The 135920-nt window shown below is 46.0% G+C and overlaps 3 protein-coding genes across 8 annotated transcripts; 2 read left to right on the plus strand and 1 right to left on the minus strand.

Moving 5' to 3' along the window:
- Positions 1 to 1849: 1849 nt before the first annotated feature.
- On the minus strand, positions 1850 to 13512 carry C3H1orf146 (chromosome 3 C1orf146 homolog). Of its 5 annotated transcripts, XM_061559732.1 has the most exons (7): positions 13359 to 13395; positions 13065 to 13129; positions 9221 to 9286; positions 7822 to 7915; positions 6327 to 6495; positions 4208 to 4286; positions 1850 to 2917 (listed from the first exon to the last, which is right to left on the minus strand). In XM_061559732.1, exons 3-7 carry the CDS (start codon positions 9260 to 9262, stop codon positions 2750 to 2752), a joined length of 552 nt encoding a protein of 183 aa, XP_061415716.1. In that variant the 5' UTR covers positions 9263 to 9286; positions 13065 to 13129; positions 13359 to 13395; the 3' UTR covers positions 1850 to 2749. The 5 variants fall into 5 exon arrangements, with proteins under 5 accessions (XP_061415716.1, XP_061415736.1, XP_061415707.1 ...); XM_061559752.1 differs by lacking the exons at positions 13065 to 13129; positions 13359 to 13395 and adding an exon at positions 13428 to 13512; XM_061559723.1 differs by lacking the exon at positions 13065 to 13129 and having other exon boundaries at positions 13359 to 13465.
- Positions 13513 to 16138: 2626 nt separating this feature from the next.
- On the plus strand, positions 16139 to 74473 carry LOC133345170 (TOM1-like protein 2). Of its 2 annotated transcripts, XM_061555711.1 has the most exons (15): positions 16139 to 16223; positions 33060 to 33144; positions 34009 to 34087; positions 34907 to 35056; positions 39495 to 39629; positions 44558 to 44722; positions 45092 to 45208; positions 45921 to 46054; positions 47456 to 47579; positions 52966 to 53077; positions 53829 to 53958; positions 59044 to 59119; positions 67240 to 67299; positions 72785 to 72833; positions 74300 to 74473. In XM_061555711.1, exons 1-15 carry the CDS (start codon positions 16172 to 16174, stop codon positions 74446 to 74448), a joined length of 1617 nt encoding a protein of 538 aa, XP_061411695.1. In that variant the 5' UTR covers positions 16139 to 16171; the 3' UTR covers positions 74449 to 74473. The 2 variants fall into 2 exon arrangements, with proteins under 2 accessions (XP_061411695.1, XP_061411704.1); XM_061555720.1 differs by lacking the exon at positions 67240 to 67299.
- Positions 74474 to 114682: 40209 nt separating this feature from the next.
- Positions 114683 to 126918, plus strand: LOC133347768 (sterol regulatory element-binding protein 1-like). Its single transcript, XM_061560353.1, has 7 exons — positions 114683 to 114938; positions 115988 to 116197; positions 117952 to 118082; positions 119400 to 119537; positions 120469 to 120825; positions 121576 to 121690; positions 123515 to 126918. The coding sequence occupies exons 1-7, from the start codon at positions 114683 to 114685 to the stop codon at positions 123838 to 123840; spliced, it is 1533 nt and encodes a 510-aa protein (XP_061416337.1). The 3' UTR covers positions 123841 to 126918.
- Positions 126919 to 135920: the final 9002 nt, after the last annotated feature.

A 135920-nucleotide genomic window follows, 5' to 3' on the forward strand; every position in this document is an offset into this window, starting at 1 on the left:
TGGATATAAATACACAACACACTCTACAACACAACACACGGAGCAAAATTTTTTTTACACGGTTCAAAAACAAATAGGCACGAGTTTCAAAAGCACACGGACGGTTGATTTCCCCAAAAATCTGTTTTACAGTCTAAATTTTTTTTGGGGTCTTTCGGTAAAGTTACATAGATAGGTTCAAAGAAAATAACAAAAAACTACGAAATTTTGATCGCAACACATCGAAACCTTTTTTGTTATTTTCTTTAATTTGAACCTATCTACGTGACGTTAGCGAAAGACCCAAAGAATATGAATTACTGCGGTCACGAAAGCTTTAAGTCAAGATTTAGTCTGAACATTGTGTTTTCTATGTGTCGTACCATACAACATTCAAACGTTTCATTCAATTAAAGTACGTGTAAACATATATATAAAGATTTTGAGGATTGTACTTTTGGTCAAACTGCGTGCAGCTTTCAGATTGTTTTGTTGTTGTTTGTTGTTGTCAGTCTGTAATCCTCCACACCTGGGCAAGGCCCTCACTCTACTCCCCTTAAGCACCTCCGCTTAGCACGGTTGGCTACGTACGGTGCTAAAGAACTTCAACATACATAGTTGCTTCTGTCGATTAGTGGCCTCCGAAGCATTTGATTTCATCTCACTGCTGCCATCCCTCCCACCGTCTTCCTCCGTTCCTCTTGCCCTCTCTCGATTTCACGCGGTGTATGTTTTACGCGGCACGTAATAGATGCGTTTGAGTGAACTACATCGTTGTTGTAGTTGGGAAAAATTCGTCAGGATTATTGATGGAAGTTTTTGTCAAAGCTCATTCATGGCGGTGCCACGCGCATAGCACCTACGGCAAGACTGACTGAACCAAAACTAGGACAATTCTCAAGGCCGCACGGGGCCACAATAAGACCGAAATGCACTACATTATATGGTGCAATAATTAACTTGAAAGTTTAACTTAATATAAACTCTGAACATTTTTGTCATATCGGTGATTGATTTACAACTCGAATGAGCATTGCAGTAGCGGTGCTCATCTCCTGTTTACCGCCATGAGCCAGTCGCGGAAATTCCACGTTCCAGTGTCGGGGCGGGGAGGAGCAGTCTCTCTGTTGGGAAATCTCTGTTGACTCCCCCCCCCCCCCCACCAAAGTGGTACTCATTTAATCGACCCTGGAGAAGATCTTCTTTCGTATGGCAAGGTGAGATTTGCAACGTGAGTGTATAATCGATGGTATTAAGCCGTATCGTAGCCTCTGTGGAAGCTTGGAGAGATGATGTACTGAGTAAAACCCATGGGTGGGGTTTGCGGGGGGACAAGGGGAGGGGGGCAACGCCCTTCCCAAACTGGACGCCTTTATTAATTTATTTTCAGTAATTTACAATTAAGAGCATTAATTAATCAATTACATGCACCCTCGATTCCTAATGTGAGGGACAAAGTGAACTCCTGCCTCCCCCCAAATACCTCCAAATATAGAAGTCAAACTCTGCCTGTGGTGAATGCTCCAGTCTCGATTGGAACTGGTAATCTCATTGCGAGCTGCTCGCTCTACTGCGGAGCTGTGTGAAATACACAATGACGACGCATACCGAAACGGGAGGGGTTTGAAAAAAAACTAAAAATTACATGAAATCTGTGCCAAGGACCTTTGGCAAAAAGAAATGCTTTAAGTTACTGAAATAGACAAAACATGGCTCACGAGACATACATTTTTACCAATGAAAAAGGGTTGGGCAGTGAAGGTAGCTGGTTAAAGAGCTAAAATGCTTAGTTGAATCGTTTAAACACAACGTCAAAGATCGGTGTTCACGTGGACAAAGCATAACGTACGCCTCTACAGGATACCACAAGTCCAAGTTTATTTTGTTTAACAGGAAGAGACCAAGGACGAGTCTCATTTGCAAGAATGACCTGGGTACCCAAACTATCAAAAGCAAAACAAATAGCGCGAGGTTCAGCGATGAAGCGAATATAAATCAGAGCAAAAAAACAACGGTGTCACGTGGGAAATCGAAAATATTTCACGACATAACTCAACGTTCAATAATAAATTCGCTGAGCCAAGAAAATGACAAAAGAAAAAAAAATTGCACAGCAATTAAGTAAAGCAATCGGAAACAACAACAATAAAATCAAACCAAAACACTGCATCAAACGAGGAAGCGAAAATATTACAAACATAAATTACCATTAATCAAGCAAAACTGCAGTGTCACAGGAGTGAGGCATTCATCAAGCAGTTACAAAAAAATTATTTTTTAGTAAAAAAAAACAATGGATCCATGCACATTCATGCTATAGCTAAAGATGTAACGTATGAAACATGGCCACTCAATAAAATACACTTCCAGTTGTGAAACAAGAAACAATGGTCCTTGAGTGAAATAACAACGAATGCAGGAATTGATGTCGAACGTTTTAAGGCACTTGGCTTCCCCATATTGCAACACAGGTCTGTCGATGTGACAGCCACTACGTGAGACAAAACCAACAATGGGGGTTTCACCAGAAGTCGCAACCGGGTACCCGATACCCGTACCCTACCCGATACCCGGTGCGGCCGGGTACGGGTACGGGTAGGCCGTGAGTCACTGGTGAGTAACCGTTTGTCACTCATTTCGGGTAGGGTAAGGGTACGGGTAGGGAACGGGTACCCGTACCCGGCCCATTTGCGACCCTGGTGCGGCCGGGTATGGGTACGGAATCAAAACCCGTTTGCGACCTCTGGGTTTCACGCATCAATCTGTTCCCCTAGTCATCCCTGTTCATCAACGAGCTTGTGGTGGGGCCAGGGGGTGAACTCTCAGCTGGGATGTCTATGTGCTGCAGAAGATGCCAAACGGGGCTCTTGCTCACGACCATGGCGGAAACCATGGCCATCTTCTGCTTCATGATATCAGCCACGGGTTTGCTCATCATCTGCAGAGGCAACGGCGCATGGTCAATGCACGTTGGCACACACAATCTGCGGCGATAGCCGCGGTCGGCTACGATCAACACGGTTGGCTTACGTAGGGTGCGAAAGTCAATGTGCCTACGATACAGGTCTTGATGCTGCTCAGGTGACCAATCTTATTTTTGAGACGAACAATGATATTGCAACCTGTATTATGGTTTTATTTAATCATCATGTATAATTTATGCCATGTTTAATGGCACACAAGTAAGTCACGAAGCACCATACAGGTGACCTGAATGTGCAATATTTAAACCGTTAATAGAACAATAAAGACGTTTTATTTACATTTTTAACTCCTGGTGATGAAACAAACATTTTTTTAAAAATCCAGTTTCTGTGCACAGATCCAAAGGTCCGAAATGCCAAACAACCAGCAACATTAGCACTCCTAAGTTTGTAATAGAGTTGACAAGTTTATTGAATTGAATCATGTGAATATGTCACTGTGATGTGACATTGGGCCTAAAGCGACATGAAGGCCTTCACACAATATCCTTCAGTAGTCTGTCCTACATACACATTTAAACTATAATATCTGTAACAAAGCAGATGAAACAGTGGTTCCCATCATACTATGTTCGACAACGTTTTTCTGGCTGGATTCCTGGCTGGCTGGCACGTGTGCGGCGATGACATCACCTGCATCCCACATCATCACGCATCCAACCCCCCCACCCACCCTGAACCCCGGCCGTGTATAGCACAGAAACGTGTGTGATAGGCTATCATGCTATTAAATCATACTATTATACAATGTTGAAAAACTTTTGCTGGCTGCCTGGAGGATGGACGGTCCAGTCCAAAGGACGTGTGGTCTGCGAGTTGCATTCATAAATATGAATATCAAATATAACCTCTCATTTCTGCAATCCTAGTTGAGTTCTCCAAGAAAGATAAACATTGTCACCCTGAGCCATCCGGCTCCACCGGACATCTGTGAAAACAGAGCTTTGTAGCTCATCGGATTCCTCCTGTATAAATACAGTCTGATTCTGACATATTACAGTGCCTACTTTTTTTTTTATCTCGCCACCACAATGAACGTGCGGTCAAACTTCTGCAGAGTACACCTGCGGGCTGATTGGGGAGAACAGCAATACTTGAATTCCCTTCGCATCGCATTTGACGGGCTTCGTGGAAAGGGAAAAGTGTTGCTCATGATTGGGAGTCCATTGTTCGGGGGCATCTTAACGGTTCAATTTAAAAGCTATACGTGGATTTATTTTTTTCGGTGAGATGTGCGTGCGTACCTGCGTGATGGTGGACATGACTGACATCACTTCCTTAATGTTGTGCACTGGCATGATTTTCAGATTCGTCGTTAAGAATCTGTAAAATACGTGTATAAATCGAGCGGTGAAGCGTTTATGAGTTACACACTGTCAATTGCGTATGCTTGCAAGGCATTGCACTGCATCTACAAGCATGCTGTTTGTTCAGTTAAAGTTTTTCTGCTCAGAATGTTATAGTGCCGTACATATTTGTTCTTGTACCGACATCTTCCGCATTCACGAATACGCAGAGGGCATAATACTTTCCTTGCAAGTCGCTTTTGTTAAAGTCAAGCTCTCTGAATCACCACACGGACATTACCTTAAACACAGTAACCCATCTCCTAACTCGAACGTGACGTCTGTACCTCACGTGACATCTTCATATAGTTCAGAAAAAATGTACACTGTTAAACAACATTCACACTGATCTCCTTCTCACAATACCCAATACATCACTTATATTTATATTACGACCTTAAGAGACAAACCCCTTAAGTAAATCCACAATTTCTGAAATGTATCGCTGTTTGTTAATCCGACATTGTAAAACACGAATATGGTTTTCCACAATGTTTAAAAACTTCAGTTCTTCAAAGTGATCTGTATTTGTGGGAACGGGTGCTTCCTGGACAGAATGATATTGAGGAGTGAGCACTCGTAGGCGCATGAGCAACTTTACGCAGTTTGTCGAACACGCCTTCTGATATTTAGTTTTTACCATAATAGACAATCAAACCGCATATTCATTCATTATTGAATTCTATAACGTGCACACATTGAACTTAAAAGGACATTCAGAGGCACATGCAATCATGCATATTGTCTTGTTGAAGACTGAATGCTGTAGAGTGAATTCAACATTTTAGGTTTTCCAAACAAATTATCATCAGCCATGATCCATCCACCGCTGGATAAAGCCGTCATCATATCTCACGGTCCAGCGATGATGCTTAATCCATATAGCCCTTGCACACGAGCTCATATCATTGCTTCATCTCCACACTGGACGTACTCCGAGGTGTGTTCTATCTCTCGGCTGCCTCTCTGTTGTTATCAGGAAGCCACTGGAGCTACGCACTTTTAAATCTAAATTGAAAACTAATTTCTTCAGAACTACTTTTTGTGTTTAGTTTGTTGTCCTTTCCCCAGCACCTCCGATTAGCACGGTTGGCTATGTACGGTGCGAAAGAAGTTCAACATACAGTATAAATAAATATTCAGATTCTGACATTGTAAGGTTCGACAACCGACCATCCCTTCTCGCCACGTGCCCTGCCAAAGCCCACTGACTTTTATTGAATTTTGTTGCATGATTCAAGTGTTCCTCTCCCCGTGCCTCAGTATATTTCTCAGGATGCGCGTATGTCTCTCTCTCTCTATGCTTCATTGGAATTTTGCAATGTTTTCCCCAGTGTTTCTTTGTTCACATTTTTAGGCTTTCCAAAGATAAACGATGTGTTTTAGTTTATATTCCATTTCAAATGTTTTTCAATGACTGCACACGATATGTATATCATTTGCAAATGTATGTTTTTTATATTCATGAGCAATTTTAACAATTACATTGCTTGCTTTAGTCATACATTTCAACTAATGCGGTGGAAACAAACGCAGCGTATTTTATTGCAAGTAAAACATATAGTGTGCGTGTGTGTAAATGAAACGTAAAAAAAACGTCGACTAGGCTATAGTGGAATCGTTACATAGCTATCGTTAATTATGTGAGCTCTAGCAATTCGTGTGTGGTAAAAAAAACCCAGCAATACGAAGACAGCACGCGGCAGCGAGAGTGCGAGCGGACGGCACGCGATGTGGGCAGAGAGAGATGATGGTGGGCTCGCTTCCCGTACGACTGAAATTCCCCAACAATCAATACTCACACCTGCGTGCGTTATGCAACACGCTCGCAACACAAAGTATCACACACTATCCGCACGACGCGCGTTCGGTAAAGCTTCGTTTGAAGAACACTGCGAAATTGTCCACGTAGCATCCCACTAATTCGAAGAAACCAAAGGCTGTGCGTGTTAGATCTCTCGTGCGGGTGGCATCACGCTCACGTGACCAAGTGAAAAACTTGTCTTCCCCCCCATACCTCAGCTGCAGGTGGTGCATACTCTGCATTTCCTTCTGTCCGTGGAAGCTGGCGATGAGTAAGAGAAAGCTGTTGCGATGCACCGATGAGAACTTTTCAATCTCGAGCAGGACGGGGCTCTTCATTCCCTCAGACATTTCCTCCACCGTGACAAGCTTAAAGGCCACACCTGCACTCAGCCGCAAAATAACAGAACTGGACACTTTGCTTGGTGGGAAAATTGCGTATTCCAGAGCGGGGCAGCCTTCGACGCTGCGAGGGACTTCACGTGTTGAAAACGTGCGCAGTTGTAACTTCAGCGTTAGAAAGTAATATCCGTTACGTTTACCAATAATATTATTGGGATATTGCTTTATTTTAAATAATTGTGAATTGTAATGTTTTTTTATCACAAAATGTGAAATTGTATTATTTTCACGCTGATTTTCATCCAGTTTTTTGCAACAACAACAAAAAACGTGCATGCCGATTCACATTATTTCTATTTTGCTTTTAAAGTACGCGTGACAAATTGAAAACATTGCAGTAATATCAGTTATAATATAGTCTGCGGCAACAAAATGCTTAATAATAATAACGTCTTGCAGCCCAATGATTTGATCAATAGAGTAGTGCGTATTTGCCAAAGCAATACAGAGTAAAAAAGTTAATTTATAATATTACATCTGTGAGGCATTGGAATCAACGCCTCACAGAGCACTATTGTTAACATGTGGTGCAGTATTCATCAACACGTGTTAATTTTATAATATTTAGGTTTCGTTCATATTTCATCATCAACACCAAGACTCTGCTATCTATGAGCCATCTTTCACCACTGGAATCCTCAACAATGGCAGATTATATGCTGTATTGAGGCCACAATTTATTTGGTGCGCTCAGATTCTTGACGAGCCTATCGCACCACAACCCCTAGGCGAGTGAGCTGTGGGTTACGAACTTTTCTGTTTTCAAGGAGGGCTTAATGCAACAAAAAACGCAATGGCAAAATTTAAAATGCACTTATTCGCGAACGGGCTGAGACCATAACACCTGTCACAGTACACAGGATAACCTGGTTAACCATTGGTGTCAGCCGTGCTGCTTTTGTACTCCAACAGAGAGGTGACGTGACTCGATACACGTGTCGCAAGATCAATAAGAATCGCTGCACCATTACAGCCATACTCGCTGCAGTGAGACAAATGGCCCTTTGTGTGTTAGTCGACTTGTCATTCACTACTCGTAGGGATTTCCTGCTCATATGAGCAATGAGGCAGTGCTCATCGACAGTTTACAGCCTGGCCCAGTACCGAAAATTCCACATTCCTATGACGGGGGATGGGGGCGGTCTTCAAAGGACAACCACTTGAAATCCCCACGAAGTCCTGAGTAAAACAGGATTTGAAGTCGCAACCTTCTGACTCTGAGTCAACCTTGCCGGCCACCTTGTCGCGAGACAATGCCGTACGTGGCACACAGGTGAGTGAGTGAGAGAAGGTGCGATCAACTCTACCTGAACGTGGCAAAATAACGATGCCTGGTCCAACGGAATCAGAGTAGCGCACCTTCATCTTGCACTCCGCTAACTTCTGGATGAGTTCGTGCTCCTTGAAACACGAGGGACGCAACAAGCCAGCTTTCATTCGGAGCAGTAAAGTTCATGAATGTGACACCACATGAAGATGCTGTACAAAAGTGAGGGGCACATGTTGGGAGGAAAGGCAAGAGTATCAGGAAGGTTGGAGTATAATGGAAAAATAACCACAGGTAGACCTTGAAGAGGGGGTACAGCCTGGCGGATGACCAGGGGAGTCATTCTCGAACAGTGGTCGGCAACTTTTGAAAGAAGAAGAGCCATTTTTTCGGGTTGTTGGCCAAAATAGTTCGAGAGCCTCATCACACGAAGAGCGACTTCTACATAGCAAGTATACAGCAGATGACAAACACATTCTGACTTCGATAAACAAAATAGGTGATGGAATAAACTGCATATATTTAGGCTTTTCCCGTTTAGTTATTCTTCAACAATATAGTTTGACTATTATACATTTAATCGTCACCAAGACATTCCACAGTGACACATTCCTTGCCATATTTAATCAATTATCTTTACGGTCAATTTTATTTTTTTATTTTTTTTCAAACAAAAAATAAACGGCTGCCCGCAAGGGGGCAGCCAAGGAGCCACCGCATGCTGCTCCAGAGCCGCAGGTTGGCGACTCCCTGTGCTAGACTTAGAAGCAGCAGAGGACAAGGAGCGATCTCCTCCGTGTTACGGGCCGTCCATAAATGACGTCACGCGGTTTTGGACGATTTTTCACCCCCCCCCCTTCGTCACACGGCGTCACAAAAAGTCAACCCCCCCCCCTCAAATATGACGTCACAAAGCTCTGCCCCCCCCCCCCAAAAAAAACATGCTTCAAATCGCTTTAAACTATTGTCATTGTAGTGCGTAGTTAATGTGCCGCTGCACTCTGATGTTGTAGGAGAAAACATTTATTAAAAAGTCTATTTAATTAAGCAGAACGTGTTGCCTATATTTATTTAAAGTTGCGCATTTTGATGTGACGTCACATTTCTCAAAATCACCCCCCCCCCTCCTAGGTGCGTGACGTCATTTATGGACGGCCCCTAACGGAGCCAACAATATTTTCAGTCGATGCAATACACCAGATTCGTTTACACACACGCATACATGTGAACATGTGATGATTCACTTGCGATGTTTTTGGTTATTGTGATTCGCGTTGGTTGTCAAAGTGCGGGTGCCATAGCTATAGGACACCACTTTATCTTGACGAATGGGCTCCATGCCAAGTGTGCAACAACATCTGCACATCTATAAGGAACAAAAGGCTAATAATAATGAGGTTGCTTGATGATGTCGATCATGCTTTTGCTTTAGAGTTCACCTTCAGGGAGGAGCTGACAATGACGGGTGCGTCTGCCTCCATACTGATAACCGTACGTCACCGCAGCTGAAACGTACATGAACGACTCATTTTCACACTTAGATAACTTACATTACATTTTGTTTCCATTTTACCAGGTAAGGCCCACTGAGCCATATAACTCTTTGTCAGAAGCGACCTGATAACAAATGATAGCCCAACGAAGTGGATTAACGTGTGGATATTTAAGTAGCCAAATATTCAAACAGCACTAACACCCCATCCCTTCTTCATCCCCATGACTCATTCCCCCCAGTTTCCCATGCCCCATCAACGCTCCTCACCCTTTCTCAACCACATTTAGGGGCCGTCCATAAATGATGTCACGCGATTTTGGACGATTTTTACTCCCCCCCCCCCCCCTTCGTCACACGACGTCACAAAAAGTCAGACCCCCCCCCCTCAAATATGACGTCACAACGTTCTGCCCCCCCCCCCAAAATAAAACATGCTTCAAATCGCTTTAAACTAGTTTCATTGTAGTGCGTATTTAATGTGGCGCTGCACTCTGATGTTGTAGGAGAAAATATTTATTAAAAAGTCTAATTAAGTAGAACGTGTTGTCTATATTTATTTAAAGTTGCGCATTTTGATGTGACGTCACATTTCTCAAACCCCCCCCTCGTCACACATCGTCGCAAATGTCTGACCCCCCCCCCCCCCAGGTGCGTGACGTCATTTATGGATGGCCCCCAACCCAAAAAAACCTGGATTATATTGGTCGCGAATGCCGACGCGTGAAACGAACGTGTGGTCTCATTAGCGCCCCCTCGTGGCCGCTGGCGATACCAGGCGTCCAACCGCAAGCAATTGCAATTCATCCAGCCTTGAATGCCCTGCCATCAACACCCTCTCGAGCCACGATCCCCGCAACAACTGCCCTGTGCCGCATCACCTCAAGCCAAGGCTGTAGCCATGGAGTCAACATTGGGAAGGACCAATATTTTCCAGGGGGTCTGGGGGTTACCCCCAGAAAAAAAAAATTTGAAAACTAATTTTCTGCCTAAAATAGAAAAAAATTCACTAACACATGGGGTGGACTTTTTATTTAATTTATTTACAATATTACATTGCTCTGTTTTTTTCTTTTTTACCTTTTCTTGCTTCATTGTATGTAATGTTTGAGATTAGGGATTAATAAAGTACACCCATAACCACATTATGGGCATATTTGAGTATTGGGAGGTATGTGTCCCCCCCCCCCCAATATATATTATAATTACGGCCTTGCCTCAAGCCAACGCTTCCTCCCCTCACCGCCCATCGCACGCATCCCTCTTCCAGACAACTCACAACATCACTGCTCCACCACCCATCACATCTCCCCCCTCTTACACACCCTCTATACTCTTTGACCCCTTTTAACAACTTCCCTTCCCCCCATCACTTCACACAATAATACTCCTTCACCAGCCATTTGTGAAATTGATAGGACCCTTTGATAGTTGTGAGTCTCGAGAATCGTGTATAGGCTACAGTATTTCAATGTATTTAGTGCTAACATCTGCAACTTGTCTCTCGGACGGCTAACAAGTCTCACAGATCTCGCACTTTTTTTAACATCAATATGTCATTGTATTGGCATTGTTTTATTGTCTTGTGTATTCCTGTTCACATCGTTAGATGTGTCATTTCCTGTCATTCAACAATGGGCACTGCGCTTTGGTACCAAAGTGGTGAAAAAATAATAACTCCCTTGTCACACAACCCCCACCACTCACCCAGCAACTCAACCTCCTGTGTGATGAAGCCACCACTGGGTGGAGTTAAACTCATTGAGAAGGCGATTCCAAATTCCTGCGATGGGGAACAGTCTACCCATAACTCCTATTTCCAGGCATAAAGTCTGCATTAAACCACACATACTTGAGAACAAAACATGCAAACAAACATTATACGATAACATCTTAACTAATTGGTGTAGGGCAATACGTTTAAAAGACAATGTATATATTATCAGAGCACGTGTGCTTGCATGTTTTGCCCCAAGTATGTTTGGTCAACGCAGACTTGATGCCTTGAAATAGGTAACTTTTTGGCGTTTGAACATCTTAACACCTTTGATTTAAAGCTTTTGTGACTGCAGGAATCCATACTCTTTGGTTTTTTTCTGTAAAGTCACGTAGGTATTTTTTTTATTTTATACCTACGTGACTTTACCGAAAGAACCAAAGAATATGAATCTTAACACCCGTTTTATTGTCAGAAAGCGTAACGCGTTTGTGTTCATCAGTCTACCCATAGATGTGTCCCAATCTCTTGTGCGAGTTCTACTCGCGACGAGGATTCGTCATCGCAAACTCGACACGAAGCACGCACTGCTGATGAGACTCATGCAGTCGAAATCGTTCTACAGTTTTAGATTTGAAGCTTTCGTGACTGCAAGGAATCGTACTCTTAGGTTTTTTCAGTAAAGTCACGTAGGTAAAAATAGAAATAAATAATAAAAATAATAGAAATCATAATAGAAATAAAATAAATGTATTTCTATTATAATAGAATTAAAAGGAAAGAAAAATATTTCTATTATTATTTCTATTATTTTATTATAATATAAATAATAATAGAAAATAATTTTATTTTATTTATATTATTACTTCTATTCTTTTACGTGACTTTACCGAAAAAGCCTAAGAGTATCGTTCTACAGTTTTCCTGCTGTAAACACAAACATTGATCCACCTGTGCGCTGTTTAATCAGCGCACTTATTATGCACACACGATTGTCATTCAATCGGACTTGAACACGGATAATCTCTGGGAGTTTTGCACAAGCTTTTGATAATGCCAAGTATTCTATGGAATTATTGCGATATCGTCTTCACGATAAAATGATAATTTTCGTGATATGACGATTATCGCGATATCAGCTTCCCCTAACTTTGTAATTGGTAATGTATTGTGTTGTTGCATTGGCGCAGTTCAAGTACGAATTAACTATACATTCACTCAACATGAATCATAATAATCGTAACTTTACAATCTTTTATAACTCTTATTCGCGTCATGGATATTACGTTCATCAGCGATACGAGTGATGATAATGCGTACACGCATTACATTGTAACGTTTAATGCGCATTACTACCCATTATTTGCCGCGTAAGTAGTGGCACACTAAATACAGTATCGCGTACGATATTTAACACTAAGTACAAATTAATACCGACTTCTGCGGATTATAAGACGCTCCGGAAAGCAAGACGGCCTCTAAAACTTGTCAATAAATTCTAGATTTGAAGCTTTCGTGACTGCAAGGATTCATACTCTTAGGTTATTTCGGTAAAGTCACGTAGGTAAAAATAATAAGAATAATAATAATAAATGAGTTATTTTCATTTTTTATTATTTTATTTTATTATTTTACCTACGTATAAAATAATAATAAAATAAACTAATAAATGTGTTATCATTCAGTCTTATTTTATTATTATTATTTTACCTACGTATAAAATAATAATAAACGTGATGTTTTCTTTTATTATTTTTATTATTTTACCTACGCAAAAAAAATAATAAAGTAAAATAATAATAAAAGAGTTGTGCGCATTCATTATTTTTTATTATTATTTACCTACGTAAAAAATAATACTAAAATAAAATAAAAATAGCTACTTTATTATTATTATTTTACCTACGTGACCTTGTCAATAAAGTTACACAAAGTCTGCAAAGTTAAAGATCCCCTCCCGTGTCGCCTGTAACAAACTGTGGGGGCAAGTGTTGTTAGCGAGCAGCACACGAGGGGGGGGGGGTGGCCAACACCACGCCCGACCGCCTTTGTCTCCCCAAGTGGCGATGCTTACTACACATTTGAGGCTGAGTCGACCTAGGGGAGGCCCAGCAACGGTCCACTTGTGTTGACCGTGAGCTGGAATAGAACTCGGGCGTCAAATTTACCTGCGAAATACTTCAACGGTAATGAGGAGACGTCACCTAACGACAATGTTGTTACTCTATGAGGGAAAATGTGTTACAAGGCGCGAATTAAATGTGTAAATATATAAATCGTTGATCACTTTAAGTGATCGTCATACTTTGATTGAAGGCATTCAATTAGGCATTTCTGTCAAGAAACGATATATTTCAAGAATACATACAATTATTGACGGACGATAATCGCGATATGACGATGTTGAGTCAACACGGACGATAATCTCGGTTCTTACGCGATGCAGAGCACGGGCGTGCGTGATGACGACACGAGCGTGCGTGATGACGACACGGGCGTGCGTGATGACAACACGAGCGTGCGTGATGACGACACGAGCGTGCGTGATGACGAGACGGGCGTGCGTGATGACGACACGCGCAAACAGCCCAGGAACATGGCTCCGCCTACGTAACCCCTCCTGGCGGTGATGACATCATGCTACGTGTTTGCGCGATGACATCATGCTACGTGCTTGAGCGATGACATCATGCTATGAGCTTGCGAGATGACATCATGCTACGTGTTTGCGCGATGACATCATGCTACGTGCTTGCGCGATGACATCATACGTAAACAAACCCTAACATTCAACTTTCAATGTAATATACCAGGTCAAATAATTATTTGGTGATGCTGTTTGTGTTGGCAGTGGTGCACAAGCACAAATGGTAACAACTAAAATGCCACATATTTGTCAAATAACACTGTGGCCTTCATACTGCTTCCTTATAAAGATAGGCAACTTATTTGAGATTCATATTATTGGTTCTTTCGGTAAAGTCACGTAGAAGGGAAATAATAACATAATAAAAATATAAAAAATAAAAATATGTGATATATTAGAAAATATATTATATATTTTATTTTATTATTTCCCTTCTACGTGCTTTTACCGAAAGAACCAATAATAAGAATCCCTGCAGTCACGAAAGCTTTAAATCAAAATTTATTTGAGATTGTCATTTGTGACCAATTAACTTCTGTAAAAGAGCTATTTTAGCTCAATGTGCATTGCCTGGTAAAATAAAAATAGTTTAGTGGTTTAATACTTTTCTGCTATAAATTTCCCCCATGATATTGACAAGCCACTTTGTTGAGCTGCCATTTGTGGCCAGGTTGCTCGTGAAAAAGAAGTAAAATTGTATTTGTACTGTATGTATTTTGGTTATTTGTTTAACTTTCTTGTACTTTGCGTTACTATCGGTTTTTTTGTTTGTTCTCTTTGTCGTTGTAACGTTTTTACTCGTCTATGCTGGACATCTGTGAAACAAAAGCGCTTTATAGCTCATCGGATTTCTTCTGCAGTCTAAATAAATATTCTGATCTGATTCCTTAAAAGGAGCCGTGACGATGTTCGTTGATGTATCTTTTGTGGCCAGGTTACTCCTGAAGAAGAGATTATAGCTGAGTGGGCCTGCAGTGGATAAAGTAGTGTATTAGTTAGTTAGTTAAAGTGCGTGATGACGTCACGAGTGGGGGAGGGCAGGCCGTGGTGACGTCATCACAGTAGCAATGGGGGCTGCTGAAGAGTGGGTGGTGGAGGGGTGGGGGCTGCTGAAGAGTGGGTAGTAGAGGGGGTGGGGGCTGAAGAAGAGTGGGTGGTGGAGGGGGTGGGGGCTGCTGAAGAGTGGGTGGTGGAGGGGTGGGGGCTGAAGAAGAGTGGGTGGTGGAGGGGGTGGGGGCTGCTGAAGAGTGGGTGGTGGAGGGGGTGGGGGCTGAAGATGAGTGGGTGGTGGAGGGGGTGGGGGCTGCTGAAGAGTGGGTGGTGGAGGGGTGGGGGCTGAAGAAGAGTGGGTGGTGGAGGGGGTGGGGGCTGAAGAAGAGTGGGTGGTGGAGGGGTGGGGGCTGAAGAAGAGTCGGTGGTGGAGGGGTGGGGGCTGAAGATGAGTGGGTGGTGGAGGGGGTGGGGGCTGCTGAAGAGTGGGTGGTGGAGGGGGTGGGGGCTGCTGAAGAGTGGGTAGTAGAGGGGGTGGGGGCTGAAGAAGAGTGGGTGGTGGAGGGGGTGGGGGCTGAAGAAGAGTGGGTGGTGGAGGGGTGGGGGCTGAAGATGAGTGGGTGGTGGAGGGGGTGGGGGCTGCTGAAGAGTGGGTGGTGGTGGAGGGGGTGGGGGCTGAAGAAGAGTGGGTGGTGGAGGGGGTGGGGGCTGCTGAAGAGTGGGTGGTGGAGGGGTGGGGGCTGCTGAAGAGTGGGTGGTGGAGGGGGTGGGGGCTGCTGAAGAGTGGGTGGTGGAGGGGTGGGGGCTGCTGAAGAGTGGGTGGTGGAGGGGTGGGGGCTGCTGAAGAGTGGGTGGTGGAGGGGGTGGGGGCTGCTGAAGAGTGGGTGGTGGAGGGGGTGGGGGCTGCTGAAGAGTGGGTGGTGGAGGGGTGGGGGCTGGTGAAGAGTGGGTGGTAGAGGGGTGGGGGCTGGTGTGGAGGGGGTGGGGGCTGCTCAAGAGTGGGTGGTGGTGGAGGGGTGGGGGCTGCTGAAGAGTGGGTGGTGGAGGGGTGGGGGCTGCTGAAGAGTGGGTGGTGGAGGGGGTGGGGGCTGCTGAAGAGTGGGTGGTGGAGGGGTGGGGGCTAGTGAAGAGTGGGTAGTAGAGGGGGTGGGTGGGTGGGTGGTGGTGGAGGGGGTGGGTGGGTGGGTGGTGGTGGAGGGGGTGGGGGCTGCTGTGGAGGGGGTGGGGGCTGCTGAAGAGTGGGTAGTAGAGGGGGTGGGGGCTGCTGAAGAGGGGGTGGTGGTGGAGGGGGTGGGGGCTGGTGAAGAGTGGGTGGTGGTGGAGGGGGTGGGGGCTGCTGAAGAGTGGGTAGTAGAGGGGGTGGGGGCTGCTGAAGAGGGGGTGGTGGTGGAGGGGGTGGGGGCTGCTGAAGAGGGGGTGGTGGTGGAGGGGGTGGGGGCTGGTGAAGAGTGGGTAGTAGAGGGGGTGGGGGCTGCTGAAGAGTGGGTGGTGGTGGAGGGGGTGGGGGCTACTCGCGCGCGCGTGACCGGGTCACGTGTTCCGCCATGGCGTTCCTGCTGCTCAACGCGTTCAGCTCTCCCGTCGGGCAACGCATTGGTGAGAGCGACAGCCGATCCATCGCTTCACTTCACTCACAACAACAACAGCAGCAGCAGCAGCACAACAACAACACGGCGACGTGGCGGGAAAGCGTTTCGCGACGTCGGAGCCAGTCGTGGCACCGTGGCTCGCGGCTGTGGTTTTGCAGATAGGAAGCAGCAGCAGCGAGAGCCATGCGTGTTGAAGGTGTTGCCACCGCCTATGGCTGCTGCTGCTGCTGCTGCTGTGTGAGTGAGAACATTCGAGTGGCACTGCGTCTAATAGGCGTTGTCCTTTTGGTATATCTCTGTCCGTGCCCGTAGCTTATTGCTGCTGCTGTCTGTCTGTCCGAGGGGATACGCGGCTTCGTGTGCACGTGTCGTGGCTGGATCGTTATTGTGAGCGGTGGTTTTGTGGAGGCCTGATCATCCAGCAGTGGACTGACCATGGCTGGTGGTGGTGACGAATCGCGTTAGGGGTGGGGAGGAGCGGTGGCGCAGTGGTTAACGCGGTGCTGCCCCGACGATGATTTCCGGGCCACGGTCAACATCAGTGGCGAGTGATCGTAGTTCCTCCTGCCTCCGCCTCACTTGCGTGGTGGTGGTGGTGGTGAAGTATGGTCACACCACCCCCGTGGCCGGCATGGCGTGGGCAGCGGCGGATTGACTGTGCGGTCATTACCCCGACTGTTGTCTTCCACGTCGATCTCATGCTCAACGCCGTGACGCCTGCTGGGATTGCTGTGCGTCTAGTCTGGGTCAAGCCGTTACACAAAAACAATCATCATCATCATCATCGCCATCATCGTCAACATCATCACCATCATTCATCGCCATCATCGTCGTCATCATCATCGCCATCATCATCACCACCATCATCACCACCATCATCACCATCGTCACCATCATCATCGTCACCACCATCATCGTCACCGTCATCATCGTCACCACCATCATCGTCACCACCACCATCGTCACCATCATCATCGTCACCACCATCATCGTCACCGTCATCATCGTCACCACCATCATCGTCACCATCATCATCGTCACCGTCATCGCCATCATCACCATCATGACCACCATCATCACCATCATCATCACCCCCCTGGCGGCTCTGTCGCGTGCACCTAGCCTGGTACACACAGCCTGGTACACACAGCCTGGTACACACAGCCTGGTGAACCTAGCCTGGTACACACAGCCTGGTACACACAGCCTGGTACACCTAGCCCCCTGTAAGTGACTGGTGTCTGTGTGTGCCGTGTGCTGTGTGTGTGCGTGCGTGCTGTGTGTGTGTTTGTGCTGTGTGTGTGCTGTGTTGTGTGTGTAACTGTGGTGTATGCTGTGTGTGTGTTGTGTGTGTGCGTGTCTGTGGTGTGTGTGCTGTGTGTGTGCGTGCGTGCTGTGTGTGTGTTTGTGCTGTGTGTGTGCTGTGTTGTGTGTGTAACTGTGGTGTCTGCTGTGTGTGTGTTGTGTGTGTGCGTGTCTGTGGTGTGTGTGCTGTGTGTGCGTGCGTGCTGTGTGTGTTTGTGCTGTGTGTGTGCTGTGTTGTGTGTGTAACTGTGGTGTCTGCTGTGTGTGTGTTGTGTGTGTGCGTGTCTGTGGTGTGTGTGCTGTGTGTGTGCGTGCGTGCTGTGTGTGTGTTTGTGCTGTGTGTGTGCTGTGTTGTGTGTGTAACTGTGGTGTCTGCTGTGTGTGTGTTGTGTGTGTGCGTGTCTGTGGTGTGTGTGCTGTGTGTGTGTCTGTGGGGTGTGTGTGTCTGTGGTGTGTCTGTGGTGTGTGTGCGTGTAACTGTGGTGTCTGCTGTGTGTGCTGTGTGTGTCTGTGGTGTGTGTGTGTCTGTGGTGTGTGTGCTGTGTGGTGTGTGTGTGCGCGCGCTGTGTGTGTCTGTGGTGTGTGTGTGTCTGTGGTGTGTGTGTCTGTGGTGTGTGTCTGTGCGTGTGTCTGTGGTCTGTGCGTGTTTCTGTGTGCTGTGTGTGTGTCTCTGTGTGTGCGTGTCTGTGCGGTGTGTGCTGTGTGGTGTGTGTGTGCGCGCGCTGTGTGTGTCTGTGGTGTGTGTGTCTGTGGTGTGTGCGTGTTTCTGTGTGTGTGCGTGTGTCTGTGGTGTGTGTGCTGTGTGTGTGTCCCTGTGTGCTGTGTGTGTGTCTCTGTGTGTGTGTGCGTGTCTGTGGTGTGTGTGTGTCTGTGGTGTGTGTGTGTCTATGGTGTGTGTGTCTGTGGTGTGTGTGTGTCTGTGTGTGTGTCTGTGCGTGTGTCTGTGTGTGTGCGTGTGTCTGTGGTGTGTGTGCTGTGTGTGTGTCCCTGTGTGCTGTGTGTGTGTGTCCCTGTGTGCTGTGTGTGTGTGTCTGTGGTGTGTGTGTGCGTGCTTCGCAACGACGGCTGCGACGTGGTGTGTGCTTGTCCGAAGCGCACAGGCTGGGTGGGGCTGGGCGACTTCCTGCAGGTTGACTCGGCCCAAAATGTGTAGGGTTGCTCATCTTGCTTCAGTGCGACGATGATCAAGTGTCGTGGAGACACGGCCATGAAACGTCGTACTCGGATTGCAAATGTTGTGGATTTGCTCTCCAACACACCGGTGTAGTGCTGTACTAGTAACGAATTGGCCGTGTCGGGTGGTGGCGGGTTTAACGACACATTTATATATTTACGCAATCTAACCCAAGCAACCTGTATTAAGGGTGAGTGTTGTCTCCACCACGTGTATGGGTACATCCAACACTGCATTGTACTGTAGCTTGTCGGTAAAGATGCCATTATAAGTTGTGATCCACCCAGTGGGTTAATAATGACCTCTCTACCCATAGCTGTCAGTCACGTCGACATCCTACGATGGAACGCATGCAAACCTGTTATGATCCGTGAATAAATAATTCAAATTACTGCATCCCGTCATTTGCGTGAGTGAAATGTTGGAAACATCTTATGCGATTACCAAAAAAACCCCTCACTTTATTGATCTTCAGCAACGCATGACAATTTGGCTTCAATAATTGTCTTTATTATCGGTGATTGTTGATTTATTCTCGGCCAAGATGCTGACGAACACCTGGGACTTTCAGATCTCAATGCGATGTGTGTCACCAAAGCAGATCCGTGGAGGTTTGGAGATGTGACTCGTTATCAAATCAGTGGTGGTGTTAGTGGGTAGCGCGCCGCACTACTAACCCGGAGACCCGAGTTCGATTCCCGTTCACAGTCCTGGGCCCTCCCCTAGGTCGACTCGGCCTCAAATGAGTACCTGGTGCGGTGTGTAGTAAAAACATCGCGACTGGGAGAGACAAAGGCGGCCGGACGTGTTGCTGGCCACCCACCACCTCGTGTGCCGTGCCGGCATTCTTAGGTGCTACGTCGCTAATAGCACTTGCCCCTACAGTCTGTCAAGGCTATCATCATCCTTGGGATGTTTGTCTTTGTACAGTGCCGCATTGTGTTATTTCCCGAGCTCTAACAATGTTGTAATACATTTTCAATAATGAACAGGACCCCAGTTATGGACAACCACACCCCTTGTTTGCTGTGGCAGTTTAATGACCTTCTAAGAAAGAGGCTGGCAGTGGGAATTTAAAGACCTCATACTCTTAAGCCTCAACGTTTTAGGTACAGTGCATGGTACGGCGTAGCAAACGGGAAGTGCTTTTAACCATCACCCAAATAGGTGCCCTCAAACGGCGCTTGGCGTACCACCAGGCAGGTCCATTACATTGGTGGATTTTTATCTTCGCGTTCCTGTTTGAAAACCCGTTGTGTTATCTGGGTTGTATAAATGGAACGGTTTTTCTTTGTTCTCCTGTGTGGTCAGTTTACTTGAGGGGATAATCATTGGTGCCTCACCCCCTTCCACTCGTGTCCCGTCATCGTTGCATTGTTATGTGGTGGCCACGTCATGCATGCCACAACAGTTCCTGACGCTAATTGTTAATTTTATTGGTTTCTCTGTTTCCCCCTCCAGTTTTATATTCCACTTGTGCTATTAATAATAATAGTCCCGGCAAGGCGATGTTGCATAACTAATGCGGAGGTGTTGATATCTGTGAAAAAAGCTTAATAAGTCATCCGATTTATCCAGGAAATATAAAGATAAGAAAAGATTCAGTCATTTCAATAGGCCACTTTATCCACACTAGGGACACATTTTAAATGCCCTGCAAAGAGAAGAGCCACTGTGGAGATGGAGCAATTCGTGAATCCGCATGTGCGAGATGGATTGTGGTATAGCAGGACATTGGGAGGAGTGGTGGTGACATGGGAGGCCTTCAGGCCTTCAGCCAGCATTGGATAAGCATGGTTGATATGATGATGCGTCAAGACTGGTGAGACAATGAAGCTGGATGGATTCGGTACACTTTCTACCGCCTCTTAATGTCTGCCCTATGGGGCCTATGAAGTGTTCGCAAGCAGCACGACCAACAGGTCCTCATTTCAGGCTGAATAAGGGATATTTTCTACGTCCTTAAACAGGTGTGCGCTGTGTGTGCCCTGCATCATTCTAGATGCCTGGCTTGTTATGCCGATAAGTCATGCCATATTTTATCTGCTATATTTCACACCAAAGAACATTTAACATTATGAAACGCAAATTCTATCTCACACGTTTTACAAATCGGACGCTTTGTTCAATCGAGAACTTGGTGTGAAGAAACAATATTTTATGTTCTTATTCATATTTTATAAATGTGCCGAATGGGCACACCTTATTTGCTCGACGTGGATGCGAGCTGTGATTATATTGAACCACATGCTGAATAAGCACAGGCTTGAGCTTATTGGACAACACTACAGCTAAATCTTAACTTGGAGCTTTCGTGACTGCAGGAATTATTCTTTGGTTCTTTCGGTAAAGTCACGTATATATTTAATTTATTATTTTTTCTTTATACGTGACTTTACCGAAAGAACCAAAGAATAACTACAGTTAAACTTACATTTGCTGTTTTGAGCATTTTATACAAAGCAACGTATGAAGAGCTGTCAAAGATTATATTACAGTGTTTAAAAAAATATCAGGGATTGCTTTTTGACTCAATGGGTTGATGTCCAAGCTTGGTATCCTAGCCTTTGTAGAGAATCGTGGCTCTTCCATAGTTCCTTTAGAAGCAGTGAATTTGATGGTAATTCATCATTAGTTTAATACATACCTAAGCATATGCTAAATTGTAGAATTTTCAGCAGAATAAGCACATTGGTAATGACCCAGAAATTGTGTTGGCAGGCTACATGAATCCAATCATCGACTTTGTGCAAATTGGCCCGGTTGGGGTAGTGCCGACCATTCGGCTGCTCTGCTGCTGCCTGTTTGTGCTTAGGAGATCACTGGCAACCTTGTGGCTTCAAACCGGCGAGAGAGAGGCTTTGAAGGAAGTGCTCATTCACTTTGCATGCAGACTTTTCAGCTGTCCAGAAGACACGTGGTCACCGGGTGAGGCATTGGGATGAGGGATGTTCTTAAGGCTGATTGTTGCTACTTTGCAGTCGTCAGGAATTTTTGAATTACTGTTTTCCAGTGACTGTGTGCAGTGCCATGATAAAACACAAAAACATGTTCCTGCTTCGTTGAGTTTGATAATTGTTGAATTTCCATTCAAGGTGCGTGCCTTTTCTCTGACGTTAACACAGGTGCTGAAGGGTATCTTGTGATGTGCTCATCTGTAATTAGGTGTCTGGCTTACTCGGTTCATCCGGCATCACCTGACACATCAGACAATCCAGGGTCACTGATCAGGTATCAGTCATAATGCATTCTCGTGCTATGTGGACATCCTCTGCTCATCACGCCCCTCCCTGCCCCCAACGTTGCTCTTTTTGGCCGCTATTTGCAATTCTCACTTGGTGAGAGCCAAGTAGCCCACGTGCCTCGCCGCTGTCCTGAAACACAAGCCTGCAGAGGTAACAGGAGGCAGTGAGCAAGAAGCAGGGCTAGGCAACCCCCCACAGTGACTAGAGAAGACATTCTTTAAGGGAAGTTTGTGTGTGTTTTTTGTTATCTTGGAATCTATCGACATTTTATCGATTGTATGCATTGTCCCACTGTCAATGACTTATTGATGTATCAGTCCACGGGCATGTAGGGTGGCTGTGACCCCGTTTACTGTGGCCAAGAATATAAAATGCCTTCCTTCCCAAACATAATACACTACATGCATGCCCAAACGTAAACGACATGATGAATCCATCTAAGAATGTACTTAAGTGGCATTAACCAGGGACTTAAAATAGATGTGAGTGACAAACGGCCTGTGTTTTTCACGTAGCAGTCTACAGTAGCTTATCAACCCTCACAAATATTAACCATCATTTTTATTATATACAAATTATGGAAATTAAGTTGAAAGTACTTCAACTTTAGTCGACAAAAACCTGCATCCAGGCAACTCTGGAGGGACTAACGTGTCTGAATCATTGGTCAAAATCTTGATAGCAACTAAAGTGAACAGGGTGTTTTATTTTGTAGAATGGAAAGGCTAAATTTACATTTCCCATTTAGTATCCCCAATCGCAACCTGGAATATTCACACCTATTACTTGCAGGTTACAGTCCGATCACATGAATTTTTAATTTAGAAAATTCCGGTGTAAAGAGCAACACTCAGACATTTATATAAAAAAAGATTAAGTACGTAATGGTCAGATTTTTAAAAAGTAATTTCAGCCACAACTCTAGTTTATAATGGCTTACTTGTGAATGTCACGGAATCTTTTACATCGGAATAAAATTGTGCTTTGGTGATTGAATGCAGAAATAACCAGGTATTCACACAAAAAGACAAAGCCTCTTACCGCTCCACCACTTGGCAAATGGAGGCAGACAGACTCCGTTAATCTAGCCCCACGGGGTCATTACCAATTGACTATTAAACACAGCAAACCTCAAACACCGCTACAAAGTCTTCAAATCATTCAGAATAATTGTAGAGCTCGACTCATTTAAAATTTACGATAAATTATCCCACATCACACAAACTCAAACAAATACTTTCTCTGGCTACCAGTCAAATCCAGCCCCACACTTCCAAAATCATCACCATCCTATTAACGTACAAAGCAATACACGACCACCAAGCTCCACCTTGTATCATCAGAAACCTCGTACAGATCCAAGCAAAACAACAGACCACTTCGCTTCTCAACCCACACACTCCTCCAACCACCACCCACAACCAAACAAAAGCCATGGGGAACATATATTTCTCATTTGCAGCAGTGTCCACTGCAGAGGTCGCAAACGGGTTTTGATTCCTTACCCGTACCCGGCCGCACCAGGGTCGCAAATGGGTACCCGTACCCTACCCGATACCCGGCTACCCGTACCCGGCCGGGTATTGGGTAGGGTACGGGTACCCGATTGCGACCTCTGGGATGAAGCCATGTTGCAGGCGTGGGTGGGTTGATTCTAGGAACTTGAATTGTGAGAAGAGACAAGACGTTGGGAAATGAGTGACAAACGGTGACTCACCAGTGACTCACGGCCTACCCGTACCCGGCCGCACCAGGGTCGCAAACGGGTACCCGTACCCGCCGGGTACGGGTAGCCGGGTATCGGGTAGGGTGTACGGGTATCGGGTAGGGTACGGGTATCGGGTACCCGATTGCAACCTCCACTGTCTGGGACAACCTCCCCGAAGCGAATGCGCACAGTCGACTCCGTCATCACCACAGTCATCTCTCTACGCTTGCGTACAATAAATAACTCGCAGCCACAACTTCCTTTCATTTTACGTCACCCTGTCTCACTGTATGAAATAGTTTATTTTTAATGTTTATGGGGGTGTTGATGTGATGGCGGCTTTAGGTGGCACGTTCGTGCCAGAAAGGCCACCAAAGTGTTAAGCAAAAATACATTGACTTGGCTTGAATACATTCTCATTTATCATTTTATGTCATGTAAATTCATTTCCTATCGCATTACATTTGTTAGGAATATCAGTTATAGAGGTTTTTATTGACTTTCTAACGATCTGCCTCCCATAGGGTCCCCATTGTTTCTATTAGCGATACATCTTGGAGAAACGATGTTTTAAGATATCACGTGGGCTGCAAATTTCGGCCAATCGGAGCGCTTCCGAAGTGGACTCGGCAGACCTCAGCCAATCAGTGACCTGCCCTTTTATGAGCATTTTGAGAGCAACTGGCCATCCATCTTCATAGCCTAAGGTAATCATTTGTATTTTATGCTCTAGGCACTTTTTTTGCTCTTAATTATTTATCCATATTTTTCTATTAATGTCATTACTTTAATATGTTCTTATAACGTTTATTTACTAAACTTACGTGTCTTTAAGGTCAAAAAGGTCAACTTCCGATCGTCTTGGAAGAAATTAAGCCTTTATGATGTATTTGTGCCATTCAATCAACGATAATTTCAATTAACGATGTTTTTTGTGGAACCATTTAATATCGTTAACCGAGGTACCACAGCATCAGTAGCTGCCTGAGACTTGTCAATGTTGTCGTCAGTCTGACCCTCGATTGGAAAGCCCTGCTCTCTCACGCACACACGTGGTTAGCGTGCTGCGCTACGCGTGTGTGTGCATGAGGGAGCGGTAGTGTAGGGGTTAGCGCGCTGCCCTACCAACTTGGCCACCCGGGTTCGATTCCCGCTCACGGCCAACACTAGTGATTATCTGAACCGGTCCTGGGCCTCTCCTAGGTCGACTCGGCCTCAAATGAGTACCTGGTGCGATGTGTAAACACCACTAGTGCCGTGCCGGCCTTCATAGGTGCTCGCTAACAGCACTTGCCCCAGCAGTCTGTTAAGGCTATACAGGGGATGTTTGTCTTTGTTGGTGCCGGACTCGTCAGCTTGTGAGTTCGCGGGCGAGCCACACGACTTGCGAGAATTGCCGTCAAACATCGGGCAGCCGTGGAAAACGGAATTTGTTTTTATTCGTTGATGAATACCGAATATCATAACAAAGAATGTGCTCTCGCTTCGGAGGCACAAACGGCACTAAACCAAAAGCAGGTGGAGAAAATGTGCGGTGTTACTCGAGAATTGTTCAAATGAATCCGATAATGGTTCTTGCCCAAGCCTGTGGCACGCTTCCGGTTAAGTATTATATTTTTGTAAAATAAATTACCTTCGATTTAAAGCCTCGTGTTTTAATTAGGTGCGGTGCCACGCTCCAACCATCGGGAGACGACTCTGCGAGTTCACCTTACATCACGAGTGCAGCTGTTCATTGGTTTAGACGACCACCGTTGACTTTGTTCATAAGCTGCGAGCATGTTACGTATAGGCCGCACGCGCGCCTTATCGATGAATGTTCTGTGCTTTGTTGTTTGTAATGCTACAAAATGTTTCGTATGAAGTGGGATACGTAGTGGGCAGCAGAGGGGGTAGTGCAGAAAAAACACATTCCTGCGGAGGGAGCTGGTAGGAACGTTGGGTTGCTCGGTCAATGGCCTGCAGGGTCAACGGCGGCGTGGTGTATTCCGCAAATATGCCCAACTGTGAGGACGGGCACAAGCCAGCGTGAGTAGGTTAAACGTTGAATTTTATAAGGGCACCACGAGGTGACCAGCCCCTCCCCACTCAGCCCCACCCCTCCCACCCTCCACCCAGCCCCACCCAGCCCCTCCCCACCCAGCCCCTCTCCACCCTCCCCACCCAGCCCATCCCTGCACGACGGACGGACGGACACAATAATCCCCTGTGGGCTGGTGTAACCAGGAGGTTCCTACCAGTAAAATTGCTGTTGTACTGTGCTTCTGCGCCCCCCCCACATCCACACGGTTGAGCTCTCTTTGGTCCTCGAGCGTTTTCTGTATTCAACTCCTGTAGTAGTGCGCACTGGGTCATCTTGCCATTTCACAGCCCACCTAGGACTCTGCAGTACATTGTAAAATACTTCTGGGTTCTTGGCAGTATTTTCTCCATTCAATTATAAGGGGCCGTCCATAAATGACGTCACGCACCTGGGGGGGGGGTCAGATATTTGTGACGATGTGTGACGAGGGGGGGGGGGTTTGAGAAATGTGACGTCACATCAAAATGCGCAACTTTATATAAATATCGACAACACGTTCTACTTAATTCAACTTTTTAATGAATGTTTTCTACAACATCAGAGTGCACATTAAATACTCACTACAATGACAATAGTTTAAAGCGATTTGAAGCATGTTTTATTATTTTGGGGGTGGGGGGGGGGGGCAGAGCTTTGTGACGTCATATTTGAGGGGGGGGGGTCTGACTTTTTGTGACGCCGTGTGACGAAGGGGGGGGGGGGTCAAAAATCGTCCAAAATCGCGTGACGTCATTTATGGACGGCCCCTAACGCGCACCGTAAGCGAGTTTAAAAATAGACCCTCAGCCGTCGATTCGTAATCGCTATTTGGGTTAGGCCACGTAATGATCTCACCACATTTGAACAAACTGTTTGGTGATGCTGCTGCTGGTGGTGTTGGCAGCGGGTTGCACAAGGACAATTAACGCACACGCGAAACCCGGAAAGCTTGTCGACCAACTCTGCTTTTCAATGAAAATAGAATCATCGGCGGACGTTTCGGGCAGCGGAACTTAATGGACTATGAAGAAAAGATATGTCCCAAAATTTCGACGATTTATTTTCTTTGATTGACACAGTTAACGAAGGACGTTTTTTTTTGGTAACCAAACTTGTGTCTTCATGACCCTCGATAACCCGCCAATTATTTTCTTTCGGCTCAGCAGTTGGCCATATTTGTTAAAACCTTAACGGAAGCATACATCCAACCTTGTATACGCATACTGGATGATTTGTCATGTTTTGCGTACAATATTTACGGGCTGAGTTGCTAAGGGGCCTTGTGATGCCTGCCCTTTAAAGCGGAGCTCTCACTGCTGTGGTTCTTGTTTTGATTGTTGTTCGGAACAGAGCCAGGGTTATTCTGCCCAGGCCAAATTGACTTTTCAACCAGATCATAGCCTCAACGAATTTATTTTTGTAAACCAGCATCAAAACGTGTGTGTATGTATGTTGAACATTCTTTCGCACCGTACGTAGCCAACCGTGCTGATCAGAGGTGCGGGGAAAGGACTGAATTTTCAATATAGATTTAAAAGTGAATAGATCCAGTGGCTTCCTAATATCAGAAGGAAGAGCGTTCCGGATGGCCGCAGAAGTGCATCTGAAAGCGCGCGATGCGGTGACCGCCTTTGTTCGATGGCCAGCAAAAAGCCGCTGCTGGGAGGGTGACCTGAGATCGCATCAGGGGTTATGCTTCTTGATGAGATCGGCAAGGTTTCGTGGTTCACTTGTGGCAAGCACTTGGTGTGTAATGAGTGCAACCTTATACTTCGTTTGGACGGACATGGTCTGATCTTGCAGTACCCATCACGACACGTGCCAGACGAATGTTGTACATTTTGCAGTTTGGTAATGTTTTTGGCAGATGTCCCATAGAGTTGTGAGTTGCAATAATTGAGCATTGTCGATACTATGCTACACGCCACCGTCTTGGCTATGTCACGACTCGATCGTTGTCTAATGTGTCTTAGAGCCCTGATATCAAAATTGCAGGACCCGACTATATTTTGCACGTGGTGATCAAACGACATATTTTGGTCGAGTATGGTGCCGAGGCTCTGATGTTGGGTTAAGCAGCATTTCTTTTCGTGAAAATCAAACGTAGATGCGTACATACAGAGCCACAGATGTACACAACGTGTACACATAAACCACATAAATAACACATACACACCCAAGATATATACAAAGACAAAGATCCCCCGTGCAGACTGTAGGGGCAAGTGCTGTTAGCGAGCACCTTTGAAGGCCAGATCGGCACATGGGGGGGGGGGGGGGGGGGGGTGGCCAGCACCATGCCCAGCCACCTTTGTGTCCTTAGTGGCAATGTTTTTACGCACCACACCAGGTACTCATTTGAGGCCGAGTCTACCTAGGGGTTGCCAAGGACCGGTTCAGATAATCGTCACTGATGTTGGCCATGAGCAGGAATCGAACTTGGGTTGCCAGGTTTGTAGCGCAGCGCGCTAACCGCTACCCTACCACTCCCACTTATATACACACGGATGCACAGACAAGAACCCATTAACAGGAACGTGATGGCACACACCTGTAATCCAGCACAGTGGAGACGAGGATTGGTAGATCTCACGCTTGTTCCGAAACTCCCTTCCCATGGGCGTTGAAGTGTCATACCCCGGCTCGCCAGTAGGAAGCAGTACAGTAAAAAAATGTGCACGATATTCCACCCGTTCCGTCAGTAAAGGGATATTGTTTGATGCATGTACACATGTAACACCTTAATATGTATAGGACTGCAGAGCGAGGGAAATTGTTGGCACTGGCTCATCACGTGGAAAACTTCTGGCGTGCCTGTGGTTACTTACTCCCCCTGAGTCATTCTCTCTGGGGGAGTGAGCGAGCACTATACTGGTTACACGTGGAATTTATAATTACATGTGGAAAGCGGTCACTGGCAGGACAACTGGATGTTTGGTTAATTAACTAGGCTGACTGACAAATGTGACGATAATGATGTCATTTTGTTGCTGTTGATACTGGTAATAATTATAGCATGATGATAATAGTACTGAAAGTAATGATTTAGACATTGCTTCGTCAATATAAATTAGGTATCACAATACATGCATCAAATGGGTGTGCGTTTTATCAACTGATGTTTTTTTGCTCGATGCAGATGATTAAAATCGCGGCATATAATTCGCAGTAAATAATCCAATTCTCGTGCACACTTTCATTTCTCCATCTGGAACCTCAGGATGGATGTTAATCGATGAGTCGTTGGATTGACATGCCTCGTGTCGATAGTGCAGGCATGAGGGAGTGTTGTCTGTTTCTTGAAGCCCTGGAGGCTTCACATCGCCAGCTTTCTATTATGATGCTGTCGTGACATCTCCAGGAAGTACGACACTTCCTCTGTGGTCACTCAAAGCCACGGTCGTGTATATCCTTAATCCCAATGTTTTTCTCATTTCCGTTAGTGACATCTACCAACAAGACAAGCTCTTAATTTCAGTGCTACAGGCTGTCATGTGTTCAGCTAGTTGCATACAGATAATTAGTCAAATTATTCATAATACGACTGTAATACATTTTTGTATTGGTGCAATTTTTTAGAGTACAAGGTTATCACAAGCGATTTATGTTTCAAAGACATAATTTGAGTTTATCAGTATTTTCTTAGTAGGGGCCAATGTAGCTCTGTCGAATTATTATTTCGTTAATTGTAAGTAATTAATTTAAAAAATGTGGGAGGGAAACCAGAGGACCCGGAGACAAATCCACACAATGATAGGGAGAGAGACACGCAAACTCCAAATATAGAGCAGGCATTTGGGGTCGGGGTCGAACCCACGACCTCCTGCATACCAGGCGAGGGAGTTCACATCTCGCCACCGTGGCGCCCAAAATGAGGAAATGAATTGGAGAACACAACACAAATATGGTTGAAGATGCCATAACCAGCAGTGTGAACGTGAAAGCACTAAGCCGGAAGTTGATGTCAAATTGCAAATGGTCAAGTCCCCCAAGGGCACAGTGGAACCATAACATACGATTGGGACAGAATCTGCGTGGATCTTTACAGAAATAAAAACATATATACTCTTTGGTTTTTTCGGTGAAGTCACGTATGTAAAAAATAAAATAAATGAAAACAACAAAATTAAATCACGACGTTTCGGAGGCAACACAAGCTTCCGTCTTCAGGTGGAACCGTCACAGCCTACGTGACTTTACCTAAAGAACCAAAGAGTATGAATTCTTGCAGTCACGAAAGCTTTAAATCTAAAAACATATATTGGTTAATTATTTTCGGGTGAGGTGTAGCCAGGATGCTCCCAAAAGTAACCCCTAAAGAGGCAAGCACTGCTCGGAGCAGATGGAAAAATTTACACATCATCGATGTAGGGACCCATTTGTTGTTTTAAAAGCAACGGACATTTGTGGACCGACAAGAAAAAATTGCTAATTATGTGTTTACTAATCTCATATATTTGAACCGTCTTTTTACCTGTTTGTGCATCTCAAATGTTAACGATGTAATGTTATGTTTACACGTGAAGCGCTGCGTAATAATTTTATTATGAAAGGCACTATATGAAATCAAGTTTGATTGATTTATGATTGATGTGAAATATCTCAATCGTAGAATTCCACAGTCACATTCTTGACCGGGCGGTGGTGGCGCACACGCCCTTAATCCATCACCACACAAAGTGAAACTCCCTTCCCTTGGGCATTGAGGAGCCATACCCTTGCCTGCAACGTAAAGGCGATACAGCCAAGTGTGGACTAATCTCCATCTGTTCTATCTATATGGGGATAGTGTTGCCCCCTTCGCACACGGTTGGATTTCTCCGGGTGCTCTGATTAGTTGGCTGAACACCTAAATATGTAGAGGACTGTAGAACCTCGACAATTGCCGGCTAACCGCATCGCTTTTCTCTGGTTCCTCGCGCCCCTGAGTCGTTCTCTTCGTGAGTGAGTGAATACTGTGCATGTTACACGTTTAAATTATTGTCATCTGTTAACGAAGATTGTAGAGTACTAAATGAAATATATAACCGTGCAATTAGGAGTGGATCAGGATCATAAAGAGGGTGATGTGAATGAAATCCAACTACATACCAATGTGTCCTACAGAATATTTTTTCAATAATTTAATATTACCTGCCATTATATATGAATCATATAAACATGAACATATGATACAGAATCTGGAACAAAAGCTGAAAAGTATGAACAGAAGCATAAAGAGATGCATTGTGGGATTTGCACAGAGAAGCAGAAATAGCAACATGTGCATCAAGGAGTAAATGCAAATTAAACATCATTAACTCGGCATTGGCGACTACTATAGTGATGAGTCCAAAGTTACAAGAATGTGTTCCCCAGTTGTCCGTCACTGCGTCAGTGTTGCTGTCAGTGGGTCACAGCTCAAATTTATTTTGATGTAGAACCTGAGACAAGAGGACCACAATGCACTTCTTCAGGAAATACTGATGGATTTTTGCACACGCACTAGTGGCCGTCTGCTGTTTACGCATTTTTGCATCTTGTTTGACTTTTTGGGGAAAAAATGAATGGGCAGCAAACGTCGCTTGAAGCGACGATAGCAGATGGCCGAGACAGATGAGGGCATGGCAGCCGAAGGAGGGAACACACCAGACACGGAACGATGAGACAAATTGTGCCGTCGCAGGACCGCGACTGCACAGAAATGCACGTGGGCTTGGGCAGAACACATCACCAGAAGAAGAGTTGACAGTTGTATGGACGAGACCGGTGGACGGAACATTTTCTACCACAATTGACAAGATGATTTTTAAAAAATGCATTCGTAGCACATGCATACCGATGCACTCAACACAGCATTCACACGGGAAATTGAACCCACCTGTACATATCCAGCTACAGCGATAGTCAAATTACCCTCGCTAAAGACCGGCACTGAAAAGGATGTTAATGCATAATTTATATCCAACCATGTCGATGCTTAACCCGAAATGGCCTGGCACTGACTGCAAAGGATGATAACGTAGTACACAGAACATTATTCATGCTCACGCACAGAATTGCGCTTGTTTGAATAAAACCATCTAACTATATTTGTTCCCGTCGTCGTGGTATTTTGGTAGCATGCTTGTTGCGGTCGTCGGCTCAACGCGATAAACGGTGCAAAGTGATGGTGATGACGGTGCAAGTTACGCATTGCCCGTGCTGTGCTCATTGATACGGATTGCTATTAATAGGGCTTTTGTAAAAACAGGCGAGACGTGAGAGAGACGTTGCCTCTGCTGTGCTCGTTGTCCCAGGGTCCACACCTGTGCGGCCACAATCGCACAACAAACGCGATTGGACAGATTGCTTGGAAAGTCCCCTGCCTTCGACTGCAAGCATCCGATTGTGCATCTGGTGGCATAGACGTCCACACAAGCGGTCTGGTTGCATGCAACTAGTTGCATGGAGCTAAGTTCCATGCAACAAAGTTGCAACTAATTTGCATGGAACTGAATCGCTCGGGTGTGGGCCGGCCGTTTAGAGGCAGCTGGTTTGCTCTGCCAGGTTATTACCACTTCAGAACCTTGACCGAGCACTTCACATCGCCAGTTAGGATCCTGTCTGGTTATCAACAGTGAGAAAAGGCTCTGACATGCCACATTTACGTCCACTCAAATTACCAATGGTAACAACATGTACATATGTAGCCATGTGTCAGTCTACAGCTGGATGAGGGCCTCCCCATACTGTGCAGGACATGGGGGATATTTGACCATACTTCACCATGCTGATCGATGCAAGTTGGTGAAGGTGGGGAACATAGATATGGGAGCATAGAAGAACATTGCAATGGATTGTTGCCCACAACGTAGCACAGTAGCCTATAACACCTGTCATGCATGATGGTTGCCTATCAAAGCACCGTCCCTGCTCGATGCCGACTTAGCTTTTGAGCTGTTATGAGATTGGGAGGGGGCCATTCTGGGTGATTTGGTTATAGGCTGACTGCGTGTAACATCCATCATTTCACAAGTTTAAAAGTGGCCCGGATTTGATGTAGTTACGGTTGCATTGCATCCCTTTAATTCCGCAGCGGTTTTTGGACCGCAATTGAACAAGGATCTTTCAGATTCACTTCTGCGGCCATCTAGAACACTCTTCCTTCCGATATTAGGAAGCCACTGCAGCGATGCACTTTCACATCGAGATTGAAAACTCATTTCTTTAAAACGGCTTTTTGTGTTTCGTTTGTTGTCCTTCCCCTGCAGCTTCGATGAACACGGTCGGCTAGGTGCGGCGCGAAAGACTTCTACATGCGTGCGGTTGTTTTTGTTGTCAAATATGAAGCTGTGTGCTCTGTTGCTTTGTTTCGTGTCGCCCTGCAGAGAAGGCCACAGATGGCTCCTTGCCGTCCGAAGACTGGAACCTCAACATCGAGATCTGCGACATCATCAACGAGACGGATGAGGGGTGAGTCCTGTCAAGGGAGCAGATTGCCATCAGATTTTAACTCGACCACCAACACATTCCTGCGGAGGGAGCTGGTAGGAACGTTGGGTTGCTCGGTCAATGGCCAGGGTCAACGGCGGCGTGGTGTATTCCGCAAATATGCCCGACTGTGACGGCGGGCACAAGCCGACGTGAGTAGGTTAAACGTTGAGTTTTATAAGGGCACCCACGGGGTGACCAGCCCCTCCCCACCCAGCCCTACCCCACCCACCCGCCCCCCACCCAGCCCCACCCTCCCCACCTAGACCCTCCCCACCCAGCCTCTTCCCACCCACCCCATCCAGCCCCTTCCCACCCTCCCCTCTCCACCCAGCCCCACCCCTCTCATTTTTGGATGCACGACGGACGGACACAATAATCCCCTGTGGGCTGGTGGAACCAGGTGGTTCCTACCAGTATTATCCTGTCCTGTACCTAATTACTATACAGTTTTAACATCTGCTATATAACAGTTGAGTGTAACCTTGCTTGTTTTTATTTTGTTGTGTTTTTCAGACTCGTATAAACATCACAACAATAGCACAAATGGGTTGATCAGTAGCAGCTGGATCCAAGCGTGCCTTGTATAAGCATTGTTCTCATATAAGTAACAATTTCTTGATTATTACATTTGTGGTGTGGAATTCAAAGATAAACTTTTTCATCTGAGCATGCTACGAATGTAAGCACAGCTGGCCTGGTTCCTAAGGGAGTGGTGCATGTATATCTTGAGACAGAATTGGAGGCGATTGGGTGAACTGGATCATTGTCCAGACACAACAAACATTAAAGTAGCCAAGACCCTGCTTCGTTGTGAAATATCTCTTTTGACGTTTCTGTCCTCAGGCCTAAAGATGCCGTGAAGGCCTTGAAGAAGCGCATCGGTGGAAACAAGAATTTCAAGGAGGTCATGTTGGCGCTGACGGTACGCGCCCTGCTCCTACTGCTCTGCACGCGCACACCGCATGCCGTGCGCTGCCCCGAGCGTCATGTCCCACCTTGTAAGCGTCGACGGATGTTTCATTCACCTGCCAGGGTGAGGCGCTGTGGCGCCATCTGTCGTGGCTGTGGATGCAGGGCAGAAGAGTCTTTCAAACTCCGTGACCTATGCAAGAGCTTTTACACTGAGACCTCCTTTACCAGTGGCAAAATATAGTAATAGGTTTTTACCCTTTCAACTGGTACAAAAATTACACCTTTATACAAGGCATCATGTTTGCAATAACCACAACACAAGCAGTCAAAATGCAAACAAAAAGAAACAACTCTGATGATGATATGCACTGTCCTTGAAGTTGATTGGTACACACCCGAGACAGCTTTTCTTAGAGCCTAGTCTCCATTGGTGTTGGACCAGATGATGCCAAAAGGCGTACAGCAAACATGATGCCTTTTATAAAGGTGTCAGTTTTTGTACCAGTTGAAAGGGTAAAAACCTATTACTATGCAGGAGCGTTCATCATCGGGAATGCTCAATCCACTTCCCGAGCCTTAGCCACCACTCGCAGCCCTGCGTAGTGCCAATCCGTCTAGCTCCTGCACACACAAGTTCATTTAATCGCTCCATCTCTGCCGTCGTCCCGCCGTATACTGTTAAATCCTTTGCTCCCTAGTCTGTGCTAAAATCTAACGAACATTAGTGGAAGGCGCCTTACTAATATGCGTAAATTATTATTATTAACGCTGTAGTGCAGATGCATCTGACGTGAAAAGGCTATCCCATTATGGTCACCTGTCCATCCAGGTGCTGGAGACGTGTGTGAAAAACTGCGGCCACCGCTTTCACGTGCTCATCGCCAGCCAGGACTTTGTGGACGGGGTCCTGGTGCGCATCATCCAGCCCAAGAACAACCCCCCCACCATCGTGCAGGAGAAGGTGCTCAGCCTGGTGCAGGTCAGCAGCGTGTTCACCCACACAAAGGTGCACAGCTGGTGCAGGTCAGCAGTGTGTTCACCCACACAAAGGTGCACAGCTGGTGCAGGTCAGCCTGTTCACCCACACAAAGGTGCACAGCTGGTGCAGGTCAGCAGCGTGTTCACCCACACAAAGGTGCACAGCTGGTGCAGGTCAGCAGCGTGTTCACCCACACAAAGGTGCTCAGCTGGTGCAGGTCAGCAGCGTGTTCACCCACACAAAGGTGCACAGCTGGTGCAGGTCAGTGTGTTCACCCACACAAAGGTGCACAGCTGGTGCAGGTCAGCAGCGTGTTCACCCACACAAAGGTGCACAGCCTGGTACAGGTCAACCTGTTCACCCACACAAAGGTGCTCAGCTGGTGCAGGTCAGCAGCGTGTTCACCCACACAAAGGTGCTCAGCTGGTGCAAGTCAGCGTGTTCACCCACACAAAGGTGCTCAGCTGGTGCAGGTCAGCAGTGTGTTCACCCACACAAAGGTGCTCAGCTGGTGCAAGTCAGCGTGTTCACCCACACAAAGGTGCACAGCTGGTGCAGGTCAGCAGTGTGTTCACCCACACAAAGGTGCTCAGCTGGTGCAGGTCAGCAGCGTGTTCACCCACACAAAGGTGCTCAGCTGGTGCAGGTCAGCAGTGTGTTCACCCACACAAAGGTGCACAGCTGGTGCAGGTCAGCAGTGTGTTCACCCACACAAAGGTGCACAGCTGGTGCAGGTCAGCAGTGTGTTCACCCACACAAAGGTGCTCAGCTGGTGCAGGTCAGCAGCGTGTTCACCCACACAAAGGTGCTCAGCTGGTGCAGGTCAGCAGTGTGTTCACCCACACAAAGGTGCACAGCTGGTGCAGGTCAGCAGTGTGTTCACCCACACAAAGGTGCACAGCTGGTGCAGGTCAGCAGTGTGTTCACCCACACAAAGGTGCACAGCTGGTGCAGGTCAGCAGTGTGTTCACCCACACAAAGGTGCTCAGCTGGTGCAAGTCAGTGTGTTCACCCACACAAAGGTGCTCAGCTGGTGCAGGTCAGCAGTGTGTTCACCCACACAAAGGTGCTCAGCTGGTGCAGGTCAGCAGTGTGTTCACCCACACAAAGGTGCACAGCTGGTGCAGGTCAGCAGTGTGTTCACCCACACAAAGGTGCACAGCTGGTGCAGGTCAGTGTGTTCACCCACACAAAGGTGCACAGCTGGTGCAGGTCAGCAGCGTGTTCACCCACACAAAGGTGCACAGGTGGTGTAGGTCAGTGTGTTCACCCACTCCTCCGATTAGCGCGGTTGGCTACGTACGGTGCGAAAGAAGTTAAAATACACGTACGTACGCACGTACGTTCTCACACCCGGGTCGCGTTTCACGTCACGGTATTCTCTCGTTATTCACGAGCCTGCGAGATTTTTGGCGATACGCAAATCGCATCTGGAACGCTACACGACTGCGGGAAGAGAGCCAAAGAAAGTGATGAGAGTTAAAGGGATGAGAGAGAAGGTGATTTTTTTTTTCGATTTAAAGCTTTCGTGACTGCAGGGATTCATATTCTTGGTTCTTTCAGTAAAGTCACGTAGAATGGAAAAAATTAAATAATAAAAATAAAACAATATAATAAAATTCCCACGACGTTTCAGCCACAACGCAAGCAGCCGTCCTCAGGTGAAGAAATAGAGCTGTCGGAAAGACAGCGTCCTAATTAAGACGCTAACTTTCAGAAACGTCGCGAGAATTTCATTTTATTATGTTTTATTTTTAGTATTTTATTATTTCCCTTCTACGTGACTTTACCGAAAGAACCAAGAATAGAGAAGGTGATGCGAGAGGTGATGCAAGAAAGTGATGAGATAAAGTGATGATGCGTGGCTTCATCATTATTTAAGGAAAGTTCATTTATAAACTTATTTAATAGTTTAAATGTTTATTTACATTATGTTTATTGTAACTACTTATTTGTTTTGATTATTTACGTATTTATTTAAGGTAATTAATTAAAACGATTTGTTAGGCCAATATCATTATCCGTGAAATTTTCAATTTACGATCATCTCCAGAACGTATCCCTCACGAATAACGAGGGAACACTGAATACATGAGAGATGATGCCAATGTTGCTGCTCCTGCGGTACATTGGTTAACACAGAACACCTGGACTTAGCGACAACTCGTATGATTACAATAGCATACGTTGGGATGCTGCCATTGTGTAATGGCACGTATATTGTACAGGGTGCTTTTAAATTTTTGTAGTAATTTTTTTTATTACTTTAGTATAAATACATGGTAATTTTGATTCATATGTTGTTTTTTTCTGACTTTATGTGAACGAAAAGACAAATTTTCCCGTTTTCTCATTGAAAATGGGTAAATTTCAAAATATCACTGTCCTGTTCTTCTTCTTGGTTCTTTCGGTAAAGTCACGTAGAAGGGAAGTAATAAAATAAAAATAAAACATAATAAAATAATTTTCACGACGTTTCGGCCACAACGCAAGCAGCCGTCCTCAGGTGAAAACCAGGTCTGTCGGGGAGACGGTGACAGACCTGGTCTTCACCTGAGGACGGCTGCTTGCGTTGTGGCCGAAACGTCGTGAGAATTATTTTATTATGTTTTATTTTTATTATTTTATTACTTCCCTTCTACGTGACTTTACCGAAATAACCAAGAAGATGAATCCCTGCAGTCACGAAAGCTTTAAATCGAAATCACTGTCCTGGTCACAAGCAAAGTTTGTGGGGAATAATAGCCATTTTCTGTACTTTTGAGGCATAAGCAATTAGGAAATAACACTTACTTCCCAGGAACAAAAAAAAAATTGTTACACCGTGCAATTAGAAAATGTTGTCGATTGTAATGGCGATAACATGATGACATTTAAATGGAAATCATGATCACAGTCTCACCTGCTCGTGCAATTTCAGCATAGCCATGCCGCCCTCAGCGCGTCATAATGGGCGTTGCAAAATCAAATAATGCTATTTCTAAGTACAGCAAAACCTTGGATTGCGAGCATAATTCGTTCTGGAAACGTGCTTGTAATCCAAAGCACTCGTATATCAGTTGTGATCACGTGACGCTCGGCAGACAAGCGTATACACGTACTACTCGTATTGCAAGACCTCGCTCGTTTATCAAATTAATGTTTATTTACAAATTTTGCTCGTCTTGCAAAACACTCGCAGACCAAGTTACTCGCAATCCAAGGTTTTACTGCATTATGTTAAGAATACCAATAGTAGTCATTATTAATATTGTACCTGTTGGTTTTGCGCTAAGGACGAGGTAACCACAATGGTTGTTGCGGCGCCATGAAGAGCAGCGATCTAAGCGCGTCTTTCATTGGTCATGGGCTGCCCAGCAACAGCAGCTCTGATTGGACTAGATGTTTGCCCTCGTAGCTCGGCACGACCATTCGTGATTTCACAAAGGGGGGGGTGGGGGGAAGGGTAGATTTTTTAAAATGAAATCTTGAATTGTCACACGAGGCGCGAGTGTGTAGAATATTTCAGCTCGTTAGGCTTTCCGAAGATATTAATCGTCAAACATTTGAAAGAAAATAAACAGACAACAAGACGAGTCCAATAAAACGGTGTTATACAAAGACAACAAAAAACCCATACACTGTCGAGCATGATTCGGAGTAAGCATACAGAAAAAAAAATTGTGTGTGTGCATAGGGAGATGGTTTTTATCTATTTATGTCACTCATGATCATCGCCGATAGCACAAACATTACGTAATATTTGTTACAATCTATTACGATCACCGCAACTGGGGCCTGTTATCTGGCATTGGCAGATGGGACCAGAGCCTGCCTTGTCTGCGCCTCGTCTGATTGACTGCCTCAAATCTCTCCGCATCGACACTGGGGAGTGTCGCACTGTCTGCTCCATCTCTTCATTAATTGCTCTCGAACAATACTTACCAATAATACACTAGGTCAAATAAGAACTGTTTATCTTGTCCATCACCGGGACTGCCCTCTGACTCGTTGACGATGGGACCCATCCTTCGCCCCCGGGAACTCGTTGGTGCTGCCATGGTTGTATATTTGACACAGTAGTAGGGGGCACAGCTGGTGCATCTGCCATGCATCTCAGTCAGTCAACCCATGGCACCTGGATCTGTCCCATGACCCCCTTCCGGAAAGTGGGCATTTGACACTTCATGTGGCCTTAGAGGGCACATAGCCACTTCGTGTGGAATGGCGGTTGTTGTATATTTGAGTCGTTGTTTTGTTGTTAATTTTGTTTTTATTGGTGACGGAGAAGTTGCACTCTCTCCTCTCTCTCCCCCCACCTTGTTTCTCTGCTATAACCACCTCCACCGCCCCATTCTACCAGCCGTCGATATTTTATTTTTAGGAACGCATCCGGAGATGCGATTACATTTGGATGCTATGTGAATTTAAATCTATGTCGTCATTATTCGTTTTTCAGACATGGGCGGATGCGTTCCGGAGTGCTCCGGACCTGACGGGAGTGGTACACGTGTACGAGGACCTCAAGAGGAAGGGTGTGGAGTTTCCCATGACCGACCTTGATGCGCTCTCCCCTATCCACACTCCACAGCGGGTCCGTGACCACCACAAAGCTCTTTGAATGGTTTACACACATTGTTACAGTTTTTATTTCCCTTCTAATTCTACCCCAAATGGGCCTTGTCTCTTATCATGCAAGTGTCTATCTTGCAAAGTAATCGTACGACGCTGTTCTTGCTTGACTCGAATGATTTGGCCGAATACTTGATTTGGCTGAAAATTGCAAGTACGCAGGATTACAAGGTAGTGCGAGAGATAAAAAAATGTTGACGTTTGCCACCTTTTATTGTTGCAGAGTTAACATTGTGATACAATTTGCCGAAATGCATTTCTAAGTGCCAAACTCCCCTTCGGCAGATCCAGACACTCTTCTCAGCTCTGGCATTGGAGGAGATGGCATTTTGCGTTGCCTTGATGCTGTAGGCAGACTGTGTGCATTATTTGACGATGCGGGTCGGCAATGCAATTTGTTTTTCAGCCGTTGGAGAGTCATCATGACAGTGGGCATAGCTTGGTCGGTATCGGTCAGCCCTTGGTGCCAGGAGTTAAGGGGGGGGGGGTCCCCTTTGTGCCGTGGGGCCCCCCAGTGCAGTTGCACTGCCTGCCTGCTCGATAGCATTGCCGCTGGTTTCACGAGCATTGCTCGTAGCGGATGCGAGGCTGTGGGGGAATCTATTAAAGTGCGCATGTGTTTGAACGGCCGATAACTCGCGCGTGAGCGTGCGGCTGCCACGCGTGTTCTGCATGTCGGGCTGCTGACCAGCCGGCCTTCGGTATCGTCCAGACATGAACGGCGGCAGGGAACAGCTTATCGGTCGGCGAGCAGTCCCTTTTTTGACTTCCAGGGAGAACTTTATAAATAACCTATTTATCTTGGGAAAAAAAATATTTACTAATAGCTAGACTTTCTTGGAAGCTCGTGGTCATGATGTTCCACCTTACAGTTTGCATTGCTGAAAGGTTAGTGTTATATATATTTTTTTATATATGCGTAAGCAGGTCATGGAAATGGTTTAGGTAATGTACTAGGGCCGATGAACACGTCTGATTAATCGGCATCATTGCAATAGGTTAATTTTAAGGGAAATGTTGTACTTATGCTTCAAGTTACTCTCGTAAATTATTGGATGGCATTCATATTCAATATATGTTTGATTCATCTACTTCAGAAAATCTAACGTATAGGCTTAAACTAAAGAAGCATTTTTTAAGCTGTATCATTATAATCAAAGTGTCTCGCAAGGATGACCTAACAATCAAAGATAGGAAAACTGCACAGCACAACAATTCAGTCCTGTATATGAAACAAAAATTCCGCAAACATGAAGAAAAAGCTATTGCTAAAGGAAATGTAAAATAAAAATACATTTGTATAGATTTTATCAGACACCACCTTTTTTCTTACTCATTGCGCCGGTGTACATTGTAAGCTCCCTTTGACGCACGATAGCGAAACGCCGCAGTCTGAGAGTAAACAATGCACTGACCTTTGACTCGGGCGAGGGCGCGAGCTGGTGGAGTGGATGCCGTGAAATGTTCTCGCAACCGCTATCAGGGCAGACAGGGTCAGAGTTTGTAAACTTGACCATGAGCTCGGACACGTGAGCGAGTCTGAGTGAAGGTGAATACTCTGCAATCAAACAGCCTGCAACTATCGAATGTATATATTTTTCCATACAATCTTTCATTGCTAAGTCTTTCAAAAGCACTCCAACCCTTATTCGTATTATTACGCATGTTTACCCAAAAAGCCTCACCGAGTCTTCAGGCAAATTTTCAGCAGGGTCCTGCCAAGTTTTTGTGGAGGGGGGGCAATGTTGCTGTGTGTGACCCCAATTTGCAGTGTCCATTTCCACCACTGGGATATGTTGGCCAATACCAGTTGCAATGTATGGCTTGTCTTTAACTCTGGAGGAAACTGAAGAACCTGAAGGTAAGCCGTGCAGGGAGAGGGGACATGCAAACTGCGCGCAGAAAATAAATATTGAAAAATACTTTTTAAAAAAACACGCTTTAATGAAATGTACCGTACTCGTAATGGCAGAACTCCACGACTCCAGGAAGTGGCCCCGCAGTTTGCCATAGCGTAAGGGACCGTGGTGATTTACATGCAACGTGAGTTGAGCATGGACAATTAGGCCCGTAAAAAGATTGTTTAAAAATATATATTTAGAATTTTTAATTATAGAATATAGTATTGTCATCAGTATGACATAAGTATACCAAGTTTGCAGTCGATACGACATTGGGAAGACGGTTGAAATCGAGTTACAAGATTTGAGGATACGACAACCGACTGAGTGAAATAAATTCGTGTAAAATGTTAAACCATATTTATTTTTAATGGTAGAATATAGTCTTTTCATCAGTATGACATAAGTATACCAAGTTTGCAGTCGATAGCACATTGGGAAGTGGGTTAAAATTGAGTTACAAGATTTTTTAAGGATACGACAACAGACGGAGTGAGTTAAATAAAGGCGTGTAATAAAAAAGCACCCGATTGGAGAATCGAAGCCAGGCCCTTGCTACTTTGAGGCTCAAGTGTGACCACTGCGCCACCCTGATGCTCACTCTTAACCCCTTTATTGCCTCACTCTGATTGTGGACTGTCTTCATCCCTACTACTAATACTATTTTTATTTTACCAGGCAAGGCCCACTGAGCTATGAAGCTCTTTTTACGCAGCGAACTGGTCACAAATTATAGCTCAACGAAGTGGCTTATCATGTGGACATTTATAGGAGCCAAATACTCTAAACGCATGTTTCTAAACGTGGAGAGAAAAACTGGAGGACCTGGAGAAAAATCCACGCGACCACGGGGAGAGACACATGCAAACTCCAAATATACAACAGGCGTCAATTTCGGGATCAAACATACGACATCATGTATACCATGCGAAGTAGTTAACATCTCACCACCGTGGTGCCATTAGCAACTCCACCAGGTTACTTCGCTTGTGCTAAAGCATGGTTCACCACCGATTATGCAATTTCATTCTCTTCCTGGGGAAGCCTTTCTGAATTTTCAAGACTCATTTTCAGGACGGTTTTCACCGGGATATGTTATTTCTCAGTTTTGTGCATGCATAGGATAGACTAGAGTTAATTTACCAAGATAATGAGTTGCACTTTATCGTGGTAAATTAGCTTTTGCACCACATTGTAGGTAGGTCACAACTGGATTGGTGAGAAACCCACACCTACAGTGGAGAACACTCAAACTATGGATTGACATCGAACATGTCCGTTCTATCTCCTGCAGGCATCTTGTGGCCCTTGATATTAACGTATTTAATTATATGAACGTATTTAATTATAGGGCCACTGTTTTTGTTTTGGCACTTAGTTTTAGGCAATGCCGTGAGCACACGCATCTTAAGGGACTTGTGTTCTTTCTGCGGATAATTATATTTAGGTCAAACCCATGCCGATGTCTGAATCCTATTGAAGCTAATCCAGGTTGGATTAAATTGCATCCACATGAACCCCCGTGTCCTCACTGTGTCATTCTGCTCCCTCCGCCCTTCGCTCTCTCCATACTCGCCCTCTCTCTCTCTCTCTCTCGCCGTGACCTCGTGTTCCACCCTGCGGGAGCAAATCTTCACTGGCAGGAATCTAGGCGGCGAGGGGAGGGGAGCTGTGGTTGGGACGTGATGTTTGGCAACAACTCGTATGACTGTAATAGCGTACGTTGGGTTGCTGTCGTGGTGTAATTCATTGTACTTGTATGTTTGAACTTCTTTTAGAACCGTACGTAGCCAGCCGCGCTAACCGGAGGTACTGGACTATGCTCTCACATTTGTCCCCTACATTCAACCCACACTGACCACACATGGTGTGGGGAAAGGACAACAAACTAAACACAAAAAGCACTTCTAAAGAAATAATCTAGATAATTTAAAAGTGCATTGCTCTGGTGGCTTCCTAATATCGGAAGGAAAGAGCGTTCTAAACGGCCGTCGGAGGCACATCTGAAAGCGCGCGATGCAGTGACCGTTCCAGAGGTCGCCGGTTCAATCTCCTGGCACGGCAGTAGAAACACTGGGCGAGATTCTGAAATCGCCCTACCTCTGTCCACCCAGCAGCATAAACGGGGACACCACAATTAGTCGATCAGCAGGTTGCGTGCAGTGGGCTAAGGTGTTGAGTATTACCACCACTTCCAAGATGTCTGCCCATGGTAGGAGAGTGGGCCAAATGCCCTCTCGAACTCCTAGTGCAGGCCCTTCCGCCAACAGTCGCGTGAGCAAGTCATTTCAGGGTCGTACCTTTGCCTTGCCAATATTATTGATGCTATTTTGAATTTAGCTTTTTTGTGTGTGTGTGTAACCGCGTAGTCCACAATCTTAACCGAGCCGAGTGGGCGAGTGGTGAGTGATGATCTCATGATGTCGCGGCGTGCTGAGAGCACATTCCAGGCCTGCGCCTCATGTCACCGGCGTACTTTGAAAACCGGCGCAGCTGCACTGGGTGATTTAAAACGTGATTGTTATGCTAATGCAGCATTTATGGAAAATTCTGTCTATGAATCAAAGGTTGTAAAAATTTGAGGAAAAAAATAGAATGGTTACCCTGAATCGTTACTATCAATAGAATGGCCGAGGCAGAATATTGTGACACGCGTATTAACCCTTTTCCATTCCGGAACCGAAAGAAAAAATCAAATCAAATAATGTTATTGGTACTGAGGCTCCCACAAGGCCATGCGGGAGGGCGTACTGCCACAGTTTGGCACCAGCTTTCATAGAGTGCGGTCTTGTCCTCTACAGTTCTCTGCGGTGAGTGCAGTGTCTTTAAGAATAACGGCGCCTAAATAAAATGAACTCTGAACTGCCTGTGCGTTCCGAGATTCAGTGATAACGGGGACCTGCCCAGCATCTTGCAGTCATCTCGGAACGTGGAAAGGGTTAACCGTGCCGCCTGTCATCCTCGTGCCGTCTGTGTGACGACGCTGCAGAGCACGCCGGAGGTGGACCCTGCAGTGAGGAACACCTCCCAGGGGGGTCGGCCTGCCCCGGGCACCGCGGCAATGTCGGCTTCTGCGCCCCCGCACCCACTGCCCCCCGCCCACGCCCACGCGGCGTCCGTGGCGGCTGGACCCATCTCTCCCACTCCGGAACAGGTCGGCACACAGAGGCAACAGCATCACACGGCTTGTCTGCATCTTCCTTCTCCCACCTCGTTCTCCATGCTCAGTTTGTCTCTTTTTGTCAAGACGTGCAATGATTCGTTCCCGGCATGATTCGATTAATTGTTGTCTCTACCCAGAACCTCCGATTAAGCGTAGTTGGCTACGTACTCTGCGAAAGAAGTTCAAATTACATTAGCTTTAAAATAGAACATTTTGCTCCGAGTACAGTAACTGCACCATCACCCTGGAAGATGCAACAACTTTTCCCAGCTTGGGACTGCACTTGACCATTGTAAACGGTTCCTGGTTTGTGTGCAGACGTGGTTCTCCCAGACACACTGCTGCCCTGTTGTGTTCCAGGTTGCAAAGCTGCGGAGCGAGCTGGACATTGTCGAGTGTAACGTGAAGGTGATGTCCCAGATGCTGACGGAGCTGGTGCCAGGGCAGGTGGAGGATTCGGACCTGCAGCTGCTGCAGGTGCCGATCGCTCGGAGCATTGCGTTCCCCGCTGTTACGAATTAATGTGTGCAGTTGAAGGCATAAGGGCGCTGCGATGGTGAGCTTGTTAACTACCTCGCCTGGTATACAGGCGGTCGTGGGTTGGATCCCGACTGTAATATTCCACTGTGATAATAGTGGAATATTACAGGGCGATATATATAAATAAAATAGAATAATAAAATGCACAGTCACTCAGCTGGTGAATGTTAATGTGGTGAAATAATTTAATTTGGAGCATGTTAATTTATTCCTCTCAAAAAAGGTACGTAAATAATGACATCGTTGCAAATCCTTAGATAAACAGATTTTATTTTAAGGGAAGATATTGCAAGGTCAGAAAATTTCCTTTGCAAAGTCACAACATTTGGCTGTTGACAGATAAACCAAATATGCAAAGGCATGAGCCAGCACTTAAAGAGCATTAACATGCAGAGCAGTGAACTGGTCTTTGCAAATCACACTGCCTTACAATACCCCTTCTACGTAGCACATATAAAGAATGCCGATTGTCTGAAACATTGGCCAATATATATTTTTCCCTTTTTAAGTCCGTATTCTTGATGAATGCGAGTTGTTGTTATTTGTGTTTGTGCACCACTGCCAGCCACATCGCAGTGTCGGCAAATGCTCGTGAAAAATTTCAGCGCACGCCTTCGCCCGTTTCCTCGCTGCGCCATTTGCTCGTCAGGCCCTGCATCAGACGTGCCGCACCATGCAGCAAAGGGTCATCGAACTGGTCCCGCGCGTCTCCAGCGACGAGGTGACGGCCGAACTCCTGCGGGTCAACGACGATCTCCTCAACATCTTCCTCCGATACGACCGGTAGAGCGCACACCGGGGCAACGCCCCGAGCTCGTACCACCGTCCTTGTCCCGCCATAGTTGCGTTCGCACTCGACGACTCGTTTGAACAAATGCCCGGTTGTGGCCGCTGCTCTACGTGGCGGGCAGCCGAAGGTAGTGAGGACAAATCCGCCGTTGTACTGCATGTTTGTTGAATTTCTTTCGCACCGTTCGTAGCCAACCATGCTAATCGGAGGTTCTGCACTATTGCTCTCACGTTTACGCTGCCTACATTTAACCCGCACAGACCACAAATGGTGAAGCGCTTTGACAAAGCGCGATGCAGCGAGTCCTCGTTTAACGCGGTAGGTGCGTTCCTGAAAAGTGCCGCGTTAAGCGAAAACAATTTCCCCATAAATAATGTCACGATAAAGTTTGGCGAGATACGATCGATGTACTATGCACACCTCGCATGGAGATGGCGGAACAAATACCTGAGGGTACGCCGCTGCGTTACTGTGTCATTCTGCGTACTGTATCACACCGCTCAGCCGCGCAGCTCAGCAAAGAGTAGTCCGTCGTCGACCGCTCAAACTACAGCATAACAGTGCGCGTTCAGCGTTATGACGGTGCGCGGTTAGCGTTATAACGGGTACATCCCACGTTGTGTATTCCCTAATGGAAGAACCGTGTTATCGTGAAAGCGTGTTGTGTGAACATCAGTTCAGTGAGGATTTACCATGCATGCATATTCTATTCTTTCGCATGGCAGCAATGTGCTTCAGGAGCTAAATGACAACGCTGGAGTCTGCTAGCCACGAGGGAGCTTCAGGAGAAAGTTTTGTGTAGTTTGGCTAGCAGACCTCGATAGTAGCATGCACATTTACCCAGTTTGAATAAAATTTCCTACCTAGACCCGTCATAAAATGAGCACTTGGTTGTGGTCCATTGCCATAAGCGAGCCCTTTGTTTGATGCAATGAAAACCGCGTGCGATGTTGACCTCGTCAAGCGCTTGTGCCACGGTGGCCCCAATAGGCGAGGAGCGGTAGCGAAGCGGTTAGCGCGCTGCGCTGTGAGCCGTGCGAAACGAGTTCGATCCCGCTCACGGCCAACAACAGTGACGATGATCTGAACCAGTCCTGGGCCTTCCCCTAGGTCGAGTCGGCCTGACCACATGAGTACCAGGTGTGTAAACACATTGCCTCTCAAGACACAAAGGTGGCCGGGTGTGGTGCTGATCACCCACCCCGTCGTGTGCCGTGCCGGCCTTCGTAGGTGCTGCTACTCGCTAGCGGCACTCGCCCCAACAGTCTGGTGGGGAGGGCGCGGAGGGAGGGGGGGGGGATCTTTCGTCTCTGTCAGTTGATAACTCACGAACGGCAGGCACTTTTCCGTGACATTCTATCACGGCAGCGACGAGGCATTTCTCTTTGCCGCAGGTTCGAGAGATACCGGGCGAGCCGGGCGGCGCAGCAGGACCCCACGGAGGACGCGCTCGCCGCCGAGCCCGGCGCGCTCGCCGCCGCCACCTCCAGGCAACCGGCGGCTCCGAGCTCCCAGGCCGTGAGTGTTGTTGCTCCTCCGCGGGTTTTTGCCGACCGACCGATCGTGATGGTGTGATGGTGGTTATTCGCTGTGCAAGGCGGACAGACGCGCTCAAATACTTCCCAGCTGAATCGAGCATCGACCCCACCCCCCCCTCCCCCCGTCTGTGTGTATAGAAACCAGGTCAGGTTTTTTTGCATTGTGCAATATCAGCTATGCACCCACGACGTTCCAAACTGTAATTCGCCGTTTATCAGAAGTTGCTGCTCTTATGAATTTGTCTCACCGCCGGCGCTCATCAGCAGAGAGCGTGTTTTGCCGTCACCGAATCGAGTCGCTCACTTCCCCGACATTCCTTTCGAACGAACGGATGTCCCACAGAGTGCACGGAACACAACGGGTTCTGAATCTCGACAGCCTCAACACCACCTTTTCATATCAGAATCAGAATATACTGGAGGAATCCGGTGAGCTATGAAGCTCTATTTCACAGATGTCCATCCAGTCGGGACAGGTCAGAACATTATAACAAACAATACAAAAACACGATAGGAGTGCAAAGTATAGGAAACAAATCAATTTCGATTTGAAGTTTTCATGACTGCGGGGACCCATACTCTTTGGTTCTTTAGGTAAAGTCACGTAGGTATAAAATAAATTAAATCACGACGTTTCAATTGCAACACAAGCAATCATCATCAGGTGGGAAAACCACAGCAAGAATTGTATGTTATACCTACATGACTTTACCGAAAGAACCAAAGAGTATGTAAACAAATCACTTTAAAAAAACAACTAAAATATTTATTATCTTATCAAGTAAAGACCACTGAACTATATAGCTTTTTCAGAAACTACCTGGCTTCAAATAATAGCTCAACGAAGTGGCTTATCACGTGGACATTTGTAGCAGCAAAATAATCTCGTGTGAACGCACGTTTCTAAATGTGGAGGGAAACAACTGGAGGACCCAGAGAGAAAAAAAGAAATCCACGGGACTGCGGAGAGAGAGGGAATCGCTGTCAGCCTGCAGGGTGCACCTCCTCGTAACTCCGGGTGGTGCTGCGTGGCGCGGCAGTGATGACAGGCGACGAACGTGATGCACAGAGGCATCCGTTCTGTTTACACACTTTTGTTGCCGCACTGGACTTTGATATAACGTCTCTTGGCATTCGTCTGATTTGATATGTGCGTGACAGCTTCGTCTCGCCGTAAGTCATTAAAAGCTCAAAGTGTAGCTGTTTGCATAACGCCATCTACAAAAAACATTTATTCCACTTCGTGTAACATGTATCCCAAACCTCTAGACACTAAAGACCCACTCTTAATTGTTTAATATAATATACACGGAACCTGCAGACTTATAACCCAACATGTATTAATAATCTCATGGATCCCATTATAAAAGCTCATGAAATTACACTTGAATAGTAACCATGATGTTATAATAATATTATAATAGGGTTTTTCCCCTTTTTTCTGGCAACAAAACTGAAACCTTTTCACCAGGATTCATGTGTGCATTAACCACAATACTTGCGGTCAAAATGCAAACAAAAAACACACTATGATAATATATGCATTGTCCTTGAAACTGATTGGTCCACACCAAGGGACGGCTAGACGAAGCTGTCACACATTTATTAAAAAGAAAGCCGTCCCTGGTGTGGACCAATCAGTTTCAAGGACAATGCATATATTACCAGTGTGTTTTTTGTTTGCATTTTGACCACACGTGTTGTGGTTAATGCAGACATGATTCCTTATAAAAAGGTTTCAGTTTTGTTGCCAGAAAAAAGGGGGAAAACCCCTATTATTATATTTTGGTACTGGCAAAGGAGGTCTAATGTTCTGAATGTGTATAATATTTAATGTTTACATGATGAAACTGATTTGTGTGCGTTTCTTAATTGTTATCTATTACCCACTACCACAAACCGTGGTAGTATATATTTTTTTATGCCGAGTTAGATCCACGTTTCTGCAGATACGTTCAGCAAATGAAATAATTGTATTTCCATAATAGAGGTTATTTTGGGTTAAATCGCATAAATAAAAATGTGTCGTTCACCTGCCGCCACCCAACACGCAATTGGGAAGGTTTGTGACGTCAACAAAAGTTTCCATGCGTTACTAGTACAGCACACGGGTGTGTTTCGACTATGAGACATTAACATCACTAGCCCCGCCCACTCTGTTTATGATCCTAGGACTACACCCTATAAATAAGTCATATTTTTAAAAAACTTTCTTTTAAACACGCTTTTATGAAATGTACTAGTAATGGCAGAACTCCACGACTCCAGGAAGTGGCCCCGAAGCTTGACATGACGTAAGGGACTGTGGCCAATTACAGCCAACGTCAGTTGAGCGTGGACAATTAGACCCAAGCCGAAACATAACATTAAAAAAATAATGTTTAAAAATATATATTTTTGATGATAGAATATAGTGTTGTCATCAGTATGACATAAGTATACCAAGTTTGCAGTCGATACCACATTGGGAAGTGGGTTAAAATTGAGTTACAAGATTTGAGGATACAACAACGATAACAACAACAACTTTGATTGAAAGCTTTCGTGACTGCAGGGGATTCATATTCTTGGTTCTTTCGGTAAAGTCTCGTAGAAGGGAAATAATAAAATAATAAAAATATAAAACAATAAAAAGTCTCACGTCGTTTCGACTGCAACACAAGCAATCATCATCAGGTATGAAATCCACAGCAAGAAAATTTGAAAAACCGCCACTTTTTCAAATTTTCTTGCTGTGGATTTCACACCTGATGATGATCGCTTGTGTTGTAATCGAAACGTCGTAGTTTTTTTTATTTGTACCTATCTACGTGACTTTACCGAAAGACCCAAATAATATTATAACTATGGCTTGCTAATTGGTAAAATGTAGAGTACAGTAAAACCCTGGCGAGCCGAATATTACATTTAGCGAGACCAGGTTGGCATATTTAAATTAAATATAAAATGTTAATATAATGCAAAAAAGTAAATGTAAGGTTATTTACATGTTATAATGCGTAATTAAAATGCACTAGAACATGCTATCTTGTGTAAAATGTAAAATATGTGGTTCATCTGTCATGAATGTACTTAGGGAGATACGTATGTATATTGAACCTCTTTCATACCAATCTTGATTTGAAGCTTTCGTCACTGCAGGAATCCATACTCTTTGGTTCTTTGGGTAAAGTCACGTAGGTAGAAAGTAAAATAAATCACGACGTTTCGGGCGCAACACAAGCGTCCGTCATCAGGTGGGAAAGCATGGTCTGCTGCTGAGGCAGACTGTTTTAAAAGGTTTGAAATGAGTGTAGCTCAAGGGTCATAACGAAGTGGGGCTAGTGATGTCAATGTGAGATATTAGCTTGTAACTGTAAGATAGGAGAGCAGCCTCCTTCGTGCTAATCGGAGGTGCGGGGGAAGGACAACAATCTAAACAAAAATAGCAGTTCTAAAGAAATGGGTTTTCAATCTAGATTTAAGTGCATGGCTCCAGCGGATTTCTAATATCGGACGTTGTTCGATGGCTAGACAAGCCACTGCGAGGATGGCCGGAGTTCGCGTGACGGTTTATGCTCCATGACGAGATCGGCAATGATGACTTGGCAGAAAGGGGGGCGGGGGAGGGGGGCGTTTGACCCCAAGGGACATGAGGAACGAGTGCCAGATGACCATCCTGCTGCCGGGCTTGCTGCTACGTTTCGTGTTGGGGATGGCGAGCAGGGGGAGTGCGAAGGGATGGGGGGGGGGTCGTGACCTCTGACTGACGGACATTAATACCATACAGCACAGTACACACCAGCACATAATGTACCTCAGTGCTTGTTATTTGTTAGTCTGTAACAGACTGTTTGGGCAAGTGCTGTTAGCGAGCACCTATGATGGCCGGCACAGCACACAAGGGAGGTGGGTGGCCTGCACCGCGCCCGGCCGCTTTTGTCTCCCCAGTGGCAATGTTTAACACACCGCACCAAGTGCTCATTTGAGGCTGAGTCCACCTAGGGGAGGCCCAGGACCGGTTCAGATAATCGTCACTGGTGTTGGTCGTGAGTGGGAATTGAACTCGAGTCGCCGGGTTCGTAGAGCAGCACGCTAACCACTACACTACCGCTCCCCACACACACGAATACATTCACGGCAATACATGTATACATTAATACATTGTTATTGTTTATTGAAAATAGATTTCAATTATGAGTTTAGCAGCTAGCTGGATTTTTCAGCTCACCGGACCCAGGGCTTATCATCACCTATTGATCCGGCTCGCCGGGATTTCGACGTACACACGAGTGAAGTCGGTGTACGTTAGCGCACAGATTTGCATCTGCATGGCCTGCGGTGGGTAGATAGGGGGCACTGTAGGATCATACGCTTAGCCGTGTCATTTGGAACGTCGCGATAAAAATCCACCGGTCCCCTCTGTTGAAGTGGGCCTCCTCCGAGCCAGCGTGTGATTATCAGGGCAGGTTAAACTCGTGGGGCCGGACATCAAATCGATCGGTGTGAGATAACAGGAGTTGGGGGTTGACTTGGCTTTTTATCTTTCTGGGGTGAATAAATAAAATGAGTACCACTTGTGTAGGGATTTTGTCGAGCATTGTCCTATGGATAGGCTCATCCCAGCCATAGGAATGTGGAGTTTCCACCATTGGCTCAGAACTGTAAACGGGAGATTAACTTTTGCCTCGATGATCATTTGAGCAGTAAATCACCTGGACATTTTTATACTCTGCATTCATAATAAACATTGACCAGATTGAGCTGCTCAGCTTGTTGGCTCACTGATGCCCAGCTTGGCGATGGGGTTTTCGTAGCCTTTCGGTAGCTGTACAACGTGAAAATTGATGACTGACTCTGGAGTTTTGAGTGTTATCTTATTATCGTGAGAATTCTCTCCCGTTCCTTTGATCTCCGTGCAATGAAAAAAACACGCAGAAAAAATGACGAAACATCCCAAGCGGGGGACTGTCATGAAAATTAATGATTAAACTCGGCGAGGCTGATAATACGTTTTTCCCCTTTTTTCTGCCAACAAAACAGGTGTTAAGATGTTAAAACACCAAACTGAAACCTTTTACAAGGAATCATGTCTGCATTAACCACAATGCTTGTGGTCAAAATGCAAACAAAACACATACTCGGGGAGGCTGTGGAAAAAGTATAAGTAGTACAAAAAAACATTTTTATTATTTTAAAATAATATTTTGTTTTAAATTAAGGGTAGTGAAGCCTGCTGTGTTTATCATCGAGCACGATAGAATACCATGTATATATTTGTTTTAAGGACTAACCATACCGATTATTGTCCTGCATATATTCTACATTGCTCTGCGTGTCGAGTCGAGCCGGGATCGCTGTGTGCTTTGCGTGTCCGTCACCATCAGGCGTCAAGTAACACGTTTCCAGACGGCCTAAAAAACCCGGGACCCGGCGCGTTGGCCACCAACCCGGCAGATGTGGCGAGCAACTCCTTAGCCAGCCAGCTGGCCAGCATCGGTACGTCCACCGCAGCAAAGCCTCACTCACAGCAGGGGGACGCTTCTAAGCACGTGTTTTATCACCTGGGCTGCACGCCAGCTGCCTCTGTGGTGGCCATGGCAGTGAAGGCGAGCATGTTGAGTGTGAAATGTGTTTTGTCTGTATATTTCAGGAAAATAAGTTGCTACTGCATTCTGATCATGTCCTCGGGGGGAGTGCGGGGCCCACTCGCTTTGTCAGACTTTGTGAATGGAATTTGGGATATATGAAGTCTGGTAGACCAGGATTCGTGCCACTTGTATCAACTGAATTGGGGAATTATTTTCTTTGACACGAAGAAATGTATGTTTGTTCGGTCACTTACATTGCACAATTTAATCATGCATTTGCATATTCCTCGGGAAAGTAAGGCATGGGAGTAAAAATGGACCCCGTGTGGATTTTTAAAAGGTAAAATGAAATATTTGTCGGTCCCCTTTGTGTACAGCCACTTATGTATTGTCGATCTTAATCGCTTCCGTGGCCTTTAATTTGGCTCAGTGTTGCGTTGTGCATGCAATCAAATCATAAATTATGGATTTTTAGACGCACTTATCAATTGACGTGTGCATACGTGAGCATTGTAATTTTTTCAATAAAGATCCGTGCATAATCATTGCTTTGCTCATATGAGCATGAATGCAAATCGACTTAGAGCAGCCGTTGCCCCGACAGAACCACGGGCTAATTGTGGAACGTTTGCAAGTTTGTGGTTGCCCTGTCGTCGCAGGTGTGGCCGGAGACAGCGTAACGGGAACCCTGAGTGCGCTGGGCGTGTCGAGCGCTGTCCCCGTCAAGGCCGACACGTTCGACATGTTCGCCCAGAGCCGCGGCAGCTCCCTGGCTGACCAGAGGAAACAGTAAGTCTACGGGACGTCGGGCAAAAACATGAGTAAGCTGCAGCGTGTACACAATTCTTTGGCATGTGTCGTGACGGGCACTGCAAGATCTGACTGTGTCTGTCCGGTGTTCACCAAGCTGCATTAGCTTCCGGTTGCCGAACGAATACATTAGAAGGTCGCGCTCATTACACATAAATTGCTTGCCGCAAATGAACCACAATATCTTACTGATCTCTTCAAGGAGGTAACCAAGCACGTGAGCTCCGGTCTTCCTCGCAGCGGCTTTTGGCAAACTATTGAACAAAGATGGTCACTACAACGCGTGCTTTCAGATGCACTTCTGCGGCCATCTGGAATGCTCTTCCTTCAGATATTAGGAAGCCACTGGAGCTATGCACTCTTAAATCTAAACTGAAAATTAATTTCTCTAGAACTGCTCTGTGTTTTGTTTGTTTTCCTTCCCCCGAACCTCCGATTATCACGGTTGGCAACGTACGGTGCGAAAGAAGTTCAACATGCATATGAACAACATACAGCACAGCTGCGAAAATCTTTGTCAACAAGTTTGTTTTATTGTCGAAGTAACAACATTTGGTTTTTCTTGGTGAGATTTTTTGATGCTGAGTCTATGCACATTTCCTTACTCGTGACGAACCTTAATAATTGGCTGTGTCGGGTGGTGGCGGGTTTAACGACACACTTATATTTACGTGATCTAACTAAAAAAAACCTCCATTGAGTTAAAGTTGTTGGGACGGGGAAATCTGCTCCTCTTGAGTAAGTTCCCATCAAGGTTTCTGCTTTCGTCATATAATTGTATACCTTCAAAAAATGCATGTCATGTGAAGACAACACTTTGGCTGGAACGTGTTTACTGCAATAGAATGCATTCACGGGCATTGCATGTAAATATAATCTCGTAGCAATTTCTACTAGAGCCAAGCTTCTGCATGAGGAAAAGAAAAACCGCTGACCCCAAAGGAATTGTGGATCAGCATGGAAAGCTGCGCAAACAGTTGCCCCTGCCCCTCGCGCGCACAATCATCCCTGCGCAACGCCACGACCGATCGCCCATGCTCTGCAATTTACATGACAGCCAGCGGAAAATAAGTCCACCCCCCTCCTAATAAAGTCACGTTGACTTCTACGAAGCTCACGTGCCTGCCTCTGTGTCGCAGATGCCATTTACAAAAGGACTGCCGGAGTCATTCATCTGCGCTGGTAAACCCAGGGCACCCGGGGCAACTTGACCCGCCAGGACAGTTCAAGTGCCCTTGCTACTAGATTGGCCCTTCATGCCGATTGGTGGTCAGAATCATAAAACAATGTAATATTATTAAGGGATAGATTAAGGGGTTGGGGGCCCAGTAACGGCTCGGTTATCGCTCAATTGCGATGTTAGGCACAGCCGAGAATTAAACTTGTGTCAGGTTTATAGTACCAGTGCACTCACCTCTGCGCCACCCCCTTAACTAACCTTAATTTATTTTAAGTCATGTTTGTTTTTTGTATTTGTTATCAGGTGCTAGAGCTCAATGTCACGTAAAAGTTGAGATCTCGGATAGTATGCAAGTGGGATAGAGTATGGTGCAATACTTACGCGCTCACAATAAAACTAATAAGCAGCATAAATAGTGTCGGCGTGCAAGGGCAATGGAATGCATCAAAATTATTTCGCCACCGATTATTTCTAAGGTGTTGTGTTCTACGGAGATGCCGAGAGTGAGATCCTGGTTGCAAACGGAGCGGCTGCCCGTGATTCAATGTAACCTGATGCAATTAGTCATTTAAGAAATGCAAAATCACGTGAATAGCATCTCTAATGGCGCATTGCTGTCCCGTCACTCCGCGTTCATTCAATGAAACACCGGGCTCTCGGCTCGCTACGGTTAAGGGACACCCCAATCAAGCTAGGAGGGAAAAACCAGAGGACCTGGAGAAAAATCCACACCACCACGGGGAGAGCATGCATGGAATAACCGTGTTGACACTTTACCGACAGAAATCACGAAGGCAAACGTGTGTTGCCTTTTGTGTTTATTGTCACCGTAACCGAGAGATGTAATTGGGGTAAGGAGACACAAAACAGTTCTATGGTTGTTAATTGCCTCTTTATTATTACGATTTGAATGGCCAGCATGCTGAAACAGCTGCAAGTGCGCTTTTGCATGCTTTTGTTTACCTGCCGGCAGTTCTGGCACAAGCCCGCTCTTACGAAGAGGCTGGGATGACCTACGCTGGGGTCATCGTAACATCCCGAGGCTTGGACAAATGCTTGCTTGAACGTGTCCATTTATTTTCTTTCCATTTGGGTTGAAAGTGCCCGTTATATCTAATTTCGTTTTAATAAAACGTGAATGCGCTTTTATCAAGGGTATTTTACCCTTATGGTTGTTATTGTTTGACTTGCATCCCACTGGGATTTTTTTTGCACACAGCGTTGAAATACGGTGTTTTTTTCTGGAAGACGTTGCTGTTTTTTCCAGGATTTGTCTGTTGCGTGTAGTCACTTTTAAGATGTTTCTTGTTCATGTTTTTCTTTTGTTGCGGTTGCACCCGAGTCAAGAGCCGCATGGCTCACAGGGTTATACCTACAAAATGAAACTGAAATGAAACTGAAACTGTATTTATGCCAGGACACCATAACTTTGCTGATGTTTGACTCCGTAACTATAAGTGTGATTTAGAGGGCAATGCATAAAAAAGTAATTGTTGGCCTGATGGCTAACCAGTCAACATGCTTACCAGCAAATCATTCCATTCACTTCCCACAGCTGCCAAGGACATTTTCCGGAAATTACCAAAGTGTGGCATCTGCTGTAAAGTGGACATCTAAGGCCCTGTGTCACATTATCATTTACCTCGTATGCCTATGCCTGCCAGTCTCACATCAACAAATCACAGACTCAAAAGTTAGCTGCACTCAATTGAAAATCAATTTAACCGAGTAGCACTTAGGGTGCAGTCATATTTGTTCTGTGTCGATAGATTCTCGTGATATGAATGTGGAATTGCCACCACTGGTTCAAGTCTCTACCCAACAGAGATGAGCACTGCTCAGTGCTGGTTTGAACTTGGAGGCAATGTCGCCTTATTTTGAGACCCATATCACCGTGTTAATGCAGCTCCGGTATTGAACTGCATGAGCACCGTCACCGTCTATTGTTTCATTTATCTCGCATCTCTTTCGTTCTTGTTATGTTTTTGTAGCTCAATAGTCGCGAGCGGTATCATAACGAGATGCCACAAGCATGCAAACGCACCTATGTATTACGCGTTCCTTGAGAGGAGTGGTGGTCACAGTGCCCCAAGGCACTGCCATATAGTAACATGCCAACCCGAGCTTGATTGCCGGCCACGGCTAAGGTCATCAGCGAGCAATATCCAAACCAGTCCCCTGGCACCTGTCTCACCAACCTGCACTGACCATCTTGGTGTGGGGGATTGTTTGGATTGGCAATTGGAAGCAATGTAAATAAATATAACTTGCATTTATATGCTTACGTACACTGCATTTTGCATTGATATATGTGTGGATAATAGGGTGTTTAAACATGGAAATTAGGAAGAAAGTTTCTCACATCTGTAAATTATCTGTGATGACCCCCCCCCAAACATCATCTCAGATATGAGGAATTCTCTGTGTACGTATTGTCGCAAGTAATGTTTCGAGATTTTATCTGGAAACCCCAAGATATAATGGTTGGTTGCGTGTGGCAGTTGTAAAAAAAGCGCACAAACAAAACGGCATCAAATATCCACCGATCTTGAGAGGAATTTACCTCTGATGCAATCTACAAAGGCTGCACATGTGTGTGCGGACACGGGCTTGTTTTTGAACATTACGAGATCTCCGGAGAATTCTGGATTTGATTTCAATGGGTTTTGCTTGGCGTTGTTGGGTAGATGTTAACATTTCACACTACACATTCCCAAGAATTGCACCTTAAATGCATTTAGTAGTCTGATTTTTTTAAGTATCGCATGGCCACACTGTCAAATTGCACCCGGCTTGGCATGTTATTATTTTAAAGCACGTCTAAGTAAATAATTGGCATTACGTTTATATATATATCATGGATTCTTTTTAAAATTACAAAAACTCTAAACATACGTCAATAACGCTACTGCAAAAGTAAAAGTAAAAAATATATACAGCAAAAGCTCTGTTATGCCGATTAATTGACTGTTCAATTAACCAGCATCTGTCATAGACGGCAGAAACAAATCTTCCTTCGCGTTTCCGGAAAAATTCCTCGAACTATCCGGCATCTTGCTGCCGTGCGTTGATCTGAGATCTGTTGTTTACGGGAGCTTCGGGACACTGCCGAGTGGTGGCACTAGCGACAGTCTGGACAGTCGGTACTCTACTACTGCATACTGCATTCTAAACGGCCCCACTGCTTCTGTACAATCAACTTCGAATGCTCCACAGATGAGCGGTGTGAGGACTTCTGTTAAAGAGTTTATTATCTATTGTAGCATAGTTCAAAAGTAGGCTTAGTTTCTGTCTTGAAAAGTTTTGTGCACTTGGAAATTTGGTCGCCCATATGTTTAACTCGGATGACCGGCGTGTTCGATTGCCATCTGTACTTACCATTTTTCACAAATGACCCTTTACCATATCTATTTAATACTTTAATTGCACAATGCATGGATATTGTATTGCTATGCCGCGCTCGAATTATACAAAAAAAAATCAAGGCATTATGTATGTTGAACTTCTTTAGCACCGTACTTAGCCAACGGTGCTAATCGGAGGTGCGGAGGAGGAATACACTAAACACACAAAGCAGTTCTAAGGAAATTAGTTTTCAATCTAGATGATTTAAAAGTGCATAGCTTCAATGGCTTCCTAATATCGGAAGTAAGAGTGTTCCAGACAGCCGCAGAAGCGCATCTGAAAGCGCGCGATGCGGTGATCGTCTTAGTTCGATGACTATCCAAAAGCTGCTTAGAGGATGACCGGAGTTCGCATGATGATTTATAACGAATTGTAAATGTACCTTAGCCTGGATCTCGGCCTTGTCCAAGGAGGTGAAAATGTCATTTAGGCAGAGACTGTTGACGCTGTGTTTCAATAAAACCGGTGTTGTGTTGCAGCATCGTGTACGAGGATCCGCAGGCGGTCACGGGTCTGGCAGGAGCTCTGGACGCCCGGCAACACAACACAGGCGCAGTGAGTACCTCTCCATAACGATCTTAGGAATCTCGGCTCCTTTTACACTCCATTAATTAGCCAGTTGACAATGTTCTACGGGTGCAACAATGCGTTGATGAAATGTTTCATGTTCTTGGTTCTTTCGGTAAAGTCACGTAGAAGGGAAGTAATAAAATAATAAAAATAAAACATAATAAAAAAATAAAAAATGATAAAAAAATGTTTCATGTTGATTCTTAGCCACGCGATACATGCAGCTATACCCACGTGCTGCGAATAGGTTCACGTGGACTATGTGAGTATGTGGGGGTTCATGTCATCCGTGCAGCCTCATCAGGCGCCATCATGCTGCGATGTTACAAAGTGATTTGATTCACGAATCGAATCGCAGCCCTGAATCGCTGTAAATGGTGCACTGATGCCCACTTTATTTAGGGCGTTAATGGCACCTAAAATAATTATTGATTGATTGAATCGCGGATATAGAATCCCTGTGATGGGGTGGGCAGTAAATCGTTACACCCTTAAACTCCCTCGCCTGGTATGGGGGAGTGCGTGGGTCCGATCTCCGACCCTGACGCCTGCTGCTGTGTATTTGGAGTTTGCATGTTCTCGCCGTGGTCATGTGGATTTTTCTCAGGTCGTCTGGGTTTTCCCTCCACATGTCGAAACATGCGTTTAGAGTATTTGGAGTCTATAAATGTCCACGTGATAAGCCACTTTATTCGTGGCCAAGTCACTCCTGAAAAAGAGCTATATAGCTCAGTGTGCTATACCTGGTAAAATAAAAATAATTTAATAATAATGCAATTTATAACGTGTGCAAATTTGCGGACGTAACGGCCGCAACTCAGAGGCGCGGAGCCAAACTCAGAGTCGCTCGAAAGCATGGTTATAGAGGTGAGTTTTTAAGTGTCTCTTGAAGGAGGCGATTGAGGTGATGCTGCGAATGTGCAAAGGGATCGCGTTCCAGACTGTTGGGGCTGCCACGGAGAAGCGGTGCATAGACATGACCATCTTGGTGTCAAGAGGAGGTCGTGAGTCGCGCTGCACAGGCATCTGCCGTGTGCTGAGCTGCAAGTTGTCAATAGCTTAATACCGACATAAAGGTCGAAAATAAAACCACGGTAATTTTCCCAGAAGGCATACCATGTATGGGAACACCGGCATGCGGGAAAGCAGTATTAGCAAGTAGGTCAAGTGGTTTGAGGATAGCGTAACAGAGATTGCCGGTCAGCAGAGCAGCGGCAGACTAAGAATAGCACGGACTCGGACAAAAGCACAGAGAGTGGAGGAAATGATTTAGACATTGATTGCAGCTTTGATTCCGTTTCTGGATTTTGCTGAAGATAAAAAAGAAGAAGAGCACAGGCCAGTCACAAGTTCTCCTTCTGGGCTGTGTTTGGGCTCATTCCTTTGACCTGATGTTCTCCAAGACAGAGGTTCTCTGCAAGCCATCTGGCTATCATGAGAGATTCGTTCATGAGGCGATCCACATATACAAACACAGAGACAATTTTAACCGAGAAGATGGATTCTGGCTTAGCAATCATTGGAAGGACGTAATAAACCATTTCGACACACATTAGGGTGGGTAGAATAATACATAGTGTTATATTAAATGTATAAGATATAGGTTGGTTTACAGCAATACAGGTAATAATTTAATGTTGGCAGTATATAGTACGGTATATGCTCGTGTGATGCAATAGAATAAAGTTTAGATGGAAGCATATTATATAATTTTTACGACGTAGAATTGTAATGTATTATTTGCTGTTAGTAACTCAGCTTAGTGTATAGTAAGTATACTGATGGTGCTATGCTATTTATACTTTAGTTTTTTATGTAGTTTATACTTTAGTTTTCTACGTGGTTGTTGAGTAACTGCAGCTACATATCATTAACATTCCTTTCCTTTGTTACTGCTAATCCCTGCACCCCCCCTTGGTGCTGTTGATCCTGCATAATGCATGGGCATAATATGACTTTGAAACCCCCCCGCCCATCTCCTACGCATTTCCATGAATATGCTAAATTCCTCTTCATATGCACATTCTTTTGTTAAGGCGCTCTTTCTTCCACCTCCAACGCAGCTTATATATAAGCTCCTAGCTTGGCATTGTCTCATTCTTCACCTGAAGACGGCTGCTTGCGTTGTAGCCGAAACGTCGTGAGAATTATTTTATTTTATTATGTTTTATTTTTATTATTTTATTACTTCCCTTCTACGTGACTTTACCGAAAGAACCAAGAAGATGACAGCCAAAGGTTGTTTGTTGTTTTTAACTCCATAAATACAATTGGGAGACCGTTGCTGACAACAAATAGTATTTAAATATTACCGTGGAGCCTCCGATTGTCTCACAAATATCCGTGGAATGAATGGTTTTCTCGATTTCACAGATTTGGTAATATACGGTAGGCGTGTCATTTATTGTCAGGGGAAGTCACAGAGGCATGATGAAGCCTTGATCTAGCAGGGGATTGACAAATCTGCTGTAAAAAACAAAATGTTGAATTATCTTATATTCTTGGTTCTTTCGGTAAAGTCACGTAGAAGGGATTTCACACCTGATGATGATTGCTTGTGTTGCAGTCGAAACGTCGTGAGAATTTTTATTGTTTTATATTAATATTATTTTATTATTTCCCTTCTACGTGACTTTACCGAAAGAACCAAGACTATGAATCCCTGCAGTCACGAAAGCTTTAAATCAAAAGTTGAATTATCTATGACGTCCAAATCTCCGTAATTATATCGGCATTAAAGGTTTCGAACAAATTGACGTTCACAGTAGCCAGGCACAGTGTCGATTTCTACTACTTTCGGATATCAGGTTTACAAGCGGGTCCACCAATATTATTGTACGTGGGAGGTGTTTACTCGTAACGTTTCCACCAGTGTGCTCATATGTCAAACCATTTAACTTTGGCAGCCCCGGTTAAAAAATATATACTTTAAAAATATTAAAGTGTACAGTTGCACATCATTCGCCTGGCGTGCTGTATCGAATGTGTTGCTACTCGATTGCCCATTGATTACTTGGCACACCAATGGGGGGGTGGGTGGGAGGGGAGAGGGGCGAGCCAGTGACTTGATCAATGAAGCTCATCTGCTGTAACAGTCGACCATGCCTTGTATCACTGCCAGAGTCAACATGTCGTGGAGCCCTGTAGACACTACTGCGTTATTCCGGTGTCGCGTTCATTGACTCGCGTCCAAAACTTTTCCCACCCGCACGCCGATATTTTTTCTTTGTCGTTTGCCAGGCATTGCAACTCACATGTTTACGCCGCCTCTGCACGTTGTATTTTTTTTCGGGCTGGTGAAAAATTAAGAGATTGTTGACGGTGGTTTGCAAGCGCAAGTGATTATACGCAGACGAAAAAAGAACCCGTGACACATTCATCATCAGCGCCGCTTTGTAACAACTAAATATACCGCCATAAACAAGGGCCATTGTCACAAATGTTAGCCTGTTTTATAATACTGTTGTGCTCGTGTTTAGGTTGCGTAGGCTTTCACGCTTATGTAGTGGACAGTACAAATATCATCACACGGTACAACCAGAAAACACATCGGAGAGCTGCCTTGCAAGGAAATGTAGGAAAAACAATGAAATGTTTCATATTTTATTGGAATGCATGTTGAAATTATACTGTGCTTTGTAATTTCATCTCAAACCCCCCACCCACCTTACATAGACCACATAGAAATATATCCTCCTGTGTTGGTCGTGACATTGCAAAGTGATTCGCGGTCATACCGGTGAAAAGGTGGCAAAGTGTTGCCAAACTCCTGCCAGAGCTGCTGCTTCCAGGCAGAGCTGTATAAGCACTGTGATGTGACACCAGTTCAGTTCAGTTTATTTAATAGGTATAGCCCTGTGAGCCATTCGGCTCTTGAATCGAATGCAACCGCAACAAACAGAAACATGAACAAGAAACATCTTAAAGTGACTACACGCAAACAGAAAAATCCAGGAAAAAACAGCAAAGTCTTCCAGAAAAAGCACCGCATATCAATGCTGTGTGCCAAAATCCCAGTGGGATGCCAGTAAAACAACCATAAGACAATTTAGATTAAAGTTATCAGTCTAACTCTGTACCATAACAAACAAATATGGCTAAACCAAAAGTTTTCTAAATCACCAAAATAAAGCAATAAAAACAACGTAACAGTGATCATAGGAACTGTGATTCAAATTTAACAATTAACGATATACATAACATGCACGACCAAACTTTGCAGCCATAGAGCTGGCAGCATGAGTCACTCCATAACAGCAGGAGTATCAGTAGGAGTATCAACATTTTTCAATGCACCTTTATAGACCAGTTGGAGACCACCACCGTTTAGCACAGTTGGCTCCATACGGTGCAAAAGAAGTTTAGCGTACAGTACATACAAGACGGTGCGCTGACGGAAGAGACAGAAGACGGAGGTTTGCAAGCAAAACGCAGTGTGTGAATATTTGTGTTACAGTACCCACCGAGGGAGGAATGATGCATCGATGGCTATCGATCCTTAATCTCGTGATAACGGGCGTTGAATCGCAGTCGCAATAAAGCGTTTTGCATGGTACGATTTGGTGTGTAATGAGTTCATGTCGCCCCTGCAGCCACTGGAGGTGCTGTACCGTGAAATGCAGTTGAAATTCTGAAAGGGGGAATATGGGAAGTGGTGGTGGGGAGTGGTAACTCACACAAAACTGAAGAGATATCAGCTGGTGTTAAGACTGAGATGTCTAAAGATTAAAACCAGACAAGATTACAGGGTACAGGATGACTAAAAAATAGGTTCAGATCTTAACTTGGAGTTGTCGTAGAGATAAAGAGTGAAGCTTGGGAGATAAATGAGCAGGTGTACAGTTTGACGGTCTCAGCAAAGATTGATAAAGTGTGATGGCATTTTCAGATAAGCGTTGAAAACACATCTGCTGGCTTCTAATGCCTTGCAGAGAAAGGTAAATCGGAGCAGGAATCTCACTCCTGGAAGGACTTAAAAGATCTGTGGCTGAGACAGGCACAGTGGTTTCTATGCTAGGCAGGGCAAATGGGTGAGGAGTGAAACTAATGGAAGCTGTAATTTAAAGTCCGGATATTCGCACGATGCTCAGGACCGCTGCTGAGGAATAGAAGGACGAGATGCAAGCTATGTTGGACGAGTGACGGCAACAATAAATATATTGTCTTAGGGTTAAAGCAGATGGACAAAGTGAGAGACATTAACAAAAAAATATTGACGCGTCAATTATTCCCCGTAAAAATCTCATTAATGTAGCGTCTAATGCGGCAACTTCCCGCGGAAGCTTCACAGCAGTGGGACAGATTATTGTGGAAAAGCAGCAAATGAAAGCGAAAGTCGAGCAGAAAGAAGGTTGATGTAATATAAACAATTATTAACGATTATTTAAAGGTTTGGCAGAGAAGACAATCCGTACCGGTAGGCAGTTAATCGCGTGCAGAGGAGAAAGGTGGATCTTGGGCAAGGTCTTGTGTAGGGGGGGAGCTCAGCGGTGCAAACAATTAGTGGGAGGGACTTCTGAGCCTACAGGGGCAACAGAGCAGAAGAAGTGACCTCCCGTTGGGCTGAGATTGACTGGTGGTGTCATTCAAACACTTTTTGGTTACTGGAGGATGAGGGAGGACGTTCGAGTGAACTCGATGGTAGACGAGGGGTGTGTGAAGGGGAAAGTCCATGACAGAATTGAAATACGAAAAAAGTGTTGTAGTCGGGTCTTGAATGGACCAGGGCACCGTTTTAGAGGTATTTGAAGATGCGGTCACGCTCTTGAGTGCAAGTGAAAAGGTTGCCTGCAGCATTATTGTTCATCAAGACTCATGCCTGTCAATGCTAATTAGTTATTTACCCACAATCCTCCGTTGCCAACCTTAATACGTGTCTTTAAATAACAGCGTGCCTGACAACTGGACGTATTGGCAGTACACCGGTGCAGTGAAACACACCGGTCCTCATAAAACAGTCTTGAAAAGTTCAACTGACATTCGTCTTCAGACTGCTTCGACATCACGAGAATTGATTTTGACGCATCGCCACCCTGCAAGATGTTCTGAGCGGGGTTGTGAATTGCGGGGAAGTAAATAGTTTACACCATTGGAACCTCATTTGCCAGAAAAAAATATGATAATTGTTTTTTTACCCTTTTATCTGGCAACAAAACTGACACCTTTTTTTACAAGGAGTCATGTTTGTATAGACCACAATACCTGCAGTCATAATGCAAACAAAAAACATAACTCTGATAATGTATGCACTGTCCTTACAGTTGATTGGTCCACACCACAGACAGCTTTCCTTGTGAGACTAGGCTCTAAAGAAAGCTGTCTCGGGTGTGGACCAATAAACTTTAAGGACAGTGCATACATTATCAGAGTTATGTTTTTTGTTTGCGTTATGACTACAGGTATTGTGGTCTATGCAAACATGACTCCTTGTAAAAAAAGGTGTCAGTTTTGTTGCCAGATAAAAAGGGTATAAAACCAATTATCAAGTAAATAGTTATTGTGAAAATGTTTCTTATATTTTTATACCGCACATCACCGGTGTACCGCCAATACGTTCTACTGCCAGCTTCAAGTATTACCTTACATAACATGCAAATGTCGTGCGCTCTTGGCGCATTGTTAGTCGACGTCTACGCGTTGCTGCTTTTCGGTGAACGCTTACAGAATCGGTCTGTTAGGTTCGGCTCTCCAAGAGGAAAAATAATTGCTGCTTACGCGAGGAGTCGTTAGTATGAGCGCTGCCGCTGGTACATTTCCTGTGCCCGGTCATTGATCCAGTGTTCAGAGGCTGCAGCGGTTGTGTTGCATCATTGCCCTGTGTGCTTGTGTTTGTATTGTGCGGTTGCTATAGCTTGTCGATGCACGCCGCTCACGCATGCCGTGTGTGCTGCGTGGGCGCCGGGACGGAACACCAGAACCGTTATCGGCTCTGATCAATAGATGACATGGGCCCTTTTTTTGTTGTTGTTTTAAAAGATAAACGCAACGTTGAAATTCGTGATGTCCTTTGCAAAAAAAGAGATCTGGAATTTGTTGATAGGTCAGGAGAATAATTAATAACGTCGTGATTTCACATTGCTGGGTTTTTTTCCACCATCCATCATCAACCCACGATGACTTCACTCTTTCGCTTTATTGTTACGGCAGACGTGATGCTTTGCTAATTGTCCGTGCGAAAATGACTGGGTGGCCACGTTATATTTCAGCTGTCGACATCATGCAGACTTGTTGGTGGCTGCAAGCCCGTCGCCCAGAGGGTGCTCGCTTGCTAGGGGTGTAGCGGTTCGTCGATCCATGGATAACTATTAATTCCTGTGCTCACGATGATACAAGCATCACATCGTATGTGTAATACTCTATGATTTTTCCACTGGTATTTATATTGTATGTAGTGGGATCAAATGACCCATACGAGTCACAGGGGAGACCATTACATAAAAAAAATTTGTTTCTTGAATCGATTTGCACACCGCCCATAAATTGTGACAGTTGATTGATTTGCGAGGGACGGGGCAGTTTGTTGACACCCCTGTCATAGCCTTGAGAGATATTCAGCAAATAAATCTGTCTAAAATGCCAAAGTACATCTCGTTTTAGGTGCGTTAAAAACTACACAATGTTGCATATATGCCTTTCCCAAATGTATCTTTACAACCTAATGTTGTCGCTTTGGATGTGATTTCACAATTAGCATTTTAACATTTTAGAATTTTCATTTAATTTTCACAACATCAAAATATGTACATTATGCTCCCCCTGTCATGGTCAGGGAGACTAGCATCAACGTCGCGGGTCGTTGGATTAAAATCAAGAATCATCGTCTGGAGTTCAAAGCCACGGCCGTGAAAAAATTGCCCCGACTTATACTTAAAGATTAAAAACCGTCTGGTTTTGTGTTTCATCTGATAGTCGCAGAGCCGCACAGAAAACAACGGCCTATTCACGCTGGCCACTCGTAGACGGCATACGGAACTATTTATTTCAACACCCTGTGGGTTTGTTTTGGTTTCTGTTCATTGCATGGTGGTTTAATTAGCATTTTCTATTTGTTGCGCGGTGTTTTATGTTGTTGGTCACTGTTATTCTTTCTGTTGTGTTTCATACAGATCCCGGTCGCGCATGTGTCCTCAAAAGACGAGGTAGATGCATGGCTCTTGGCCGATTCGGTGAGAGGACCTTGGTTCCCCCCCCCCCCCTTATGTTTATTTTCTTGATACGTTGTTTTTTTCCCATCCACCGTGCCAAACGCTCTTTAAACCTGCCACATCTCGCACGCGGCGCTGCGGCCTGCGGCCTGCGGCCTCGTGCCCGCGCGCCACAGCGCCGAGTCAGCGCGGTTCAAACGCTGCAGATGAATACACGCGCATCCGCTCTTGGTGAAGTCGGCTTCTCTGGTGCACTGAGGTTTTTTAAGGGCTTTGCTTACCGTAGTAGGCGCCCTGAGACATTGGTGGAAGGCGCCTTACAAATAAATGTAAATGATTATTAGTAGTAGTAGTAGACATCTCCATTGTAAAGACGGAATATTTTACGTGTCCCTGGTGACTCTTGAGGTCAGACCGTTCAGCTGGCACCGCTGAGGTCGTGGGCGGCCGTCTCTGCTTAAACCGTGGCCTCAAGCGTCGCAAGTGGATGATCTCAGCCTGATCAACGATGAATGCACAAACAAACGATCACGTAGAATTTGGTTTCTGAACTTAAGTGGGGGCGACATACGGTGCAAAAGAACTTCAACATACATGCAAGTTGGCTAAATGCGAGCTCTGAGTGTTAAACATTGTTTAGACTGCCAAGTGAAGAACATTACTCTTGTCTGCAGAGGTGGCAAAAGGGTTCTCAGAGGCAACTCTGCGTTATCCGCTTCTTCTATTGGCTGTTCTCTAACACGAAGGCTGCCAATGCTGTGAGAATTCCACATGGACTCGCCGTAATGCTACGAGCACAGTCGGGAGTAAAACTGGGGGAAAAACTGGCACATTTATTTGTTGAGTAAAACATTCAATACAAAGATGCATACTTTGATGGACGGACATGTCTCGCGATCACCGGTTTTGCCGCCTGTGACATTTCTAAATGTCCGGTGACTGAAAGTTGCACACAGTCACTGAACAGAATTTGCAGTTGCGTTGGTGCACTGAGCTACGACGTCGCCTTACACTGCAGCTGTGGGAAGAGGCCCGCGTGGTGCTGTGGAACTGCGAGGGCAATGATATAAATAAGCACACTTCCGTCAGCCTCGCCACATAACAACACAAATGATTTTCGGCCCATCGGCTTTCTAGACCAACCCCTCCTCAAACTCGCCCACCTGTTCTCCTGTCACCAAAACTCCCACCGACACTTTTAATTACCCCACTCTTTCTCTCAACCACTGTCATCTTACGTACAATTTTATAATGGGTTTAAGCGGCTTAGAATAAGGCCCTATATAAACCTATATAAGATAAGCTGTAACAGTTCTGGTTTTTTCGGTAAAGTCATGTAGAAGGGAAATAATAAAATAATAAAAATAAAACATAATAAAATAATTCTCACGACGTTTCGGCCACAACGCAAGCAGCCGTCCTCAGGTGAAGACCAGGTCTGTCGGGGAGACAGCGTCTGAATGAAACACCACCATGCTTGGAGCGTCTATTTAAGCTGGGTTGAAAGGGGGGGAAGGGCGCCTTGACAAAATAGTTTGCATATCAAGAGGAATTTAGCATATTTATGGGAACTGCAGGTATGTGATTAGTACTACTTGTGAAATGCGTAGGAGGTGGGCGGGGGGTTTCAAAGTCATATTATGCCCGTGAATTATGCAGGATTAGCAGCATCAAAGGGAGGGGATAGGGGTAGTATTAATAAAGGGTAAGGAATGTTAATAGTATGTAGCTGCAGTAACTAAACAACCATGTAAAAAACTAAAGTATAAACTACATGGTATCATCAGTATACTAAATATACCCTTCATTAGCATTCCCTCCGTCAGCTTGCTTCCCTCTGCGTCGAGCCACCAAGCCACCTGACGTGCTTATTCCTTGTTTCATTGGCTGTGCACCGCAATGTCGTCTCTCTCTTGCCATCACCGCTACCATATTTGACATGCATACACTCGCCACGGTGGCAAGATGTCGACTACCTCGCCCGGTGTACAGGAGGCCGTCGTGGGTTCGATCCCAACCCTTACGCCTGTATATATTTGGAGTTTGAATATCTCTCCGTGGTCGCGTGGATTTTAACCAGTATTTCCCTCTACATTTTGAAACGCGCGTTGAGAGTATTTGGCTGCTTAAAATGTCCACACGATAAGCCACTTCGTTGAGCTGCCATTTGTGGCCAGGTCGCTTCTGAAAAAGTGCTACACGGCCCCGTGGGCCTTTCCTGGTTAAAATAAAAAATAGTTTTTATAGTTTTAGTTTGATATTTATAATTTTTTGTTTGTCTTTTTAGAATTTCCTTGAATGCAACTAATCGGCTACTCCGTACAGTCCCTTCTCTTACTGTGAGTCACATGCTGGTTATCAACAATTCTCTCAACGTGAACTCTAACCTTTTGTAACCGCTACCCCGAAAAATGTCAATGCATCTCATTGTGCCTCATGCTTTTAATTTATTCATTATCTCCTTGAACGTCGCTGTTACCCCCCCTCCCCCCACATGTAGTTTCCTCGGGAACATAAAACATTCCTTAAAATACGACAGAAATAAATTACGAGCAATCGAAAAAAAGTGTTGTATTTTAAAGAAGGTCTCTCGATGCTTAAAGTTGTAATCCCCGTCTACAAGAAGGACCTTGCTCCTCGCATTACTCGTTCAATGGCACACACACCCTCATTTTCACGAGAAATGTGCTTTCCCCGCAAGCGACGGTTGTCAGTGTCGACGGACGGAGGTCACTTGAGAGAGCCAGGTTTGGTGTCTGTGGGGTGTCGATTGCCCAAATGAAATCTGGAATCATGACTGGCAGCCCACCGAGACGCAGAACTTGTGAACAGCACGATTGTGTGTACGTGGTGAACACATTCAACTTCCTTCTTAATGTTGTGATTAGGTCTGCGTGATACTGCCACGTGATAGCGTATCGCCCTTGTTCCAAATCATCATTCATTATGTGACCCCCCCCCCCCACCGCCCACCATTTGCATGTAAAAAAAAAGTGAGCCATCATTCGGTGAACAATTTCAAGTCTCAACTGTCCAGCTCAAAAAATGTGTTGATGGGAGTGATCCGTGGGGATTACGCTGGACGCTCTCGCGCTGTGCTTGCTCGAGTAGTCCACGGAAAAAGATTGGACCCACGTTTTTAACCACTCGTACACCCAGTTATATTGCACCCCCCCGCCCTCTGGCCTTCGCACATGAGGGGTTCACAAGTGACGACATCACATCTATCCCCCTATTTAAGAACGAAACAGGAGGATTTCTCCACAAATCTGGCTGTCGCCTGATGATGCTGGTTGTAATTACCGGTGAAACGTCGTACTCGGATTGTTGTGGATTTACTCTCCAACACACAACCGTTGTGCTGTACTGGTAACGAATTGCCATGTTCTGTTTACGTGACAAACCTTCATAATTGGCTGTGTCGGGTGGTGGCGGGTTTAACAACACATTTATATTTAAGCGATCTAACCAACAAAAAAACCTCTTATGGATAATATTGGTAAGCGAAAGCCTCGCGTAGTGTTAAACTGTCCTAGATTTTGTTGGTCCCAATCGAGGAGTCTGTTGGCCGACTCTGGTCGATGATCAGCATCTTGAATCGCCCCATCCCGCAGACGCCGTTTGTTCAACTCCAAAATCGCCGATCAATACGGCTTGTGTGCAATCATATTTACAACAACAAACCCAAGCAGTCTCAGAAAGCTGGTCAGACGATGGTATTCCGTGTATGTACGTTGAACTTCTTTCGCACCGTACATGGCCAACCGGACGTGCAGGGAAGAAGGACAACACAAAAAGCAGTAAAAAATAAATGAGTTTTCAGTCTCGGTTTAAAACCACATAGCTCCTCCCCAGTGGCTTCATAATAAGATAATAAACTGCATTGAAATAGGTTTGCCGTGCAACATCGTCCACGTTTAAATTCTGCACACACACCGCTTCTTATCAATTGAGTGTTTGTTTCCTGTGTCTGTCATGGGTTTCTTGTGGGGTCATGTCCTTTGACGATAATTTACGGCTGCTCAGAGCTCGGGTTTCTCTGTTTTTCAGTTAACACACAAAACAAGATGATTTCAAACACCTGTAAATAATGATGGAGTTAGACCATCGCCGGTGACGTTTTGCCATCTGTGAAAGTAACGCGTGCAGCATGGAACTAAACTTTCTCGCTTGATGTTGCAGCAGTACCACTTTTATATTGGACTGTGGTTTAATTGATCAGCCCTCCTATTATATCAATTGCCTTAATACCAACCTTGTAAGATCCAACTTCTCTCATTCCACATTGTGAGAGGAGAGCAAATGTTACCATAGCAGGTTTCAAAGTCTAATAACAGTTCAACGTTTAACTGTCAACACCAGATACAAGTTTTAATGCGCGCATTGTGTTCTTGTTTCAATGAGAGCTTCCCAAACTTTCCCCTGTCAGTGGATCCGCAGCTTTCACTGCTTTTGTCCTTAATTCGTGTCCATGCCACGGACAGTTCTGTGGGCACGTGACCCGCGCATTGTACATCTTGCAGTGATGTTCCCGACTGATAGAAACACCCATGTGTGCTCAATTTGTAACTAACTGTGCACCATAAAGATTACTCGTTTTTTTTGTCACGGCAGAGCTTATTTGGGTTATTGTTTGCTGATACTGCAACAACAGCTCTGATTGTAGTTTGATGTCGTCTGTAAAATCACGCCGAAGGTAGTTCTGCTTACCGGCCCATCGAATGTTCCAGAAAATGCATGCGATGAGTAGAACACCTTCACTTAATTCAAAACACATGCTGTTGGGGAAACTCAACAAGTAACCGTGTGTTGGAATTATTTATCTTTTCTCACCGGTCACATTTAACGGGAATGGTGTGGCTTTTCGTCACGTGAGCAGAGCGTCTAAACTGATTTTGAAGCCCTTTAGCATTAGTTGTGGGTGCTGCATTCACATTCATGCAGTTTCTACAGATTTTACACCACTGTTAGTCTACATTTTCATCTGAATGAATGAACACACTGATTAACTTCTGGAAACGATACAGAATCGCACATATTCCAACATGTGTCCTTCCGCTAATAGACATGGAACGGATCTCAGTTCTCTGGCTATTGCAAATAATAATAATTGAAATGTGAGATGTTGTAACTGTGTTGATATAATGAATAGATTGTTCTATGTAACCCTGTATGAATCTACACATGCTGTGCGAGTGCCTGGTGAGTGGGGCGCGGTGGTGCAGCAGTTAGAGCGCTACAAATCCGGTGACGCGAGTTCAATTCCCACTCAAGGCCAACACCAGTGACAATTGTCTGAACCGGTCCTGAGCCTCCCCGAGGTCGACTGACCCTCATGAGTACCTGGTGCAGTGTTTTAAACATCGCCAGTGGGCAGACGAAGGTGGTTCTGGCCACCCACCCCCTTGTGTGCCGTGCCGGGCCCTTAATCGGTGCTCGCTAACAGCTGTACAGGTGATATTTGTCCTGTTAGTTTGTATTGAAATTCGTTGATTGTGTTTTTCAGGGGAAAGGAGATGAGACGGCAGAAGTGGCCACTTCTGGGACGGCTGAAGGTAGAGTTCACATCATCGCATATCTCGTGTGGCATCTCACAGCGTTGGCTTGTATGTATGTTGAACTTCTTTTGCACCATACGTAGCCAACTGTACCTAATAGGAGGTGCGGGGGAAGGACAACAATCTAAACACTAAACGCAGTTCTAAAGAAATTATTTTTCAATTTAGATGATTTGAATAGGGGCATCGCTCCAGTGGCTTCCTAATATCGGAAGGAAGAGCGTTCCAGACGGCCGCAGAAGCTCTTCTGGAAGCGTGCGATGCAGTGGCCGTCTTTGTTCGATGGTTAGCCAAAAAGGCGCTGCGAATATTTTGTACCGGATACAATTCAGAACCTCGTCTCTCTAATTATTTTGCTGCCTTTTTTTGTGAGAGCCCATTTTTTGAGAGTTACATTTTATTCGGTCAAATAGTTTCTTCTCGCAACTTGAGTGCCCATTGGGTTTCATCCATCACTTGCCTTTGTTTCGTTTTAACCGAGAAGAGGCCCCTTTGAGATTGTTTATTATTCAGCGTCCTGCGTTTCATAATTACCTCGTGTGACACATGCTCACAGTGTTGCCTTCCTGCCGCGGTGGCGAGATGTTAGTTCCCTCGCCAGGTATGCAGGAGGTCGTGGGTTCCATCCCGACCCTGACGCCTGCTGTATATTTGGAGTTTGCGGGTTCTCTTCGTAGTTGCGTGGACTTTTCCCCGGGTCCTCCACATTTAGAATCAACGTGTGTTTAGAGTATTTGGCTGCTTAAATATCCACACGATAATCCGCTTCGTAGCGTTATCATTTGTGGTCAAGTCGCTTCTGAAAAAGAGCTATGCAGCTCAGTGGGCCTTAAGCTGGTAAAAAAAAATAGTTATAGTTCGGTTATTTTCCCTGGATGGCACACCCACGTTCCACATGGAGGGGCATGCATGTGAGAGGGCACTTAATAAAACCAAGCCTCTCTGCTCGTCACAGCCTGTCACAGCTGGAACATTTGGGAGCAATCGAGTTAAATGCCCAATGATATTTGCATGTGTTTTCACCTTCAACCCCTCCCCAACGCATCCCACAGATCTGTTATTTGCACGTGTTGGTTGATTTTGGATTCTGCTGTTGTTCCCCCATTACACGCGGTGTCGGTCAGATGTCCAATGTGGACAAGATGTGTCAAACGCGCGCGCTGGAATTTATTGTTAACGGTTTTAAATTTCAATCGTGCTTTTTGTCCGGGAGTCACGCGTCCCTTTCTTATTCCCCACATCCTGCTCGGTAGCGTCGCATTGTTATCCACAATTGCTCCGTCGCACCGGGGCCAGACTTTCCCACAGGATATACAACTTACCCACGGCACTTTGAATAAAATGTAAGTCTCGGGCGAGGTTACTTTGGATGTATGTTTCTAATATGGATTTGTAACCACCCCATGGAGGAATCTGCGTTTTTGAGTAATTCTCCCCTCCGTCTCCTTGTTTCCCTCCGTCAGCGTTCGACTCATTTCTGGCTTCGAGAGCGACCGTTGCAGAGAAGCTGCCTGACCTCCCGATGCCCCCGCCGAGTGAGGGCCCAGCTCGCTCGTCCGTCCAAGGCAAGAAGAAGATGGACAAGACGGAAGATTCTCTCTTTGCCCTTTAAAATCACGTCTGCGGGGGGGGGGGGGGGGGGGAGGGGGGGGGTCAACCGGGTGGTTTTGTGGAGCGAGAGGAGAGCTAAATGCCAACGGGCCGTGTTCGGGAGCACTGAACCAACACCACTGGGTTGATGAAGTACAAAGCTTCTAACCGAGATTAATAACCACGTTCTCACGTGTGTCACATTTGCCTGGTCACCTGTGAGATTACAGACGAAAATTTTTTGTCGCATTAGTCTTTTGGATTTGCACTCAATTCGGTCGAGCTCAACTCTGGAGGAGGCTTCAGTCAAAATCGAGGAGCACACAGTGAATTACTCGCTCGTCTGAAAACAACCACAGTCGCGACATTCTGGTAACGTAGGTCAGTCGAACGATTTCGCGTGGCGGCCTGTGGCGGTCTCTTCTTATTTGTTCCTCCCAACACAAAGAGGACTGGCCCTGGCCTGTAACGCCATCCAGTAATGCAAATCACGTTTTGTATCTAGGTGGTGGTCGTATACGCTGCTCATTAAGAACTGAAAAACAAGCGAAACGTTTGAGGTGAAACAAAAAAAAAGAGATCTGGCCGGGTAAATAAAACCCATCGGAGATGAGTGGAGTGGTTGCTAATACCATCGCTTATTGAGAGGTTTGGTGGTGGGTGGTGGGAGGGTATGGATGGTTATGAAAGGGAAAAGGATGAAGTGGGTGGTCGGGAGCATAATTGTGGGAGGAAAGGCAGTGGCAGTAAAGTAATTATTTTACGAATGTGAACATAAGAAATTGTGTTTTATCAGCTGCCAAATTCGCATCATACGCAGATTGTGATGTAATCATTTGTCCGCCGATGAGCTGTATCTGCTTGCCGTGGGTAACCCTTTCACCTGCAGGCCTCGGAGCCTGCGGGCATATCGAGTATTCTCGTGACAAAGAGTGGTGTTCTCCCTCCCCCGTGTGCTTTTCACTGCAGATTTATTTTTTTTGGACGCGGCTTGGCGACGTCGTGGGTTTAGGCTCGGAGCGCCCCGCAGCCTAAAGCGTAAATTATCCTCCTTGAGGCACCGTCTCCAGCGAGATGTGTGCGGCAAGCGCCGTGGCCGTTCTGTAAGTGAATGGGTTATTTCTGTACAGTGACGCGCAAAGCAAGTATGCATAGAATAAGCTGTGTTCGTTACGACGATTATTTGAGTGATTGTTTCTAAACCACAACATCAATTACGTGAATCTGTTTGCTGGAAAACAACGTCTGGTCATGTTTATTTTATTTTGTAATGATCCTACGTGCACACCAGAGCGTTGGTTACAATTAACGCCGCTTATAAAAGGGCCATTTTGCAAGTTGGTGGGCATTGCGGAATTCAGATTGGCACATTTTTGGAAGTGAATCTTCAAAGATGCCCGAGTCACTTTGGGTGTTTGAGGGGCACCATGATCAGGACGCTGAGGTCATGAGTTTGACCCCGAGTTGGGAATGCAAATTAAACCGGGTTTTTGCGTGTGGCAGGGTTTGATGGTGGTCACTCTATTTCGACACAATAATCTTGTGCCAGCTCTGATGGCGTAATGTACTTTGGCAGATGGACAGGAAATTACTGTGCTCCGTTCACAATATCGAAGGAGCATTTTTTCGAGCGTACGTGATGAGAGATGGGTCGGAGATGACCCGGATTAGTTTCACGCTTTCTCTTCTACATTCCCCAATGACGTGAGCTTCTGCTTTCTTTGACTGCGAAACTGATGATTATTCCACTCTTGTGCAGAAATCACTCATGAGGTAATGATTTGTGAAATTCGGCATGGCCAGTCACAGATTAGTCATCCAAACAAAACGTGTCTCCAACGTGTTTTCAGGGTGTTCCCGCGTGTTGTTCGGCACAATGTCTGACGTTTCGCTCCACGTCCTGGGAGCTGCCTGTGTGTGCTGAACTTCTTTCGAGCCGTACGTAGTCAGCCGTGCGAATCGGAAGGGGCTTCATCAATGTCGTGCTGGGAGACTCGCGGGTTCCACCTGAAAACGCGCCGGAGAGCTGACGCAGCAACACAACCGCAAAGACCCTGCCCAGTTGCTCCGAAAGGATTCGAAAACGGTCGTATGCCAACATTTGAATGTAGCCATTTTGTAAATTTTGGAAAACCTGTAAGGCTCCAGTGTGCATGTAGCCTGTGAAAAGCATATGAAAAGTTGTAATAAAATATCGCAAGTTAAATGCGTTTCTTTTCAAAGTTCTTTTTTTACTTGAAATTGACTTGCAAGAAGATGAGGGAAACCACAGGGAAGTGATCATTAAAGGTGCAGCCCTGCAATGTCTGGCCTGCGCCACTCCTGGAGCTAGAGCCTCCACGAGTGAAAGCTCGAGAGCCCCCCTCTAGGGGAGGGTATTTGGCCTACTCTTCCACACTGGCCAGACGTCTCGGAAGTGGTGGGAAGGACCAACATTTTACCCCGTCACACGTGACCTACTCATCGACTGGTGTTCACATTTGGACTGCTTATTGGACAGGAGGTTCGAAATTTAAAAGACACTTGCCCATTTCCACTAAAGATATAACTCGACAGTTTAACTGATAAGGACGTTTCGACATCCTCCAGTAAGGGCTTTGGTTATATGTTACAGCATTGCACTGCGTGCAAACGGGATGAGTGGCGACTTTGCCGATTGGTAAAGCTCGCCTACTCTCAACTAAACTTGCTATTTTACTAAGGCCCACTGAGCTAAAAAGTTATTTTTCAGAAATTTCCTGGCCACAAATGATAGCTCAGTAAAGTGGCTTATTGCGTGGAAATTCATAGCAACCAAATACTCCAAAACGCGTTTCTAAACGTGGAGGGAAAACCGGAGGACCCGGAGAAAAGTCAACGCGACCACGGGGACAAAGACACGCACACTCAATATAGAGCAGGCGTCAGGATCGCATTGAACCCACAACCACAGGTAGACCAGGCGAGGTGGTTAACATCTCGCCACGGCGCCGTACTCTTTTGTGCTCCTACGTTGTATTTGTGTGTGGCGGTAACACAGTCAAATGGGACTGCACCTTGGTCTGCTCCACTACATTTTCTTTGAACGTAGAAGCGAGTTTGTACATTTAATATTAACATGTCCGTGTCCATATGCTTAAACGTGTGTTGGGCGGTGAACCTATTCATTGGCGACGCAGGTGATCGAAATTCTCCCAAGACGTCTGGCGTGGTAAAGTGTGTGTACTCCTACTCGTCCCAAGACGTCTGGCGTGGTAAAGTGTGTGTTCTATGGGAATCTCATTTGCCAGTAAAAATATGATAATTGGTTCTTTACCCTTCTATCTGGCAACAAAACTGACACCTTTTTACAAGGAGTCATGTTTGCATAGACCGCAATACCTGCAGTCATAATACAAACAAAAGAACATAACTCTGATAATGTGCACTGTCCTTGAAGTTGATTGGTCCACACCCGAGACAGCTTTCCTTAGAGCCTAGTCTCATATGGGTTGGACCAGATGACGCCAAAAGGCGCACTTTTGGCGTCATCTGGTCCAACCCATATGAGACTAGGCTCTAAGGAAAGCTGTCTCGGGTGTGGACCAATCAACTTCAAGGACAGTGCACATTATCAGAGTTATGTTCTTTTGTTTGTATTATGACTGCAGGTATTGCGGTCTATGCAAACATGACTCCTTGTAAAAAGGTGTCAGTTTTGTTGCCAGATAGAAGGGTAAAGAACCAATTATCAAAGTGTGTGTTCTCTCACTTGTCCCAAGACGTCTGGCCATTTTTGTGGAAGAGAAGGCCAAAATAAGCTGTCGAGTGGCACTCCAGATCTCTCTTGTTGGGAAACCCTTCTGCCAGCAGTGCCGTGAGCGAGCAATTGCAGGGCCGCGCCTTGAACTTTGATAGCAACTCTGGTCCAATAGAACAACCATTGACTTTCCACAGCTGTTGTGAGTTGTTTTGAAGTCGGCGAGTATGGATGGGATTGAAGACTGGGCATATTTGGGGTGATTTGGCCATAGATGACTTCGTAACTCTACACGGTATTGTAAGAAAGTGTACACATTCAAACAGCAGTCGCTGGTATTTGCAAGCAGGCTACTAAGAGGAGCGGGGACATTCGGAAATTCGAGACAGATTTGATGAGGCTTGGCTGCCACTCATCGCTGGGCTAAAACCATTGCACTGGCACTGCAGACACAGGCAAACACATTCGGCACATGTGATTTTGATGTTCTTTCTGCCGATGTCTTAACTGACAACAGGCGTCCAAGCCCATCGAGTAGCATTACCTACCACGCTGCCATACAAACACTTGCACTTGTGAAGCTTGCGGTTGAGACACTGGACGTGTGTGTGTCACGTGCGAGTTCAGTTTAGTTCACGTGCCCACGTGATTCGTGTGACCACGAGAATACGATGGCACTCCGTGTACCAAAAAAAAATTTCGGCCCTGTGCTGTGCTGTGATTACAAAAAAAGTGTAGCGCTCGGAAAAATATTGCAGCGATGGGCATACTAAAAGTGCTAGACCAACCTTAACTCAGTAGTATTTATATGTCCTTATTTCATGCATGGCGCACTGAGATCCCGAGATAAATCGCGCCTTATAAATGTTAATTATTATTATCCGAGCACTTTAACCGTAAATAAAACTAACCCTGTCGCTATACCTACATCTGACCATAACTCCACCTAACACTTAACTGCAGCTGCCAACTAAAACCCCAATGCTGCACGAGAAACATGCCAATTGTGATCCCTCTCATGCCAAACATTACAGCATAAATCCGCATCCATTTTTGTGAAACAAGTTGCGGTCTTATTTTCCCCGGATTATTCCAAATGTCCTCTGAACGTCACGTGGCACAGATCAGTGTTTTCCCCCATCTGTCGGCGGACGGCCGGTGAAATATTCACCGAAATTTGGAAATATTCTTTCAAGTGGCCTTTTTATCATTTTTTGAAATGGCGGGGGGGGGGGACCTTACTACACGAACTGCTCCAAGGTTGTCGCGCAACGGGCACGCCAATCATTTATTTTACTTAACGTTCTCAAGAGCTGGAGTTTAGCCAAGTTAAAGTACAAAACTAAATTTAATACGATAGTTTTTGTGTGTGTGTGCATTTAGTGATGACCAGCCCGAGACCCGTCAGCTCGCTACATTTCATAAACCGGTTTAAACCGCGAGCCGTTGCCCGGATCTGAACCCAGGATCTCAGGAAGTGCCAGCTCTGACGCTTAATCCACCCGACCACCTGATTTTAATATTGCGTTTAAAATGGCATTTTGTACCCAGTTTTCATGAAGCGGGTTGTTTACACAGCCTCGCTGCACTCCTATATTGTTACCGTGAAACTCTTGTGCCATGCACGGTATTTGGTACAAAAATCTCAGCCGAGGGAATTCAATTGCCATATGCACTAACTTCGTTAACAGTGACATGATGATGAGTGCCAGTGAAGGTGAAGCCAGTGCGTCCACCACGTGAGGTCTCAGGGGGTCATGAAACTGTCGAGTCATCGTGGCACAGCAGGCTGGTGCAGATGTCGGAGAGAGAGCCCAAGGAATGGGCCCTCTTAGCAGCCTGTGTTCCGTGGCTTTACGAGGCATCAGCCTGTTAATCGGTGTGCACTTCATTGACTGGCTGAGGATGTGGGACCATTTTCACCAGCTTCGGGACATGTGGTCAACGAGCAGGCCAAAACCAGTTCTGAAGAAAAACAACGTTGCCAACAGTATGTGCCACGCCAAGACCATCGCTTCCTTCACCCAGATCTTGCCATTGCTGCAGAGTTGACACCCAACCTCAGACCTCTACTCCTGCAATACGCCACATTTGGCTTCAGGTCTTCCCCGTTCGTCGCCTACCTCTGAGTCTCCTCTCCAGTTACTTTATTGCTGAAGTGCTCTCTGCTCTTGCACCCTTACCCTGACCTTCAAAATTCAGTTCACAGTGGAGCGGTGTCGTGGCGGTTGAGAGCATTGCGCTTTAAACCCAGTGCCCTGAGCTTTTATTTTCAGCCAACAAGATGAGTGGTGAACAATAATTGAACCGGTTCTGCCCTCCTCCCACCTTCCTCAAACCACACTGACCAGCGTGGCGATGTGCGGTCAAACAACCCTCACGATCGACACGGCTATATTGGCATATCATGTCAATACTTTGCATTGTTTGGATTATTGCCAACCATGCCATCGCGATGTTAAATTCCCATCGACAAGAACGTGCGTTGAGCACTAACGCCATTCAAACGATTGCCTTTGAAGGGACGCAAGTACAACTGAAACGGCGGGAGGGTGGTCTCGTTAGCCGAGTGCAGGGGTCGACAGTTACACATAACAAGAAGAGCCATTTTCTTTTCTAATTCGGTAAAAACAACTCAATATTTCAAGAGGCGCAATGCCACGTGGTGGTGACTACTAGACGCGGGTCCTTAAAAAAGTAGCCGTCACGAAGTGGCCCTTGAAGAGCCGCCGCGTGCAGCCCCGTTTCCGACCCCCCCAGGGTCCCACGTGTTATCCTGAAATGGCCTTGTTTTGACATATTTTAATACAAGCATCAACAAGCCTTTTTCATATTAAAGATTAACAATGTGCAAATGTGAGAACCGCCCACGGTAGCACAAAAAAACATATTGTGAGCTCGGCCAATTACCACTTGGCATATGCCGATGTGTTTTTGTTCTGTCCACTAAAATCAGCCGACGTATACCACACCGCCCCCCGTTACTCAACTTGCATAACAAAAACAAACGTGATGCCAATACAAGGGAACAGTCTCTCACCTATCACTATAATTGGCCACACTGATAACCGTGTACCACTGCTCTCAATTCAACTTGGATGGTTAGGAAGCTTTTTTTAAAGGGATACAGGTCCTACAATTTTCATATCAGGGCTATACGACACATTCGACCGCTATTGAGTCGTGGCATAGCCAACATGGTGGCATGTAGCGTGGTATCGCCAAGGCTCGATTATTTCAACTCACTACTCTACGGGACGTCTGGCAAAAGCAACATTAGCAAGCTGCAGAGTGTACATATTTTTTTTGGCACATTTCATGACGGGCACTGCAAGATCTGACTGTGTCTGTACGGTGCTTGCCAAGCTGCATTGGCTTCCGGTTGCCGAACTTATACATTAGAAGGTCGCGCTCATCACACGTAAAGTGCTTGCCACAAATTAACCACAACACCTTGCTGGTCTTGTTAAGGAGCATAAACCATCGCGTGAACTCCGGTCATCCTCGCAGTGGCTTTTGGCTAAACATCAAATAACAAATAAAGACGGTGGTCACCGCATCGCACGCTTTCAGATGCGCTTCTGCAGCCGTCTGGAACGCTCTTCCTTCAGATAATAGGAAGCCACTGGAGCTATGCACTTTGAAATCTAGATTGAAAACTAGATTTTTTTAGAACTGCTCTTTATGTTTAGTTTGTTGTCCTTCACCCGCACCTCCAATTAGCATGGTTGGCTACGCATTGTGCGAAATAAGTTCAACGCACATACATCTATTAGCAACAAGGTCATCGGGAGTAAGAGTTGGGTGGAAAAAGGGGCTATTTGTCCTGAGCCTCACGCAAAGGAAGGCCCCACAATGAGCCTGTTTTTGTATTGCTCATAAATCAGGGTGCCCCATGTTACATTCTGCCCCAAGCCTCCACAGAAGTTCTTCTCGACATTCTCACATTGGCAATTCCCAGCAGGGCCGCAAAGCTGTGCAGAGAAGGCCCTTGGAGGCGTGCACTATGTGCCACTCCTGCCACGTTGACTCTCCTCATCCACCACCCACAATCTCTCACTGCTTACCAGCAAAAGCAAGTTACAGTAAGGGTAGCAGGATAGTCATGGGAACACCATGCCTCTCCAAGAACACTAGTGGGAAAAATAACAATCCAAAAGAGGAGAGGGAGAATTATGACACTCGGAACACAACAACAAAAACAACGCAGTGCAGCTCCTAAAAGTAATTCTAACACTGAACAGTGACATGGACACAGCAGACACGTGCCCTGATCAAATCCTCGCAAAAGGAAACTTCGACAAACGCCACTAACGATCGTGAGACGCCTGTTGCGGGGAGGAATGGGTCGACGTCCTATAGATGCCGGCAACGATTATGGAAAAAAAACTGACTTTTTTTACGGAGATACAAAACCTTAATTTTTGGTCATCATCGCTGGCACCCACGGGAGTCTTCTTTACATTATAACATTAGAATATATGCCAAAGTTGGTAACACGGATGTACGACACTGCTGTGGGCAGGGCTGCCCTCCTTAAAGAGGTGTCCTGAGAAGCCAGGATATCCAGTCAGAATCAGAATATTTATTTATGCTGGAGGAATCCTATGAGCTATAAAGCTCTTTCACAGATGGCTAGCACCATGTATGGAACGACTTCCAAGTCACCCCTTTGTATGACCTCCAGCTGAACATTGGAGGCCCTGGCCCAGGAAGTTGCCACCGCTCTGATAGAATGAGCTGGAAGGATCGAGAGGAAGCTTCCTTGAACACCTCTCACCGTCCCTGAACCAGACTGAAATTCGCACACTTTAGAGGCCGCGTACAGCATGCTGAGCCGCTGAGACTCGCATCTATTGGTGGTCCTTCGTAAACAAGAGCGCTTGAGATCTCTAAGCCAGAACAAGTGGATGTCGTGCCCCCCCCCCCCCCCCCGTTTGTCTAAGGCACATGACGCCCGGGACGTAACATTGGAAGGCGCAGTTCCTGCTGGAAGTGAAATGTAGATGCCACCTACAGCAGGGAATGAGATAACCGTCCGAATACCACTTAGTCTGGTTGAAAATTGATGAAGGGAGGTAGAGCCAGCAAAGCTTTGAGGCCCCTTTCCATGTGGTGGATATGGCCACCAGGCATATGTAGCTGGTGTGAGCTCGCCTGCGATGAATCACACATAATTGTCCACTCTGCTCGTTGCTACGCAGAAGCAGGTGCGTTTTTTATTACGATTATTTAAGATATGGCAATTGTGACCATACCTCTCTCTGCCATACTGGCATTGCACCCGCCGGGCTCACTCTCCGTGATTGGATGAGGAGCTCGGTAATCCGGGAGAGCATCAGAGTCGAGCTGCTGCTCCTCCGGATCGAGAGGAGCCAGTTGAGGTAGTTCGGGCACCTGGTAAGGATGCCCCCCGGTAGACTCCCCGTGGAACTCTACCGGGCAGCAGCAACGTCCCACTGGGGAAGACCCCGGGGCCAGCCCAGGATACGCTGGTGGGACTATGTTGCTCGTCTGGCCTGGGAACGCCTAGGAATTCCCCAGGAAGAGCTAGAGTCTGTGTATAGTAGTGTATAGTGTAGTGTATAGTCGTGTATAGTGTAGTGTATAGTGTGGTGTATAGTAGTGTAGTGTATAGTCGTGTATAGTGTAGTGTATAGTGTAGTGTATAGTGTGGTGTGTAGTGTATAGTGTAGTGTATAGTGTGGTGTATAGTAGTGTAGTGTATAGTGTAGTGTATAGTGTAGTGCATTGTAGTGTAGTGTATAGTGGAGTGTTCAGCTATCTGCGCACTCATCAAAACCCAACAAAATGACAAACGTGCCATGGTCATAATCAACTATGATGGACGAACAAGAGAGAGAGAGAGTAGTGTATAGTGGAGTGTATAATAACTTACAAACTGGCTCGTTTTTTGTCCGAAATCCTACGGCCTTTCACTGGAAAAACCACCTCTGCAGTACTAAACTCTACTGACCTGGTATCGACAATCAAGGGGATTGCCCTGTCCCCAGACGACCTGCTTGTCAGTTTTGATGTGGTTTCCTTGTTCACCAAGGTGCCTGTGCCTGACACCATCGCAATCATTGAAGACTTGGTTCATCAAGGACTGAATGCTGGGGTACCCCCCCTGGTGAGACACTGCTTAACCAATACATACTTCACCTGGAATGGAACCTTCTACAAGCAAATTGAGGGCACCCCAATGGGCTCCCCCCTATCTCCGGTTGTAGCCAACATCTTCATGGAGAAATTTGAGACGGACGCCATCCAGACTGCCACTCTACGCCCGACCTTATGGAAGAGGTACGTAGACGACACTTTTGTCATCTGGCCACATGGCCGGCCTGCTCTAGACCAATTTCTCGACCACATCAATTCCATACACCCAGCCATCAGATTCACCATGGAAGTCGAAAATGATGGCAAGCTACCCTTTTTGGATGTCCTAATCAAAAGGAGACCTGATGGTTCAATGAGCCACTCTGTCTACAGGAAAGCCACCCACACGGATGCTTATCTAAAACCGGATTCCCACCACCATCCATCCCAGAAGAATTCCCTCATCAAGACTCTATATCATAGAGCCCAATGCATCTCCGACCATGAACACATTTCCAGTGAACTCAAACACGTACGCCAAGCTCTTAAGGCTAATGGTTACTCCGACTACACAATCCGCAAAGCCATCACTCCAACCATCAAGAAGGATCCTGTTGAGGAGCCTTTCAAGACCATCACCTTACCCTACATTGCTGGGGTCACAAAAAAGATCTCCAAAATCCTGATTAAACACAAGATCCAGGTCCGATTCAACACAGTACATAAAATCCGTGATCTGGTCCCGTCTGTAAAAGATGTGGTTCCAGACATACAGTACCCTGGCGTCTACAAACTAAGTTGCCTCTGTGGTAGCAGTTACATTGGAGAAACCAAACGACATGTCTCGGACCGCATCCGTGAACATAAGGCAGACCTGAAACACGGTAGGACAAACACCTCAGCCGTGGCAGATCACTGTTACAATTCAGTGGGCTCACATGACATTGACTTCTCCAAGACAGAGGTTCTCTGCAAGCCATCTGGCTATCATGAGAGATTCGTTCATGAGGCGATCCACATATACAAACACAGAGACAATTTCAACCGAGAAGATGGATTCTGGCTTAGCAATCATTGGAAGGACGTAATAAACCATTTCGGATCTTAACTGATTGTGTTCACGTTAACGGTGACTTTCAGACCGCGTTCCACTCACTGGCATGGTGCAGTGTGCAGAGTAATGTATGGTGTCGTAATTGTACAGTAAACATATAGCAGTATGATACACATTAGGGTGGGTAGAATAATACATAGTGTTATATTAAAATGGATAAGGCAGCAACTGCAGCAGCAGCAGCAAGTGCAGCAGCAGCAGCAAGTGCAGCAGCAGCAGCAAGTGCAGCAGCAGCTGCAAGTGCAGCAGCAGCAGCAACTGCAGCAGCAGCAGCAACTGCAGCAGCAGCAGAAACTGCAGCAGCAGCAGCAACTGCTGCAGCAGCAGTAACTGCAGCTCCCTTTGATGCTGTTAATCCTGCATAATGCACATGCATATGCAGTACTAATTACATTCCTGCATTTCCCATAAATATGCTAAATTCCTGTTGATATGCAAATTCCTTTGTCAATGCGCCCAGCTTATATATATGCTCTAAGCCCGTGTGCTGTTTCATTCAGACTCTGTCGCCTCGACGGACCTGGTTTTCACCTGAGGACGGCTGCTTGCGTTGTGGCCGAAACGTCGTGAGAATTGTTTTATTATGTTTTATTTTTATTATTTTATTACTTCCCTTCTACGTGACTTTACCGAAAGAACCAAGAAAATGTAATGTAGTGTAGTAGTTTATAGTGTGGTGTATAGTAGTGTAGTGTATACTAGTGTAGTGTATAGGGTAGTGTATAGTGTGAGATGTAGTGTAGAACTAGGAGTCTAACGCCAGGGAAAGGGAGGTCTGGACCGCCTGACTCAACACGCTGCCGCCGCGACCTTCACCAGGACAAGCGGACTGAGGAACGAACGAAGAGAAACAGACACTTGTGATCAGGGATTCCACCTCAAGTCTCCACGTGCACAGTCGAGTACGGGGAACGCCTCAAATTGAGATGTTGGGGGCTAACTTCTGGACCGAGGAATTCAGCTGCCGTGCTGTGACGTGGAGGGTTGTCTCTGATCGCTATTGCAGATACACAATTGCCCTTCTGAAGAGGACTTTTGAAATACACTTTTCCCGTTTCACAAACCCCCTGGTGCAGCTCAGCCGTTGTGAAGTCGCCCAGACAGAACACAATGCAGAGTCACGACACATCGTCTCCCAACTTAAGATTGTTTTACTCTTCTTGTTGCTGTCTATTTAGCCGACCTGTCCCCCACCTCGTAAGGATTCAAGACGGGAGGAGAGGAGGGTGGGGGGGTAGTGCGGACCGACCACTCGAAGCATATTACGGCTCAAGAAGTGACGGAATCAGCCAAACAGACGGGACCCTGGTGGATGCCGTCAAGCGGCAATTTTAGAACTCCTCCTCAAGGCGTCCTGCGATTGTCGGAAAGGTTGCACGACAAATGGGTTGTGACCTCGTCTGACGCACTGGCTCCCCCGTGGTTGGAATGAACCCTGCCTGTGGAGGGAGGGGAAAAAGTAAAATCCTGTCACTTGATGGTGAACGGCGACATACAGAACCCTAGATTTGAAGTTTTCGTGATTGCAGGGATCCATACTCTTTGGTTCTTTCGGTAAAGTCACGTAGGCATTTGTTGCTTACTTGTAGCCTCCCCTACCCTACCCTACCCCACACCCCCACCCTCCCCGTCTCTCCTCCCTGGCTCATCCCCCCTCTTCTCTTGCCTATATGGCCTCTTGTTGCAGCAGCCCCTTTTGCCCACTTCAGCAATTGTTTCTTGCTGTGGTTGTCCCATCTGATGACGGACGCTTGTGTTGCGCCAGAAACATCGTGATTTAATTTATTTTCTTTTATACCTACGTGACTTTACCGAAAGAACCAAAGAGTATACAGAGCCCTATGCATAGTGATTCTAGATTTGAAGCTTACTATTCATAGTGGTTTAGTTATCGGATCCATCAGCACCCATACGTCTGTTGTGGAGAGCCTCCAGGAGTGCAGACAGGAGGAGGTGTGACCGAGCGATGTTCAAAAGAGACGGAGCGTGGGACCCTTCCCCGCTTCTCCGGTTAGCACGGTTGGCTACGTACGTTGCGAAATAATTTCAACGTACACACTCTCCCAAGCACCTTTAGCACTGCTTGGCTTGTCGATGGGGCCTTTGGACTTGGCTTTGTTTTTAGGCCGGGTGACACTGGTCCTGTGGCCGTACACTATTGGGCAAAATGGCCTGAGGAACGAATGGACCGAAAAGGGTTCCTTGGGGTCTTTTTCTTTGCATCATCCACCTTAAGGCGTTCTGACAAATCCTTGTTAAACAGGATTTGGCCATCAAAGGGGAGGGCATTATGTATGGCCCAGGAGCTCGTCATAATCTTCAAAAACTTTTGCTCAAAAACTCTCCAGCCAACTACAGTCGCCACCACGGTGTTATTCATCAATCGCAAATATATCGCGAGTACTCGTCTGACCCTAACCAGCCGTGACGTGATAGAGGGTGCACGTCGCTCCATCGTTGGACGGCAGGAAATCGACAGAGAGACGGAGGAGCGCTCGATATCAGCCACGGAGCTCTGTCGCCGGTGGCTGCCCAAGCTACGCGCTCTCACTACAGCAGCCACACCCGCAACCACCACTACAAGATGGGAACAGCAGGCCCACACATCTCTTGTCTAGCGCTGTCTCTTTACAGCGCTGTTTCCTCACAACGCTCTTCGTCCCGGAGGAAAATTCCTGAACGCGAGTGTTCCTGCGCGTTCTCTTTTTTAAATCCTTTATATTAAGTTCACTTGCTTGCGTGCTTGCTTGCTTACGACCGTGCAAATCTGTACACGAGAACGCGCGGTGCGCGACGCTCCCTCTCCTACTCTTGTGTTCTTTCGGTAAAGTCACGTAGGTATAAAATAAAATTAAATCACGACGTTTCGGGCGCAACACAAGCGTCCATCATCAGGTGGGGCAACCACAGCAAGAAACAAATGCTGAAGTGGGAAAATCGTTTCTTGCTGTGGTTGTCCCACATGATGATGATTGCTTGTGTTGCGCCCGAAACGTCGTGATTTCATTTATTTTATTTTATACCTACGTGACTTTACCGAAAGAACCAAAGAGTATGGATCCCTGCAATCACGAACACTTCAAATCTAGCTTCCTCTCCTCTCCGAGCCACCCGGCGAGAGAGGTGCACGCTGAGTGGCACCGAGCCAATCGGTGTCCACTGCCTCCGCCCGCCAGTCTTGAATGCTTCCCGTGGAACGTGGCGTTTCACTCTCGACTGATTTTTTTGCTTCATTGCGATACAATTCTTGACCCACAATGTGCTGATAAAAGGCCTGCGAGTGACAGTGCTGGTAATGTGGCTAAATAGTCAAGGAACGGCATCGGTGTGGATATATTAAAATGTGCGTGGGTAATCTTACGCAAGCTCCAACCGAATGCACTGTTGAGTACATCACTTATTCTCTTTTTTATGTCGTCATTGAAACTTTAGAATTTGTATTCTTAATGATGTAATACATTTAGCATATGCACAGAATCATTATTAAGGCAATTACCGATTCCCCAATGAAGCCCTTATATATCGATCATTGGTAAGAAACAGTGCTGTCGGTAACGCATCTCCATTCGAACCATGTTATAGTGACCCCCCATAGCGCTGTTTCCTATAGTGCTATCGGTAACGCATCTGCATTGAAACCATGTTATAGTGACCTCCTATAGCGCTGTTTCCTATAGCGCTATCGGTAACGTATCTGCATTGGAACCATGTTATAGTGACCCCCCTATAGCGCTGTCGGTAACGCATCTGCATTGGAACCATGTTATAGTGACCTCCTATAGCGCTGTTTCCTACAACGCTGTCGGTAACGCATCTGCATTGGAACCATAGTGCTGTTTCCTATAGCGTTATAGCTGTCATTTGTGGCTAGGTCGCTTCTGGAAAAAGAGCTATACAGCTCAGTTGGCCTTACCTGGTAAAATAAATAAATAAATATAATTAGTTTCGTTTTTTGTTTATACTGCTCAGATTCAAGTGTTCGATCTCAGCGATGCAGGTCCAGTGCTCTGGTAATGTAAATGTTGCCCAGGGTTACCCGACCACCGGGTAAATGAGCACCTAGTGTTGCGTATCCACAGGAACCAACACCGAGGGAGACAGCGGCAGCCTGGTTAACCTCTCTCTCTTTGCTCTGCAGAATATGTCAAATAGGTCATTCCTCAAAACGCCAGGCTCCTACATATTTTTTTTGCAGTAAGGCAGCGCAATTGACAGATGCGGTGAACTATTGTAGCATTTGCTGCCAATATCCATACAAAAGAAAGTTCCACAGTCCACATGTTCTCGGGCTATGCAAAGACCCTTGGAGACTGGATGAAGCAACACTGAGAACACGTTGCGTATTGCCACCCAGACGCCCCAGACTGACGGTCAAATGGACATTCCAGGCTCTCGCCGCGTGTCCGTCCGCGCTCGTCCGTGTGTTTGCATAAACGTGTTCTTGTGTGTGTGTGTGTGCGTTTACGTCAATGCAATGTGCAACAAGCTGCGTGTGTACGAGTGTATGCAAGGAGTGTGGAGCGGTAGTGTAGCGGTTAGTGCGGTGCACTATGAACCCGGCACCCGCGCTCGCTTCCCACTCACGGCCAACACCAGTGACGATTATCTGAACCGAACCTGGGCCTCCTCCCCTAGATCGACTCAGCCTCAAATGAAATGCTGGTGCGGTGTGTAAACATTACCTCTAGGGAGACAAATGCGGCCGGTCGTGGTAATGTCCACCCACCCCCCGTGTGCTATGCCAGTCTTCAGAGGTGCTCACTTACAGCACTTGCCCCAACAGTCTGCTAAGGCTACACGGGGGATCTTCGTATTTGTGGTGTGTAGGTGCATCGTCGGTTAGTGCACTGCACTAAGACCATAGCGACCTGGCATTGATTCCTCGTGACGCAAACCAGTCGTGGTCAATGGTATCCAATGGATCTGTGGCTAAATCGTAGATCGTGGCAGCTAATGAGGCACCAACCCGGTTAGCGCACGAAGCGGCGACCACCAGGGCTTTCCAGGTGTTGCAAGCGCGGCGCTGTGAGGGGACGGCAGTGCTGAGTCTCACCCCCCTCGTACGCACGGGGTCTCTTCAGCTTCTCCAGTTCAGAATCAGAATATGTATTTATACTGGAGGAATCCGATTCCCCCAGCGTGTGTGTGTGTCCAAGCAGCAGTGTAGCAGTTAGTGCACTACGCCGTGAACCTGGCGACCTGAGTTCGATTCCCGCTCACGGCTGACACCAGTGACGATTATCTGAACCGGTTCTTAGCCTCCCCTAGGTCGACTCAGCCTGAAATAAGTACCTGGTGCGGTGCGTAAAACTCGCCACTGGGGAGACAAAGGCGGCCGGGCGTGGTGCTGGCCACCCACCCCTTCGTGTACCGTGCCGGCCTTTATAGATGCTCCCTAACAGCACTTGCCCCAGCAGTCTGTTCAGGTTATACGGGGGTTCTTTGTCTTTGTGTCCAAGCACACACGTGTGTGTGTGTTCAACTCCAGTTCGATTCCTGCTCACGGCCAACACTTCCGATTAGCGTGGTTGGCCTACGCACGGTGCGCGAAAGAACTTCAACATAAAATTATCACTGGTGTTGGGGAGACAAAGGCGGCCGAGCGTGACGCTGGCCACCTCACCCTCTTGTGTGCCGTGCCGGCCTTCATTAGGTGCTACTCGCTAACAGCTATAAAGCTGATCATTGTTTTTTTACCCTTTATCTGGCAACAAAACTGACACCTTTTTTTACAAGGAGTCATGTTTGCATTGACCACAATACCTGCGGTCGGAATGTAAACAAAAAACACAACTCTGATAATGTGCGCCTTTGGCGTCATCTGGTCCAATACCATGTGAGACTAGGCTCTAAGAAAAGCTGTCTCGGGTGTGGGCCAATCAATTTCAAGGACAGCGCATAAATTATCAGAGTTGTGTTTTTTGTTTGCATTCCGACTGCAGGTATTGTGGTCAATACAAACATGAGTCCTTGTAAAAAAAAAAGGTGTCAGTGTTGTTGCCAGATAAAATGGTAAAAAAACAATTATCATATTTTGCTACTGGCAAAGAAGGTTCCAATGGTGTGAGCTATAAAGCTTTTTTTCACAGAAGCCCAGTAGTGTCCTGGCACATGAAGCCCCAACACTCATTTGGGAACTTGGCCACAGTGCCAATCCATGGAACTCCTGACCAAATACAAACCGAGTCTGCAGGACTGCGTGAAGCTCTCTGTCTTTGTGCCTTCCTGGGTGAATAATTGGCAGTGCATGGTCGCTATTCTGTAAATCAACATTGACCAGTGCAATGACAACGTGAAGAAGTGAAGTTGTGATGAGGCTGGGTAAATAATTGACGTTATTATCATTATTCCCGTCGGTAAACGTGGCCTGAAATGAGTATGTGTAAGTATGTTGAACCTCTTTCGCACCGTACGTGTAGGCACCCCTGCTAATCTGAGGTGCGGGGGGATGGACAACAAACGAAACACAAAAAGCAGTTCTAAAGAAATGAATTTTCAATCTAGACGATTTTAAAGTGCACAGCTCCCAATATCAGAAGGGAAGAGCCTTTCCAGACGGCCGCAGAAGCGCATCTGAAAGCGCCGCGCGATGCGGTGAGCGCCGTCTCTGTTCGACGGCGAGCAGCCAACAGCCGCCGCTGCTGCTGCTGCTGCGAGGATGATGTGGTGGGTGGTGGTGGTGGTGGGTGGTGGTGGTGGTGGGTAGTGAGTGGTAGTGGTGGGTAGTGGTGGGTGGTGGTGGGTAGTGGTAGGTTGTGGTGGGTGGTGGTGGGTGGTGGTTAGTGGTGGGTGGTGATGGGTGGTGGTGGTGGGTAGTGGTGGATAGTGGTGGGTTGTGGTGGGTGGTGGTGGGTGGTGATGGGTGGTGGTGGTGGGTAGTGGTGGGTGGTGGTGGGTGGTGATGGGTGGTGGTGGTGGGTAGTGGTGGGTGGTGGTGGTGGTAGGTGGTGTTGGTGGTTAGTGGTGGGTAGTGGTGGTGGTTAGTGGGTGGTTAGTGGGTGGTGGTGGTGGTGGGTAGTGGGTGCGGGTATTGCCATGAGCGCGCGCGAGAGACGGAAGCGACTCCACGTGGGATGCTGCGCTCGCCGTGTTTGCCTTCACAGCATCTTCGTGACGAGTCCTCCGCTATTCGGGAACAGGTTGGCAGAGAGCTTGGGACAAGCCAGGGCAGCGCGCAATCAGCGTGTGGATCGGTAAACGCTGCACTCTAAAACCTCAGTTACAGGGTGAGGGAACAGCCAGCATCGATTTAATTTTAGATCCCCCTTGCTACACACGCACGTGTGTGTGTGTGTCCAAGCGCACACGCGTGTGTTCAACCCCAGATCGATTCCCGCTCACGGCCAAAACCGCCGATTAGCACGGTTGGGCTACGTACCGTGCGAAAAAAGTTCAACATACAGACAAAGGCGACCGAGCGTGACGCAGGCCACCCTACCCCCTTGTGTGCCGTGCCGGCCTTCATAGGTGCTACTCGCTAACAGCCCTTGCCCCCAACGGTCTGTTCAGGCTATAGGGAGGGGGGGGGGGTCTTTGTCTTTTTTGCATTTTTTGTTCATGCCAGCCAGACATATCACTCAGCCACTGCAAACAGACGCTGATTGTCCGTGGGCAGAAGGTTATGTCGCAGATTTACATCCAAAAGCGATATGATCTGAAGCCAGCCTCCAAGCCAGTTCACGAACTCGGGTGCCCTTTGAGTCTGCAAGGCACAACCCATTAAACACGGGTCGAACAATCACATGCACTGCACGACTGACATTTATTTTTAGGCTAGCACAGGACATTTCAAGCGTCCACGAAACTGCCGATGGAATTATCAGCCAACTTTCAAAAGATACGTTTTACATTTGCCATTTTATGATTTCTTACTATTTTTTGTATGTATTCATTTGTGTTCATTTATGTTTCTCTGATGCGTTAGCGTCTGTTAGGGAAACGGTGTGTGGTTGTTGTTGATGAAACCCGCAACTTAACAGCTGCTTAGCTCACGGGGTACTTCGAGAAAAACCGAAAAACTGCAAGGGGAGACAATCCTAAAGGACAGCCACAGCGGAGACGGAGCCGTGAGATGAACTCCCCGTGCAGAGGTCATTGCGGACCTTGTGAGACGCCGATGGCGCGAGGCCCTTCATCCAGCAGTGGGTAGAACATGGCTGGCGACAGCAGTTGTTTAAAGTGTGCACAGACGTACGCATTGGGGTTTCTATATTTATAGATTTTAATATAGTAATGGACTACTGTACTACATAACACAGTAGCTATTATTGGTTCCATGGGCCACGCTAAGTCCAAAGTTTAACTTGCGTAAACAAACTGCTCATGAAAAAAACATTCCTGTGACAGGCCGGGGCATAATGCATCGATGCATCTTTTTTGCATCGATTAATGTTGATTCTTGAGCTAAACGGTACGCGCATCAAATCTCACGCATGCGAACCGATGTTTGTTGCATGTAAATGGTTTACGTGACCCCTGCAGACGCTAAATGCCGCTACAAATCTCCGATTAGCACCTCCGATTAGCACGGCTTGCTATGTTCCGGTGCGAGAGAAGTTCAACAGACATGCATAAACAATTACAATTACAATGTATAGGAACCCTGAATCGACACAATTCTTCAAATCGCGCCTTTTATAAATTAAGCTACGAACTGAACTATCATCAAATGAGATGAATATTTGGCTCACGTTAGTCAGATTATTGGCAGACGCAAGATGGTAATGAGGACATCAGAAGGAAGAAACGATTTATGCTCACAAAAACGGGGACAAAAAGGGAACAATTTCTTTTAGCTTGCACGCCCCGTGGTACGAGGACATGCACTGTGATTTACTTGCCAAATGGAAATTAATATTACGGGCTCAATGTACAGCGACCCACAATCAGGCTGAGTCCGGACAAATGCCACTGAGCTCTCAGGCGCAAGTTCAAGATTTGAGCCGAGGGTTTAAGCTTCATCTACGGAGACCCTTTTTTGCCAGTATCAAAATTTGATGAAAAATAGTAAGAAGTGATTCTGGCAATAAAACAGGCGATGATTCAAAAGCCACGTAGAAGACTTGTTTGCAAGTCTGCATTAACCACACATCCTTGTGACAAAACGTGAAAATAAACACGCTCCCAAAAAAAACGCCTTCATGGATAAGATTGGTCGCGTGAGTTCGCTGTCCTCTAGTTTTAATTGTGGGGAGCACCACACAACATCTGGATCGTGGGGAGCACCGCACAACGTCTGGGTCGCCCATAAACCACGCACAGCAGTCAGGCTGCAGGAGGAACCCCTGTTTTTACGTACACTTATTCTCCCAATTACACTTGTCAACACACTTTTTCTGGCATAAGGTATTCCAACGGTTTTATGTTAATTTTGGGGTGCTGATTCCAAATCTGGCATCAGTTTTTGTCATCACATCAGGTTTTTGAGATATCAAATATTGCATTTTCAATAAAAACTGCAGAAGAAAAATATTAAATAAATGTGAATATCTACATAAAATTATATTATAAACACACTATCCTAAAAATACAGCACCATATTTTGTAATTAAAGCAGTCACTGACTCGCAACAACTTGCAATCATAAGTGACAAGAGTTAATTTCGGGTAAAATCAATAACAATGGGGTATGCCGATAGCATAAAAATGAGATGTGATAGAGCAAATCTGAGATCAGATTTGGAATCAGCACCCTGAAATTAGTCTAAAACAGCTGCAAAAGTCCAGGCCAGAAAAAAAAATAGTTGACCAGTTTTATCCGCGATTATCCGCAAATTCCTTGCAAAGTAAATTCACGGATAACCACCTACACGCAAAATACAGGGATCCGCTATCACACTTTAATGCTACACTTGCTATCCTCGCAGCGGCTTTTGGCTGGTCACCGAACCACGACGGTCACTGCCTCGTGAGCTTTCAGAGGCGCTTCTGCGGCTCTCTGGAATGATCTTTCCTTTCCGATATGAGGAAGCTATGCACTTTTAAATCACCTCGGTTGAAAACTAATTTCTTTAGAACTGCTTCTTGTGTTTAGTTTGTTGTCCTTCCCCCGCACCTCGGATTAGCACGCTTGGCTACGTATGGTGTGAAAGAAGTTCAACATACATAGACTCACACAGAGACCCAAAAACTCATCACACAGAGACCCACAGACTCACACAGAGACCCATAAGTTTAATGTCCTTCTTGGTTCTTTCGGTAAAGTTACATAGAAGGGAAATAATAAAATATTTTGTTATGTTAATTTTTATTATTTTATTATTTCCCTTCTACGTGACTTTACCGAAAGAACCAAGAAGATGAATCCCTGCAGTCACGAAAGCCTTAAATCGAAATTTGCTGTCCTTCCCCGGCACCTCTGATTAGCACGGTTGGCTACGTACGGTGTGAAAGAAATTCAACAGACATACACGCGATATTTTCCGCAATGACCCCGCCACCCCTCCTACCCGCACCCCACGCCGTGAACGGATAAAGAGTCCTCCTGTCAACTCAATTTCGTTGCCCACCTCCAAATGAACTCGAAACTACGGGGAGGGGAAAACCTGCTGCCCGCGCACTTCTGTTTGTTTGTGGTTGTTTAACGAGCTCCACTCTTAATTTGCGAGCGAGCGGATGACAGCGCTCCTGTGTGTATCCCCACAGCCACCCGTTGTCAATTGCACTTCTGCGCGGCGCCTGTGCCGAGTTATGAGCTGCGACAAATTTTGAGTTCAAATTGTCGGCCAAATTCTATTTGCAACTTTGTAATTGTGATGAAACTTATTTCGTTGCCCCCCCCCCTCCCCCAATTATTTTGTTGGCTTAGAAAGTAAGTAAAAGCTTCGCGTGCGGGTTTTTTTGTTTGTTAGCACCACGGCAGATCCACGATTGCGGTGGTGCGGTTCGTCCGCTTTTTTAGATTTTTACAAATTAATCGGCAATGCGGCCGGCTGGCGGTGGTGCGCAAGGACAATGCAATAAAGGGGAAATAAAAGTAGCACTCGACACATTTGTCAATAGGACCGTGGCCTCATAAGTGCAATACAGGGTGCTTCAAAAGAATGTTAACACTTCGAGAATTTTGCAACAATGCCACGAGAAGTGCGGCTCCGGGCACTGGAGACCACCTGGAGACGATCCCACGCGTGTGTTGACAATCATAGCCCCATATATGTGCTAACATATTTTGAAGCACCCTGTATGAATAATAATAGGTGACGTTTCGGGCAATGGCCCTCAATCACAGCGCTCGCAGTTAGAAAAGTTACGTGCGGTCCTTTGCCGATCCCTAAACATTATGAACGCGTTCCAGTCGAGGTTGAAGGCGTTTATACGGCCACTTTATATTCCAGGCGAGACCCGTCGGACGAAGACGCCCCTTCGTCCGTACGGCGAGGAGAGGAAAACTCTTTGGCAACAGCTCTGCGGGTGGCACAAAAGCTCTCGCACGGCACGATCCAGCGTCAGCAGAGCTTGAAACGTAAAGGGCCGTCCATGAATGACGTCACGCACCTAGGGGGGGGGGGGTCAGACATTTGTGACAATGCGTGACGAGGAGGGGGGGGTTTGAGAAAATTGACGTCACATCGAAATGCGCAAATTTAAATAAATATAGACAACACGTTCTACTTAATTAAATAGACTTTTTTGTATAAATGTTTTATCCTACAACATCAGAGTGCAGCGTCACATTAAATACGCACTACAATGACAATAGTTTAAAGCGATTTGAAACATGTTTTTTGGGGGGGGGGCAGAGCTTTGTGACGTCATATTTGAGGGGGGGGGGGTTTGACTTTTTGTGACGCCGTGTGACGAAGGGGGGGGGGGTCAAAATCGTCCAAAATCGCGTGACGTCATTTATGGACGACCCCTAACTGCAGATTCATACTTGATTATTCACCAATGACTCTCATGTATAACACAATTTCACACATTGATAAATCACCTCACATATCCTCCCTTCGGGGACATTGCCACGTATCCCCCGGGGTTCCACACTCCCCCGGCTGCTGTAGATAACAGTGGAATTGGTGAAGGGTTTCTCGTCCGTGTTTCACGTGAATGAGGCAGACTCGGTGCACATTTTAAATTACCCTTGAGATGTAAACATGTCATTTTCTGGTTGTATCACCAACGATGACTCACTGAGATACACTAGTCAGCAGGAGTATTTACACGGCAATAGCTACGTATGTGTAATTCACGGTATGGATATTTTACAATTAGCAGGTAACTTTTAAATGTAAAATTTGACAAGCGACACGTAATGGCCTACCCTTATAAATAACATGTCAAGATCTCTCCACCCGATCCGTCTGTATGGGATACAGTGCTTCCCCCTTGCACGCATTGGTTTCCTCTCACATGGGAGGACCCATGAATTGGCTGATAACACCTTGACATAGAGGACTGCAGAGTTTCGATATTAAGCTTTCGTGACTGCAGGGATTCATCTTCTTGGTTCTTTCGGTAAAGTCACGTAGAAGGGAAGTAATAAAATAATAAAAATAAAACATAATAAAATATTATTTTATTACTTCCCTTCTACGTGACTTTACCGAAAGAACCAAGAAGAGGACTGCAGAGCTTGGCTCTGTCCCGCTGCGGCGGCTGCCGGCCCACCCGTCTGCGCTTCCTGGGCCCTCCAAGTCGTTCTCTCCGTGCGAAAGTCGCCAATTACTGTGCGCCGCGTTACAAATTGAAATAGTTACTTTTTAACATCCACGATACTCTCGTGAGATAACCACTAATTTACATGAGCAAGCATATCAATAACATCAGTGCATATAACTACCTCGCCTGGTATACAGGAGGTCGTAGGGTTCGATCCCGACCTCTGACTGCCTGATGTATATTTGGAGTTTGCGTGTTCTCCCCGTGGTCGCGTGGATGTTTCTTCGTGTCCTGCGGTTGTTATATCCACATATAGCATCAACATGCGCTTAGAGTATTTGGCTGCTATAAATTTCCACACGGTGGTAATCCACTTCGTTGAGCGATCATTTGTGAACAGGTCGCTTCTTAAAAAGAGCTCTGTAGCTCAGTTGGCCTTACCTGATTTTAAAAAATGTGTTTATTGTTTAATCTAGATTTGAGGTATTCGTGGCTGCAGGGATCCATACTCTTTGGTTCTTTGGGTAAAGTCACGTAGGTAGAAAATAAATGAAATTAAATCACGACGTTTCGGGCGCAACACATATACCTACGTGACTTTACCGAAATAAGCAAAGAGTGTTTATTGTTTAGTTTCAGTTTGGAAACTAGAAGCTTCTTATCCCACCTTACAGGGCAACCAAATGCCAACAAATAGCAAAGTCAGACAAAACAAATGAACAAAGTGAAATGAGAGCGAGGGATGGGTAGATGGAGCAGCGGTTTTGCCACGGCACTCACGAGCAGAGACGGCCCCGACTCTCGCACCAGATGGTCAACATGCGAGAGGGTGTCACTCAGAGAGCTCCGCACAGACGGACTCAAGAATCGACGACCGCACTGCCATCTATCTACCGGCCAACCCGCAACGACGACGCAAGGATGGATACCACATTCATTACGACCGTGTCACGCACGAGGCGTTCAGAGGAGATCCCGAGACAGATGCTATACCCTGCTGCCGATGATTTTCATTTTGAAAGAGACGTTCGTCACAGTTGTGTCAAAAATGACAGCTACCTGGACTACATGTTTTACAGTTGCCGCGCGGTTGGCTATGTACGGCGCGAAAGAAGTTCAACATACGTACGTAGGAAAATTGTAAATCTACAATTTTAAATTAAATATATGCAGGGTCCACTAATACAAATTTTTATTTAGAATTTAACTTGAAATTATAGATCTACAATTTCAAATTAGATTTGTGGACTCTATATACAGGGCTTGGCGACAGTAATGTTGCCGTAAAAAAAAGAAAGCGATTTTTTTTGGTAATTTCCTGAAATAACGATAAAGTCTGCGCATCACCGCTAATATGCACACCATGGGAGGGATCGATGTGAAACGTGAAGTAGATGCAGGCTGTGAAACCTGGCGCATGCTGCAATAATTTTTGTACGAGCTGCGTGATATCAGACATTCTCAGTTACAAGACGGGTAGTGGCCACGAATTAAAATATTACACAATAACTGCAACACACGGGTGTACATTAAAGTGGAGCAACCCAAAATGTGGCGTCTCTCGAGTTTTTGTCGCACAGTGAAGAGGATGGAGTTTTTCTGGAGAAGTTAAGGCATGTGCAGCGAATGTCATCCTCACACCGGCGACTTTTGGCTGGCCATCGAACAAAGACGGTCACCGCATCGCGCACTTTCAGATGCGCTTCTGCGGCCATCCGGAACGCTCTTCCTTACTTGTTTAGCTTGTCCATGCCCTGCACCTCCGATTAGCTCGGTTGGCTACGTACGATGTGAAATAAGTTCAACATACATACATATACTCACACAAAGACCCATAAACTCACACAGAGACCCATAGACTCATAACACAGAGACCCATAGACTCATCACACAGAGACCCATAGACTCACACAGAAACCCATAGACTCATCATACAGACCCATATACTCATCACACAGAGACCCATAGACTCATCACACAGAGACCCATAGACTCATCACGCAGAGACCCATAGACTCATCATACAGACCCATATACTCATCACACAGAGACCCATAGACTCATCACACAGAGACCCATAGACTCATCACGCAGAGACCCATAGACTCATCACACAGAGACCCATAGACTCATCACACAGAGACCCATAGACTCATCACACAGAGACCCATAGACTCATCACACAGAGACCCATAGTTTGTTGTCCTATGGTGCGAAAGAAGTTCAACACGCATACATATAAATGACAAGCAAATATCCCCTAATCCATGCGATTGCTAAACCAATCAGATGTCTCGTAGAAAACCCAATAATGCGTGCCATGTGCTCAGCTGGGCAATGTTTTATTGGCTGGAATTGTGGCATTGGCAAGTTCATTAGCGATCCTGTATAGTTGGCAAGCAGCGAAATTAAGTGCATTTTAATGATTTCTTAAAAAAATAAACAAACGTTGACAGATTGGCCAATGCTACTGCCGATGAATTTCACGAGGAATGAGAGAGGGCGTTTGTAATGTAAGAGGAGGTAATGGAGGAGCGGTTGCGCAGTGGTTAGTGCACAATGCTATCAACCCAGCGACATGAGTGGTGGGGAAGTATGTTCAAATAGCCCGTGTGACTGACATGGCATGGGGCAGATGCCTTTAGCGAGAATGTGATTGTGTTGTTTTTATTTAGCTCGGAGGTTGGGACCTGGTTGATGGGTGGCGGTGGCATTATCGTGCGCCTTTTGGCGTCATCTGGTCCAACACCATGTGAGACTAGGCTCTAAGGAAAGCTGTCTCGGGTGTGGACCAATCAACTTCAAGGACAGTGCATATATTATCAGAGTTATGTTTTTTGTTTGCATTATGGCTGCAGGTATTGTGGTCTATGCAAACATGACTCCTTGTAAAAAAAGGTGTCAGGTTTGTTGCCAGATAGAAGGGTAAAAAACCAATTATCATATTTTTTACTGGCAAATGAGGTTCCAATGGTGTAAGTGGCGGAATGTGTTGGGGTCAACGACTGATCGTTTCCTCCACTATTCTCTGTGAACTTAGCCATTAGGGGTGCCCTCCCGATTTTCATAGCAATCCAATTAGGACAAAAATCGAGCCTCGATACAAAAGTTCGAACAATCCGATGCATTTTTTTTCCGATTCGGATTGATACGAAAAAAAATACCTGACGTCGCAGAAAGCGACGACACTTTCATGACGTAACTTTCACACCACTGTTCCCAACAGAATTGATGTACAGTAACCTGTCGTCCATCGGGTGATGTCACTATTGTTGACACGACGATGACACTTCAAAATAATGACGTGTCAACGATGATAAAATCATCCGTGCACCAAAAAAACCTGAAAAAAATCTAAATTATCCTCAAAAAAAAATATCCGAACATCTCAGATGCGATTTTTCTCAAAAATCCGAAACCGATCTCCTCCAGCAGCCACTAAACTATGGTGTAACGAAAACTTCCGCGCACCGCATGAATTGGACGCGACGGCGTGAATGCGATGGTGCAACGCGTACCCTGGTTGCAGTATTTGTTAACTAGCTGCTCTGCCCCCCCCCCCCCCGCTTTCCCTCTCTCGCTGTGTCTCCTCCCCTCTCCCCCTCTTCGGGGTTACCGCTGGGCAAAGTCCTGTCCGTGCGTCGATAACTGCCAAGCGAACGATTGTGCCGTGCGTTTCATGATCGGCTCTCGTGGTGGCCAAGGGAACATAGCAACGGAGCGCCATTTCCATCAAGCCGACGGATCGTTGCCATCATCAATTGGTTTTAATTATCAGTGAGTAATCTGAATTTTTAAAAAAAACACCACCCTCATCATTGCAGCCTCGTCATCGTTTTCATTAGCAATATCTTCATGATTGTTAGCATCAAAATTATTAAATTTTGATTATTGCACGCCAAAATGTGCCCACTACTGGCAGACTAACAATGGCCATTTGCAGGCCACAGCGAGTCATCTTGTGCCGCACAGGGACAGCTACCACTTGGGGTGCCCCTTTCAGAGGTACGAGATGAGATGTTACATTATGTACGGTGTTTTTTGAGATGCTGAGCCGTTGAAGCAAGCGCCACTGCACATGTGTAATAACAGGGTGACACCTGCCGGCCTGTAGGGGTAATTACGGTTATGGCTGCATTACATAATGCCTTATTATAAGGATTGCATATCTGGGGTAAAGATGAAGGGCGGAGTCAGTCGAGAAGCTCCGGGAACCAGCCGGAAGGTTCTGGAAAGGGGGCGTGGCCAGAGGTGGAGCTTGGTCGCGCCGGACAGATATAAGGGGGACCGAACCAGAGGGTCCGGGCTGTTCTGCGGGTCTTGGGTTCTGGCTGCGTCGCTGCTCGTCGTCATCTCTTCGTCTTCGACCACGTGGCTGTTCTTCTTCATCAGATTATTATGATTAGAATTTCATTGTTATGAATGCCTAAACCTAGTAGAACCTGAGACCTTAGGAAAATAAATAATGGTGATAAAGTCGAGTGCATTACATTGTGGTCGGTGGCACGCTCAACAAAGGTTGTGGTATACTTTTTGTGGGAAATTAACGAACGCACACCATTTATTGTAAAATGGATGTCTAAAGATCTGCGTGACATTGATCATTGTTTTTTTACTCTTCTATCTGGCAACAAAACTGACACCTTTTTTACAAGGAGTCATGTTTGCATAGACCACAATACCTGCAGTCATAATGCAAACAAAAAACATAACTCTGATAATGTGCACTGTCCTTGAAATTGATTGGTCCACACCCGAGACAGCTTTCTTAGAGCCTAGTCTCACATGGTGTTGGACCAGATGACGCCAAAAGGCGCACAACTCAAAGACAATGCACCATCCGAGTATGAGAGCTCGGGGTAAGAATTTACACCATTGGAACCTCCTTTGCCAGTAGAAAAATATGATAATTGTTTTTTTACCCTTTTATCTGGCAACAAAACTGACACCTTTTTTACAAGGAGTCATGTTTGCATTGACCGCAATATCTGCGGTCGGAATGCAAACAAAAAACACAACTCTGAAAAAAAAAGTGTCAGTTTTGTTGCCAGATAAAAGGGTAAAAAAACAATTATCATATTTTGCTACTGGCAAAGGAGGTTCCAATGGTCTGCGTGACATTGTTTGTAAGTGTCGAAGCCCAAATCCCAATGGGTGTCATAGCCCATGAGAAATTATAAAACTGTCCTGAACTAAGCTACAAAAGGGTGAATATAACCGCCATGATTTGTCGTCTAGCTGACGGTGTGTAATCAGAATCTGTATTTATACCGCAGGAGCACGATGAGCTATGCATCTTTTTTTCACAGAGGTCCAATTCCAGGCTAAAAGGTAAAGGTGCAGCCCTGCAATTTACTGCTCAAGCAAATGCTGACAGAGGGGCCTTCTACTGGAGCGAGCTCTAGAGAGCCCCTCCAGATGGTATAATTGGCCTACTCTTCCAGACATCCACACTGGCACAGATATCTTGGAAGGGGTAGGAGTAGCCCACTCTTTATCCCACCACATGTGACTTACCAATTGACGAACCGTGGTGAACACACACTCATAGTCCTGGGTGAACACAGGCCGGGGTGGGGTGGGTCCGTGGGTGGGTGAATTAACACATTCCTGCGGAGGGAGCTGGTAGGAACGTTGGGTTTCTCGGTCAATGGCCTGCAGGGTCAACGGTGGCGTGGTGTATTCCGCAAATATGCCCGACTGTGAGGGCGGGCACAAGCCGGCGTGAGTAGGTTAAACGTTGAGTTTTATAAGGGCACCACTGGGTGACCAGCCCCTCCCCACCCAGCCGCACCCCTCCCACCCCCCACCCAGCCCCTCCCCACCCAGCCCCTCCCCTCCCCACCCAGCCCACCCCTCCCATTTTTGGATGCACGACGGACGGACACATTAATCCCCTGTAGGCTGGTGTAACCAGGAGGTTCCTACCAGTAAGAAACTTTACCAATGTGGGCGATCATGAGAGCTGGCCTCAATCATGGTGAAGCAGCGTACCATTCGTAGTTCGTTTTACGGACACTTCAGCTCCAAACTATCGCATGACTGCGACCACCTGCACCATTCCGGCTCGTGAGCTCAGTTTTGCTAAACGGTCCGACCATTCGAAGTCACACTCTTCTGAGAACCAACTGGGATGTCGCAAGCAGCCAATTGTTCTCCCGATGCGATGGTCTCGATCGTGTCGCGGGCGATTATTCATTCTGAATGGTGAACCAGGTTTTCCCTCTCCACCCCCCCATGGAAACTCCACTCGTCGCTGCGACGTAACGGGCAGGAGCAAAGACAGGGACAACGTGAACTTTGTTGTCTGACACATGCCCGTCAGTAACCTCGCTCCTGTTACACCACCCCCAACCCACCTCCTCCCACACATATAACCCTACCCCCCCGCCCCCACCACGACCCTCCCAGTGCCCACACACACACACGCACACTCCCGCTGCTTCCAATCAGTGATTAGAAACCTTCAAACTGCACATCAAATTGGCGAGGTGCCATCCGAACAAAACGATAAGGGCCGGCCGCGCTTGGCCCCGCAGTCATTGGCCGGCGGGGAGTCACCTCATCAATACCGAGGCTCGCTGATACTCGCTCCGCCCAGTCCCCCTGAGCAGGACTCCTTTTATTGTTTGTTGCAATTGCTCCCAAACGATATACGATCTTGATTGCTGGAGGGTCGCACCGCGCGCCTCTGGAGCTCGCGAGAGTGAGTGTGTGAGTGTGTATATGTGCGCGTGACGGGGGTTTCAACTTCAGAAGCGTTCGCCACCGCCGCCAGCCTGCCAGCCGTCGTTCCATTTCTCGAGTTGCCGTCAGAAATCCTCCACGCGTCATGGACAACCTGGATGGTAAGGAAACAGTTTCGATAGAAGTTAGATGTTTTTTTTTTTAGATACGCATTTAACATAGAAATGTAATAACTAAAATCTTCTTAGTATATATTTGAATTTGTATTCGAGGTATTTCTCATTAATGGGGCATGCACGTTGTACGATATCGATGCATTGTCTGAGCCGCTGAGTGCAATATGCATTTTTTGAAAATTGCAAATGAGACCTGGATTAATTGATTTACATAGGAATTATTAATATAATTAGTAATAATATTTGCATGTATATGGTGTTTAATATTATTCATTAATAGTGCATACACATTGTACAATATCAATGCCTTATCTAATCCGGTGAGTGCACTATGCATTTTTTAAAATTGCAAATGAGACCGCGTTAATTGATTTAGATAGGAATTATTGTTTAGAATTTTAGATAACAATCTATGCATGCATATGCTGTTTAATAGTATGACAATGCTTGGTGTTTTTTCATCTAAAAAATGTTTGGGATTTGAGCCCTGACGCAAACGACACCGTGGGGCGTCTTCAATGTCCACTTGAGGACATGGTGGTAGGCTTCAGTAGTCGCCGGAAATACCTGGCAGCTGCAAAGCCCTCACACCATCGACTTTACGCGAGATGGCTCAGCCAGAGATCGTGCCGGCTAACGCGCCCATGCAGCCTTCCCTGATGCAGGTCAGATGCATGGCCATGGCAGTTCGAACTCAAATGTCCACGTCAATGCTTCATCTAGGCCACTGGACAGTGCTTGACTGGGTCCGGAACACTGCGGGAATGATTCGTGAATTATTGTATCTGATTTGTATGAAGCTGTTCATAGGATTTTAGGAACATACTGTACAAAATAGGATTATTATGGATATGCAGGACATTGTGCCTCATGCCGATAATCCCTACTCCCCAAAGCCAGCCTAGCAGCGTTCGGGTAAAAATCACGTGAGAAATTAAGGGCCAAAAGAAATTGTGTAGAAACGAGTCAGGAAAACATAAAATCAACACAAGTGAGAGAGCGAAAACAAGAAAGGAAGCGTCTATTGAGCAGAATTATGTCCCTAAATTGTGAAAATGTTGAGTCTCTGTGAGGGTAACTCACTCACAGTGAGAATATCTGCAGGAGCACGTTGCACATCCTACAGTCAGCCGTGATTAGACTGTAACAACAACAATCCCCCGTGAAACTTTGGTTTCATTTAATTGCAAGAGATATCACAAATATCTCTGAGTTCATCACTTGGTTTCATAGAGGACACCAATTAATAACAATGACTCGCAAGATTACTCAAGCATCTGCACCCCATTTTATAACCGTGTTAAGAATTAAATGTGTACTATTTACATAAATTAATTATTAGAAGAAAACATTTAAACAGAGCCAACCGCAGACTCAATTCACTTTCAGGCCTTTTGTAACTCCACTGCTGGATGAAAGTCGCCCCATGCTGTGTCGGTCGTGGTAATTGTCTGACCATATTTCACGCATGCCGATCAGTGTCAGCACAGGGAAGAGGGGCCCAGGACCGGTTCAGATGTCTCTCATCGTCGAGTTTAGCTGTGGCTGGGAATCATACTCCGGTCACCAGGGTCACAGCGTCGTGTGTTAACCACCATCGCCACCACTCCACAATGACCTTCAGGCTTGGATCATAACTTTAGTTGTAAGGGATGGCATTTCCACCGTGGCCACAGCAAGTAGCCGTGCTTGGTGATGTCAATGCGAAGTTGGAACTTTTCCCACAACACTTGCAATGTGTGATGACACAAAAGTGCCTTGGGTGAACATGGCTAATGCGTTCATAATCAACGTTTTTGGGTTTAGATCGCGTTATTTATAAATGTGTCGTAACCCTCCACCACCCGACACGGCCAATCAGTAAAAAAGTGTCACGTTGCCAAAAGACAATTAGTTCACTGCTTTAGCCCACCGGTGTGTTGAAGCGTAAAACCACAACAATTTACAATTTGAGTACGACGTTTCGCTGGTAATTGCATCCAGCATCATTGGGCAATTCGCCAGAATTCTGGCCAGAATTCAAATTGTAAATTGTTGTGGTTTCACGCTTCAACACACCGGTGGGCTAAAGCAGTGAACTATTTGTCTTTTGTCAACGTGACACTTTTTTGCTGATTGGCCGTGTCGGGTGGTGGAGGGTTACGACACATTTATAAATAACGCGATCTAAACCCAAAAACGTTGATTATGAATAATATTGGTCGCGAAAGCCTATGTGTTAAAATGGCTAATGCGTACTAACGCAAATTGGTGGTTTGTGGGGGGAGGTTTTATCTACAGGCTCTCATAATGATGTTGTCAAAAGGTTACAATGCCTCTTCAGTGAAAGTACTTTATGGAACTTAAATTGAATTGAAATGTGTTTTAAACAAACACAGCCAGTCCTGTCAAGACCCGTAGTGACCTTTTGCATGCTTACCTTGAGTGAAAACTCGTTTCATTAAAGCCGAGAATGGTCGTTGTTTTCAAGTGGAATTAGTTTGTCAATTTCATAAAGTTTACCGATAGCAGCACACAAATAACAATAACTCGGATTGCCACCTTTCTCGTAATTGTTAAGCGGCCAGAAAAAAAGGGGATTGTGTTTCAGACTGGCGCAGGACGAGCATGCATCCCTTCCTTAGAAGTCGCTGCCTGAAGAATGCAGGACAAAGACATCTCTCTCTCGCCTTCCCTCTCGAGAGTCAAACGCGACCTAAAATGCACTTGTTACCTCGCAACTATGCAGAGATGTTTCGACACGCTAGCGCATTCTTTGTCGAATCATTCTTGCCATTATTGAATCACTTTCTGATCTGCACATATGAAAATAAGAGTGTATATGTGGTGTTAAATAAGCTGCGAAGGGCTGTGTATGAAAGCAAATGTCTTTAATATCACTTCATGAGAATTGGACAATGATGTGCATGGTGGACAATGATGACAATTCAAAATATGTTTTGCACATCGATGCTGAAAGTACAATTAAAATTGCCAAGAGCCGAACAGGTATAAATACGCAGCCCTGCAATTGCTTGCTCACTCCGTTGCTGGTGGAAGGGCCTCCATGAGTGGAAGCTCGAGAGAGCCTCTCTAAAGAGCATTTGGCCTACTCTTCCTTGCTGGCCAGACGTCTTGGAAAGGGGTTGAGTACGTACATTTTACTCCACCACACGCAACCTGCTGATTGACTAACTGTGGTGTATCCATTTATACTGCTGAGTATACAGAGATGGGGAGATGTAATCAACTTGGAAGTCCAGCGCACTAATCATTATATGCAGGAAAAGAAAACTCCTGGGAAACAAACAAAAAACACAGAAGTTAATATTTGTCACGTGCTACACAGATGGACCCAACGACAAGGCTGGAGAATAAGACCACCAATGAACATGGGCCCTCTCTGGCTTATAGCCTTAAGTAGTATGACATGTAAAAAAACTCAGTGTTCTCATTAGAGTCTAAAGTACAAGAAATAGCTGACAGCGTGAGATAGAGACGGCTTATCAGCCCAGGTCCTTGTAGTTAAATTGGTTTACGATGCCAAGTAAAATTATGACCGACATTCGTGTCGTCAGTTGTTGCTGGCTTTTAGTGCAGAGCGCTGCCACAGAGCAATCACCCCTGGTGACCACGATTACCGGTGCACGCTGTACGACAAACGTGGCGGTTATGCAACTCCAATTACTTATTTCCAGTTTATTACCGAGATATTAGGGGGAGCGGTGGCCCAGCGATTGTGAACCCCGGTGACCTGGGTTGGATTTCTGCTGGTCACTGCTAACGTCAGTGGCCAGCGATGCTCAAACCGGTCCTGGACCTCCCACTCACTCTACCCCCCGTCATCCGCCCCTACTGACCAGCATGGTGAAGTATGGTGAAACAACCCGCGAAACTTACACAGCATGGAGGAGAGACATTCATCCAGCAGTGGATTGACAAAAGTGTGGGAAATTAATAGCATTACAGTACTACTCTGTATACAAATACGGGTATTTGGTTGCTATACATTTGCACACGATACGCCACTTCCATGAGCTATCATTTGTGGCCAAGTCGCTTTTGAAAAAGAGCCAAATATCTCCGTGGTGGGCCTTACGTGGTAAAGTAAAACGTGTTTAGTTTTAGGTGAAGTTGAGCCGAGTCACATGCTGGCTTCTCTGGAATGATATATATTTTAAAGTCAGCTCATGAGTTTTTTCTCCCAAAATAGGTAGTTTGGAGAAAGCAAGTCTAAAGTTTGTCTAAAAGTGTTGCCTTTCACAGGCAGGCTTTCGAATCCAATATTCGAATAGATTGTTGGCTCAGATCGCCGCGTGCGACACAGACAATGAGTCAAAGTTGTCACGTGATGAAAAAACGTGCATGCCGTATCACTGCTGACAGCAGCACCAATCGGCGTGTGGGAGAACAATCATCAGTGACGTAATCAGTTGCCCTGGCAAGTATTGTACCTGACGATGCTGGTTGCAATTACCAGCGAAACGTCGTACCCAACTGTTGAATTTTGTGATGAGATCGCACGCCTGTCAAGCCCTTATCAGTGCCCCGACCTTATTACAGACCAATTCAGACATTATTGGTCATCCCGTGTCCTTATAAATCTCAACGTTCATCCTACAAAGTCCCATCACAATAGAGAAACACAAACAAATAGACAATTTTTTTTTCCCGCATTGAAACGGCTGTACGCCCTATGCACCTAAAAACTAAATTTCCTTATACAAGAATACGGGGTTAAACCGTACGGGTTGACACGGTGTTAGATCGCTCTCCAACACAACACTCGTGGCGCTGCCGAAGCAAGTTGTCAAAACATCGGGACACGTTCGTTTCATCACGCCTGGGTCGGGTGGTGGAGGGTTTACCGCACACATTTCATGCACGCGATCGATCTCACAGAAACATCGAGTGTGAATCAGGTTGTGGCATTGTTTCGCTTTCACGGTTTAAAAAAGTGACCGCATTTGGCACGCACTAAATGCAGCGTGAAGCCATTGGCATGCCCAAGTTGATTGTTATTTTGGTATAATGGAACAACCGTGTCATTTTAGGTATCGAAGTATTTCTCTACAATTATAATGACAAGCAGCCTGTGGCGACTGCAGTGGTGCAACGTTTCGGCGGGGGAGGCTACTATTAAGTACTTTAACACGAGAAGCAATTAACATTGGACACAATTAAGCACTGATTAATTATATACCAACTGTTCATCACCTGCACCGTCTGGGAAGATGCTCCTCCTCCTCCAAGGGGCGGCTTCTGATTGGCTATGGAGCTGAACCCGAGGCTGAAGCTCCGCCCCTCTCCTCATCGGCCAATGAGAAATCCCCTCTCAGTGAGGTCCCGCACCTGAGTCGACTGAACGAATTATTTATTTTTAAATCGATTGTAATCGATTTAAGCATTGTCCAAATAAATAAGTAAATTACTTATTAAGGAATTTTTTAAAAAATACATTCAAAACCTTGTTTGTAATTGTTTTAATGAAAAATAAATTACATGTTCAAAGATAATGTTTAGGTGGGGCCGCCCACCATCCCCAATATATGCTGAACTTCTTTCGCACCGTACGTAGCCAACCGTGCTAATCCCGAGGTAGCCAACCAATCTCCCCCCCCCCCCCCCCATCATACAGACCAGCAGCCACTGTTAGAAGGAAGAAGCCAAATATCCTCCAACAAGACTGTCAGCTCATGGCCTGACCTCACAACGCCGATGGCCGCCACGGCAGCCTGCAGGCATTGACACGGCGTGTCTTCTCCTGAAATCAAACTTGTCTGCCGCTCGTCTCGTCTCTTCCGTCAAAACTCTGCCACTGTAGACGCCTTCCCAAAAATGTTCAATACACTTGGAATGTATGGGGACACTAAGACTAGGTTTTACCCGTTCTGGCAATAAAGCGCGTGTTAAGATCTTGATTTGAAGCTTTCGTGACTGCAGGAATCCACACTCTTTGGTTCTTCTAGTTTTGGAGTTTTCGTGACCGCAAGGATCCATACTCTTTGTTTTTTTTCGATAAAGTCACGTAGGTGAAAACCAAATAAAAAAATATAAAACAACTAAATTAAATCACGACGTTTTGGAAGCAACACAAGCATCCGTCATCAGGTGTGACCGCTCCAGCAAAATTACTGTCGCGTATGATTCTTTCGGTAAAGTTTGTTTTTGTTTTATTTTATTTCTAACTACGTGACTTTAACGAAAGAACCAACGAGTACAGGTGTTAAGATGTTCAAACGCCAAATAGATTGAACCTTTTGCAAGCAATCATTTCTGCATTAACCACACGCACTGGTGGTGAACATGCAAACAAACATGCTCTGATAATAAATTGCATTGTTTTTTTTTTAACTGATTGGCCTACACCAGAGACAGCGGCCTTCTTCATGGCCTCGTCTCGCCACCATTGTCAGTCCAGAGAACAACGCCAAAACGTGAACAGCGCAAGTACATTGCATTGCCTTTGTGCTGTTCGCCCAAAGGTTACAGCCTATTGTTATTTTCCATACTTTGATAGTGGCAAAAAGAGTCCCATGATAAAACTTGGAATGTATCGAACAGCTCTTTGTCAGCCCACTGCTGGGTGGAGTCCCCTCCCTAGACACTGTGATTGTTTGACCATACTTCACCGCACTGGTTGAAGCGGGTTGTGTGTAGAGCGGCCTCAGGATTGATTTGGACGCACATTTTTCACTGGTGTCAGTTGAATTGTAACGCAGTGTGCTAACCACTATGCCACCGCTCCAAGCCTTCAATAAACGTGCAGTATCTGTGTATAATTGCATGCTGTGTACTAAGCAACTTTTTTACGTATTGCCATTTACAGTCTTTTTTTTTGTTAGGTCCACGACTTTAACCCAGGACCGAAGGTTTGTTGGCTCCGTGTTTTAGAATCCTCAATTAACCAGCAAATGAAACCCTCGACCCAGCGAGACGCATTAACCATCGCCTCTCTTTGCAAGGGTGATCCGGGTTACATCAAGTCTGCTAAAGTGCACAGAATATCTATACTTTAAAACATTTTAAATTGAGCAAATCTAGACTAAACCTAACAATAGTTTCATAAACATTTGAACAAGTATGGTGAATTGCACTTCACATTTTTAAATGTTCTTTTTAAAAAGTTTTTTTTTTTTTACGGAAAGCTACGAGATTATAAACGTGACGAGACACGAACCCTGGAAGCGTGGCCACCCGATCAGCCTCAGGACGCGAACTCAGGCGTTGTCGACTCGGTGCCCCGATACGGCTGTGTGAAACACATTGGCAGCCTGCCCCCTCCTCTCCGACGCTCCGATTAATGATTGGTGCGTGGTGAACTCGCATGTCCTCCCTGCAGTGGCATTCCAGCGCGTAACCTTAGACGCACCAACTCTGCACATCCCAGCGGATTGCGATGCGCATGTATCAAACAATACATGCGCATTGTGGCGAGGGCTTTTAATTCGATGTGGAACGCGTGGAACAAAAATGTCTTTAAGCTGTTGCTGCGCTATTGCAGCTCTCGCTGGAAACAGCGTCGGCTCGGGTCGCCACGATAATTAATTCTGGATTCATGAAATCCACAAAACCCTTTTTGGAAGAAAAATGAATTTTTGGCTTTCTTTACCCGGAGCGTGTCCGTCTTATACATCACGTTCGTAACAAGTGGCGCGGAATCGCTGTGTAGGATTCCAAACAGCGATGGATCTATTGTATCGAGACATCAGGCTCCACTGTGCTACTCCAAAGCTGTGGAATGGCTCACAACACATTTTAAAAATAAAATTGCAGCCCGTCGCTTTAATATATATATCTTTTCCGAAGAAGGGGATAAGATACCTCCCGAGAATATTTTTTAACAAATGCTTTTGTTATGCCTTAGTTGCCTGAATCTAATCGACATGATTGCACCAATAAAAATTTAATGATTTTTTTACCAACCAAAGTGACTGTTATGCTCATAAACGAGCAGGGAGGATTTTTTTAAATCTGGTGTTTGTACGTTGTGTTTGTTTTAGAATCACAAGTCTAAAGGTAGAGAGACATGTTGTATTTATTTCAGCAGAAAGGGCCAAAAAAGCAATTAGACTCCATGTCATGGGCCTTTAACCCCGGTACAGAATTTATTAGTAGATTGTATTCGTGTACTTTCATGAAATTAATATTATATCGTAGCAACATGTGATTTTGTGCAATATTTTCGATAATCTGATCAAATATCAACTGAATTAGACAAGACAAACCCTAGTCGCTGATTACAGGCCCAAAAGCTCACACCCCACATGGCCAGGAACAAAGATCGCTCTTAAAGTTTGTCATAAATAAGTGTTACGGACACACATTTCTTTAATTGAGCAAAGGTTATAAGTACAACGAGAGGCAATTGCACATTCCAGTAGAAAGATTAAATTATTTTTATATATATAAGCGGTAGGGTGAGTCCGTGACTGACTGAACGAGTAAATGCATGGATAAGTGAGTGAGTCGTTATATGGTGGTGCAGTGTGGTGGTTGAACACAGTTTGGTGGATGAGATGAAACAGTCAGTGTCTGCAAGACCGAGTCCTCAACATGGGTGGAGGAATCAGTGACTAAAGTTCACAGGAACAGCAATAATGCATGGATATTCTTGTAAAATAAAAACACATTTAGAACATGTTCGGCCTAGCTACTCAATTCACATTGCAAAGGCCGATGTAACAATATAACTTTACTAATAATGCGTGCCCTTTACACTGTAGCGTCTCAGATAAGAGTTTTATACGTGATAAGTGACTTACAGCACTTCTAATATCAAACATTTGAAAAGTCACTCCCACCTGGCCTGCAATCTGGCATCAGTCTGACAGCCGGGGGCAATGATTGTTATGTGTAATCACAATTGTGTAGTTTTGTGGGTAATTTTCGAATTTGGTAAATTCGGACCATAATGCAGGCCCACACTGGCCTACGGATTTCAAATGACTTTAGGGGGATCTTTATGGCCCACTTTGAAGCATATGGCGCATATTTTATGGTTAATAAACCTGCAGTAATAACCAGGGCGGCTTACCGGATTACAACTGCGAAGCTTTTTAAACAAGTGCTGAAGGTGCCATTGCTAGGCCATGTGATGGCTGTACACTGAATCAGCCCATCATCCCTCTCGTGTTGATCAAATGAGTACCACATTTCTAGAGGAAATGGCTGCTGTCATACGAATGCTACGAGATACGGATCAGAAACACCGACATTTAACGGAATAAAAATAAGCAATGACCTGAAAAAAAGTGTGCAAATAGGCGTGGAGAAAAGCAAGCCTAGAATAACACCGAGAGAGAAGACGCGTGGTTTAGAGGTCATACGCAGGATAAATACACCATTCTGACTGTTAAGGAATGTAAGTGGGCTTGTGCAGGACATGTCGCGAGGGGTGACGGACAGATATCAAGACTAATTGTGGAGTGGCAGCCATAGGAGGAAACACACAGTGGAGTACGCCTACCTGTCAACCCCTCATCAGTGCCCCTACCTTATTACAGACCAATTCAGACTTTATTGGTCACCCCGTGCCCTGATATATCTCAACGTTCATCCTACAAAGTACCATCACAAGGGAGAAACACAAACAAATTATCAAAAAGTTTTACTCAATTTCCCTCTACAAGAACACGGGTAATCTGTATGGGTTGACATGTATGAGTTTGTATGAATATATGTTGAACGTCTTTCGCACCGTACGTAGCCAACCGTGCTAATCGGCATGGGAGCGCTTAAATCAGCTCATGGGCAGGTGCCAGGGTTGATTGTTACAGAACCGTGAGGAATCCCGAAGCGAATTGATCAAGGCTGATGATGACAAATCCACACTGCATTGCACAACTCAAAAGTGAACCTCGTATTGTGTGTCCTTACAGACATGCTGCAGTACATCGGCAACCACTCGGACGACTTCCTGGAGCTCTTCCAGCCCCCGTGTCCCATGGACGAGGGGACCCCCGACCTGGCATCTTCGTTCTCACAGCCGTGCGCCATGGACACGGCCCCCCTGATCCCTGCGCCTCTGTCCTCCACCACCACCATCAGCAGCAGCAGCAGTTACTACCCAACATCGCTGGCCGCTCTGCTGGACAGCACGCCGTCGGCTCGGCCCGGGATCTCCGCTGCGACCGCACGTGCGTTTCTCGGCAGCTCGACGATTGTGCAAATGCGCACATTTCGAATGCTACCAAGGTGTGCGAATTTATTAGCAAATAGTTGACACTTTGTAGGGAAGTCAAGAGCGGTCGTCGTATGCAGAGACTCACAAATGTCAGAAGAATTTGTCATTTCCACTGGTAGTTCAGTGATATGCACAGGTGAGCTCCGCCTCAACGCTCACTTGAGCAGAAGAGCACTGTTGTGTTTATATTTTAGTGATGATTACAAATATACATTTTAGATACTTTGAAGAAGTGCAAATAGCAACTAACAAACAACTGAACACAATTCGTCAATAACACTGCCCTCAAGGGGACAACACTTTTTGTTATATATAATCGATGCTGATTGAGCAATGGTCCTTCCCCATTGCAGTCAAGGGAAGAAGCAGAGGAGCCATTGCAAAGATAGGCCGATTAATAATCAGCATTGCATTGTCATTGTTTGCATGAATCACATCCCTCTCCGATAAGGATAGCGAGAGAAAACAGCCGAGACAAACACTGACAATATGTTCACAGTTCAATCTCGCTGGAGGGTTTTTGAATGATTTGAAACGATTCTTAACATTACGTAATAAATAAATAAATTTTAATTAATTCACACCATAAGGCGTGTGGTATTCAAAATAAACTCAAGATTTTTTGCTGCCCATTGAGACAGTGTGCATCTCTTGTTGGCAGTCCTGAGCCGGTGGTACAAACTCCACATTTGTACGACGGGGGCGAGTTTACCCATAGGAAAACCACTGGTGTTGACTACCCCACAAAGTGGCTAGCTATTTTATTCACCCGAGAGTGATGATGGGCAGAGTCAACCCCCAACCATGAATTTGAGCTCTCAACCTTCCTTTCGTGAGCCGCTCGCACCGCTGAGCCACCAGGCGCTGTGTAATATTACGTGGCTGTATTTAACGCCACTGCCATGACGAACACGAGCTGAAGATGTTAATTATTCGGAGCCGCGACATAAAACATTTTACCGCAAGGCCATTCACGCGTTCACTCACGATCTTTCCCCACAGCTCTTCCCACTGGCCTGGCCGCGCCAACGAGCGAGTCCCCGGGGTGTGCGGCACGGCCCAGCGACTCGTTCCCCAGCGCCCCGTCGCTGCCCATCAGACCCAAGCCCACGGCAGCGCAGGCCTGCAAGCCACTCAGCGTCTGCCAACCGCTGCCCAAAGCTACCAAGGGGACGCTGCTGCCCAGAACTGACCCACAGCACACCTACAACCGTAAGTGCTATTATAACAATAATAATAAATTTCGATTTAAAGCTTTCGTGACTCCAGGGATTCATCTTCTTGGTTCTTTCGGTAAAGTCACGTAGAAGGGAAATAATAAAATAATAAAATTCCTCTTGATATGCAAATTATTTTGTCAAGGCGCCCTTCCCCCCTTCCAACCCAGCTTAAATATACGCTCCAAGCGTGGTGGTGTTTCATTCAGACGCTGTCTCCCTGACAAACCTGGTCTTCACCTGAGGACGGCTGCTTGCGTTGTGGCCGAAACGTCGTGAGAATTTTATTGCTTTATTTGTATTATTTTATTATTTCCCTTCTACGTGACTTTACCGAAAGAACCAAGAAGAATAATAATAAAATAAATATATTTACTCAGTATGGAGACTTTTTTTCAGGAGGGTCCTGCAATTGGCATGTTTGGGCAACACCGATTGTGGTATTGCTTAAGCCATGGGAGATAACAGGAGAAGCCGGAGAATATCCACACAGGACAAGGGGGAGAACAGATAAATCCCACGCAGAAAGGCGCCCGAGTCAGGAATCGAACCGAGGTCATTCTTGCTACGAGGCACACGTGACAGCACCGTGCCCGCCACCCTGCTGCTCCCACAATGCCACAGACAATTTCTTTTTGGTAATCGCCTGCCCAGTCAATTACCCATTTTTCTAATTAAAGTGCTTTTTTGTAGATAATTGGAAAGTCCATCAGACGCAAAAGAAATGTGTGTACAGACCTGAAACCAGGATGATATCAACTGTTTTATACAGAAAAACAGACAAAAGAAAGTCCCAGCATACGCTATGCACATCAAGATGACGGCTTATATTCTTGAGCAGATATTCTGCAAACGTGAGTGAGCCACCATCTGAAAGTGAGCCAAGTGTGGCGCTTTACAGGCAGCGACAGGACGAGTGGTTTAATGTTGACCCCCATGTCCCCGCCAGGGAGTAATGGGGAGGGGGGGTTACATTTAATGGCATTCATTTATTCTCTGGGATTGTCAATGTCTGAGCAGTGCACTCAGGTGCCATGGTGGGTGAACCTCTTCTTCCTAGCTAAGAGATCAGGGCTGAAAAAACGCCATTAACACATTCCTGCGGAGGGAGCTGGTAGGAACGTTGGGTTGCTCGGTCAATGGCCAGGGTCAACTGCGGCGTGGTGTATTCCGCAAATATGGCCGACTGTGAGGGCGGGCACAAGCCGGCGTGAGTAGGTTAAACGTTGAGTTTTATAAGGGCACCACGGGGTGACCAGCACCTCCCCACCCAACCCCACCCCTCCCACCCCCACCCAGCCCCACCCAGCTCCTCCCCACCCTCCCCACCCAGCCCCTCCCCACCCTCCCCTCTCCACCCAGCCCCACCCCTCCAATTTTTGGATGCACGACGGACGGACGGACGGACACAATAATCCCCTGTGGGCTGGTGTAACCAGGAGGTTCCTACCAGTATTATTTACTTATTGCTCAGACCTCATGCAAGAGTGTTCATACGTCTTGTAAGCACACGATGTAATTAAAACTTGGTTACGTCACAAACGCACAATAGTAATGACATTGCAATAGACTGAAACGTGTATAATTGTCATTACAACCGTAGCGTTTGGTTGGCAAAGACAGTAAACCATCTGGCAATAATATTTGTTGTATAAAAATGTTTCATTAAAGTTGTGCTTGAAACGCCTGATGGGACGCAGGTGGCCCACAAGGCTACGAGCCCCTGCTTGCAGGCCTTTCCCGCACGAGGTTACCGGCCCCTGCAGGCGCTGCCTGCCCAGCAGCTGCTGCGTTCCTCCTCCACCGCCTCCACAGCTACAGCCACCACCACGCAGCTGGCGCCCGGGCAGTCCTTCATCTCCACGGGACAGCACTTGCCGGTACGGAGGGCCCCTCGCACGACCCCGCAGCGCCATCTCGCTTGAATGTGCGACGAATAAAAAAGGGCCATTGCCCGAAACGTCGCCGATTGGATTTTTTTTCTTTGAAGGCCACGGCGTTATTGTTGAATGTGCCACATTTTTTGTTAATAGGGGAGGGGGGTTGGAGGAGGGGGATTTGCAAAAGTTGGTGGCCTCTGAAAGCGCCGCGCGATGCGGTGACCACCGTCTTTGTTCGATGGCTATCAACCAAAAGCCGCTGCTGATGTTGCGAGGATGACCGCAGTTCACGTGAACGTGGTTTATGCTCCTTGACGAGATCGGCAAGATATTGTGGTTCACTTTATGTGTAAGGAGTGCGACCTTAATATGATCTTGAGAACCACTATTTGTTATTTGTTACGATCAATGCCCCTTTATAAACGTAGAGTGGATTAAGCTCAATGTTGTTACCCAGTAAGAACCCCCCGGCTCCTGCCGTCATTAACACTTAAGAAGGGCCACTCTCTGTCTGATGTGCAACCCGAGTGTATAAGAACAATGAAGTGGCAGCACAAATATAGCAGGGTGGGCTACGAGGTTTACGTGGGGGAAAAGGAAAAGGCCTTCATGTCCTGGAACATTTATGTACACTGGAGGAATTCGAGGAGCTATGAAGCTAAATTTCGATTTAAAGCTTTCGTGACTGCAGAGATTCATCTTCTTGGTTCTTTCGGTAAAGTCACGTGACTTTACCGAAAGAACCAAGAAGATGAGCTATAAAGCTCTTTTTCACAGAAGTCCAGTCGGGGCGGGTCAGAACATGGCAACAGAAAAACAATACAAGGGCACGATAGGAGTGCAACGCATAGGACAGCGGCAGCAAATCACTCACAAAAATATACAAATACAATGTCACTATTTTATTTTACCAGGTAAAGCCTGCTGAGCAATTCGTTTATTTTTTTAATAAGTGAACTGACCGCCACAAATGATAGCTCAACGAAGTGTCTTATCACGTGGACATTTGCCGCAGCCAAAGCACATGGCCACACGTGGTTCGCCTGTTGAGCTGCAAAGGCGAGTTGCAGGTGCCTCCAGAGGGCAGCCCCTGGCCGTAACATCGACCAGACGGTGGCTGATGAGATCACTTCTGTCAGCACCAGGCCTAAACATAATGCATTTTACTACCCTAAAATCTCTCTCCACGCCTCTCTCTCTCTGCAACTAAGATATCAATGCGACTCAATATGACGCACGTGAATATATCTGTTGACCGAGTTGGGATGGGTGGTGTGCCCATTATTGTTTCTACATCTTGCTTTCTCATGACCGCAGGTGCTGGTGCAACCTCAGCTGCTCAAGGGAGAATCGTTCCTCCTGACGGCGATGCCGGGAGAGGCGGCGGGCAGTCTGGTGGGCGCCGTGCAGGCCTCCCCTCTGCCCACAAGCCCCGTGCAGCGTCAGCCACTCCAGGTTAGTGAGTGTGCCCGGCACAAAACTAAAAAAAAGGAACTGGGTCCTTAACCCAGAGAGCAACGCTTTCGGAAATCCTTCACGAAATATGCATTGTCACGTAAGCCAGGAATATCTAAATTTATGAAAAAAATAAGAATAGATTTTTACCCCTTCCTGCAATAAAACACCAAATTGACACCTTTTTCAAGGCATCAAGTCTGCATTAACCACACTTACTTGTGGCAAAACATGCCAGAAAGGGTAAAACCTAATCTTATTTTTCATACATTTTTATATAGGGGAAAAGTTCCCGTAGAAATATCTAAATTCATATTTCGAATCTTACAGCTATAAAGGTGGTTGGATTAAGTGGCTGGTGGATGGGAATGCATATACATATAAGGTTATGTGTATTTTATGTTTAGCCAGTTACCCGGCTCTTTTACAAGGGAGATCCGTGGTGTGTGAGCACAGCAGCAACAAGAAAACAAAGACAGAAACGTCATTTTTGCAAAGAGTACTGGGACTCTAAAGGAATATTACACCACTCACAAACGAGATATTTAAAGGTAATAAACAACGTTTATCTGGCATAAAGGTGTATCCGAATTAACACAGCAACTCCAGAAATCTCTCCCAACACGTGGGGCGAATCGTCAACTAAAACCCGCTCGGCGTTTTCCAGAACCAGGATTTTTATTCATCCTGGAGAAATCCGACGAACTACGCAGATCTTTTTCACAGACGTTCACAACCATCCTCGGATTTAACAATCCCCACTATTCCGCACCTCCGATTAGCATGGCCGGCTACGTACGGCGCGAAAGAAATTCAACGTGCGTGCACACACAGAGGTGTGCTCACAGACAGCAGGAAGGCCCGACTGCTTCCACGTCTTGCATGCGGTGCCATGTGACCACTGCCACAATTCTCTACCCCCCCCCCACAGGTTGTCAGCAGTGGCACGATATTTGTGCTGGACACGGACAAGCTGTCGCTGCAGCACAGCCCGACGCTGGCCGACAGCGCGGGCCCCGCACGCACCGCGGCCACACCGCCGCCACTGCCGCCGCCGCAGCAGCAGCCCGCCGCCGTCGCCACCGTCGCCGCGACCGTCGCCGCCACCGTCGCCGGCACCGCCGGGGCGGCCGAGCCTTCGTCTTCGCCGTCGTCGGCAGGGACCGGGAACCCCGTGCCGTGCCGATCGCGACGCTCCTCACACAACGCCATCGAGCGCCGCTACCGCTGCTCCATTAACGACCGCATCGGAGAAATGCGCTCCATGCTCGTGGGCCCACACAATAAGGTACACAAGGTTCAACAGCAACGCGTTTTAAGTGATTTCCTGCTGCTGTAACGAGCACCGAGACGTCGGTGGCTCGTCTCCGGTGAACCGCCGTGCAGAGCACAGTGATGTCAGTCCCACAATGTTTATCTGGCGTAAATGTTCATTCCGAATTTAACACAGCAGCTCCTGAAGTCTCTCCTAACACGTGGAGCGAATCGTCAGCTATAACCCGCTCAGCGTTTTTCAGAACCAGATTCTTTATTCCGGAGAAATCCGATAAGCTATGAAGCTCTTTTTCGAGTACCACCCACAAAGTGGTACTTTGTGGGTGGGTGTCTCGTTCACCGCCGAATCTCGGAATGCGCAAGTGCCTGCCTCAGCGTTATTTTATATAGAGGCGTAGCGCCGCTGTTTATAAAGACATTGTACTGAATCGCAGACACCCATAGCGACACGACCGCACTCTACGTTAGCTGGCGCCAAACTGTGCCATGCGCCCTCCCGCATGGCCTTATACTTCCGATTCCGTTCCGATGGCGTACACGTACGTACGCGTAAGTCATCGTAACGGGAAACGGTTAAAGACGTGCCACTGCCTGAAACGTCACCTCTCGTGCACGCTGTTTACATTAAAGGCTGCGGTGTTATTGGCGAGCGTCTTCATATTTGAGGTCACCTGTAGGCGAGCGCGGTGGCAAACATGAGAGCGAGCGACGCCCAGGATCGATTCGCGCTGAGCGCGTCTGTTTCCCCCCGACTGCGTCGCAGCTGAACAAGTCGGCGGTGCTGAGGAAGGCGATTGACTACATCAAGTTCCTGCAGCAGGTGAACAAGAGGCTGAAGCAGGAGAACATGGCGCTGAAGAGGAGCATGCAGGAGAAACGTGAGTTCCGTCAACTCAGACAAACTATCTGGAGAAGTGCTGTGGTGCACACACTCGAATAACAGGAAGAGAAAATACGAGTTGGTAGATGCGTGACTGTGCATGTTAACACATAAAAAATGTATAAAGAAATATTTTTCAAAAACTTATGAGGCCCCAGGATGTAAAGTGCAGTCTCCAATTTTTGATTACCCACTCTCTCTGGCCCCTCGATGTGCTGTTGAAGGAGGGTGAGGCAGCCCACGGAGTTGGGAAATCCATGACAGTCAACGCACAGAGTCCAGAGTGTACGCATAGACGCAGAGGGGAGGGCATCACGAGCAACCTGTCAATTTTAACTTATTCATTTATTTGTTAAACGTGAGATTGTTCCATCCGGAGTCCGAGTTCATATGGAATATGTTAACAGCAATTGCATACAATTGTAAGAGTTTTGAAAAAATAAATTCTTTATTTAACGTGTATTCCTAATCTCATAGCTATTTCAACATTGTGCAGTTTTTTTTTCCATTTCATTACATTTCCTGCGTTCAACTTTGAATAATTTACTTTACCAGTTCATTTTATTTGCTACCGTACTAGTTTAACATAGCCCCTGCAGCAGCCTATGTAATGCATGGTACAAATACACTTGTGCTGAAACATTCACATAAACTTAAAGAGTTACATTTTTTAAAAGTATTAATCCGATTTATAGGAACATAGGGTGCAATAATACAGAATTATCCTGAATAAGGCATACCTTGTACTCTAGTGATAGTGCCTTACGCCAATAATTCCTACTCTTAAGCCAACCCAGTAGCGCTGTGGAAAATATCGAGTGAGAAATTAAAAGCCCTGCGAGTATTTTATCAGGATTAACAGAGAGTTATATTTGCCTAAAGAAGGCAGACTCCACGTTGCATAATTATCGCAAGAAGAAATGTGATTAAGTCAAAATTGGCAACATGCACTCGCATATCTAGCGCCCGGACTGTCTGCACTGGCTGCATGCCAAAAACAAACTCAATCTAAATATCAAAAGTGACTTTTTAAATATGGGTCACATCGTAAAATACAGTGGCATACATTTACTAATGACCGCAATTGGGAAGGAGAGTGCAGTATCTTCAGTAATATGGAATTCCATAGCAACGTGGAAAATATTCCCGTTGTGCGATTGCACACTATGGGAACACTTGGGCACATATGTACGGTATGTATGTTGAACTTCTTTCGCACCGTACTTAGCTAACCATGCAATGACATAACTACATTATCAGCTCAAGGGGTGCGGCAAGTGGTCAGGTGGGGCCCCAATATTTTATATGTCTCGTACGGTCGCACCAAGGTTATACATTGCAGCTCCTTTTGCCTAATCACATCATTACGTACATTTGTGTTCTTTTACACTGTTGAACACATATCTTATGGTGGTTGTCAAGGCGGGGGGGGGGGGGGGCCATGCACCCCCTGCCCCCATGCTAGTTACGCGACTGCAACCGTGCTCATCGGAGGTGAGGGAAGACAATTACTTGAGGAGGTTCCACACGCGCTCTTCATGTAGTCTGGGGTGGCTGTTACTAATAGCCACCGCCAGAGCCACTGAAGTACACTGGATGTGGACAGACCTGGCTGAAATTAATTAAGTTGACTCTCTCGCAACTGCACCTATTTCCCCCCTTCGCTCTATTCCCGCCATCCCTCCTCTTCATCCTGCTGCTGCTGCTGGACATCTGTGATGGAAGAGCTCCACGGCTCATCCCGGATGCCTCCGGTCGAACTAAAGACTCCGATATTACGATTTGTGACCTCTGACCCCGTCGCCCCCACCCGTGCTGGCAGTGTCAAGCCGCAGGCCGATCCTGCGCGGAGGAGGAGGAGGAGGAGGAGGCAGCGGCTCTCTGGCGGACGAGCGGCGGCGCGCGACGGGGCGGCTCCACTCCGTCGACTGCTCGCCGGCGTTCTCGGACGGCGAGGCCGAGGAGCTCGCGGGCCGCGGCGCCGGCGGAGACGACGGCGGCAGCGACAGCAGCAGCCACTTTTCGGGCTTCCCGTACCCGTCGCTCGGCAGCCCGTTTGCCAGCGACAGCGACGACGCCGACAGCCTCCGCAGCCTGGACACGTTCCAGTTCCTGCTCGACCCGTGCCTTCAAGCGCCACAGAGCTGATGGTCGTCCCCTTTCACGCTTTGTCAAAATAAAAGTCTATATATATACCAGAAAATAAACATTTACGTCGTAATAAGGGGAAACAGGTGCTACAGTACTGTAATATGTGAACGTGCCAAGAATGTGGACATATAAAAAGTTAAGCTTTTTAGATGCTTTGAGAATGTTACTGCTGAGTAGGTTTCAATTTAAAGCTTTCGTGACTGCAGGGATTCATCTTCTTGGTTCTTTCGGTAAAGTCACGTAGAAGGGAAATAATAAAATAATAATAAAACATAATAAAATAATTCTCACGACGTTTCGGCCACAACGCAAGCAGCCGTCCTCAGGTGAAGACCAGGTCTGTCGGGGAGACAGCGTCTGAATGTCATTCAGAATAATTTTATTATGTTTAATTTTTATTATTTTATTATTTCCCTTCTACGTGACTTTACCGAAAGAACCAAGAAGATGCTGAGTAGGTTTTTCACAGTTGTGTTGTGTGGCCCCGTTGTCGAGTTGTACCCAGTGTTTCCCTCCCCGACGTACTGGGAGCTTCTTCAGCAGACGGAGCGAAACGTCAGACGTCGTGCTGAATGTCACACGCTACAACCCGAAAACACAGGGCAGGACGTTGGGCATTTGTACAGAATTTTGACTAATCTCGAATGCTTTAGTTTGGCTTTAGGCAGCTTATGGTGACCCACAGTTGAAAGTGTACTCGGTTTTTAAATCATAATTATTTTGCACTTGCATTTTTGCGCTGATAGCACACGTGCTAGGTAGCTGTAAGTACAGCAGGTGATCACAGGCCCAATTCGTATCGGTGAAAAATCTGGTTCTGCTGTTATATTACCAGAAAAAAAAGGGAAATTTTTCCCATTAGCTTCCAATTTATCAGTTTTCTCTCAGAATATTAGTGGAACATGGATTACGCCAACCCAACATAATCAAGCTGGGCCTCGCCCCATAGGCCCTCTTATCACCAACTTTAATTCCCTCCTTTTTGTAAAGTGCGTTTTGATAAACTATTATAAATTTTAATTTAATTTTATTATTTTTTATTTTTATTTTCTATCTACGTGACTTTACCGAAAGAACCAAGAATATTTTCAATGAATATATATTTTTTTTTAAAGAACTGTTTGTGCTGTGATTTTTCAAAGATGATTTTCATAGAGGTACACCCGGACGTTAGCTCTCATTCTTGGGTACGGAGACGCAAAATGTGACGAATACCATCACCTTCTTGTGGGAGAAACTACACAAGGCAACTTGCTACTTGCGCTGTGTAGCGATCCGCTCTGTGTTCGGATCGGTGTCACGGTTGTCCGACGTTTCGCCCGACGAACGCAATTCAAAACACATCAGAAAGGAATTCAGGCTACGACAATTCTTCTTTGAATGTTTGCGATAATTAAGTGCATATCGGGGCGTCACATACGTTTTAAAATCCACTTGTAAGCAGTAGACATAGTATCGATTAGCATCCCGGAGCAATCACGTACACACAGCTAGTTCAGCTCGGGTATTGCGCGGCAAAGAAGTGACCAGGGCACTGCCCAAAAAAAAATCGAGGTTTGTTACATTCAATGTCGTGCCTCTTCGTCGTATTCGTTTGCCTGTTTAACTGAAGCCACTGCGAAGTTTCGAGTCAACCCCTCAGCACTTACCGGTTTGCTCAACGGAGTTGAGAAATGCGTGAGGGTCAATACGCACACAGAGCGTAGTTGGGCACGGACGCAGCGGAGAGGAAGGGAGGAGGGGATCACGAGGGACGTGCAAATACGAACCTCGGAGCATGGGATCCGCGGCGGTTGACGTTTACACCACAATTCAAGGGCGCCTTTCCCACTTGATTTTTGGGTGGCACCCCCTTTCATGTCCACGTCGCAGGTGTAAAAATAAATAATCATTCTGAAGTCTCAGATCACTTGCAAGTGCGACTGTCATCGTCTTTCGAGTTCTCACCTGGATCAACAAAATCAAAATAAAGTCCGCTGGGGAAAACTTTGGGTTTCTTTCTGGAAAGAAATCTGAAAAGTTCTAGATTTGAAGCTTTCGTGACTGCAAGGATCCATACTCTTTGGTTTGTTCGGTAAAGTCACGTAGGTTAAAAAGAGAAAACGAATAAATTAAATTACGACATTTCTAAGGCAACACAAGCTTCCGTCTTCAGGTCTCGTCACTTGATACAGTGATTGTTGCTGTGACGATACCACCAGTCTTCGAAACGTCGCGATTTAATTGATTTGTTTTCTCTTTTTAACCTACGTGACTTTACCGAAAAAATCTGAAAAGGGTCACCTAAATCCACCGCAGTACTCGAATCCCAACTGCAATCTGTTGTAGGATGTCCCCCATCGTGTGGCAACACGTGACACACAGTGGCACATTTTTCTATTTCCCATAACTTGGACACCCTAGTATCCACGTTGCAGTTAAAACAAATAACTTTGAAGTCTCAGATCACTTGCAGTTGAGATGTATCATCGTCTTTCGAGTTCTCACCTGGTTCAACAAAACAAAATTAACTAAAATCTGCTCGAAAACGTTCGTTTCCTTTCTGAAAAGAAATATCAAAAGCAGGACTCGAATCCCACGTGCAATCTGTTGTAGGATGTCCTATATCGTTTGCCGACACATGGCACACAGTCGCGCATGCTTATATTTCCCATAACTGAATTGAGAACGTGTATAAAAATGCCCATGTGTAACATAACCTCGGCCTCCCTTGCAAAATGAATTGTGTATGACATGTTGATTCTCACCTCTGAATAATGTATTTATTGATGATTGTAACACAAATGCAAGCTGAAGTCAATTGTGTACTGCCACAAAACATAATTATTGTGCAGGTTGTAGGAAGAAAGTTTTAGTTTACGAATGTATTCTGTTTAAAACATTGAGCCATAACAATTCGTGTGAATATACTTGTGCTGTGTGAGTTGTTTTTTTTTATGTAATATTGTTAAGCCAGCATTACGTGAGACCCATAAACCATGGATGTACACACTTGGATTTGTACCCGCGTACATGAACGCGTTCACAAAAGTGCTTGGCATCAGTTTTGGGCCAACGTCGCTGTTTTTACCAGAAGCCTCGTCCAGCAGCGTTGCTGGATGGGTTTTTGAATTACATATAAAGCATTTCTCGATGTAAACCAAACAATTGTCGTTTTTTTTATATATTTCTATCACAGCTCCGGAGCAAGGTCCCCTCCCACCCCACCCCCCCAAAGGCGCACAACACCAAGTGGCCAGCCATAAACAGCACTATTGAAAGTAAAAAATAATTCATACATTTCGATTTAAAGCTTTTGTGACTGCAGGGATTCATCTTCTTGGTTCTTTCGGCAAAGTCACGTAGAAGGGAAATAATAAAATAATAAAGTTATTTGTATTTTATTATGTTTACTTTTTATTATTTCCCTTCTACGTGACTTTACCGAAAGAACCAAGAAGAATTCATACGTTTCTTTAATATCAGCGATTCTAATAAGGCCGACTCAAATAAAAATATATTGTGGACACGTGGCGTGCAAACACAGCCTTAGTTGTAAAACCATCACTGTGCTTTGTCTTATATTGAAAAAGAAAATTCAAGCTCAGCTCATTGAGGGAAAATTACCTTAATGATTTTATGCATTTTGTGGATACCAAAGGCAAAGACCCCCCGTATAGCCTCAACATACTGTTGGGGCAGGTGCTGTTAGCGAGTAGCACCGATGAAGGCCGGAACGGCACATGAGGAGGTAGGATGGCTAGCACCACCCCAAGCCGCCTTTGTCTCCCCAGTGGCGATGTTTACACACTGCACCAGATACTCATTTGAGGCTGAGTCGACCTAGGGGAGGCCCAATCCGGTTCAGCAGCGTTGCCGGTGTTGGCCGTGAGCGGGAATTGAACCGGTGGGTAGTGGTAGTGTAGCGGTTAGCTACACTACCACTAGATTTGTGAACATGCACAAACAGCGGTGGGATAGTTTCCATTCAATCGTCACAATAATCATCATAAGCCATGGTCTATCCACTGCTGGATCAAGGCCTCCCCAATGAGCCGTCCTGCGATGTAACAGTCCGCACAGTGCCTTCAACGTGAGAAGATTTTATTGCAACATTAAGGCGTGAACTGAATTACAAAAACGTGCGTGCGATCACCTTTAAGTAGATTCACAGACAGTGCCGGATTAAGCTAGTGCGGGACCTGTAGCATGTGATGTTATAAAGGGGCCCTAAATAAAAAATAAAAAACACATAAATATTAAAACACAAATTTTCGACTTGCATAGTAGAGTAATTGTATTTTTTCATTTGCTATACAGCCAGATAATACGACAAATCGCTCATCTAAAACACCCAGTCGTTCATAAAAGTTGACGGTAATAGAGCAAGTGCAGAATCACTGAACCGGAATTGATAGCTTGAAAGCATTTAGCGCGGGGCCCCGTAGCATATGCTACTTTTGCTACTAGGATAATCCGGCACAGGTCACAGAGACGTTAATCAACACCGATAAGCTCACGTTTAGTGCTGTGGTGTCATTGAGCGAGCTTGTTGACAGCAATTGTGAAGCGGCTTCTGATGAAGCAAACTGGAATTAACTGTTTCTGCAATAGACTTTTCCGAATGTATTTTCCCCCACATGTTAAATTAGTTTAAACTCAGGGATGTAACGATTCCCAGTCCCGATCGAGTTGACGGATTCACGATCGCCATTCTATCGTAGGTTATATTTTTTTCATATTGTTTGGCGGATTTATAGCTGCACGAGGAGTCACATGGACCCATCAATTATAAAAGCCCAGCGTTCCGTTTATCTGTCAACTACATGAAAATAACCTTTCAAAAGGCCTGAATCAAAACGTTATAGAAAGTGGACCCCCCCAAGATGTGGGAGTAAAAAGTAGATACAACAGATCTTCTTGGTTCATGCGGTAAAGTCACGTAGAATGGAAATAATAAAAATAAAACATAATTAAATAATTCTCACGACGTTTTGGCCACAACGCAAGCAGCCGTCCTCAGGTGAAGAACAGGTCTGTCGAGAAGACAGAGTCTGAATGACTCAGACCTGTTCTTCACCTGAGGACGGCTGCTTGCGTTGTGGCCGAAACGTCGTGAGAATTATTTTATTATGTTTTATTTTTATTATTTTATTATTTCCATTCTACGTGACTTTACCGAAAGAACCAAGAAGATGAATCCCTGCAGTCACGAAAGCTTTAAATCGAAATTTAGATACAACAGATTTCCAACAATTGTCGACCCCCACTCCCAATGGCGGAGCCAGGGTTTTCAGGTCGGGGGGGCAACCCCTCCAGCAATGAAAAATGATAGAGGAGTTGTTAGTAAGTAAGGACTTGTCCCTTGCTTTTTATTCGATGCGTGTGCGGCGATGGCACAACCATCGATCGAGGGTCGAATTCGAACCGTGTTGTGTGATTGGCATCGCGCTCGCTGAAGGTGAATGACTTCAGGGAAGTCGTGTTCTGTATACCCAACTGCGCACAATTATGTGAGTCACTTATAACTGCTTTGACGTTACTTATTGCCAATTATGGATTCAGACTATTGTCCTATCATCTCATAAGAGTCCCTGGCACGTAATAACATGCTACACAGTGGCAGTGGGGGTCGCAAAATGCCGATTTATTACTAACAAACCACAATGATCCGATCGAAATTAGGGATTTCGATTGGACCATTGGGGGGGCATGTGCCACCCCCCCCCCTACATACAATAGAGTCAGCAGTATCTGTAACATAAAACGCATACGATTTAAAAACTTTAACGCACACGTGATGCGATGCACGTATCGTGAGAAGAAATTATTTTAAAAGATGAATCGAGGCTTTGTTTGACCTCTCGTTAAAGTGCTGATGTTGCACTGTTAGGGGTTGCCAAGAAACAAAAACTCAACGCAATGTGTTGGGTTTACAATGGCACACATTTAACAATGCTACTTTTATATGTATATTTTAATCACATTATATAACAAGGGTGAATGAGGCAACGGATGGGTACATCAGATCGAGTGGCTTTGCCGACTTGCCAATAAATCCGCTTTGTGCAATTGCTGAGCTGCCATTGGCCGCGTGAATGCCACACCTCGACGTAACGAAACTCCACGTCGTGCTGCGTGCACGCGGCCAAAACCCCAAGATATAATATCGCAGGAGAACGGGGACCACGAGGGGGCATGGCGGGCCACGGTGGCGTATCACCGCTTACATAACACGCGCGGCAGCCAGTTGCCAAGGCGTGCAGCGCTGCAACGTGGAGGGCCTCTGCCAAAGCCGAGATCGAAATTCCCGGTCATGGCTCAATGTGAACGGCGAGTGGGTGATCTGGAAACCAGACCCAGGGGTCTCTTCCCCTTCGCCAAACCACGCTCGCAGTCCGTAAAGTATGATGATGATGATGATAAATGACAAAATAAAACCACCCCCCCCCCCTATTGACTGTCACGGTGCAAGAGGTCGGGAGGCTTTAATTATTATAAATGTCTGAGCCATACGAGTACAAGGGGGCGTGTGACAAGAGTCCATGATTGTGATATAGCGCGCAAAGTGACTGACCTTGATGGAAATGTGTTATTGTTGGGATAGATGATGCGTGTATATGGTGTCCCGGAAGTGCCCTGCACTAATATCGTTGACCAATTCTCAAGGATCTTCTTGCCAAACCGCGCGCGTTTCAACACTCCAGTGGCAGGAGAAAAAGTCCTCCATCACAAGTTGTGCCGCTCGGCTCAGCAGGGTGGGGAGGGGGGCCTCACCGGTGGAATTAATAAAGTCTTAGAGTCCCATTATTTCACTGCGAAAACACGTGGAGGCGGCCACTGGCAAGCCCGGTGCGTTGAGCGAGAAAATCGGCCGTGTCAACTGCCCCGACCGCCCCCCATAGTCGATAAATGACATGCAATAATGATTATCTTTTTTTGCAATCGCGTTTTGTGTGATGCAAACTCTTGTTGCTAACGTCTTCTTGGGCCAAATAGTCGGCGTGATTCCATCTGCTCGCTATAAAACGAGGGTTCGCCGCCACCGACTCAACAGGGTCAAGCTAAAAATAGAAATTCGTTCGGGGGAGGGGGGACACACGATCCACAGTTCCCATTGATTACCTCCCTGACCTCTGGATTTTTTCCCTCCCCCAATCAAAATGTTGTGAACGTGTTTTCAATTCCATAATTAAATCGTGCCGTAAACACCGTGGGCACATGTTGTCGATTGCACCGGCACTGCGGCGGTAGGTGCTCTCCTCGCCGTCGTGAGAAGATCTAAAACGTCTAAAAAAGATCTAATTGAAAAAAAAATCGTTATTCATGACAGATTCATCTATTGTAATGAAACGTTGTTGAATTTGAACGTTACGAATGTCAATAATTTTACTCAACAGCCACGGCCTGGGGTTGTTGAATCGCAGATTTGTCAATAATCCCCGTTTTAGTTGCGAGGACCTTCTACGTTTCAATTTATGAGAACCCACTAACCCACGGGGAGCTGCGGAGCGAGATCTGGATTCCACGGCAGTGAAACTTAACATTGTTGATTTATTTAGATTTTACCAGGCCAGGCCCACTGAGCTATATCACCACAAACGATAGCTCAACGCAGCGGCTTATCACGTGGAAATGTATAGCAGCCAAATTGTAAATGTGGAAGGAAAACCCGGAGGACACGGAGAAAAATCAGCGCGACCACGTGCAGAACATGCCAACTCCAAATATACAGCAGGCATCATGGTCGGTATCGAACCCACGACCTCCTGTATACTAGGCGAGGTCGCTAACATCTCGCCACCGCGGCACCCCAAGTTATCCTCTGAAACACGATTGTTGACACAGATGCTAGCTCTGGATTGAGTCGACCCGAAAGGGAGATCCAGAAACATAAATCAACATTGATGCGCGTGACCTCGAGTTGAACCTATACCGGTGGGCAGTGGCAGCCCAAGGCACAAGCAAACCAAGCAAGCAGCTTAGAGCCCCAAGCAGCTTAATGGGAACGGATTCGTGAAAAAAATGGGCCCATCAAAAATCAGCTCAATTTCAATCACAATGAACACGAAATAATTGCCATGAAATCCAATTGATTTATTATCTCTATATCGTCTGCATTTCAGATCTCATCTCACTGCATCTCTATTTGTGCCTACATTTCCCTCCTCTGACCCACATCTCTCTCTCGTATGTTTCTCTTCTGTCATCTCACTACGTGTCCCTACATTTGTCTCACCGCATCTATCTCTACTTGTCTCTATATATCTGCTGTCGTATCACGAGGATTGTATAGATAGACATTGGAGGGGAGGTGGCTCCCAAAAATAGTTATTGCTAAAGTCCACTGAATCAGTGACACCGTTGCACAATGAACTGACACCCACAAAGATCCCCCGTATAGCCTTAACAGACTATATCTTTTTTTTATTTTATTTTACCAGGTAAGGCCCACTGAGCTATGTAGAACGTTTCCAAGAGCGACCTGGCCACAAATGATAGCCCAATGAAGTGGCTTATCACGTGGAAATGTATAGCAGCCAAATACTCTAAAGGCATGTTTCTAAATGTGGAGGGCAAAACACTGGAAGACCCGGAGAAAAATCCACACAACCACGCATGCACACTCAAAATATACAGGTGTCAGGGTCGAACCCACGACCTCCTGCATACCAGGCGAGGAAGTGAATATCTCACCACCGTGCTGTTAGCGAGTGTCTATGAAGGCTGGCACGGTACATGCGGGAATGGGTGGGCAGCATCACGTCCTACCGGCTTCGTCTTCACAGTGCCAATGTTTTTACACACTGCACCAGGTACTTATTTGAGGCTAAGTCGACCTAGGGGAGGCCCAGGGTCCGTTCAGATAACCGTCACTGATGCCTGCTGTGAGCGGGAATCGAACTTGGGTCGCCGTGTTCGTAGCGCAGCGTAGCGCCAACCGCTACGCCCATTGCCTCCACCGCCAATTGTGAGCAATGTGGATCATCTCACACCGAAGTGAAAAGTGCACAGTGGCAGCCTCTTCGTTACGAATGGAAACCCAAGGGTGTGGCTCTCCACAGCCAATGTAATTAAGTGACCCCCAGTGATGAGGTTTGACTGACTTACTTTGGCAAAAGCAGAAAATGTTAACCCTGCGATACTTAAACGTCGTATTTCAACTGTATTCGAATATGACTGCGTGGTGTGTCATTCCCGATTACAGATGGAACACATTTTCATTTAGGCTGTGGTAACCTGAAATCTGATCTGTGGAATTTAAGCTGCTTTTATAGCAGCAAAATGCAGCCAATACTGCCCGGATTAAATGCGTGCCATGCTGACCTTCATAGGTAACAGCACTCGCCCCAACAGTCTGTTAAGGCTATACGGGGGACCTTTGTCTTTGTTCAATTCCGTGTTGTTTTCACAGAGCCTGCCTTTTATTGCCCCTGTTTACATTGCATCGCAAGTCCATAAAAAAAATCAGATTCCGAGCCGTCTTCGTGTGATGTCAAATGCTGATTTGAATGCCATCAGAGACGGGAGTGCACCAGGTGTTTATTGTGCTATCGTCTGGATTAGGGGCTCCGATAAGACCGTCGTGTCTTGGCGCGTTCTGTTTCATCGCGCGGCGTCGCCAGGGCAAGAGGGCAGGGCAGCCGGAGAGGGTTTTGTGGGAAGTAATGGAAAGGATTTGGTGGCGGGCGTCTCTCGGGTTCCCATCAGGGTTTTTTTTCAATCCTCTCTCCTCCATCCCACCGCCAAAGTGGTGAACCGCGAAATAACACTTGTTGAATGTTCCATTGTGAATCCACGATCACCCCCCCCCCCTTCTAATTTATAATCAATCATCTTGTAAGATGTGCGATTTATTTATTTATTAGAAATTGAGTACCGAAATACACGATGAGACCAAGAGATCAAGGGACCTCCCTTGTCAGCATCAAAAATATGAGAATAGGTTTTACCCTTTCTGGCAATAAAACAAGATGAAGATGTCATCGTGGTCGGAGCCACAGTTGTCGCCCACGCCTCGCGAATGCCATCTCCCCTCCGCCAGATCCCACGATCCTCCTCGTTAACCCCTACAATGTGTTACCCCCCCACCCAACCCCCCTTTATTCCAAGGAGATCCAAATAGTACCCCGAGAATCTGCCGCCTACCCGTGGTCAAGGTGAGCGGCGCTCCGCCACCACACTCACGCCACTCACCTCGCCACGCCGCAATAGCCAGAGACAACGCGACGGTACTCATCTCCTGTTCACAGCGCTGAACCAGTGGTGGAGATTCCATGTTCCTATGGCAGGGGCGAGTCCATCCGTGGCACAACGACGGAGCGGCATTCATTGCATCAACTCCGGAGAGACAATGGGCTGCGTCAACCCCCAAACCTGGATTTGAACTCACGCCGACCAACTTGCGAGCCGCTCGCTAAACCAACCAATTCAGCGGTAGAGCCATGGCTCACATCACTTGAGGTGACCATTTGAGTAGGGGATCGGCGGTGTACTGCTGTCGAACGCTGAACAGCTGCGTTGTTTTTTGTGTGGTTGTTGTTGTTGTGTCTTGCTGTGTCCATACGGCAGAGGAATGCGTGCACTTGATTCAAGACTCCTATCGACCATCGCGTGATGCTGTCACGAGTAATGAATATAATTCCAGAGCAGTGGTTACACCACTTTAAAATGCAATAACGCATATTGGTCTTTCAACGTATCGACCTTCTGCACCATTGTATTCAAGTAACATTATTTGAACAGGCAAACTCTGGATCGGTTTAGATTTTCTGAGTCTCATCAGTAGATTGCGGCCTCTTGAACAAGTGCTGTTGGGCCAACAGCGAAGACTTCATTATTCTCGTCGCACGCATTGGCTTGCAGCACTTTCGCAGCTTTCAAGAGGTGCCACAGTTAGAGCGAGCCTCTTCAGGGGTGGTGGGAGAGGTCAGCCAGGATGAGTCTCGTAACCCCCTGCCGCACGACCGCGTCCGCCCAGTGCTCGCCACGCTGCATTGGCTTCCGCTTGCCGAACGAAAACATTAAAACAGTGCTTCTCATACTTTACTGCAGCCTTGCACCCCCCCCCCCCCCTTTGGTTCCCAATCGTAAAATACATAGGTTTGATAAAACAAAGTAAGTTGTATTTCGATTTAAAGCTTTCGTGACTGCAGGGATTCATATGCTTGGATCTTTCGGTAAAGTCACGTAGAAGGGAAATAATAAAATAATAAAAATAAAACATAATAAAATTCTCACGACGTTTCGGCCACAACACACAAGCAGCCGTCCTCAGGTGAAGAACAGAGCTGTCGGAAAGACAGCGTCCTGATGAGGACGGCTTCATTTGTGTGTCGGGGGTGCGTGCACCCCAGGTTAAGAACCACTGTCTGAAAAGGTCGCAACTCATTACACACCAAGTGCGTTCCACAAATGAACCACAATGCCTTGCCGATCTCGTCAAGGAGCATAAACCACCATCACGCGAACTGCGGTCACCCTCCCAGCAGCGGCTTTTTGGCCAGCCATCGTACAAAGACGGTGGCTTTCAGATGCACTTCTGCGACCATCTAGAACTCGATTCCTTCCGATATTAGGCAGCCACTGGAGCTACGGACTTTTAACTCATCTCGATTGAAGACGAATTTCTTCAGAACTGCTTCTTGTGTTTAATGTGTCGTCCCCCCGCACCTCCGATTAGTTCGGTTGGCTACGTACAGAGCGAAAGAAGTTCAACATGCATACAGATACTGAAGCACCAGTTTAATGCATCACTGATGCAACTCTCGTACGGGGAGACCGACTGGATATCTTCGCTTCACATTTTAAACTACTTAATAAACAATAATTCACAGCCCTTTGTCTATCCACTTCTGGATGTTGGCCGTGGGTGTTGTTTGACCAGATTTAGACACGCTGGAAAGTGGATCAGGACCGATTTGAGCCATCAGTTGCCACTGATGATGCCAACCCACCAGGCCCTCTGAGTTTTACAGCTGCGCAGTTTAAACGTTACGAACAATATTTACACTTTACTTACATCTCACATGACCTGCAATAACGGCAAGTTTGAATAAGAAAACTGATTTTTCCGTGTCTCCTAGGAAACTTTTTTT

This window comes from Lethenteron reissneri, chromosome 3 (genome assembly GCF_015708825.2).
Source record: "Lethenteron reissneri isolate LAM-NWPU_2019-01 chromosome 3, ASM1570882v1, whole genome shotgun sequence".
NCBI classification, from domain to species: domain Eukaryota; kingdom Metazoa; phylum Chordata; class Hyperoartia; order Petromyzontiformes; family Petromyzontidae; genus Lethenteron; species Lethenteron reissneri.

Bases quoted from the DNA above. Each gene is read 5' to 3' on its own strand.
- C3H1orf146 (XM_061559752.1), bottom strand. From the start codon at position 9,262: ATGGAGGCAGACGCACCCGTCATTGTCAGCTCCTCCCTGAAG. The intron at 7,916-9,220 runs GTGAACTCTAAA...TCGTGTTTCAAG, and splicing joins TTGTCAGCTCCTCCCTGAAG to GAGCACGAACTCATCCAGAA. The intron at 2,918-4,207 runs GTACGCACGCAC...TTGCCTCTGCAG, and splicing joins TCATGTCCACCATCACGCAG to ATGATGAGCAAACCCGTGGC.
- LOC133345170 (XM_061555711.1), top strand. From the start codon at position 16,172: ATGGCGTTCCTGCTGCTCAACGCGTTCAGCTCTCCCGTCGGGCAACGC. The intron at 35,057-39,494 runs GTCAGCAGCGTG...TTCGTTTTTCAG, and splicing joins AGGTGCTCAGCCTGGTGCAG to ACATGGGCGGATGCGTTCCG. The intron at 59,120-67,239 runs GTGAGTACCTCT...TGTTTCATACAG, and splicing joins GGCAACACAACACAGGCGCA to ATCCCGGTCGCGCATGTGTC.
- LOC133347768 (XM_061560353.1), top strand. From the start codon at position 114,683: ATGCTGCAGTACATCGGCAACCACTCGGACGACTTCCTGGAGCTCTTC. The intron at 114,939-115,987 runs GTGCGTTTCTCG...CTTTCCCCACAG, and splicing joins GATCTCCGCTGCGACCGCAC to CTCTTCCCACTGGCCTGGCC. The intron at 120,826-121,575 runs GTACACAAGGTT...ACTGCGTCGCAG, and splicing joins TCGTGGGCCCACACAATAAG to CTGAACAAGTCGGCGGTGCT.